Raw genomic sequence first — 144,179 nt, 5'->3', positions numbered from 1 at the left:
TTGTATAAACCACTGTTTCATAAACACTATGAAAAAAAAAAAAAAAAAAAATCAATGTTACCTCATCATCATCAGCCATATTCAATCCACAGCAGGATGAAGGCCTCTCCAACAACTTTCCAGCTTCTTCTGTTTTGTGCAATGGCCATCCATTTACTACCCACGAGCGTGTGAGTAGTAAATGGATGGCCACCTCACTAGGTGGTAGATGACTCTCATCAACCGGTGCAATACCACCACTTTGCTTATTGGAGGCTTGAAATGGAACCCATCTTCAGTCTCCAGAGCTAAGTTCCGGTCAACCCTTTCCCATCTCTTCCATCATGCAGTATGACTGATGACTTTACAATTCGAAGGTACAGCTCTAAAACAGTGTTCACAGGCCAGCTGCTAGTTAGTACACTGGACCGAACCTATTGGTAACTCTTTAGGAGGCTTCCAGATCAGCTAGTGACTAGAGGGAGTCCGAGTAGTGTGTATGCAGAGGGCATTGTCGAGACCATGTTATGTCAAGAATCTGGGTATATTCTCATCATGGGTATGCCATATCCAAAAATTTCATTACTTCATACAGCATGTTCCCCCACTTTCTCTTTACTATTGAATACACCATGAATTGTCAAACTAATAGAGTAAGCTTATCTGCGAAAAAATCTAAACCTCCCAAACACTTCCTAGTTCATTTCACAAATATACGTGGTCTCAGTTCTAATCTCAACAAAGTCCATTTCCATTTGCAGTCTGCCAAACCCCATGTACTTTTTCTAACAGAATCTCAGTTATCGTTTGATTCAACTACTTCTCATCTCACTTGCCCAAATTATTTGCTGTATGATTCCTTTTTCTTCAAAGGTGGTACATGTGCATATGTCCGTTTCGATATTCCCTGTCAGAGACTTGGTAATTTGGAATCTCCTCTTTTCGATCTTCTCTGGCTCTCTCTACCTCATTCTGTAAAATTCATTTGTTCTCTCTACCATTCTCCCAACTCCATTAATCACTTGGGGCTCTTTGACTTCCTCTCTTTGCAACTTGACTTTCTCCAGTCCAACTTTCCTAACATTGAAGTTATTTTCCTTGGTGATTTTAATGTTCACAACTCCAGCAAGCTTCTGTTTTCTAGTCACACAGACTCAGCTGGTCGAGATGCTGAGGCCTTTGCAATTACTAATGGCCTTGCACAGACTGTTCATTTACCTACAAGAATACTGGACAATCCTAACCATACAGCCAACACAAAGTGAGTGGTCCTTTAGGCACCTCAGATCACAACTTGGTGATTGTCTCTTCCCCAGTGGAGCCTTTATCTCATGGCAATTCCCAACCCCATGTTGTTTGGCATTACAAGAATGCAAAATGGGATGACCTGCGAGATTTCTTTTCTTTGGTCGGATTACTGTTTCAAAACTTCTGATGGCAACGTTTGCTCAGATCATATCAGAGAAATTATTCTTGTAGGAACGGAATCCTTTATGCCATATTCCACTTTAAAATCTCATCCTTTATCTAAACCTTGGTTTTCCAATAAATATGTTAAGGCTGTTCAAGAGAAGAATGTTGCATATCGTAATTGGCTTGTTTCCAATTCTTCAGTTTCATTTTCTGCCTACACCAAAGCTCGCAACAATTGTAAAGCAGCTATTAATCAGTCCAAACTAGATTTTGAACAGGCTAAGGGTAGAAAACTTGCTTCTTGCCCTAACGGCAGCCGAGCATTCTGGTCTCTTGCCAAAGCTATTGGCTGCAACTTTTGCCCACCTCTGTCAAAACCTGATGGTTCTGTTTTCACTTCAGCCAAGGATAAAGCTGACTTGCTAGTATCCCATTTTTCTTCCAACTCATGTATTAATGATCTTGGTAAAACACCGCCCATCATGCTCCATTCAGTACCTCCTGTGGTCTTCTGTCATAAGGATGTCAGAAGGATTTTGACGAATCTTGATGCTAAGAAAGCTCCAGGTCCTGATGATATTTCTCCACTTGTTCTCAAAACCTGTGCTTCTGAACTTACTCCTGTCCTTTGCCACCTTTTTTCACTTTCTTATTCCAAAGGTGTTTTTCCTTCTACTTGGAAATTTGCTCATATCCAGCCAGTTCCTAAAAAGGGTGACAAATCCCTCCCATACAACTATTGTCTCACTGCAATTACTTCTACTCTTTCTAAAGTAATGGAGAAATCAATTAACTATCAACTCTTAAACTACCTAGAAACCTTCCATCTGATCAACGATAGCCAGTGTGGATTCCATCAGTGTCGATCCACTAGTGATATTCTGGCTCATGTTACCCATTTATGGACAAATTCAATGGAAGGTTCAGTGAAACACAAGCAGTTCTCTTGACTTCTCAAAGGCTTTGGATTGTGTTTGGCATAAAAGTCTTCTAAACAAGCTTCCATCTTATTGTTTGCCAACTGTACTTTGTAATTGGTTATCCAGTTTACGCTATGATCGCTCACTGTTTGTTTGTTTGTTATTTGGTTTTTAGGAGCATTAGCAACTAAGGCCATATTGCTCTGCCGATATGCGGTGGTCATTCCCTGATCTTTCCGCATCCTCCGTATTTGGTGGTCACAGGCTCGAACCCTGGTCTAATCAAGAAGCATTTGCTATGCACTGCTGCTCCTGCCCACCTGGCTACGGTCTGTTTTGTTTTGTTTTAGTTAGTCGTTGGCGCATCGGCTTCTGTGGCCATAATGCAACTCCCAAGGTTTTTGCAATACTCTGATCCAAGCCCGAGGCGGGATTCGAACCAGCGACCATTGGGTTGCTGGGCAGGTGCTTTACCCACCCGGCTAGCCCGGTCGGCCCTGGCTACGGAGACGCCATCACTCACTGAGGGTGATGGTAGATGGCTCTCTGTCTTCTATCTTCTCCGCTAATGCTAGTGTCCCCCAAGGTTCACTTCTTTCCTCCACTCTTTTCCTCTTGTATATTAATGACCTTCTTCCACTGACTGGAAATTCTATCCATAGTTTTGCCAATGATAGCACATTGCATTCCACTTTCCATTTTGAGAAACCTTGCTCTGCTCAATCAGCTTCTACTTTTTGAATATCCACTACCAACTCCTTAAATGTCGATCTCCAGGTAATTTCTCCAGTGGGGCAAAGACAACTTAGTTGATTTTAATTCTTCTAGAACTCAGTCTTGTCTTATATCTCACAAAAAGGATTTTTCTGCTCCTATGCTTACCTTTGATGACACTCCAATTTCTAGGCAAGATGATATATCTCTTTTGGGAATTACCTTAATTCTAATCTCTCTTGGCAAAAGCACATTACAAATATTGCTTCCTTTGCATCTAAAAAACTTTGTTTTCTCTTTCGCTCTCAGCGTTTCTTTTCTTCCAAACAGCTATTCGCTCTGTACAAATCGTAAATTCGCCCTAACATGGAATATTGTTCCCACATCTGGAAAAGTGTCCCCAAAACCTCTCTCAGGCTTCTAGATTCCATTCAGAAGAGGGCAGTTAGGTTAATTAATGATTCATCTCTCCACTCGCTGTCTCATAGATGTACTGTTTCTGCTGCATGCCTTTTCTACAGATACTTCCGTGGGCACTGTTCTTCTGAATTGGCTTCTATAATTCCTGCTCTCTCTTTCAAAACAGGCCGAACACGTGCCACAACCAGCCAATTACTATCCAACTTCAAACTCACAGAACCAAATTTTCATCTTCCTCGTTTATTCATTCAACTGCTATTTTCTGGAACAACCTTCCTTTATACATATTTCCTGAAAATTACTGTCTACAGAAGTTCAAGTCTAATGTCAACAAATATCTTTGTTCGTCTTCTCAACCTCCAACCCAAGCATAGTACTAAGTATTATAGGTTCTAATACCTCTCGTGTTTGAGGTTTCATAAAAAAAAAAAAAATTTTGAATTTCATCTGTCCATCTCCGTTGTTTTCTTCCAGGTTTTCTTTCAGCTCCTCTTGGGTACCATTCTGTTATTTTCTTAGTCAAATATCTGTCATCATGTCTTCGAACTATCTGTCCCACCCAAGTCCATTTCAGTTCTTCAGTCCTTTATTTGTGTTTGCTGCCTAATCCATGTGTTTCTCTAAGTCTGATTCCTAATATAATTAGTTCCATTCTTTGCTGTGTAGTTTTCGGCTTCTCTTCCATTCTTTTGATGAGTGCCCAAGTTTCTCTTCCATAAGTCATGGTGGAGAATATACTTTGGTTCATTATTTTACGTTTCAGACAAATTGGGATATTGCTCCTCAGCATGTGACTATATTTCCTGAATGCTATCCATCCGAAATTTATCCTTCTCTTGACTTTGAACCATTTATCATTATTACAGCTAATGACTTGTCCCAGATAAGTATATGAATCCATTCGCTTTTCAATTACTGCTCCTTCAATGATTATATTCCTTTCTGTGGCATACTTGTTCATCACTACTTTTGTTTTAACCATTATTCATCTTCAGTCCAAAATCCTTACTAACTCTGCATAACCGATTAAGATTTTCCTCTAATTCTTTGGGATCATGGCTTATGATGAAGATGATAATGATGTCATCTGCAAATCGTAAATGGTTTAGATACTCTCCATTCACATTGACTCCTTTCTGCGACCAGTCCAATCTTCTGAAGGCTTCCTCAAAGGCAGCAGTAAACAACTTTGGAGATACTGTGTCTCCTTGTCGAACTCCTTTCTCAATTTTAAATTTGCTACTACCTTTGTCTAGTCTAATAAAGGAAGTAGCATTCTCATAAATTTTCTTTAAGATCATAACGTATGGGGTATCATGCCTTGTCTTTCCAGTGCTGGAAACATTGCCTTATGCTGTATTGAGTCAGTTGCCTTTTCATAATCCAAAAATGCCAGGCATAATGGTGTTTTATATTCATTTGCTTTCTCCATTAGCTGCAATATTATGTGAAGGTGATCCATAGTTGAGAATCCTGTCCTAAAACCAGCTTTTTCTTTTGGTTGATTCTCATCAAGTATTCTTTCTAATAATGTTAGTAATGATCCCTGTGAACAAATTGTAGATATGGGACAAGCTAATTGGTCTATAATTTCCAATTTCTGATTTATCTCCTTTCTTATGCAGCAAAATTATGATTGCATTATTCCACTCCTTAGGTGTCACTGTTTTCCAAATGTATTTTGCGAAGAGTCTTGCCAGTTTCTGTGTCATGTGTCTTCATCCCAATTTTAACAACTCTACAGTAACTTCATCTTCACAAGGGGCTTTTTAATTCTTCATTTTCTTCAATGCATGTTCTACCTCATCAAGAAGGATATTGGGTATGCCGTATGTGTTGCAAATTTGTGATCCATCTTCCCCACTGCTGGCATCATTTCCTCACTCCTTATATAATTCTTTGTAGTAGTCTTCTGTTATTTGAACTATGCCTTCTCTGCTATTTATAAATATACCATCACTATTCTTCAGTTTCAGTATCATTTGTTCTTCTGTATTACTGTTCACGGCTGCTGATTTAAGTCCTTTGTTTCCCCTTACTGCTTGTTCTACTTTTCTTGTATTAAATCTTATATCCTCTCTGAGTCTCTTTCTAACGGCTTTGCATAACTCAGTACAGGAACTCCCCAACTTACGTAAGGGTTGCGTTCCATGGAATGTTACATAAGTTGGAATCTTCCCCATGCTTTAGCAGCACTTGCAACTGTGCTCGCTGAATTGATTGAATAAAAAAAAGAAATGTTCAACGAACATGTAAATAGAATTATTTATAGTATTTATTAAATTTTTTAACTCATGCACGGGAAAAATTACAAAAGAGTGCAATTAAAAAAAAATTACAAAAAAAGAGGAGACAGGCATAACGTCAGTAAGTTTTACCTCTTGAGCATCATTGCCAGAATCGACATTTTTAGCTGATAAGTACGCTGCTGCGGAGGTTGAGGGCTGTGGAGATTTAGAAGTGGTCGGCCACTCAAACTTACGAAAGAACATATTAATGAATGACTGGATGAAGGCTTTTTTCTTTTCATCGTAGATTCTTTGTAGCAAGCAAGCATATCATTCACCCCTCTTAACTTTTAAGAATAGTTTGATGTCAGAATCCATCTTCTTAAACCACGCCATTGCCATCTCTCTGGTGATGAAGCATCTCGGCTCCTCATTTGGTTCATCTTGAGCTTTGTCAGCATTTTCTTCTTTCCTGCAAGTCAATAAGTTCTTTGTTAGATAATTCCTACTCCTCTTCCTCTATTAACTCCTCCACATCTTTGGCATCGACCTCCAACTGAAGCAGCTCTGCAACCTTTATAATCTTATCCATAACTTCTTCATATGACTCGTCTTTTTCAAATCCTTCCACGTGCCATTTAAACAACTTTTAGTAATTTCTGCTCAAGTCTTATTAATGTTTAATATGGCGTGGTAAATACTGAAAGATTTCCAAGTCTCTTGACGTAATATTTTTCTCACCATCTACTGCACACAATGTCTGAGCAAATGTTGTGCGTAAATAGTATGCTTTTAAATTCGAAATAACACCCTGATCCATAGGTTGGATGAGTGAAGTCGTGCTTGGCGGTAGAAATATGACTCACATTCAAATTGAAATCATCTAGATGCATAGGATGTCCAGGAGCATTATCTAATAGAAGAAAAATCTTGAAAGAAATGTTGTTGTCTTTACAATAATTTTCAACCTCAGGAATGAAGCAGCATTTAAACCAATCCTGAAAGAGAGATATTGTTATCCATGCTCCCTGGTTTGATCGGAAATGCACAAGTAGGTGGCTTTATTGATGCCCTTAAATTCACAAGGATTTCCAGAATGGTAGACAAGCAGTGGTTTTAATCTGTAATCGCCCGCTACCTTAGACTCAAGCAAGAGCACGGCCCTATCTTTTGACGGCTTGAACCTGGCATTGTATTTTCCTCTTTGGCAATGTATGTTTGATCTGGCATTTTTTTCCAATACAGAGCAGTCTCAACAACGCTAAAAATTTGCTGCGTTGAATAGCCGCCTTCATGAATAATTTTTTCGAACACATTACAAAATTTCTCTGCAGCTGCAGAACTGGCACTTGCGACTTCACCGCATACATTAATATTGTGGAAACCAGTGCGATGCTTTAGCCTATTAAACCATCCGTTGCTTGCCAGAAACTTGGGTTGGGGTTCACCGTACTTATTCGTACTATCCTTATAAATACTTGTTTCTTTTGCTTGAATGGTCATTAGACTCAGGGGCACTCGCTTCTGAATCTGATTTTCCATCCAAATTATTAACAGCTGTTCCATCTTCAATATAGCACCAAAATGCTGTTTTGTGATCACTGTTGATCTTAAGTGCATTGATCCTTTTACATGTTCTTTTATATGCGCATTGTCGTTTTAAATAGTATTCACTGTTGAAGCAGTGAGACCTAATTCCCTTGCAATAGAAGACAATCTTTGTCTTGCTTCATACTTCTTTATCATTTTCATCTTCATTTCTTAATCAATTTTGTTTCTTTCCTAGCGCTACCACCACTTGCACTTTTCGTTGGTCACTTTCACTTCATCGTTTGTTTGTTTGTTATTTGGTTTTTAGGAGCATTAGCAACTAAGGCCATATTGCTCCAGGATATGCGGTGGTCATTCTCTGACCTTTCCGCATCTTCCGTATTTGGTGGTGACGGGCTTGAATCCCGGTCTAATCAAGAAGCGTGTGCTACGCACTGCTGCTGCTCATTCCCACCTGGCTACAGAGGCGCCTTCGCTTCATCACTGTAATATGTAAATAGGAATGAAGAGAAGTTTCTGAAAATTTGTTTTTTATATGATTGAAGATTTCAGTGAAAGGGAACACATTTCACCATAATACCATAACGTAAAAACCCACACAATTCCAGAGGCGCCTCTGTAGCCAGGTGGGAAGGAGCAGCAGCAGTGCGTAGCACACACTTCTTGATTAGACCGGGGTTCGAACCCGTCAACACCAAATACGGAGGATGCGGAAAGGTCAAGAAATGACCACTGCATCTCCTGGAACAATATGGCCTTAGTTGCTGATGCTCCTAATAACAAGCTAACTAACACAATTCCAGTTATCAGTATTATCACGAATGCAATAAGATCGAGTTTACTACCCATTTATAATTAGATACACTAACAGAAAAGCCCAATAAACTGGAAAGTGCAAATGTTTTTATTGTTTTATGGCCGTGACTTCCAGAAACATGCTTTAGAAAAATATCACAAAGGCGTTCAAAATTGATTCTTATTACAGGAACATATGATAACGATGAACATGTAGTGCAATTTCCATTATAAAAATGACCCTTTAGAGAGATAAATAGCTCAGTAATATAGCGAAAATTTCAACTTCCAAGAACTTGGAACCAAACACAAAAAAAAAAAAATAAAATATAGCGAAAATTTCAACTTCCAAGAACTTGGAACCAAACACAAAAAAAAAAAAAAAAAAAAAAAAAATCAATGTGTTATTGGGTTCACATTACGATATTTTCACGATACCTCCATTTATTGCCACGGGATGCAAAATACGTTTCCACAATTTTTTTAAGTTTTCACAGGCCGGCAAAAACTTACGTAAAGTCGAATTTCCGTAAGTCCAGTATTACGTACGTCAGGGAGTTCCTGTATACTCAATTTTGTCCTTGTCAGTGTTTATCTTGCTCTTCATTTGTTGTCTTTGGTTCATCATGACAAGTGTTTCTTGACTAATTTTTTCTTCTTTGGATTTCTTTTTACCTATAGGTTTCTCGGGCTTTATCAATTTCAGAAATTTGTTGTATTCCTCGTCAATATCTTGGTCCCGAAAGGTCTGCAGAAGCTCAAACTTGTTCTTAAGTTCCAGTACATACTGCTTTTTCTCCTCTTATCTTATCTCAAGACCTTCGTATTATATTAGAGTCAGTTTTTTCGTTTCTTTTCTTACATCTATATCAAGTGTACATCTTATCATTCTGTGATCACTTCCAACCGGACAGTAATTCATTCACAATACATCTTCTGTTAGTGAAGATGAAGTCTATTTCATTAGTTGGTAATCCATTTGGGCTCTTCCATGTCCACTTTCTGTTCACTCTTTTCTTGCAAAAAAGGATTCATTACTGACATTCCTCTAAATTTTGTAAATTCCACAAGTCTTTCATGTCTCTCACCGATTCCAAAATTTCCTATAGTTTCCCTTTCTGTGCTGTTTTGTCTCTTTCCAACCTTAGCATTGAAGTCCCCCCATAATAATGGTGTAATGAGTTTTCTGTTCATCTAGAAGTCTCTCAATTTCTGTGTACATTTGTTCAACCTCTTCATCATCATGGCTTGATGTTGGTGCATAAATCATTATAACCTTTAGTTTGTACCCCTTAGAAATCCTGAGAAGCAGTCTTGACACCCCTGGTGATGTACTGTTGAATTCCAAAATGTTGTTTTTTATATCTTTATGAACCAGAAAGCCAACTCCACCTTCACTCTTTTCACTGTTTCCTCTGGTGTACAGCAGATTTCCACTTGATAAACTTAAGCGATTCTTTTCTTCTTCTTGTTTCAGCCAAACTGATGATATTCCAATTCACATTTTCTAATTCCTTTCCAGCTCTAATATCCTATCTTCACCAATGAGCAATCTTACGTTGTAACAGGCCAAGTTCAGTTTCTGTGCATAGCAGCCTGGTTGTATCCAGAGATTCTTAGCACTCTGTTTCCACTCTGATCCTCTCGCTGCTGTAAGAGTGAAAGCTGCTGAGGACTGAGGGCCATTTGTTTTGTTGTGTCGTCATGTGCTGGAGGGTTTGGTCTTTTCCTCTTCACTTTGACCAGGCGTCTTGAAAAGAACCACGCTACACATTCACTGCCAAAGTGACGTAACAGGGCTTACCATCGAGGTGTGCACAAGTGGATTTTAGGGAGGCAGGCCAACCGGACTTCTCTCTTAAATCTTCTAAAATAGAAAGATATTGGATCCATCAGTGTTTTAGACTAAGTGTCTGATAACACACAGAATGTGTGTTCTCCTCTAAGCCCCCAATGTTGCCCCTAGTTGGGGCTGGTCATTTCAAAAGTGACTAGCCCCAACTACAGTAACAGGGGTTTATTGTAGTTGATTCCACTTTCCTTGTAATTATGTTTAGAAGAGATAAAAATAAGTTTGAGAATTTTCTTGCACAGCTGCTATTTTACTTTTAATGATACATGCTGTAAACAAAATAGAATTTTGAGGTTCTTGTAGATGGGCAGGCCCACTGGAAGAAATATTTCAGTGCACAACTGTGTACTGCTGCCAACATTGCACTAAAATATTCAAGTCATTTGAAAAATGCTTGTGCTATTTGAATCAAGGTATAAAAAGAAAAGCTTGCATTAGTTGAAGGAGAATAAATATTCATTTTCATTGTATTTATTTTTAACACAGAGCCTTGTGAATCACTGGTAAATAACTTTTACTAACTTATAACATAGCTTCCAATTGACATTTTTTCAAAGTTAACTATCATAACATAAGCAAGCATACGAACTCTTCTAACACAATTTTTAGAAGTTTATAATGTATGTAGAAGTATAATATTTCTCATTATTTTGTTTTTCTAATTAATTCAAGAACTCTAAAAATATAAAATTTCATCTTCATTGAGCTAATTTTACCTTTTATTTAAATTTCATAACAAAATTCCAACCTACCTACCTACCCTTAGATGTTTATAATTAAGCCAAAACTTGATATTTCTAAACAAATCTCCTCACCAAAATACACATGAAGGATTTTTAGCAATGTTATTTTAGAAATTTAAATATTTAGCTAATTAAACATTTTTTCTTCCTCACACTATTAAAGGGTTAATTTTTCTATATAGAGGTTTACTGTATTTCTCACTGTTCCCATCTGTTCAAAAGAAATTAATTAAAAACTTGAAAGAAATGCCAATTCACATCTAGACTGAAATTAGTCATCAGTTAACCAATTATAACTGGTTTTTTTTCAGTTTTGAGGTACCAATCAGTACTAACTAGTCATTTACTAAGAAATAGAAGTTTGGTTTCATTTTCTGCTATTATAATCCATCATTCTGGTATAAAAGGAGAGGTTTTTCAGGAATAGTCACTCTCCATGGCCTTGCAAAGTACAAATCATGTCAAATTTTCGATTTTAAATTTCATAACAAATGCCTGTGATCATATAAAAATCTGAGCGGAGCTGTAGTTATTCCAGAGCCATCTTTCAATGTAGGCCTGGCCCATGTCCCCACAAATAAATATAGATATTGTCATTTATAGTTAAGTGGGTCAGCAAGTCTAGCAATCATCTGTGTGGCCTGTTCTGACAGGCCACACAGCTGGAAAATATGCATTTCATTTTAATATTTTCAAAGATCTTCTTCTTCAAGAGGAGTGTTTCCATTTACAATGGGTTTCCTCAGCTTACAAGTTATTTCTTGTTAGGAATTTTTTCCCGCCATAAAGTGCGGTTCAAGGTGTCTTGGTCGGTTAAGCCTCAGGCTGTCATGTACTCCCGTACTCCATCCATATTTTCAAAGATCACAATACAAAATTATCTGTATAAAAAATTATGCCCATTCAAATCTCTTAGTCTTACCCTCCCAGGTGCATTGCTGACTGAAATAGTTTAAATACTTTATGGACATCCTGTACACACACAAAAGTTTTAATGCATGTGATTACCCAGGTGCAAACCAATGTAAGGAGAAGTTGAGGTGTGGCATCCACATCACATAGAGGAATGTCACCCCTCTGTTTTACCAGGCAATACTGGGCAGTAGATGACTCACATCAACAAGTGCAATACCACCACTTTGCTTATTGCAGGCTTTAAGTGGTGGAACTCATGTTTAGTAGTCAGAGCAAACCTCCAGCAACAACTCCCCATCACTTCCATCATGCAGTACGATTGATGTCTTTTGAGGCTATGATGGGCACCATGGCGAGATCCAATCTTCCTTACTAATGGATATAACTCTAAAATGGTGTTCATAGGCCGGTCGCTAGATAGTCCATGAGACTGAACTTATTGGTAACCTAGAAAACTTCCCAATCAGCTAGTGTATAATTTTTCTGCACTGAATATATCATGAATAGTAAAACTAATAGAACAAACTTATCTGTGAAAAGATCTAAACTTCTTGAACACTTCCGTTTCCACTTACAGTCTGCCAAGCCCCACATAATTTTTCTGACAGAATCCCACTGTTCATCTCAGTTGTCCTAATTATTTGCTGTACAATTCCTTTTTTTCAAAGGTGGTACTTGTGCATGTCTACTCAGGTAACCTAGTATTCCCTGTTAGAGACTTAGTACTTTGGAATTTCCTCTTTTTGATCTTCTCTGACTTAAAATCTCTCTACCTTATTCTATCAAATGCATCTGTTGCCTCTATTGTTCTCCCAAATCCACTAATTATTTGGAACTCTTTGACTTCCTTTCTTTGAAACTTGACTTTATCTAATCCAACCTTCCTAATAGTAAAGTAATTTTCCTTGGTGATTTTAATGTTCACAACTCCAAATGGCTTCTGTTTTTCGGTCAGATGGACCTAGCTGGTTGAGATGCTAGGGCTTTTGCAATTACTAACGACCTCGCACAGCCTGTTCATTTACCTACCAGAATACCAGACAATCCTAAACAAACATCCAACACTTGATTTTTTTCTCATAAACAACCCTTCCAAGTACATGGTTGAGGTGAGTGGTCCTCTGGGCACCTCAGATCACAAATTCGTAATAGTCTCTTCTGCAACAGAGCCTTTCTCTCGTGGCCATTCTCAGTCTCATGTTGTTTGGCATTACAAGAATGCAAAATGGATGATCAGCGAGATTTCTATTCTTCTTTTGCTTGGTTGGATTACTGTTTTAAATCTTCTGATGTCAATGTTTGCTCAAATTGTGTCAGTGAAATTATTTGTGTAGGTATGAAATCCTTTATTCCAAACTCCACCTTAAAATCTTGTCCTTTATCTAAATCTCGGTTTTGCAATAAATGTGCTAAGGCTGTTCAAGATAAGAATGCTGCATATCCCAACTGGCTTGCATCCACATCTCCAGCTTCATTTTCTGCCTACACCAAAGCTTTCAACAATTGTAAGCTGTTATTAATCAGTCCAAACTAGATTTTGAATAGGATAAGAATAGAAAACTTGCTTCTTGTCTGAATGTTATTCAAGCATTCTGATCTCTTGCCACAGCTATTGGTCACAACTTTTGCCCATCTATACTCCCACCTCTGTTAAAACCTGATGCTTTTATTGTCATCTTAACTACAGATAAAGCTAACCTGCTTGCATCCTATTTTACTTCTAACTCTTGTACTGATGACCTTGGTAGACCAACTCCTACTATTCCTGGTACATTCCACTGAATGCCTCCTGTGGTCTTCTGTAAAAAGTATGTCAGAAGAATTTTGAACAATCTTGATACCAAGAAAGCTGATGGTATTTCTCCACTTGTTCTGAAAACTTGTGATCCTGAGCTTACTCCTGTTCTGGGCTTCCTTTCTTATTCCACCAGTGTTTTTCCTTTTGCTTGGAAAGTTGCTCATATCCGGCCAGTTCGTAAAAAAAAAAAAAAGGTGACAAATCCCTCCCCATCCAATTATCGTCCCACTGCACTTACTTCAACTCTTTCTAAAGTAGTAGAGAAATCCATTAACTGCAAACTCCTAAACTATCTAGAAACCTTTCATCTGATCAACAATTGCCATTATGGATTCCATCAGTGTTGGTTTCAATTCTTCTAAAATTCAGTCCTATCTTATATCTCACAAAAACGGTTTCTTCTGCGCCTATGCTTATCTTCAATGACACTCAGATTTCTAGACAAAATCACATATCTCTATTAGGAATTATCTTGATTTTTAATCTCTTTTGATAGAAGCACATCATAAATACTGCTTCCTCTGCATCTAAAATCCTGGACTTTCTCCTTTGCTCTCTGCATTACATTTTTTTTCCAAACAGCTACTCACCCTGTACAAATCTCAAATATACCCTAATGTGAAAAACTGTTCCCACATCTGGGGTGGTGCTCCCAAAATATCTCTCAGGCTTCTAGTCTCCATTCAAAAGAGCGTAATTAATGACCCACCTCTAACAAAGTCTCTCTATTCTCTTTTTCAATGACAATCTGTTTCTGCTGCATGTCTTTTCTATAGATACTCCATGGGCACTGCTCTTCTGAATTGGCTTCTATAATTCCCATTCTCTTTTCCAAACTTCTCCCAACATCCTTTTACTCTCCAACTTCAAGCTCACAGAACCAACTTTTCTTCTTCCTCATTTATTCCTTCAACTTCTGTTTTCTGGAACAATTTCCCTTCACACATATTTCCTCAAAATTACAATATACAAAAATTCAAGTCTGATATCAACAAGTATCATCTTTCATCTTTTCAACCTTAAACCCACGCACTGTACTAAGTATTATAGTTTATACTATCTTTCATGTTTGGAGTCTTCATGAAAACAAAAAAAAAAAAAAAAAAAAAAATTGTTTTTACAAAAGCAGTACATACTGCCATCACTACAATTTTACTTCTGATTATGGACAATCAGCATCAAGCAGACATGAAGCTTAAAATTCATATTCCGATGAGTAACAAAGCCTGTGGTTTCATAAAACAAAATAATAATAATTTACTAGAAGTTTAAAAAACACATATATACTAGCACAGTTGAAGGCTCTTTTACAAATATTAATCGAAAAAATTTTGGCTTCTCAAAGGTTTCTAATGACAGGGACTTCTGATGAGATGAAGACATTTCTGAGTTATTCTACAATCATTACACCAGTGGAAAAATCTGACAATATGTTATGCACTGTTTTAACTTTTTTATGTTATAATTTTGCGTTCTGTTATGATTGTATTATTCTTTTTATAGTCTTATGATTTTATAAACCTACTTGATATTATTATAGTATAACATTATTGAAAATGTTTCCCTGTTTTGTATGGATTTTCATTTAAATTATACAAAACAAGTAAAATAAATCCAAGATGGAAAAATTTTTTAAAGAAAACGTACTTCCTACTTTTCATTAGACAACTAACAAAACAGACCTTAAAACTAATTATACGGGCTGAGTAAAAATTATGTATAACACTTTGATATACCATCTCTTGATTAAACATGAACTAAAAAAGGTCCCAAATAGATTAGATAGAGATGAGACACATTACAGAAGTTACATTAAAGGTTCAAAAAAACCCACCATTAGCATGCATCATACATCTTTTCTTAACAACTCAACATATGATTGTTTACATGGTGACTGTAATTTTATAACCTTTCTATTGTATATCACTACCCGCAGATCCTGCAATGCTTGTGGTTTATGAGTGTAAACTATCTTTCAGGTATTCAAATGCCAAGGTCTCCACACCTCCCTTCTCTAGAAGGGAGGTGTGGAGACCTTGGGGAGGGGGAAGCTCCCTTGAGTAGGAAATTGTCAATATGGGTATCAAATTGATTCCATGAGGTAAGTAATGAAGAGGAAGAGTGATGTTAACAATTCTGAAGTACATGACAGACAGACAAACTATGTGGGTAATCGGAAGTGCCTTTGCTTGATACTGATGATGGAGTGAAAAAGATTTTACAGCCAATTGTTCAGTTTGTTATATAAATAGTTCTGAAGGAGTGATTTTGATTGCAGTCAAATCACTGTTCAGAGAGCATTTTTGTTGTGGAACAACAGTTATTTTGCAGTTGCTGGTGCTGATTTTTCAGTCATCATTAATACAGACATGAATACAGATCAGCCACCTCATACAAGTTTCATTATGCCAAGTTGTTCCAGTATAGTTTGATATACAACTGGACCATCTCTGATAGTTTCCTAATGTTGATGCCATGTTGGTTACAACTACGAAGTTTTGCTACCTCAGCAAAAAACTCAAAATTTTGCACTACTTCTTATCATTATTCAAAGAGAAAAGTTTTCTTTAATGAAAAAGAATAATCAGTATATCACTCTGAAGATTCAGAATAGGTATGTGATTTGGCTTCTTAAGACATTTTTGCCCACTTAAAAAAAAATTGATTTCATAAATCTTTAACAATAAAAGGAATAATTCATAGTATGCTAGTCATGCTAATCAACTGCAACAGCCAATGTCAACAATTATATTTAAATTCGAAGGAGATATAACATTCAGAATGTCTTCCAATCCTTTTGAAGTAATGTGAATACAATTATTTAAATTTGCAAAGTTGAACTCATTTTCTTAACAAGAGCAATAAGTCAAAATCTAATAAGAAAGTGATTTGCTGAACTTTCACAGGTGCCTACCCAAGCAACTGCCACTCATAATCTACAGTAGAAGTTTTTATTCAAACTTAATTCTAGCTTTTTTAGCTTGCTGGAGAATAAGAAGAAGAAAAAAAAAAAACCATCAATCCAATTAATATGATCACACGACTGAGCATAACAAATGTGAAGTTGATAATTTAAAATATCATTTTCATATGACAGAGAATTGCATAATAACCACAAATTATCTTGGCAATTTTCTCATAGTGTTGAAGATGCAGAAGCCCAAAATAAATTCATCTTGCACATCAGTTCATGAAAGAAACTATGGTGTTAATTAACTAAAATTACTATTTAAAAATTTGAACTAAAACTTGATTATGTTATTATGATTAACACAAATATGATTTTCCCAAAAAAAAACAATCAAAAATAAACTACTAAATTTCTGTTGAAATGTAACCAGAAAGCCATGCTAACACTTTTGCAAATATAAATAAGGAGCCTCAAGGAAGGGTTAAATGGAACTAGATGCATGCTATATTCCAAGCATAAACATGTCAATAGTCCTTTATAATTTCTACACATAAAATGAAAAACTGACTAAGTACAATAAAAATTTGCTTTTATGAGTTTAGATGGAAATAAAAAATAATAAGTGGCCAACAACTAAAGTCAAAATTTTACCTTAATCTCAAAAGTAACTTGTGGCAGGCAGGCATGCAGTCTTTTATAATTAAAAAAGATTTCTTACAAATGGCCAGTTCTTCAAGCTTGTTAACTAGAGCTGTTCTTGCAAGCTGAAGTTCTACATTATCTGGATCTTCCACATCTTTCCTCAGCCACTTGTAAGGACTAACAGATCTCTCTTCTGATGTGAGTTCTTTTGGAGATGTGTATAACCTGCAAATTTGGTATAACTAACAGCTATATTATCTTTTTAGCTTTTAGCAACAGTTACAAAATGTAAGTACAGTACAGCCTATAATACAGGTGCAAAGGTGCACCCACAGCAAATAAAGTAAGTGACAGCTTCAGGAATGTGCCAAAAAAAATTAAAGACCTAGTTATGCAGGACAGAAATATTGAAACGTCTATGACTGCCTGAAAATGTAATATTTCTGATAGGATTGGTACTGACCATCCTCCACATAGCGTTGGCCATGTCAAAGGTCAGTTCTTGCAAGGTGCCAAGAATGCTCAAACATCATCAGTAGGCACATTATAACCAAAGCAGCTTATGCACCATCAAACCCCCACAATAACAACATCTTCAGCGCAGAGCTCAAATTTGCAAGAAAAATTTATGCATGTATGATGTAGATCCCTGAGGGTTTCTCTCAAGAATTGTAACTGGTAATGAAATGTGGGTTCTTCACTAGGATCCAGAATCAAAACAGGAATCTGTGTAATGGAGACATCATAAGTCACTACCACCCAAAAAAATTTGGGACTTCTACTCTCTCGTGAGATTATGGCCACCATTTGTTGACAGATATGCAAGGAATTTTTCTGATCGACTACATGCCAAAATAATAAAACAATCACTGGAAATGGTTATGCTGCTGTTTTTACAAATTTAAAAGGGTTCCATAAATGAACAGAGAAGAGAGAAATTGACACAAAGTCTCCTGCTGCTTCTTCATGGAAATGCTCCTTTACACAAATTCCATAATGCAATTGCAGCTTTAAGAAAGTGCAGATTTCAGAAATTAAACCATCCACCCTACAGTCCAGACCAAGCTTCCAGTGATTATTCCCTTTTCATATCTCTGAAGGAAACACTTGCCTGGGTATCAATTTTCAAGTGATTATCTCAAGGAAGATGTAAATGGCTTTTTCAGATACTAGAACACAGACTTCTTTTTTTCAGGTATTTCCTCTTTGACTTATGGAAGGCACGTATGGAATTCAAGGGGATATATAATGAAAAAAAAAAAAAAAACACATATATATATATATTTTATTTTTAAAAGTTAGACTATGACGTTTCATTACCGAGGTAGATAACATTTTTGAATGGCCTTTGTAGCTTCTCAACTAATGCTGTAGTATTTCCATATGTTCTTTTTCATCTCTATATCAATGATCTTCATTCATTAACTGGAAACTTGATCAATTCTGCTAATGATATATTCCTCTTTTTCACTTAAGAAGTCATGTATTGTATGAATATTTCATTAATACCCATTGGTAGCTTACTGTATTAAATGTCAATTTCCTAATATGTCTCACAAAAAATAAAAAAGATAATCTGTTTCTCTATGCTTCTCTTGAATATTTTTTCAAATAAAATAAGATTTTCTACATAAAGAATAACTTTTACTTGTAATCTTTCTTGTTGGAAACATATCTATAATCACCCAAGTATTCAAAAATCTGTCTTTTGTCCTTTTCTTCTAGAATTATTTTTCATTTTAACAATTATTACAATCAAATATTCTCTCCATACCTAGATCCACTGCTAAAGAAAGCAATCAAATTAATCAATGACCTTCATCTCTCAAACCTACTCTCTTCATTTATCACACACAGTTTCTACTGCAAATTTCTTCTTTTCTTATATTTTTACGGGCATTCTTCTTCCAAATTGTCATCTGTAATGCTGTCACTTTCTTCCAAAGCAGTTTTAGAAAAGAGTGTCAGCATTACAGATGGCAGACAGCCATCATTCAACCCCAACTCACCAAAATTAACTTCTCTTTCTAATTCTGTTTATAGTCTAGCATGACCACATAAGTCAGGAGTTTACAACTAATCATTTTTACAAGAATACAATGGTTACTATATTTGGCAATTATGTGGGCTTGAACCACAGTCAACTGAAATATGTGTGCTACTATACACCTGTGCTAACCACTACAGAAATTTGTCTGATATTATCAAGCCCACATAACTGCCAAATACAGTAACAATTCAATTCAAAATCCTTTTTACTTCAGTAGTATGCATTAATTGAAACTGTTTTCATCTAATAAAAATTCATATCAAGAAAATTCTTTACCACATTCAATTTCAATCACGAATTCAGGATTTCACTTATGCCTGGCTTAGAGACAAATATCACTATCCATGGTGATGAACAACTTGTTAATATCTACTGAAATTACCCAAAAAGGTGAATATGTTGTGTATTTAAAAATGTGAGATACATTCAGGACAGTTATTTCTATGTCTATTGGCTTCTCATCAGCTAGCGAGCAGTCACTATTAGTGAATGTATGAGGTTTTTTGCGTAACAAACATAATTTGTAGTAGAGATAATTGTTTTAGCAGGAAGTTTTTGAACAGGACAGGCACACAATTTTGAGTATTTTCTTTTTTTATGGTTGTTCTGTGGGTGTAATGTTCGACAAGCTAGTGTTTTAGAAATAGAGTACATTGAATTGTACGTTATCAAGGGAAAGCATCATTCAGTATATCCAAATAATAATTATTAGTAGCTGCCTGTTTCTGATTGATATAGTGATGAACTGGTTCACAGCAGTTCATGCAAGCTGGTTGTAAAAATTTTTATACAAACAAATGTTATAACGTGATCTCAAAACCAAATAAACTTAATCTTATAAAATGGTGTAGAAAATAATTCAAGATACAAAATAAATTTCAAATGCAAAGGAATGCAAATTTCTGTTAGTTAAAGAGCTGTTTCTATAACAGATAGGCAACAGTTATGTTACTATGTCATGTGCTTCTTATTTGTTACAGGCTGCAATATGCATTCAAGTTCATCCTGACGTGAGACAAACATCTACTTTATTATTTTACTAACACGAGTGGCCAATATTCTTTAAAATATTGTTTACTGTACTGTGTACTTCAACATGATTATATTACACTTTTTTTTTAATAACCTACTAGGGGGCTTTGCCCCTTGCTCACCAATCCCTATGCACTCCTTTCTACGTAAAATGTAGAGGTATGATGGAGTAAGTCCAATTTTTTCTACAAAAAAGACACCTGTCGAAATGCACTGATTTATCTAATCAGGAAATGACCTATATAATTATTTACCTGTGCATTTTTAGTGATGTAACTGCCTGCCCACTTGTACCACGTGATCCGCATCCCTCTTCTCCCATTGGCTACCCCAAGGTCAAATAAATATCACTATGTAATTATTTACCTGCATTTACATCAATCACTTAGGAAAAGGCCTTTTGTTTCGAGTTCCATAAAGTATGAGGAATATTGTTGCATCCGAAAGAGCAGGACTAAAATATTTACAAACTATACAAATATTTAAAATATTTACAAAATACTAAACTATTCACAAATATACTTCATTAGTTGACATTAACATAAAAAAAACGTTACAATGGAACATCATATGATGCAAGGCATGGTCATATATTAGACAGTGAAGCATGTGCGCATGGTTGGTGAACATTATGGAGGAAGCTGTCTTGCAATGCGTTCAATGTATGTGCTCTACACTGTCAACAGCAAGTGTCTGTTTCTGCCCAATAACCCATTTGTGTTCCTTCCATTTAACGTCCACCAACCTCGTGCATGTTCTTCACTGTCTAATACATGACCACGCCTGGCATCATTTGATGTTCCATTGTAACTTTTTTGTATATTAATGTCAGCTGATGAGGGGACCCATCGTCCCGATATAGTAGAGGTATGATTGTAAATAGTTTACTATTTTGTAAATATTTGTATAGTTTTGTTATTATTTGTATAATAATAACATTATACTAATATACTAACATTACAATGCACTGATTGAAATTTAATCAGGAAATGACCTATATGATTATTTACCTGCGCATTTGTAGGAACGTAATTGCCCTGCCCTCTTCTCCCATTGGCTCGAATAAATATCACTAGGAGGAAAACTTTTTTTAATGTATAGAGAGAAATAGCTGATATGTAATATTTCATAATAAAAGAATGACAGGCATTTCTTTCTTAAACTTTATTATGGGTTGCTTATTCATACATCTCTTCTTTAAACTTATTTTAAATTTGTTTAATTAAGCAATACTTTTTTCTATTGTAATAAAATGTAAAAATGTTTTTTTTTATATTGTTATTGTTAAGTATATGATTCCAAATGGCTCAAATTACCCCCAGGGAATCACATCTGGTGAGTATGGGCTTGGCACACCTAGGGTCCTGAGCTGGATATCATCATTCTTCTCTTTCTTGGCGATTCCTTTCTACTCTCTCTCTCTCTCTCAGGGTAATAGGGAAATTTTTTTTTTTTTTTGCCTGGTGCAGCATAAGCCTCAGGCTTCCTTGCACCATATGGCTAATAATAATAATAATAATAATAATAATGTATTGCCACTCCTTATGGAGAAAGGTACAAAAAATGCATACTGTGTTATATCCCTTAAATCAAAACTTTTTACAGGGAACCAATTATTAAATTTTGGCAGCTCATCACTGGTAATATACAAATAAGAGCCAACCAAATTCCATACATAATTCAAGGAAGGGATAAAAGTGGGGATATTAGAAGCAAATGCTAAAATTAGGCTAAAGTAAGAAATAGAATTAGGACAGAAATACATAGTACCCCAATCTCCCTCAAATACTTTTATAGATCATGTGTACTGTTTCGACTCACGGAATACTTACCTTTTCTTCTTTGTTTAATTGACAAACCTACTTCTTTTGTTCTTATAAGAACTTACTGAATGCTTAACTCAATTAAGGGCTATTTGCTGTCTTTGATTCATATAAAGCTTATTTCTCTCTCTTTAGGATTGTCATAGCACATGACACTGTAATGCATTCATTTCAATACACACTGCATCTTATGAATGTGTTTAACACGCACTCACGCAACCACACACACACACACACACACACACACACACACACACACACACACACACACACACACACACACACAGTGTTTCATAGCATGTAGGCCATACTTTCAGGAACAATTCATGACCTGAAAACAATGAAAAAAATTCATATAAACATGTGACCAATTATAAATGGTTACAAGCTATGGCTGCTTCAATTTTAAAAAATGGCTATGGAGTTTTCAGTGAAAAATAATAAAGAATAAGCAAACATGTAATAGTATGAATAAATATTTTACTAGGTATATCTGTTGGTGGGGATTCATTACAAACCTCAAAGAAAGGTATCAATATCATGTTTAATACTTAATTCACTTTAACAGCAACTCATAGTGAAACTGAGAAAGACAGAGCAATATGTTAAAACCAACAAAGTTAGGTTCAATTGGTTGGTTAATGAAAGTAATTTAAATTATTTCAAAAAAATGACTACAAAATTTACATTTTTTTTTTTTTTGAAATCTTATCCCACACAAGGAACATTAGAGCAGAAACTTCATGCTATAAGAGCTACAGAACATAACATAGATTGTATGTCATTTATTAAAAAACAGGGAATGCCTGCATTTTAAATAAATAGCAATGGTGGCTTGAAAAAAATTCTTCATGAGGCCAACTAATTATTCAACACAAAATACAGAATTCAATCATTTCATAATCGTTATCATTAGTAGAGGCATATTATGCAAGAAAGCATGCTTATACAGCATCAGCCAAAAAAAAAAAAAAAAAAAAAAAAAAAAGAGACCCTTCCCATTCCACCCATCCATTCACTCCATATGGATGTCTAGTTCCACCTTGAATTTCCTTAAGCTGTCAACATCCACAACGACAGATGGAAGTTTGTTCCAGCAATCAACCACCCGCTGACTAAAGTCAAATTTCTGTACATTTATTCTACAACTGTCATTCCTCAATTTGAATTTATGTCCCCTCAGACGATTAAACTGGGCAATAGGAAGAATCCCATCAGCATTGAGCTTGCTCAAACCATTCAAGGCCTTATACACCTCAATTAGATCACCTCACAGATGTCTAGTCTCCAGACACTGCAATTTGCAGAACTTAAACCTTTCTTCGTAAAAGCAAGCCTTTGTTCCATTTACCAATCTCGTTGCCCTTCTCTGCACTCATTCCAGCAGCTCTACATCCTTTCTGAAATGAGGTCTCCAGATCTGTATACAGTAATCAAAGTGTGGCTTGACCATTGCCTTATATAAGGGGACAATCACCTCCATATCCCTGTTAGAAAAATTCTTGTATATCAATTACAAGACACCATGAGCTACTCTTGCAGACTGTCTGCACTGCTCAGAAAAATTTCATATCTGACTGCACAATTACCCCCAGGTCTTTTTTCATTCTCTACTGCCCTGAGTTCACCACACAGTTGATACGTTACTCTGGGGTTCTGCTACCCATATGTAGTACAGTACTTTACATTTTTCAATATTAAAACTTCAGTTGCCACCTCTCACAGCCCATCTGCTCAACTTTTCTAGATACTGTTGCAATAGTGTACTGTCATTAGTGTTATTAATAACCCTGCCAACCTTCGTATCATCTGCAAACTTCAACGTTAAGCCTCATATACCTTCATCAATATCATAAATAAATACAGAAAACAACAATGGACCCAATACTGAACCCTGGGGAACTCCACTAATAACATTAGTCTATGAAGAGTAGTTTTTGAAAGAGAAGTGCTGCCTGACTACACTATCTTAACTCTACTCAAAAACTAGAGTCAAATCAACTAAATCTATTTCAGACACTGTAATCTCTGCTTATTTATACCTGAAAATTATAAGAAGAATTAATATTGCAACTCTTGCCACACTTAAAATATATATGATACAGGAAATTTGGGGTAATCCCTTGATAATGAATTTTAAATTAATTTTGAGTTTACATTCATTTTTCTCAGAGGGTAAAAATTATTTAAAATGAAAAACATAAGGGTTATTTTTTAAAATTCAAATAACAATTACATTCCTTCAACCACTCTGTTAAATAATGCTGCTAATTGTTTAGCATTCATACTGAGAGTCCACTGTACTTTGTCAAAAGTCATGCCAATCATTGAAAGATATAGACCACAATGATCATAAAACAAAGAATTGGTAGTTCATCCTCAGGTCATTAGACTGACCTGTGAAACACTAGTTACCAAGTCAGATTTCTTAGTCATCATGGCAACAATGTTTGTCAATCCCTGAAATATAGCTCTCTACTATATATAGTGGAGCCCTACCTCCTTGTGGTGGGGGCACAATGGCCTGTCCAAACCACAAGATTAAATGGTTGATTGCTGATGTAATCTCTTATTACGGTTTTGTTTTATTTGGGTGACCCAAGTGGGTCTATATTGAATTAATAACCAACTACATGTTACAGTTGTGATTATACAGATAAAAACAAGATGCACATGGGTGGGAGCCTAAGGGTGTTTAGGCAGCTGGTTCATTCAAATGAAAAAAAAAAAAAAAAAAAAAAAATGAAGCCCTGGTATAGAGAGTAACTATGTATGTAACAATGGACAGAAATTAGCATTAGTAGAAGCACACGATTCAAGAAAGCAAGCTTTGGCCAAAAAAATAAAAATATACACCATTGGCCAAAAAAAAAAAAAAAACCTTCCCATTTCTCTGATCCATTCGTTCCAAATGTTTGTCTAATTCTGCCTAGAATTTATTTAAGCTATCAACTTCCACAATAACAGATGGAAGTTTGTTCCAGCAATCAACTACCCACTGGCTAAAGGCAAACTTATGCACATCTATTCTACAATTGTCTTTCCTCAGTTTGAATCTACACCCTGTCAGGTTTGTAATTTGAGCAAGAGGAAGAATCCCATCAGCAATGAGCCTGTTCAATCCATTCAAGATTTTATACACTTCAATCAGATCGCCTTGCAGGTGCCTAGTCTCCAGAAGCAGCAATTTGCAGAACTTAAGCCTTTCTTCATAAGAGCACCCCTTTGTTCCCTTCACCAGTCTTGTTGCCCTTCCCTGTACTCGTTCTAGGGTGCATAATAGCCTTAGAATGCTAATGTACCAATAAAATCATAATCTAATAATAATTTGTTCTAGCAACTCTACATCCTTCCTAAAATGTGGCTTCCAGACATGTACGCAGTACTCAAGGCGTGGCCTGACCATTGCCTTATACAAATGGATAATCATCTCCTTATCCCTGCTAGAAAAATTCCTGTATATCATTGTAATTGTGCAGTGCATGTCTGCACTGCTCAGAAAACTTCATATCTGACTGCACAATTACCCCCCAGGTCTCTTTCATTCTGCACTACACTAAGTAGTGGAGAATGGTGGTGTTACTCCAAGTGTAACACCACCCAGTTGGTACATTTCTCTGGGGTTACTGTTACCCATATATAGTACTTTGCATTTGTCAATGTTAAATTTTAGTTGCCACTTCTCAGCCCATCTGCCCAACTTTTCCAGATGCTGTTGCAGCAGCAACTGTCATTACTGTTATTAACAACCCTGCCAACCTTTGTATCAGCTGCAAACTTTGACATTAAGCTTGATATACCTTCATCAATATCATTGATAAATATACAAAACAACAATGGGCCCAACACCAAAACCTGAGTGACAATTATCACTGTCTTTACCCACCCAACCATCCTTTTATCCATTGTAGCAACTTTCCCTTAATTCCATACAGCTCCAATTTGTACAGTAGTCTTCCATGTGAACATGGTCAAAAGCTTTCTGAAATCTAAGTATATGATATCAAAATTATTTTTTGCATCCGGTTCCTTTGTGACTGCGTCATAGCATCCAAACAAATTGGTCAGACAAGACTTCCCCTTGACAAACCCATTCTGTGTCTGAATTATTACTGCTGTCTTGTCTAGATGATCCTGGAATGCTTCTTTAACCAGTGACTCCATTATTTTCCCTGGAACAGAAGTCAAACAGGTCTGTAATTACTCGTGTCACCCTTTGATCCCCCTTTGTGAACTGGAGATACATTTGCACATCTCCAGTCCGTGGGGACTTCCTCAGAGTCCAAGGATGCTCTCATAATTATGGCTAAGGGTTTGCTTACTTCCTTTGCCACCTCTTTTAATATAACTGGATAGATCCCATCTACCCCAGGTGCCTTTCTTATGTTTAACTTCAACAATTTCTTCTCCACTTTGCTCTCAGTTATTACAAAATCATTTAATTCCCTGTCAGAGTTTGATAAACATCTGGCCCTCTTCTCCTTTAATAACTCCTCATGTGTGAATGTAGATGCAAAATACTCATTTAGTTCAGCAGCTATCCGAGAATGATCATCTACAGTCAAACCATTAATATCAAGTGGATCAATCTGATTCATCCCCTTCCTTTTAGAGTTTATACAAGTAAAGAAGTCACTGCTATTTTTCTTTGCATCCTTTGCCAAAGATTTTTCATAATCTGCCTTCGCTTGCCTAACCTCCTTTGTGATTTGATTACAGACTAGCTTGCATCTACCATAGGTTTCTGTGTCGTCTGACAATTTATGTGCATCCCATGCATTTTTCTTCTCTGCCTTGAGTCTCATTAGTTCATCTGACATCCATTTGGGCCTAAACCTAGAGCAGTATTTTTTATTTGGAACAAAAGGCCTAGTAGCTTCCAAAATTACTTCCTTGAATTCTTCCCATTTATCATTTGCTGTTGGTTAAATCATCAGTTGGTCCCACTGCATAGAACTTAAAAAATCTCTGAGACTACTGTAGTCACCTTTACGAAAGCAAAAACCCTTCCCTTTACTCCTGATGGTAGTTACATCTTTAAGTAATCCCACATCAGTATACTCTGATCACTGCCACCTAGTGGTTCCTTTATCTGTAAATTCTTAATGCATAAATAATCACTGCTGATAATTAGATTAAGAGTGTTACTCCCTGTTGTTCCTCTCTAACATGCTGCATTGAAAATAATCATCCAATAAATCCACAAAAGCCTTGCTAGTGTGCGAGTGACCAACCCACAAGTTCCAGTCTATATCTGGGAAGTTAAAATCCCCCATCATAAGACACTCTGATTTACTGGCCCACTATTTCTCTGTATAATTGTTAATTATACCCATCAGAGTCATTAGGCCTATAACAAATTCCTACCCTCATTTTTGCTTTCCCAGTGATTATGTCACACCAAACTGACTGAACATCGCACTGTTCATCTTTGTCAACTGGGTGCACTTCCTCAGATTTTGTGTTTCTTAACTAACAGAAGAACTCTTCCTACCCTGCCTATCCTTTTTGTACACATTTTACTCCCCAAATTCCAATTCTGCATTCCCTATATCTAGAAGTGTGACACCACATTTCTGATATCCCAACAATATCTGCCTTTCTTGACCAGCACTTCAAATTCATCAAATTTATTTTCTATCCTCCTAGCATTGGTGTACATGCAAGTATACATGCACCTGTTCTTACTCTTAGTTACTCTAACACAGCCCATGTATTTACTTGTTTCACGACACCCAGCAGTTCCTGAAATTCCTACCAACTTGCTTTCTGGGCTACTGCTCATTCCGATAGAAGCAGTGCAAGAATCATTTCCACCTCTGCCTGCGGCTACTGTTAATCTATTAGTCTGTGAATTCCCCCAAGCTAGCAGTTTTCTGACCCACCTAACATTGCTTCGACAGCATCAGCAAATATTCTTGCACCCTTTCTATTTAAGCGTATCCCATCCCTGTAGAAGTAATCTCTCCTGTTAAAAAGTGCAGACCACACTGAGAAAAATTCTACCCCATGAGCCCCAGCACAATTTCTCCCTGGCCAAATTGATTAACTAGACTCTCATCATATACTCCCTCCTATCGTGTCTGGGCAGGATTACAGACACTTTCATCAACCCTAACTCAACCTTTTTTTCAACACTGACCTGTACTTGCTAAGTAAATCTGCAGATCTCCTACACTTAATGTCATTAGTGCCAATGTATACAACAATATCACCTTTTGTGCTCTTAAAAGATGATATCTGTTCTACAACGTCATCAACTTTTGCCCCTGGCAGACATACCGTGTTCCGTATTCCACCTATACTTTTTGCAGAATATATTTCCTGTTTCCCTGACAAATTGAGTCACCAACAATAACTAGTTCCTTTGGAATCAGCGCATCCTGCCCTGAAGGTTGCTGCTGTGTTGCCTGGTGCATAAGAGTGAGCTCTGGCATTCAGTTGGGCAGCTGAGAGCTTGATGGGCCCCCCATTTTAATTCCTTTGAGGACATCTACCCGACTCTTCAAGCTCTCATAGACGTCCATCAGAATGCTGGGTTGGCACATAATTTCTTCAATTTCACCTAGCACAAACAAAGACATCCTCCATGGCTAGATCATGTATTGTTTGAGAGATAGATCTGCAAACTTGTCACATTTTGCACTTTTTTTTTTTAGACTGTGACGCATTGGAGAATCACCCCTTTGGTTCTCCCCTGAACCACAGCACTTTCACTACTTTGCTGCTCTAGTCTGGAGCATGATTTCTGTTTAAATGCCATTCAATTAACAATAAAAAGTAAATGGATTTATAAATGTAATTGATTAATTGCCAATACTATACTAAGCTAACCGATTCCTACTACAGTGTTACGTATTACGCTATCTAGTTTTATGTTATACCTTACGCTATCAAGTTCGAGATATACGCAATGCTATTCTGTATCAATACTACGTAACCCACAAAATCTCTATCTAAGTTCAAAATAAACTAAGTATTGCAACTAGTAATATAAAGCTACTTCTAGAAAATAAATTAATATGCCAATTGTAAATAAAAATGTAAAAATTTAAGAAAAATTTCTCTATTAGCTGAAGCCATAAAAACTTCGCCTACACTGAGCTAATTTCATTCCCACTCCCTAAATGCACATACTGAAAAAGAGTGAAGAGAATAAGAACTGCTGAAGCAATAGATGAATCAGAAAGTGCTTTTCAAAAATCAGTATTGTAGCAATACTGAACAATATTGTTAAATAACATGACAAGCAAATTATGGGTTGGGCACTCACACACTAGTCAGACTTTTGTGGATTTATTGGATGATTGTTTTCTGCAACAGCATGTTCGAGAGGCAACCAGAGAGAGTAATACTCTTGATCTGGTTATCAGCAGTGATCATTCGTGTATTAAGAATTTGCAGATAAAGGAACCAGTAGGTGGCAGTTATCACAGTGTACTGATGTGGGATTTACTTAGAGATATAATTACCATCAGGGGTAAAAGAAAGGGTTTTTGCTTCCGTAAAGGTGAGTACAGTGGTCTCAGAAAGTTTTTAAATTCTGTACAGTGGGATAAACTGACCATGTTACCACAGTAAATTCTAAGTGGGAAGCAATCAAGGAATTAATCGTGGATGCTACTAAAAGTTTCATACCTATTAAGAAATATTGTTCAAGATTTAGGCCTAAATGGTTATCAAATGAACTAATGAGACTCGTAACAGAGAAGAAAAATGCATGGGATGCATATAAATTATCAAGCGACTCAGAAGCCTATGGCAGATATAAGCTAGTCTGTAATCAGGTCACAAAGGAGGTTAAGCAGGCGAAGGCAGATTACGAGAAATCCTTGGCAAAAGATGCTAAGAAAAACAGCAAGGATTTCTTTACTTATATAAACTCTAAAAGGAAGGGGATGAATCTGATTGGTCCACTTGACATCGACGGTTCGACTGTTGATGATCCTGCTCAGATAGCAAAACTGAATGAGTATTTTGCATCTACATTCACACATGAGGAATTATTAAGGTTTGAAAATAGCAGAAGGTTATAAAATTGTAGCAGGGTGCTTAATGATTTTGTAATAACTGAGAGCAAAGTGGAGGAGAAATTGTTGAAGTTAAACATAAGAAAAGCACCTGGGGTGGATGGGATCTATCCAGTTATATTAAAGGAGGTGGCAAAGCAACTAAGCAAACCCTTAGCCATAATTATAAGAGCATCCTTGGACTCAGGGGAGGTTCCCAAGGACTGGAGATGTGCAAATGTATCCCCAATTCACAAAGGGGAATCGAACGGTGACAAGAGTAATTACAGACCAGTTAGTTTAACTTCTGTTCTGAGTAAAATAATGGAGTCACTGGTTAAAGATGCATTGTAGGATCATCTAGACAAGACTACAGCAATAATTCAGACACAGCATGGGTTTGTTAAGGGAAAGTCTTGTCTGACAAATTTGATAGGATATTATGATGTGGTTACAAAGGAACTGGATGCAAAAAATAATTTTGATATCATATATTTGGATTTCAGGAAAGATTTTGACACTGTTGCGCATGAAAGACTATTGCACAAATTGGAGCAGAATGGTATTAAGGGTAAGTTGCTACAATGGATAAAAGGATGGTTAAGTGGGAGAAGACAGAGGGTGGTAATCAATGGGTGCTGCTCTTCGTGGACTAATGTTATTAGTGGAGTCCCACAGGGTTCGGTGTTGGGTCCACTGTTGTTTTGTATATTTATCAATCATATTGATGAAGATATATCAGGCTTAATGTCGAAGTTTGCAGATGATACAAAGGTTGGTAGGGTTGTTAATGGCAGTATGGGTAGAAGTAACCCCAGAGAAACGTACCAACTATGTGGTACTACACTTAAGGTGGTAGAAAATGAAAAAGACCTGGGAGTAATTGTGCAGGCAGATATGAAGTTTTCTGAGCAATGCAGACAGGCTGCCAGGGCAGGTCATGGGGTTTTGTCAATGATATATAGGAATTTTTCTAGCAGGGAAAAGGAGGTGATTATCCCTCTGTATAAGGCAATGGTCAGGCCATGCCTTCAGTACTGCGTACAGGTCTGGAGGCCTCATTTTAGGAAGGATGTAGATTTACTTGAGCGTGTATAGAGAAGGGCAACAAGATTGGTGAGGGGAATGAAGGGATCCTCTTACCAAGAGAGGCTTAAGTTCTGCAAATTGCAGTGGCTGGAGACTAGGCACCTGCACGGTGATCTGATTGAGGTGTATAAGGCCTTGAATGGGTTGAGCACGCTGAATTCTGATGGGATCCTTCCACTTGTTCAGATTATGAACCTAAGGGGGCATAACTTCAAATTAAGAAAAGACAGATGTAGAATAGATGTGCGGAAATTTGCCTTTAGCCAGCGGGTGGTTAATTGCTGAAACAAACTTCCATCTGTCGTTGTGGAAGTTGATAAGTTGAATAAATTTAAGGAGGAACTGGACAGGCATTTGGAGGGAATGGTGTGATTTTTTTTTTTTTTTTTTTTGGCTGATGCTGCATAAGCTCATACACATGCTTTCTTGCATCACATGATGCTGCTGCTGCTACTACTACTACTACTACCTATTCACATAACACTGAACCATGTTGAGACAGAAATAAATAACTTATTTTGGCATTTTAGTCCACAAATTCAGCAACTCAAAAGCACATGTGGCAAAGGAGACAAGGCTGTCTCAGCAAGTTATGTGAACTTTCATAAATGATTCCAAAAATCATACCTTTCTATCTCAATGCAGTAGGTGTTGTGTTAGTAGATTATTTCCTGTGAACCGTTTAACCTCCCCTGCAAATTGATTTATCAGGAACCACCCATTTTCTAGCTATGTTTAGAAAAAAAGTCAAATTTGGAAAACTACCCAATAATTGACAAATTTAGATTAGTTCTCAGTTTCTGCTGATGCTGTTGTTTGTTTTAAGCTGCACCAGCATTTTTGGCCACATTGTGCCTTGTGTATTATGTCTATAAGTGTGTGGTCATAAGCTAATCTGCATTTTGTATGGGCTGAAAACCCCAGAATAACTTGTAGGTGCCTACTCCCTCGTCCTAGGTCAGCTAACTATAATCATAATTGAATTACTGCAGTTGCTGATGGGATTGAGACCTATACTTTTCCAAATGAGTGGTAAGTGGCAAAACCACATCAAGAAGATTTGTCCATTTGCCAAAGTTGTGTTATAGCCGATTATGCAAAGTAGAGATTTTGCCTCAAAACCAATCATTCTTTTCCATTCCAAAATATATCATACACAGTATGGTGTACTAATATCACCTTTCTGTCTCCTTAAAAAAAAAAAAACTACACTTGTAAAAAACTATGTATAAAGTTGCAATAAAAAAACAATATTGTTTATTTTATTTCTTATTTTTTTTTAATAAACATAATATTGCCACTAAAAATCTAGAAGATTTGAGGATCTGACCCTAAGGTTTTTTTGATTTGGGAAGTTGGCTCTATTTGTTCCCCTTTCCTGAACACTTCTGAAAGAATGAGAAGGAAATTTCAGTACAATAACATGTTTTCAAGACCTCACATCAACTAAAAATTTAATTATCTTATTGTTTGACTACAGGATTAGGATTATAACAAACAGATATTAGAAGTGAGTAATAACACTTCTAATATCTGTTTGATTTTCTCAATTTCTTTCCTTCAGAATTTATGCATTTTTTAAATCTGTAATTTGATCATAACATGAATCTGTTGTAAAAAATATATTTTTGATTTTCTGGAGACTTTCACTGTAAATATCATCAAAAATGTGCCTGTAGTCTGTCAGTTTTGGCAAGCATATTTTACAGTGCTATATATGTATGACCTCCAAACACGTGGAGACAATCACAGTATGATTGGATTTAAAAAAAAAAATTCTTTACATGATATAAAGAAAATTTAGCATTAAATGACATCCTTTCAATGCTATCTTTTTATGTCTTATGATAAAAACAATTGATGCATCCAACAATTCAAGTAATTGTTGGATGCACATTGTTTTATGTTTAACTTCAGTAACTGCTACTGTTTACTTCAGAAATATGGTTGTTGAAGGCAATTACAGTATATTTGAATTTGAGAACTTGTTCTGGACAATTTAGTGCCATTATTGTTTGTTTTGAACTTAATGCATAATATTTGTTAGGTCTTCATCTTTTGCAATATATAATAATATGTAAACTTTAATGATCTTTTTGTTGTTATACAGTATTAGTCTGAATCATGATATTCCAATATGGAATGTTGGTGTTGACAGTTACTACTGTTCAAGATGAAGATGCAAAAAAGTAATACTGTGCAAATAATGCTAAAAAAAAAAAATAATAATAAATAAAATAATAATGCTAAAAAGAAATACATCAGGAAGCAAACATTTCTTTTGTTGGAAATATAAACTTAGACCCTGGAAAAGCAACAAAATATGCATAACTTTATTTGCATCTTTCAAACTCAATTTCTAAAAACTGGGTATGTTCACAGTGCAGAAAAAAAAAAAAAGAACAGAGAGGAATCCACAGTTCCATATGGTAACTACAGTTTCATAACGTTTATTCAGAGAAAATTAAAATGATACAGAAACAATGTGGATATGTTGGGCATAAGAGTATATTTTCAGTTCAACTGCAGCAAAATTAATCATCATTTACAGGCTAATACAAAGGGAAGATTTTGGGGGTTAATTTTTCTGTGTTATTCTATATTTCGTTACACTTACGTTTTTTTATTTAATTTTTCATATTTTTGGCAGTCTGTACTTGTTTTTTTTCTTTCCATATTTGTGCTATTCCATTATAATCATTATATTTTATCAATACTAAAAAAAACATTACAGATTAAAGCATATTCAAATTCTGTATGCAATTTTCCACCATTCTCATTACAAACACAAATTTATTTGCTCATTTAGAATTAACTAGTTCACTAAATGTGAGATAAAAGTATGAGGTTAATGATCTACATTAATCAGCTTAAATAAATCAGTTTATTTCATCTGTTAATTATGGTAAAAAAATGCTACAAGTCACAAATGTTTTTTCCACCCTGCATATATGAGAATTCTGTGTGTGCATATGGATTAGCATTAACAAAGGCACATGATGCAAGAAAGCAAGCTTATATAGCATCAGCCAAAAAGAAAAAAACCCTTATTTCGCCCATCCACTCACTCCAAATGTTTTTCAAGTTCTGCCTTGAATCTATTTAAGCTATCAACTTCTACAACGACAGATGGAAGTTTGTTCGAGCGATAAACCACCAGCTGGCTAAAGGCAAACTTCTGCACATCTATCCTACAACCATCTTTCCTCAATTTGATTTTATGCCCTCTCAGGCAATTATTCTGAGCAAGAGGAAGAATCCCATCAGCACTGAGCATGCTCAAACCATTCAAGGCTTTATACACCTCAATCAGATCACCTTCCAGGTGCCTAGTCTCCAGACACTGTAATCTGCAAAACTTTAGCCTTTCTTCATAAGAGCAACCCTTTGTTCCATTCACTAATCTTGTTGCCCTTCTCGTTCCAACAGCTCTACATCCTTCTTAAAATGAGGCCACCAGATGTGTATACAGTACTCATGGTATGGTCTGACCATTGCCTTATACAAGGGGATAATCACCTCCTTATCCTTGCTAGAAAAATTCCTGTATATCATTGACAAGACACCATGAGCTACTCTTACAGACCATCTGCACTGCTCAGAAAACTTCATATCTGCCTGCACAATTACCCCCAGGTCCTTTTTATTCTCTACCACTGTCAGTGTAGTATCACAGAGTTGATACATTGCTCTGGGGTTACTGCTTCCCATATGCAGTACTTTACATTTGTCAATGATAAACTTCATTTGCCACCTCTCAGCCCATCTGCTCAACTTTTCTAGATCCTGTTGCAGCAGTGTACTGTCAGTAGTGTCATTAACAACCCTGCCAACCCTGATTTAACAGGGTCATTAACAACCCTGATCATATCGTCTGCAAACTTGGACATTAAGCTTGATATACCATCATCAATATCATTTATAAATACTGAAAACAACAATGGACCCAACACTGAACCCTGAGGGACTCCACTAATAACATTAGTCCATGAAGAGCAGTGTCCATTGATTACCACTCTCTGTCTTCTCCCACTCAACCATCCCTTTATCCATAGCAGCAAATTGCCTCCAATGCCACACTGCTCCAATTTGTGCAGCAGTCTTCCATGCGCAACAGTATCAAAGGCCTTTCTAAGATCCAAATATATGATATCAAAATTATTCTTTGCATCCAGTTCCTTTGTGACTACATCATAGTATCCAATCAAATTGGTCAGACAAGACTTCCCCTTAACAAAACCATGCTGTGTCCAAGCTATAACTGAAGTCTTGTCTAGATGATCCTGCAATGCTTCTTTAACCAGTGCCTCCATTAACTTCCCTGGAACAGAAATTAAACTAACAGGTCAGTAATTAATTACCTGCGTCTACCTTTGATCCAGCTTTGTGGATTGGGGTCACATTTGCACATCTCCAGTCCATGGGTACCTACCCTGAGTCCAAGGAAGCTCTCATAATTATGGCTAAGGGTTTGCTTACTTCCTTTGCCGCCTCCTTTAATGTAACTGGACAGATTCCATCCATCGCAGGTGGCTTTCTTATATTTATCTTCAACACTTTTTTCCTCCACTTTACTCTCAATTATTACAAGATTATCTAACTTACTGCCATCGTTTAATACACCTCTGGCATTCCCCTCCCTGAATAACTCCTCATGTGTGAATGTAGATGCAAAATATTCATTTAGTTTGTTAGCTACGTGAGCAGGATCATCGGCAGTTGAACCATTGATATCAAGTGGACCAATCTGATTCATTCCCTTCCTTCTAGAGTTTACATAGGTAAAGAACTCTTTGCTGTTTTTCTTTGCATCCTTTGCCAAAGATTTCTCATAATCTGCCTAACTAACCTCCTTTGTGACTTGGTTACAGACCAGCTTATATCAATCATAGGCTTCTGTGTCACCTGTTATTTTATATGTATCCCATGCATTTTCCTTCGCTGTCACATGTCTAATTAGTTCATCTGACATCCATTTGGAATAACAATCCAAATGGCATTTTGTTCTTAGCATGCAGCAACCCCACAGATGCTCTTATAACCCAAAATATAAATAAATAAAATGAAATATATTAATAATAATAAATAAAATTACTGGGGCTCTCACTTCAGATAAAGTAAGCATTACAATTTAGTATGAAAGATAAATAAATTATTCTGAAATAAACTGATTCTATATAGTTGGTTTGGCAAAAATTAATTAGAAATTCTAAACTTCCATATTGTACTTCTTCAAAAACCCGGTTTCTTTCTCGTCAAGGACCTAATTCATTTTCTTACTGAATGCGAATGACACCGATGTGTCAAAAGATAGCTATTACACAAAAGGCATTCACCTGCATAATCTACTGATGATTGTTCCTGTATAATAAAAAAATATTATTTAATGCAACCGTAAACTTACCACGAGTCTTCGTCGGATAATTCGTAATCGTCAACGTCGATTAAATCGTCGTCATCGTGACCGTTATTTGTAATATCAGATGTCTGTTCTTCAGGCGAACTTGAATTAGTTGTAGCAGAATTGTTTGCACTATCTTCATTTTTATAGGAATGATCTTGCAGAGTTTCTTCTGTTACATTTGGAAGGCTTTCAGGAATAATCGTTAAATCTATTTTTTCTGGATGAAATCCTACAGGTAAATTCTGTACCATATAATGCAATTTTTTAATTTCATCGCGATATGGATTCACTTCAACAGAAGCAACATCCTCCATTGCGACGCTCATTGCTACCTACACCTATATCCCACTGCATTTAAATAACATATTTTATTTTAAAGAGGGATGCACAAAACTTGATATAATTGGCTTCAACTATTGTATATTTTAATGCATTACTTTTAGTATAAATGTTTAATAAACAGATGAAAATTTTTAAAATGTCATAACTAAGAACCAACATCCACCATTACTGTCGACGACAGCGGCCTCTATGGGATAAGTACTAGCATTATTTGATATTTAATTGTATCACTGAATTTAGTTGCATATCGGTTTGTTTTACATCCCATTGAAGAAAAAAAAAAAAATAGTAATAAATAAAAAAATATGTTTTTTAAGAACAATTTGCCGTCTAAGATGTATAATCAGGGGCGTAGATAGCCAGCACAGACTTCGAGGAAAATAGCCTCACTGAGCCCGCTTCCATTAATCTTTTCTATAACTTCTGACACTGGCCGAGACCCTCATCTTCCTTCGCGATGCTTGTGCCCCTCTGCCGATGTCCTTATGTATAGTAAAATAATTGATGCTCCATGATTCATAATACAATTTTTCAGAATATTACCTAAGCCTACAAGAAGAATATTGAAACTCGTGGAAAGAAAAATAGATAAATTATTAGATAAATTCCTTGCACCATGTGGTCAATAATAATAATAATAATAAAGTTTGTCAGTTCATCATGAAGTAACAGTTACCAATGGAAAACAGATTAATATTGAATTATTCTACTCAAAAAAGCATTTGAGTATTTATTCCGAATTAATTCTAAATCTTCCAAATTGTCTTAGATTAATCAGATCAGTATATGAATTTGATGTCAATGTGTTTTTAAAAGAAAATTTGGATGCATAACTATTCATTTTGCAAGTTATGGAGGCTATACTGGAAGAATAGTGGTCACAATTCCGCTCTTCAATGCTGTATGGAAATAGCTTGAATTCGAATCCTATTTAAATAGTTGAATCAATAAAATAATTTTTATAGGATTTTTTTTTTTTTTCACATTTTACATTTGTCGTTTTGATGCATAAACAAAAATAACAATAACACTGCTTTTTATAAATCATAAAAATTTATAAAGAGCAATAAAATAAAAATTTATATAAAAAAAATTCTAATTCCTATTTGAATAACCACAATATTATTATTACCGAAATTGATTCAAATTATTCAGATGTCGCTGCTAAAGATGCGTCTGAAAATGCTACCAAAATGGCTTCATTAATTTTGATTGTGTGTTGGTTTAGTGATTTAAAAGTGAACATTAATAAAATAAAGAAATTAAGGAAGAAATACATAAAGACTAGATAAAAGGTGGGATTATAAAATAACTCATGCAAAGAATAAACGAAGTCAGAATAAGTAATGTCATCTTCAATGGTGTAAAGGTAAGCCTAATCTTGTGTGAATGTATATGATTTTCTGTATTATTTTACAGTATATAATTTTCTGAATTGTACAAGTTAGGTAATGGAGTCATTAGATGTCTCTGAAATATTTTTCTGAGATTACTTTTAATATTGAATTGCGAAATTTAGTGGAAATCCTCTGAATATAACCTGAGATACGTTTTAAAAATATCAATAACCCAAGTATGTGCATTAAAAAATTTGGATTTCTATTTGTGTGATTTCAGTTAAATTAGGAACGGCTAGGCATATGTTTTAAAATGAAAAATATAAGATTCACCAAAATGCGTGCATTGGGAGACCGATTATTGCATAGGATGGTCGAATGTCAGACGGCATGCTGAAGCCAATATACATATTCTATTTGTCACTACGCCGCATAACTACAGTACCAGATTGGTACTTGTCCGTAGTTCGGGTGTTTGCTAGTGTTATATGTATGAATAAATCAGAAAAATTGAAAATACAGTATATGGAGGTAATGGAATCAAAATTATTTTATCAGGACAATGAATTTATGAATAAAAAAATATATATAAAAATCCATATACTGTATATAATGTTAATAAAAAATGTGGTAAACTCCAGAAACGGTACCCCTTACAAAACTGCGTCGAGAAGAAGAGGGGGGAAAGCAGTGACGTACGGTTCGTAAGTCCGCCCACTCACTGCTTTTCCCCTCATCTTCTCTACGACTGCACGTGGAGGATGTCACGTGACATAACAGTGTGTTGGAGCTGAAAAATAACAAAATTAACAGCAAAACTGCAATTTTTTGGGAGCAGCAAGTAACAGAAATGCAACAGAAAATGTTACGCAATATAACAACATCTCAGAGTTAAAATGAAGAAAAATTAACACGAAAACAGCAATTTTTTTTTCAAAACAAGAAAAAAAAGTAATACCGCGTGCGGCCAACGACCGGTTTTTGCTTGAATCCCTCCTGAAGTCGCGTAAAAACATAACCTTTTTTCACTAAACACAAATCAAAGTCAATTAAACACATGGGTCTGCGCGGGTAGCACAGTGATATCGTCACCGCCCTCCCCACACCGGGTTCGAATCCCGTCGATGACGTGAAAAACTTTAATGGCCTTTTTTTCACTCCGTGGCTGAGTTAGTCGGTCTCGGGAGTAGATAGCTAGGTTTTTTTCGCCCAGCAAACAGTCAAATCGACCAGAGAACACACGCAATTTACAGACAAAATAAATATATAGATAGATGTAATCATTTACAGGGACCCTAATATCATAATTTGTTTAAACACATTGCCCCTCATAATTGGTTTTTTTTTCGAAAGATCGGTTTTTGCTGAATCTCTACCGAAGTCAAGTAAAAACATAACCTTTTTTCCTAAACACAAATGAAAGTCGACTAACACGTGCAATTAACAATAAAATGCCTCTTTGTATATGCACAATACGCCAATAGATTTTTTTTTTTGTTTTGTTTTGTTTTTTTAAAAACGTAACAACTGACACAATACTGTACTAGGTTAATGAGATTGAAAAAGAAAGCTCACTTCATCAGTCCTGGCATGCGGGCTCGCGGCAGCAAAACAACGAAACAGTTTACTGTACTTGCAGGATGGAACGGGATACACGACAAACTCAGGACGACAGGAGGAACCACGTTGCAAGCTCACCCAATATTAATTTTTGGACACTTACGGTAATTAAAAAGATGTTAAAGGAAAAATATGAACAATTTATGAATATTTCCAAGTTTTACTTTTCTTTAACACAGGACGACACGAGGTACCACGTAGCAAGCTTTGTTTTGTTGTTGTTTGTTTGTTATTTGGTTTTTAGGAGCATTAGCAACTAAGGCCATATTGCTCCTGGAATATGCGGTGGTCATTCCCTGACCTTTCCGCATCCTCCGTATTTGGTGGTGACGGGCTCGAACCCTGGTCTAAAAAAAGTGCAAATGCGACTACGAAACGATACGAATTTGTATTTACCCCTGCAATGACTTCGTATCACGTGACGATCTCCTGAAACGAAGAGGGGCATGCATGAGTGGGCGGAGTCACAACTTGTCAATCACTGCTTTCCCCCGCTTCTAGTCGCCATTTTGAAGGGTGTACCGCTCTTTGGAGTATAGCTATTAAATTTATTATCATCAATTATTAACTTAAATAATATTGAATAAATTAATTTTAATTTAATTCATTTATATTTAAATAAACTCAATTTAACTCGGTTGAAGCAGTATTTATTATAACATTTTATAATTATTAATAATTTTATCTTAATAGTGGATTGAATATCACCATATTTACAAGGTATGTTAATCACAAGATAGGGAGGGATACAAGATTATCACCACTAAATATGGTGATATTCTTCTACTCCTCCCCCCCTATCTTGTGAACTCAGGAAGTATATGGCCATCCCGAAGTATAAATAAAATATTTATTTATTTATATATACAGAGTTTCAAAAGTATGTGCAAAAAGTTTTGGAACATATTCAAGGAGCCAAAATAAAAAATAATAAATAAAAAGTTATAGACATTTCCGTTTCTAAAAGTATTATGCACCTCTAGCTGCTTGAATTAAAAAAATAAATAAAATAATAATAAGGATAAGTATAAATAGACATGCATGGCGCCTCCGTAGCCAGGTGGCAGGCGCAGTAGTGCATAGCACACGCTTCTTGATTAGACCGGGGTTCGAGCCCGTACCCACCAAATACGGAGGATGCGGCAGGTCAGGGAATGACCACCGCATATTCCCAGCCCGAATAAAGGGGTGAGGGTTGGCGTCAGGAAGGGCATCCGGCCGTAAAAATTGCATGCCAAAACAATAAAAACGCTGACCCCACATAATAATGGAAAAAAGGCGAGGTAAAAAAAATAATAAAATAAATAGACATGCATCTAATGAAATGGTCAATCTAGTTGCTGATGTGCCTTATGAAACTAATCAATCAAACAAACAAAATATACCAATAAACGAAAATCCTTTCGCTGTGAGTCGGATTATTACATATTGGTGAATGGATATGATGATAATAGGCGTCTACACATTTGCCAACGTGCTTAATAACTACAGTTCTATACTGTTATCCAAAGCTGGCTTTATGCACTGGCTCCTGAATCGGGCTGATAAAGTAGGCCCATTAAAATTGTATTAATTTCCAAAGGGGCATAATAAGGTCCACCTTTGGAAAGGTGGACCTTATTATGTACTGGAGAAAGGAGAGGTCTCTGCTAGTCTAGACAGTCCTGTTGGTACCTTGTTAGGCGCGTTAGTATATACACTGCCGCCTAAAAGTTTAGAATCACGTTTCGTTTTTCTTAATTTTCACAGTTTATATTAAAATAGGATCAACTTGTTTGCCTATTTTTGTTAAAACAGTTTCTATTATGTATAGAAAAAAACAAAAAAAAACTTAAATAATAAGGATAAGCATAAGCTTAATTCTCGAATGTTCTAGAAAGGCGTAGAAGACTCGTGAAATGGTAGAATTTTGTAGAAAATTCCTGAATGTTGTAGATGATTCTAGAATGTTCTAGAAAGTGGGAGAATTGGTTCAGTATTGTAGATGATTGGAGAGTGTTTTTTAATAACTCTTCATTTGTGTTATTGAGCTGTAACTTATAAAATGGAATACTCTTTATTCAGAAAGATCGTTTGTGTAAGTTTTGTGACAAACATGAAAAGAAATAAGGTACTGAATGTTGAAAAAAGAAGTGCTATTATAACTCTGTATCAAGGGGGGGGGAACTATTTATTAGGGTCACTGAGAAAGTTATTTCATCTACCCATGTGTATTGTGTCTGTAAATTTCATGTGTTCTCTGTTCGATTTGCCTGCTTTGCTGGACGAAAAACGGAGTGAAAAAAGTCCATAAAAGTTGCTCGCGTCATCGACTTGATTCGAACAGGCCCTTTTCCACCTAGGGAGGACGGTGACGATACCACTGTGCTACCGCGCAAATATGTATCAAGAAGTTATACCGTGAGGAGTATTGGCAAAAATTAGGTGTTTCATTTAAAGGAGTACAAACTACCATTCGACAATTCAAGGCGGCCAGTCCCTTAAAGGGGACGGACGACCGCGCATAACAACGGAAGCACAAGATAAGATCATAACACTGATTTCTAAACGCTGTCGGCGACTTACACCTGAAATCTTAACTGAGTTCATTAATAACAGAGAAACACTCCTACCTACATACACTGTAAACCTTCGTCTTAAACAAGCCGTTGTTGTTGTTATAGTAGTAGGGTTTTAGGAGCATCAACGACTAAGGCCATGTTGCTTCGTGTATATTGTCTGTAAATTGTGTTCTTGGTCGATTTTCTGTTTTATGGACGAAAAACCCTAGTTTCCTTAAGAAAAAACCATGCTACCCTCTCTTGAGACCGACTAACTCAGTCACTCTGTGAAAAAGGCCCGTAAAAATTTCTCCCGTCATTGACAGGACTCGAATTCGTGTTTTTTCCACCCGGTGTAGGGAGGACAGATCCTACTAACTATGCTACCGACTAGGGCCTTAAGCAGGATTTCGTTGTCGTGTAACCGGAAAATCAAAAGAAACGGTTGGTTTGGGTTAAGAGTCATCAACATTGGACATTTGAAGTGTGGCTAAAAGTACTTGGACGGATAAATCCGAATTTGAAATTTTTGGATCCATGCGTAGAGACAATGAACTGAAAAAAAAAAAAAAAAAAAATGGTGCCGCATTGTTTAGTGTCTATAGTCAAGCACGTTAGTGGTTCCATCATGATCTGAGGTTGCTTCAGTTTTTCTGGAGTGGATGACATCTTCAGAATTAAAGGATGGAAAAAAGAAGGCTAAAAAACATCCTTGAACATAATGCAATATCGTCTGGACTTCGACTCTGTGGAAGAAATATAAATTTTATATTACAACAAGGCAGTAAGTAACCTGAAACACAGCTCTAAGATGTGCATGAACTTTGTAGCAACTACCATTAAACAACAGGAGGAGGTATTGAAAATTGTGGTGTGGTGTGGCCTCTCCAATCGCCTTACTTAAACCCAATAGAGCTTGTGGGGATGAAGATTTTTGATTATTATTTATTTAATTATATTTGTATATCCTTTTATTTATTTATTTTTATCTATCCCCTAAATGCTTAGATCCCCTTTAGAATAACTCCCCACTTGCGCATCTGACTATGACTTCACAGAAAAATTCTAAGTTCAAGGGGAAAAGCTCTTAGGTGTATTTAATTCCCTTCGGATAGGCTTGTGCTCAGAACAACAAAAAAACACACAATGTGTATATAAAATTCAGTTTATTATACATATTTACGTTAGTGTATTAAAACCAAAATAATTAACTCATACATAAGACAACATGATTTAGTCTCACCTACATGTATATATATATCATAATCACACATCAGTTAAAATCATTACTAGCTGATATCAATCCCTTCCTTTCTAGGTATATTTAATCCTGCATCATTTAAATACCATTAGTAAGAAATATCAATTCCATTCTATCCCTTTCTACATATGTTTAATACTGCATCATCTAAATACATTAATAAGAAACATCAATTCCCCCCTATTCCTTCCTACATATATTTAATACCGCGTCAATTAAATACCATTAACAAGAAATATCAATTCCATTCTATTCCTTTCTACATATGTTTAATCCTAGTATATTAAAACCAAAATAACAAATATCGATCCTTTACTGTTCCCTTCCAAAATATCATATATATATAATAAATTTCCCCTTTTGTTAATGTCTTTCCTTCCTGATTCTTCTCTAAACTATCTTTACAATTAGGTATTTCTAGTACATATCTCACAGTATTTTTTTAAAAGTCCTGCTAATCAAATTTCGGGGTTCCTACAGTTCTTTGTGTGTGTGAAGGTACTACTACAATCTAGCCACTTACTTGTAGAACTCTGCGGGGCGTCACCTTTCGTCTTTCCGGTTAGGTACTGCTTATCTTCACTGTCTGGGGCGGCGTCTTACTATCTTCGAAGAATTTGGCACGGGTAGTAGGGCTGCCAGGTAGATTTCGGCTTCATTTATTCAGCCCGCTTGATGCACTTCTTCTGTTTCAGAATGGCTACTTTCATGTCGGTCGGTGTTCCGATTCCATCCGGTTCAGCACTTTGCCTTCCAAGATTTCAGGAATCTTGATCTTTAACGGCAGATTTGATTTACCTTTTTCTTGTGAGAGACTTGTTTTGTCTTTCACTCTTTCACTATTTCTTCCCAACTCCTAGACTTTCCAAAGAACTAACATTGACTATGTTCCACTTTCTCCTCGTCCACTTACTTGTCACAGGCACTTGCTATCGACATTTCCTTTCCCCTTCATTTTTTCTTACTACTCGATTCCCAGTACACCACTCTACGCTACAGTACTACACTGTCCTATACTTTTGTACACTTCTTTACACATCTGGACTGCCCGACTTACTTTCTTAAAATCATCTCCCTCTCAAGGAAAAACTCTCCTTCTCAACCCCTTCTAACCCTTTTTCTCCACTTTTTGTTTATCTCCTCCCACATCTGCTCCGGAGTCCGCCACGCCTATTCTCAGTGATTTCTTCCAGTCTTATATCTACTTTGGGATTTTTTTTCATTCCATTTGTTGGAAAACTCTTATTCCGCCGGCCCAGTAGCACGTGATCAATACTCCCCTTTTTACAATCTGCTGGATCTGCTGCCATCCGGTGTGCCCTTTGATGTTTGCCGAACATCCAGAAAACAACTCTTCTCCTCTCATATAACGGCTTTGTCCCCGTAGCGTTCCAAAACTACAAAAAATGACATTAGTGACCACAGCATCTATCTTTGGAAACTTGTGTGCTCGTTAAGAACCCACTTCCTGTTGGCGACTGTTTGAAGTAAACTGACCCTACTATTTCGACCATGCATAAACCTTAATTTGCCTGTTGTTGTTTGGACCCATGCTGCTTTGCCGTAGTTTTCTCTTTGTTGTTCCCGAGTATAACGGAAGTTGAAACCCCGACTCTGCCCTCATTTCCACTTCCCGTTAATTTTATAATTCTTACTGAATAATTCTTATTACTGAAATTGACGATATTACGATCTTATCCTACTAGCGGCAGGATCCAAAAGGAAAACTAACTTCCAAAGTCTTTATAAAAAAATTTTTATTTTTGTAAGATTTCAAATCTTACAAGCTTTAATGGGATCATATAGACCGTTAAGCTCGTGAATTCTGCCCATCTTCACAAAATTTATGCAGATCGCTTGGAATAATAATAGTCAAGACATTATTATAAAATTAACAGCTAGCGTGCCACGTGCGTAAAGCAGTGATAAAATTTCGTGGAGGATATTTTGATTAAAAATCAGTATAGTTGTTAATACGGTATTTATGATTTCGATATTTTTTGCTGTAAAATTTTCAGTGCCTATTAAAAAATCTTAAAATACCTCGTAGTGCGTTGTTTTTTTGTATATATTAAACCTTATATTGTCATAGCTAATTAAAAAAAAATAAATAACGAAAACTGTTGTCATCCCGTGTGATTTCAAACTTTTAGAGGTGGGAGTGTATGCGTGAAGTACTGTACCTATTTGTATTCATCCTGTACGGCCGTCTTTCCGTCCGACGCATGTAATAAATCGACTCACAGTGAACAGATTTTCATAAAATTTTATATTTGGCTCTTTTAGAAAGGTTTGTCGAGCTGTTCTGAATTTAATTAAAATCACACCAGTTGAACTTGACCATTATTATTTCTTTGCCCTTTGACCTCATGTGATAACTCAATTTCCAGCGGTTGAATTTTTGTGAAATTTTATATTTCACTGTTTCAGAAAGATTTAACAAGCCAACCCAAATTTCATTAAAATTGAACCAATAGAAATATGGCAATTATTTCTTTTTCCGTCCGGCCGTCCGTCCACATGTAATAACTCGACTCCCAATGGACGGATTTTCATGAAATTTTGCACTTTGCTCATCTAGAACAACTTATTGAGCTTATCCAAATTTCGTTAAAAACAGACAAATAAAAATGCAGCAATTATTATTTCTTTTTTCAGACATATCACGTACTGTAGACTTTCTACACTATATACCGTACACTGTAGCTGAAAAATCATTGGATATTGTTTATTTATTTATTTTTTTTTTTTGCCGTGGTTTGCATTTCATGTTGTATTGATTACAAAGTATTAAAAAGCATTGGAAGGTGTGTGAAGTGAAGTAAAAACAATTACTTTTATGTTTGTTTGTTGTTATTTGGTTTTTAGGAGCATTAGCAACTAAGGCCATATTGCTCCGGGATATGCGGTGGTCATTCCCTGAATGACCTTTCCGCATCCTCCGTATTTGGTGGTGACGGGCTCGAACCCCGGTCTAATCAAGAAGCTTGTGCTACGCACTGCTGCTCCTTCCCACCTGGCTACGGAGGCGCCACTTTTATATTTTATCAGTCAGCTAATTAGTAATTAATTGGTAACAGAATAATTAGTTATTTACTTTTCTCTTCCATTAAATCACAGGAAAAGATAAAAAAATAATTGATTTTAGAAATAAAATCTAACGCGCCTAAAATAAAACACACTGTACTAATTTCAGTGTTTGATACGTACTTATGTTTTCTGCATATTTCTTTTTTTTTTTTTTTTTTTTTTTTTTACGAAAATCCCAAACACGAAAGGTATCAAAACCTATAGTACTTAGTACCGTGCATGGGTTGAAGGAGAAGTATGGGAGGAGGGAGATGCCGGAAACTTTGCTCTAGAGACTAAACATGGGTTTCACCACTTCAAGCCTCCAATAAGCAAAGTGGTGGTATTTCACCGGTTGATGAAAGTCATCTACCACCTACAATTCTGCTAAAATAATCAGAATATGACAAAAAATTGCAAATATATTTAGATAAATATAAGAAAAAAAGAGTGTACCTCAATGTATCAGGACAATGCAGTTGTGTGGAAAAATGTATAAAAACCCAAAGCAAGGGCTATAGAAAAAGTTCATTTTTAATGTTTTAAAAATTAGTCTTGCACTGTCATGTGCATTTTATAATTATTAATTATCTGATATTCTGACTTTAAAATGGAGTTTATATACATATATTACAAATTTAATAAAAAAAAAAGGAAATAACAATAAACAGTGCAGAACATTCATCATATGCAGCTTACTTTTATATGTTTATTTTTTATTTTTGTTTTTGGAAATAAGAAAGGTTTTGAGTGTTTCGTCGGCTCTGGAAGGATCCCGTGATGTTCAGCCGATATTCAGTAGTAGTCACCACAATTCTGGTTCTACTACATCGCTTATAAACTCTTAGACCAGCGTTCGGATCTCATTGACAGAAGAGGATTTATTTATTTATTTTTTCCTAGCCTGGCTGAATTAGTTAGTCTTGAGCGAAGCCCGCATTGTTTTTCCTTCTGGAAACTTTTAATTTTCATCCATCAAGGCCTACAAAACAGTTCCGCGTAGCTCCATTTAAATCCCTACCTGCACCTTCTGATTACTGGATTTCTGGAACAAAACCAAGTCTTCGAATTTCTTTGAACTGAAACATGCAATAGTAGAATAGAGGTATTGATCTAGAACCCTTTACTGACCCTGAGTCATTTTGTAGCTTTAAAATTGGAAATGGCCATATCGAATACTTGAACTGAATCTGTAGATACTTTACACAATGCTGGATTTACTAATGTGCAGTGACGCAGTGCTCCAGGTGTTCATCTCCCCCACCCCGACTTCGCGAGTAGCCCGAACAATGCATTTAGATACATCCCCCCCCCCCCTTCGGTGACCTTATTAAGTTATTTTATGCTTAAGTTATTTATGAATTTCTTCAGTGTATCAGTCTATCGACTGGTTTGCCCCTTTGATGTGCTGTTTCCATTTCTCCCGGACTTGTGCTAGGTGTTTCACTTCTGCATAGCTTCGAAGCCCAGTTTCCTTCAGAATTGTATTTATGATGGTGTTTCTTGGTCTTCCTTGTTTTCTTTTTCCCTGTATTTTGCCTTCCAGAACATCCAGTAACATCCCTCTATGCCTCATGGTGTGTCCAACCCATTGTAGCCTCTGTCTTCTGATTCTTCTAAGCAATTCTCTTTCTCCTCCTACACGTTGTAAAACCCTGTTATTACTCATTTTTTCTGTCCAGCTAATCTTTTCCATTCTCCGCCAGCACCACATCTCAAAAGCCTCTAGTTTTTTCAAGTTGGTTTTGTTTAATGTCCATGTCTCTGCTGAATACAAAGCAATTGACCAAATGTATGTTTTCATAATTCTTTTTCTTAGGTCTAGTGACATATTTCTTTGGCTTAGTAAAGAGATTTTACTTCCAAATGCTTGTTTTGCCATTGCAATTCTTGAACCGATTTCATTGTGGCAAGATGAATCTTGTGTTATAATCTGTCCTAGATATTTGAATTTAGTTACCTGTACTATTTTTTTCTCCATAAGTTTCAATGTGGTATTGTTTTGGCTTTTTACTTATCATCATAATCTTTGTTTTATTAGTGTTAATCTTCATTCCATATTTCTTCACTTTCTTAGTTAACTGTTTTAGCATATTGGATAACATTCTTGGGCTACCTGCAAGGATTACCTGATCATCTGCAAACTTGATTGTGCTAAGTGTTCTTCCGCCTATCTTTATACCTAACATTTTACCATCAAATGCTTCTTTTACTATTAATTCTGAAAATCCTGGGGAAAGAAGGCATCCTTGCCTCACTCCTCTCCCTATTTTTGCTGTTTCTGTCAATTCTCCGTTTAACCTGGCGATGGCCTTTTGTCTTTTATACAAGTCAAATATTAGCCTAATTAATCTTTGTGGACATCCCATGTTTTCTAGTAGAGGAAAAAGCTCATTCCAAATTAACATGTCAAATGCTTTTGCATAGTCAATAAAGCACACATACAGATTCCTGCCATTGTTTATCATTCTTTCACCTAAGAATCTTAAAGTTCCTATCGCTTCTTTTGTAGACAAGTTCTTTCTGAACCCACATTGTGTATCCTCTAAAAAGCGTTCGATGTAGGATTCTATTCGTATTATTATGATTTTTAAGAAAATTTTTGATGCATGTGATATGAGGCCGATGGTTCTGTAGTCTTTGCATTTGGTTGGTGCAGATTTTTTTTTGTATTGATACTGTGACGGTTGTACAATGTTCTTCTGGCCATTTCCCTTCACTATATGCTTTCAAAATCAATCCAAATAGTGATTGCTATTTTTAATCAATCCAAATAGTGATTGCTATTTTAAAGTTACTTCCTATTACCAAATAGGAAGTAACTTTAAAACTAGATCAAATTCTTCTTTTAATATTTGGTCTTGTTTTAAGTTTTGTTGTTCTCCTTTCTCATCATATTTCCAAGTGTAACTACATGGTTCCATGTATAGAGCCTCTGTATACTTTCTCCATGTCTCTTGTTGTTCTTTTGCATCGAGAGTGGCATTATCTTTTTCATTTCTGATTGCTCTGGAGCGAGTTCCATTACATTTTCTTGTTATTTCTTTAATTTTCTTGTAGGCCCTATCTGTTCGTCCATACTGCATTAAGGTTTCTATTTCTTAGCATTGTTCTGTCCACCGTTTATCTTTTACTTTTCTGCATTTTCTATTAATTTCATTCTTGAGAGCATGGTAATTATTTTTTCCCTCTTTTGTTTTCATATTTTTGAAGATTCTTCTTTGATCCATCATTTGAAGGATGTCTTCTGTTATCCATGGTTTTCTTTTCGCCTCGTTTCCATTTCCAAGAAATTTATTAGCTGATTTGTTTATAGTTTCTTTAATGTTATTCCACATCTGGTCAATATTGTTTATCATACTTTTCTTATTTACCTCATTATAGCTGTTTGTAGTATTCTTATTTCTTCATTCTTTAGTTTTTCTAGGTTCCTTTTATTATTTATTTTCTTTCCATTAATTTTCTTTAGCTTTAGTTCTGTTATCATTTTTACCATTGAATGGTTACTGTCCACATCTGCTCCTGGAAAAGACATGGCTTTTTTTACCTGATTGCGGTATCCTTGTTTCACCAGAATGTAGTCTAAGTGATATCTACGAGAATCTCCAGGATTTTTCCACGTATACCTACGTCGTAGTGGCGCCTGAAACCAAGTGTTGGCCACTACAAATCTTTCTTGACTACAGAAATCAACTAGTCGTTGTCCCCTCAAATTTCTTGCTCCTAGCTCGAAATCTCCAACAATATTTCCTTCTCTTTTGTCGCCCACAATTGTATTCCAGTCTCCCATTATAATTATATTATCAATTGATTTTGTTTTTCTCAGAAGTTCTTCCCATTTTTAGTAGATCTCTTCTACTGTGTCTTCATCGCTGTTTGATGTAGGCATATAAACTTGTATTATTACAATATCAACTGGAGCTGCTGCAAGTCGGGTCATTATAATCCTGTTACTGATTGTTTCCACATCTGTCAGGCATGATGAAAAACGTTTTGACATAATAATTGCAACGCTCCCTGACCTTTATCACTTTCTGAATGTATTATTTTATATTCTCCGCTGAGGAATTCTCCTGGATTTTTACAATGGGTTTCAGCCAGTCCAAGGACATCTAGTTTATTCCTTTTCATCTCTCTTTTAGCATTCTCTAATTTTCCAATCTGTAGCATAAGTGCGTACATTCCATGTTCCAATTCCAAAACAGGGATTTCGCTTGCTGACGGCCCGGAAAGCCCTGCTACTTTCCCTGCCGGGCCCGACATCACATTGCCTATATATGCATTGTTGATCCCAGAATTGCCAGTTACTCTAATTCCTCTTTGACTGCTCATCATTGGTTTTCTTGGGAATAGAAAAAGTAACAGGTTGGTTTCCACTTGCTTTCCCTGCAGGTAGTAATATTCACTGTCTGAGGCTGTGGTTGCTGTCGTTTGCTTTTAAGAAACTTTCCGCCACCAGACCTAGGTCTCCCAACCTACCTTGTTGGTGACCACTGCTCAAGCCCAGTTTCATATCGTGTTGAATATGGCCTTGCACAGTCTTCCGTCTCTCGTTAGCACCTGACCTAGTTTCTCGTTGGGGTTATAACCCAACCTTCCGCTAGGTTGCTCAGGTCCCAGGGTTCACCGCTGTGGAGGTGAGAGTGGGATGGAGAGGCTAGGTGATTTTCTAGAGAAATCATGCGTTGCGCATGCACACCCATTTGAACCCTATTTATGAATTTAAAACCTTTTTTAAAATTTTGTTGTATTGCAAACTGAGTTGCATTTTAATTGGATAACCCTGTATAAAATACAAGATTTATGAATTTAAAATGTATTTTATACACGGTTATCCAATTAAAATGCAACTCAGTTTGCAATACAACAAAATTTATTAATAACAAATATTGGATTTAATTAAATTATTTTAATTTAATCTGTTACATGCATGCACTAGAAGCGTCGATCTCATCGTGTAGACATGCATTCACTTTGTAGAACTGTACCAGAAATTGTGCAAAGAATTTCCTCATCACTCACGCGCGAATGAAGTTCGCAGTGTTTTGCTCGAGTTTTATTTGGTACGGTCCTGGTTGGATGTGTGTTATTGAATGTCTCTTGACATCACAAAAATGATTGGATTCAAGGCTTTTAACCAGAATAAACATGCATTCTGAAAAACTGCGCTGGTATATAAAAAAAAAAAAAAAAAGGTAAACTGCAGCCATTATCAACCCACTGCAGGATGGAGGCCTGCTCAACAATTCATGCTGAGGGAAATGGACCATGATCTACCACGCTGGTGCAGTGCGGCTTGGCAGATCGACCGTATTTAGCAGTCAGGGGCTTGAACCCCTGTCCTACTCAAAGAGCGTGTGTTACTGTTCTCCCGCTCCTGACTACTTGGCTACGGAGGCCTGGTTACTGTCCCTTAAATACCACTGTTGTCATGCTGAAATTGCCACCTGTCTAAAATTATCTCACTCCATAACCAGCGATATCATGAGCTCTGTTACAATAGCCACCTCGGTTCATGCTATTAACCAAGGGATTGGGCGATTTATTTTTGATATTGTACGTTTTTTTTTTTTATAAAATTAATAATATTTCTTTTTTCCATTTTATGTTCTGTGCATAACGAAATTTCATAATTTACATTTTACATTTCAATCATTGCCATTAATTGTCCTATCCAACTTAATGATGCTAAACGCCTGATTAATGTATTAAAACGAACTTAGCAGACCATTGTGTATTCACATCTCTCCTGAGATGTGAATAATTCTCATCCTAAGTACTGCATACTAATCTGGAAATCTCATTTTAGATAGAATGTATAACTTCGAACGGAGTCAGAGAAGAGCAACAAAATTATTCAGGGCCACAAAAAAGTGGCACCCTTGCTAAGAAATGCTTCAGTTCTGTGAACTGCGGCGTCTGGAAGCTAGGCATTTATGGGTTGCGTAAACTAAATGGTTTTAAATGGGTTGCGTAAACTAAATGCTGATGTTATCCTTACTCTTTCTCTTCGACACAAAAGGGGACTTAAATTGGAAAAGGGTGGTCGCAAGATATTCGTGTGATAATTCGCTTTCAGAGAGTAACTGATTGGTGGAATAAACTTTTATCTGGCGTTGTGGAGGTGGATGGTGAATAAATTTTAAGGGTTAGACAAATTATTAGAATGGATGAACGGATGAAGTGGATAGTAGTATTATAAAACGTTCAGTTTCATGTGTTTTTATGGTTTATGCTCGCCACTCCTTTCCAGAATGTCTGGTGTGCCGCATAGAGGCAAAATTTTCAGAATCACTGACTTATAAAGTATGTGCTAAGTTTTTGCGTTAAACTCGAGAAAACTGTTGTGGAAACAAGAAATGTTGCAACCGCATTCGGAGATGGAGTGCTAAGACATACAGCGACATTTCGATGGTTTCAAAGTTTAGAAGTAATCAAAAAAAGTATGGCAGATGCGATCAAATTTCAATGTTCGTATATTTCGATCGAGAAGGCCTTGTTCACCATGAGTACCTTCCTGAATATGAACCTGTGAATCAGATACACTGTTGAGAGGTTCTAAAGCGTATGCATAATTCCTTTAGAAGGAAACGCCGGCAGCAATGGAAAAATGGTACTTGGTTCCTTCATCATGATATTGAGTATCTCCATAGTGCTGTGACTATGGATATGCTTATTATCCTGTCTGTCTGAGTCTGCGCGGTAGCACAGTGGTATCGTCACCGTCCTCCCCACACCGGGTGGAAAAGGCCTGGGTTCGAATCCCGTCGATGACGGGAGGAACTTTAATGGGCTTTTTTCACTCCGTGGCTGAGTTAGTCAGTCTCAGGCGTAGATAGCAAGATTCCCCCCCCCCCAGAAACTGGGGTTTTTCGTCCAGCAAACAGACAAATCGACCACAGAACATACGCAATTAACAGACATAAGACACTGCACGGCAGATGAATTTAATTATTCGGGTGGCCTAAATATAATAGTTTGGTTTTTTTTGTCTGTAACTGAATATTTAGCAAAAGATAACGTTCCTGTGGTACAAAATCCTCACAACTTCCCCGATTTGGTACCTTGGGGTTTCTTCATCTTTCCTAAACCGAAAGTTGAACTTAAAGAAGATTTAACAAGAGGAGGAGCATAACTGAAAACAAGAACCTTTTCGATAAAATAATTCCAGCAGGTTTCAATAAGTGGCAGTATTGCTGGATATTCTAACAGTGCTACTCAGTTGCAAGGAGACTCCTTTGAAGTGGTTTGAATCAGCTCCCGTATGCTAGTGTTTTACCTCAGCTAAAACGAAGCATAGGCAAACTTCGGATAAAACTTAAGTTCGTGTGTTTATGCTTTATGTTGGGTTTTTGGTTATTATTTGGTCGACATATAAAATTTTAGATGTGTAAGATTATTCATTCGGCATAAAAATAATTCGGCTTAGGATTGTTTATACATGCATTTAGGAAACTTTAATTTTGTATTCTTTTACAAATCAGTAGATCATATGCGAGGCCGTAGTTCAGAATAAGCTTAAAAATGTTAGTCTTCGAGGAGGTCCACATAGTTCATCAAGTATTTTGGTAGAGGGAGTTTTTGGATGCCATCCGGGAGCTGCCAGTTTATGTGCAGACGTTTACGTAAAGCACAACGGCATAAGTGCTTCAGTTGGGGAGGGTGTAGACTGCGGCTGCCGAAGTAAGGAACAAGTCCGCTGTCTTCTAGTTTCCTGATGATTTCCTGGTAACTGGGATATTTAGCACCAAGACTAGACGATGATGGGTGAAACTTCACTTGTGGTACTGTACGAAGCAGTGCTCTTATACACATAATTTCATTCTGCGTACACACTGACAGCTCCGGGTCACTCTCATTCTCTAACTGCTCTAGAATTCCTGTCTTTACAACTGAAGTCAGAAGTTTCGTTAAGAGCGAAGAAATCCATGTACCACCACCGTTCTGGCGACGAATTTGAGAACATATGTTAGCTCCGTAGCGAAGGAGTATCAGAAGGACTTCATATTCTCCCACCATGGCTGCCAAGTAAACAGGTGTTGGTTTGTATCCATTCGGGTGTCCCAATCTTAAGTCAACAAAGCGAATTCCTCTGAAAGTGAGTTGAGCCCTGTTAGCATGGTGGAGAAAGTAGACCAAAGGAGATACTTCTCGAACTATGCCATTGCTCACCATGGGTAACGGCCACTGCAACAAAGAGTGTGGATGAACCATGTTTTTCTGAAATACCCTCATGAAATGACCTTTGCATTCGTACATGTTATTCAAAACCTGAGCAACCACTGAACTGTTTGTGATCTGGGATGCATAGCACGCATAAGCCATACAATAAACTGCGATGTCCATATAAATAGCATCCTTAAAGTCCGCTGTTCTGTTGCTTCTGACTGCTTTCCAGCGGTTGTAAACATTCAAAAGTTCTCTTACCTGGCAAGTTCCCGCGCGCCTTGACAATGACATAGGAATACGCTCGACAAGAAATGGTTGGAGGTAAATCTGAAGAGTCACAAAAGCTGCATGTTCCTCTATATATTGTTTTAGAATTCTTTCAATGTAATAAGCGCTGATGTACTCAGTGTTCCGATTGCCTGAATTCCTCCTTCGTCCGCGTTTCCTAGCCATCGTGCTTTAGATCTTAAAAAAGGATGGACTTTCAAGGACGAGTAGCCTAGGTTGCCTCGCGTTGTTCCGATGTTTCATTAGAGGCTTTCTGAACAGAGATCAGACAGTTTCAATTTACGTAACAATGCACACAACACAATAAACAATTTGGTATGTTTCATTGTTAAGTGAATTCATTACACAATGCTGAAGCTGAAAGAAAAAATACTGCCGATATATCTACAGTATTATTATTTTATTTTCAGTTATTTAGTAATGTAACTGTGACCCTAATAGTACATGAAGGATAACAAACTTCCAAATGGAGTGTAGGTTAGTATACACATCTGTTATCACTGGAAAGATGGTACTCAAAAATGACATTAAAATTAACTTGTTTCAATAGAGTCGACTTTTGCATATTTAAGTTTAGATAGGAATCCTTACATATTGTATTCTACTGTTTACTTCCTTCGGCTAGAAATCGTTTTGAGTGGTCCTCATAGCGAAGAACATTATTGTGTTAATTTATGAAAATTTATGCATTCAAAATCTAAAAACACGATACACGTATGTTTCAATAAACTTGAGTATTGTTGACAAATCATTTGCAACAATAAGCCAATTGTCAGAGTAGTACAGATTAATATCATGGAAGGGAACAGGTAGGCACTGTTTGCACAAGCCGTAAAAATGGGTCAGGGGCCGAGTCAGCACTTTTCTTCTGTAAGGCAGATGTTTCGAAATTTATCTTCATCTTCGGATAAATACCCTCCCAGAGAACAAGAGATTCGCTCGGCTATTAGGAAACTTCTGAAAACTGCAGAGAAGGGTGACCGATATCAACGACGAGCTGACGAGCATAACATTAGGCGAGTTTTGGGTTTATATTACAGATGGAAGTATAAAAGATGTACAACATTCACTTCCAGGGACCAAGAATTACAGCAGAACTTAGTCTACACACTAGCTAAGGTATGCTTTTGGAAGAAAATTAGCGATATGAGCCTCGTGGGCGAAGTTCTAACGTGCATTTATCACTGTGATGGTCACTTTCAAGGAATTTACGAACAAGAGCTTATTTATCCGAAAATGATTCACCCATTATGGGCATGGTCTGCAGAAGATGTATCTAATGATAACATAGTGCAGGATTCCCCAATTTCCTATTTTCTTCGCGCAGCCAATATAAATAAATTAGAATTTGGAATCGCTACACGGTTTGTAGATGTTAGTGTAATCTGTCGTGGCGTTCATAATCCCTGTGTGTTTAGCCTACTGTGCTTTAAGCCCAGTTTATTGCTATTATTGCTGAGATATGGAGGCGGCTTAAGACCAACGAGCGTTAGGTTTCGATTGGTATCTAAAGAAGTTGGGATATGCTCTCTAATTTTGTTTTGCATGGAAGAGCTGATTTTGCATAAAACTAGCGGCAACGAAGAAGAAGTAGTCAGGCACCTTGAGGAACGAACAATGTGCGTTCATATCATGCTTCGTGTTGTTCGCCAACTCACACTCGAATCTTTGCAGATTGCCATCGATCGCAAACTCATGTGGGAAGCGGCAAGGAAACCCAGTTGGGATTTCTCTGCAAAACAGTTTCTTAATATGGCTTTGCCGTGGTCGCCTCTGTTGAAACTAAGATGCCTTTGTCCATCCGAGCTAACCCATCTTTGTAGGTGTGCTATCAGAGATGTCCTGTATGAAAAATGGGAACTTCCGGATGGTATCCAGAGACTTCCTCTCCCATTGTATCTTCGAAGATATGTTGATCTTCTTGAGGACTAATGAACTACAAGTCTAATGCTAAACAGCAAATGTTCACGGTTGGACACTGTAATGTAAAACTGAACAAATTGTTTTATTGCTGATATGGCATTATTTGCGTATTTTTGTACTCTTTTAAATTCTTTGTGTGAATTAGTGATTTAAATTAAACCAAGTCCGAACATCCTTCAAATTTTAATTAAAGAACTGGCAGTATCGACATTTTTATACTCACCGATAGCGTAGGGACATGCGTACGGACCTTGGCCATTTTTAGCGTGTTTTTTTTTTTTTTTTTTTATAAAATATACTAATAAAATATAAACGTATATACTGGCAAAATAAAAATAAAAAATCTTGGAAGGGGGAAGAGGGACTTTTTGGACGAACGTTTCCCAAGAATTTAGTTCCTAATTAGTTTATAATTATAAGAGTTTTATTTAGTTGTTTATTTAGTCTTTTTTTTTTTTTTTCTAGAAATTAAATTTAGTAGTTTATATACAAAAGGTTGATCTTATTTAGTATTGACATTAGGGAGTTGGATATCGTGGTACATATTGGGATAATCCATACAGCCTGGATGCATCGAGGGTTACAGACAAGTGATGGTTAAAATGATAAAACTGACAATAAAATAATGTATTATTTTAATATAATAAAATAATATATTTAAATATAAAATTTAAAAAGTTTCTCAAATGAACAAACAAGTGAATTTGTCAGTGAAAAATCCAAGTCCACGACTTCTCCGAAAAATAAATATATTTTCCATGATTTTCATTGGAATGACTACAAAACATTAAAAGTTTGTGGGGATTTCGAATCTAGAAAGATACAAGTGCATCCTCATATGGGTACCTTAAGTCTTATATGAATGAACATCAATAAACTGTAGTTTAATAGGATTAACTTTAATGTTTCTTCAACTTGGTTTTTAAACAACTTTATTTTTTTCTTGTCCACAAAAACGAAGCACTTTCATCTGAACAAGTGATGTGAACGTGAATTCAGAACGAATATATGATAGGCATAAAATATAAAAAGAAACTATTTATTTTGTGATGAATTTGCCCTTTTTGTTTCCAAACATTTGTCACAATAAATACAAAAAAAATTGTGGGTTCAGTCCATTTTACAAAAAGGTTCGGACAACAAACCCCTACGTCAGCATGTTATTTCTCTGCTTATTACTGACAGAGCTCTTAGATCACAGCTAGAAGTTTCGTTTATTATCAAAAAAGGTCACAGACCTTTTTTATTTAAATAAACAGCCCACCAAAGAAGGGATCCCTCTTTAGACTGCAGTTGGCTGTGCTATCTGAGATTCCTGGAGGAAGTTTGATGGCGTGTCTCTCCTGCACGATGAAACCATATTCTCTGCACTGTTTGGATCGTCTGAGGGGCACGGTTTGCAAGATGTCCTTCCAAATTCATCTTGATAGGTTCCAGGAGGGCAGACAAAGCATCGACCAGCTTCGGGCGTCCAGAACATTCCGGGAGGGCATTCCACTATTGAGAAAGTACAATTAGTCTACTCACAAATATAATTTTTTGTTTACTTTCTTACATAAAGCACTGTATCTAGCAACTGACCGATATAAACTCTTCTGGCCTTATTGGCTGTCCCAGAGAATAAAATGAAATGATATCTAAATGATCGTTTTCTGAAATAACTACATACTGTATATGCAAGGCTCGTTTTAAATGAAACTCATGAATATGCGAATAACATCGAGAGTCAAAGAATGCTAGAGACATAAAAGATATGTTTAGGAAGACTAAACATTCCATTCCTAGTCTCTCTAAACACATTCACAAGCTTCCATATCGCAAATTTTGATGGTACTTTACGAAATCGAAATTGCCTACAAAAATCCTGGTGAATAATTTTAAATGATAAAACTTCAAAATTAAAATTTTAATTTTGAAGTTTTACAGGTTGTCGCATGTGCCGACAACCTGTAAAAAAATCATTATCGCACACACGTAGTATATGTGGTGATCTCTCTCGATTGCGTAGGGTGATGTCGCTTGAATAGGGAGGGAGCCGAAAATATGGGCGTAAGTTAATTTGGATATATTTAAATTTAGTCATGTGGGGCATTCGCTTGTGTATAGATAGAGAAGGGAGAGACTGAAGACTGGAGAGTTAAAGGCAGAAGGATGGGGTCAATAGAGAAGGAGACCTCAATTGATATCAGCGAGGCATGCCCATGCCCCTCCAGAGAGAAGAATTGGATGGCAAGGAGGGGGGGGGGAGACAGCAGGACCGTCTCCTCCCCTCGCCAGGGTGAGGTAGAAAGGGCCGAACAAGGGAATCGGCGCAGATCGCCAACGTGGCGTGTGTGCAGCGTGGCAGCTAGATGGCAAGGTCAATAAATTCGGCACTGCATTCGGACAGTGGCCCCCACCAGGAGGTCCATCCAGGGACAATGTCTGAAACGACTTGCTCTCAGATCGATTTAGTCTTGCGTTACTCGTGGGATCAGGGTCCCATCCAGTTTGGTGATGGTCATGGTCTGTCTATTCCCATTTTTGGGGGGTCATTCTTGGTATAAAGTCACTTCCACTTTTTATTCAGTTGTCTGGAAGCCGATGTAGTGTTGTCGTTTTTGGGATCTGAGTCCCGTCCAGTTGTTTCATCGTCGTCAGTCTCTATTGTGATTGTCACATCCTAGGGTAGTTTATTGGGTGAAATTACATGCACTTACGGTCCAGTTGACAGGGTGTCAATATTTGATCATGGCATTCGTGGGAGCAAAATCCCGTCCGGTATCATGATGCTCTGTTCTTTCTGTCCAGTTGACAGGGTAATGGCACTCGTGGGAGCAGAGTCCCGTCCGGTGAGTTGTAGTTGTTATCAGGTCCTGCATCACACCTGGGCAGGTTGCGGCACTGCTCGTAGCCGGGGAAACAGCTCACGTGCAAAGCACGAGAGAGCCCTGTAGTGCTCCTCCTCATTTTTATGAGGTGCTTCCGTTCCTTCGGGTTAAAGCGTATTTTTGTGATAAAATAATATCTTGTGGCTTCAAAGAGGAGACAATCTTGCATTAAGTGTGGCCGCATTTGGTTTTCTCCGCAGTGGCATAATGGAGAATCCCTGATGCTGAGAGTCGACATCTTGGCGTTAAAAGAGCCATGCCCCGTTAGAAGAAAGGCAGTGTAGAGCCCCGGTGAGAACCAAGTTGGCTGTTTGGTGTACATTTGGGTTATATCCGGGATGAACTTCCGGGTTATCTCGCTCTTAGTTGATTCCGCCCATCGGGATTGCCAGGTCTGTTGGGGATGTTTGGTTAGTCCTTTATTTTCCTCGTTGCTATTGTTGTTCCGGTCTGTCCCGTACAGGTTACACTTTTCACTCTTGATAATTGATATAGCATGACACAGCGAACAATCTCCAGGTCTAGGGGTAGGAGTCCCACAAGAGCCTGTAGAGCGTGTGAGCTGACCGTATAGTATGCTCTAGAGACGTCGAGTAAAATACTGCACTGTATCGTTTCTAGTTTTCTTTTATTGACTGCGGTGGTTGCTTTTTTATACCAGATCCTTGCTGCATAAGTGATGGCTGGGATAAAGAATGCCTTATAGAAGAGGGTCAAGGTTCTTTTCCTTAAGCCCTAATCCTTTCGCGAGACTCTCGCTATGAGGGGTGAGTAGTTTTTGATCTTTTTTTTGTAGATACACAAGATGCTGGGTGAATGACAGATTTTTGTCAAGGATGATTCCTAGGTATTTTAGCTCCGTTGTCAGTTTTATGGTGGTTCCTTCTGTTTTTATCAGAGGTGGCCTCCTGATGTCAAGGGAGCCTTTTAAAAGTATTGAGGATGTCTTGTCTGGTGATAGCCTTAAGTGATTATTTTTTGTCCATACTTGAAGGGTGTCAATGGCTCGTTTGCAATAGCCTCAAGTTGTGCACGATTGTCCACCTCCAGCATCAAAACCAGGTCATCTGCGAAGGCTTGTGCGTCTGCTCCGTTTAGATCCTAGTTGAGGAAGCCATCCATCACCGGGTTCCAGAAGAGAGGCACCAGGACTGATCCCTGTGAGCACCCCCGGAACACTGGCCGAGTGAGTTGACTTTAGGGTGTAGATACTGAGATCCTTCTGTCCGATAGATAGGTTTGAATGCAATGGTACAAGTTGCTGGGAATGTTTGCCTCCCAGAGTCTGCCGACGACACTTGGCCACCAAAGTGAGTCAAATGCCCCGGCAAAGTCGATGGAAATAATCAGAAAGTATTTACTATTGCTATTAGTGGCTGCATTAATTATACGTTCCAGGGCATCCACGGTGGAGCATCCTCGTCGGAAGCCAAATTGCTTAGGGGAGGGGAGACCCGCTTCTTGGTAGTGTTATTGTATCCTGCTGTGTAGAAGGTGTTCATACAGTTTGCTTAGCACCGGCAGTAGGGTTATGGGTCTGCATGACTCCGGGAGTTCCTGTGAATTCTTCGGATTCTTCAATATAAGTCTAATCCGTGCGGCTTTCCAGTCATAGGGAAAATATCCTGCAGATAGACAGTGGTTATATAGGTTTAGGATGATTTTTTGGGATATATTCCACGGCTTTTTTTTTTTTCAATTTCTGGATTTAGGTAGTCTTCGCCTGGTGTTCTCTTATTTCTTATTTTTGAAAATAAGAAATAAGAGAACACCAGGAGGATAGAGGTCTCCAAGTGTGAACGGGTCTTCCCGATGTGCTGGACTGTAACTAGCATTTTCCTCACAGACGTGAAGTTGCTCAGGAGTGTGGTCTATGGGGAGTTTCTGGAAGGTGGTATTCAGGATATTGTTTATTAATTGGTGCCAGGATGTGGTATAGTTGCCATCAGGTGTTTTCGTCGAAGATACCAATTCTCCTTTGGGTAATTTGTTGGGGTCCCCAGGGGTTCTCATTTCCTGTTGTTGAGACTAGTCTCTCCCATGAATGTTTCTTCCGGGTTCTTATCAGGGCTGTGTATTCATTTCTGACACGGTATTGTTGCTTAAGGACCTTACCTCTGCCGCCGGCCAAGATCTTCTCGCTCGCTGGAAACTTTTTGCGACATGTATTTACTTCGTTCCGCAGTCTCTGAAGCTCCGGGCACCACCATGGGACTGCGGATGGTTACTTTCTTTTTATAGCTACGTTTGTAGCCTCTGTGATTAGGCTTACTATAGCGCACTGGTGTTGGTCCGGGATGATGTTTGTGCTGTTGAATGTTTCAGCAGCGCATGTCAGTACCTCTTGGAATTGTTCCCAGTTTGCCTTGGCTAAAGCAAATCTGTTGAGTATTATTAGCATTAGCATTAGTAGAGGAATACGATGCAAGAAAGCAAGCTTATGCAGCATCAGCCAAAAAAAAAAAAAACCCTTCCCATTTCACTGATCCATTCGTTCCAAATGTTTGTCTAACTCTGCCTTAATTTAATTAGGCTATCAACTTTCACAACAACAGATGGAAGTTTGCTCCAGCAATCAACTACCCACTGGCTAAAGGCTCCGCATCTATTCTACAACTGTCTTTCCTCAGTTTGAATCTATGCCCCCTCAGGTTTGTAATTTGAGCAAGAGGAAGAATCCCATCAGTATTGAGCCTGCTCAATCCATTCAAGACCTTATACACCTCAATCAGATCGCCTCGCAGGTACCTAGTTTCCAGAAGCTGCAATTTGCAGAATTTAAGCCTTCCTTCATAAGGGCACCCTTTGTTCCCTTCACCAGTCTTGTTGCCCTTCTCTGTACTCTTTCTAGCAACTCTACATCCTTCCTAAAATGAGGCTTCCAGACATGTACGCAGTACTCAAGGTGTGGCCTGACCATTGCCTTATACAAGGGGATAATCACCTCCTTATCCCTGCTAGAAAAATTCCTGTATCACCATAGTCTAAGTTTCACAATACCTACTCGTCTTTCAACAAGAGCGCATCGATGGGTCTCCACAGAGAAGGTATGAATGCCATTCGTGCATTATATTATATATATTATAAATATAACCTTAGGTGACGTAGCATATAAATACAGTTTATACTGCATTATGTGAGGAAGCATGATAACTTGTTTGTTTTTTTTACTTTCTATATCGTTGTGTATATAATTAATTATTTAATTTTGATGTGAGCCCCTGGACTTTGGCCGTGACAGGACAGTTGCAACTTTACTTATTTTAGCTACATTGTATTCATCTAGTTGCAATAAATATTTTCTCTCTAAATGCAACAATCACACGCATTTCAAGTTGGACTGTTTATGAACGCAATTGCTTTTTTATACCTAACCCTTTCACATGGTGGCAGGTTTGGGTCATTTTTCCTAAATTACAGGGATGCCGGGATACTTCTGGAAATATAGTGTTCAAGTACTGTATATATACTGTGCTTGGCCACTTTATTAGAATCATGAGATAATAGCCTAGGCCCGAATTGACCTTGGATTGACCTTGGCCCGAATCTTTCGCACGACGTAGCATGGCTTCAATAAGGTGTTGAAAATGCCGCGAAAAATATTGGAACATTCATGAAAAAAAAATTATCTTCCTTTCCTGGAGTGATATGGTCAGAGGATCATGCTGGCCAAAGCAGATGCTTGAAATGTTCCTCAGGCCACTCTTTCAATACATTTGTCGAGATTGATGTTGTTAGCTTGAAAGCATCCTGTTCATTGGAATAGACATGTAGCATTGATGGGTGTACCTAATTCGCAACAGTGATCAGATATGCCGTAGCGTTCACCGTTCTCTCCAGCGGAATGTGAAAACCATCTGTGTGTTGTACAGCATTACACCTCTTCCGACTATTTTGGTCCTAGGGTGGTTCTAGTGTGGTCAGAGGATCGTGCTGACGATCGTGTTGGCCAAAGCAGATGCCTGAAGCGTTCCCCAGGCCACTCTTTCAATATATTTGGCGAGATTGATGTTTGACTTGTTATCTTGAAAGCATCCTGTCCATTGGAATAAACATGTAGCATTGATGGGTGTACCTAATCCGCAACAGTGATCAGATATACTGTGACGTTCACCCTTCTCTCCAGCGGGATGTGAAAAACATCTGTATGTTGTACAGCAATTACACCTCTTCCAACTATTTTGGTTCTAGTGTGGCATGTATGGTTTCTTCTGTATTTAAACTCTTCCATCGGTTCTGAAAGCGTAAATGGGCACTCGTCGGATGATTATATTTGCTCCCAGTGCCCCTGTGTTCATCCTTCGCGTTTATGTCACCAACTCAGCCGTATTTTCTTGTTGGTATCCAAGATTACTGGCTTCCGTGAAAGTCTCCTACTCCTAATACATTCTTCATAGGGTTCTCCACATGGTGTGGGTACTGATGTCCTGTGATATTTCCGTATTAAATGCAGAGGTTAATTGTTCCCTCCTTTAGCGACGATTACATAATAAATAAATAAATACATTTTCTGTTTATACTCCGGGACGACCAAACGGTCAGAGGAGTTCACAAGATAGACAGAATAATACACTGCAGACGTTAAATATTTCGCATCTGTACCTTAGATTTTTGACCACTGTTGCGTCTGCTCACGGATGCCTTCCTAGTGTTTTTTATATTCGTTAACCGGAATGGCACTAATTTTTGACCACTCGATAAACGCATCTGTCATCTCTGCTGACGACCTCGGTGTAGTACAGTGGTTATGTGTGTGATTTGGTTTTTAGGAGCATTAGCAACTAAGGCCATATTGCTCCGGGAAATGCGGTGGTCATTCCCTGACCTTTCTGCATCCTCCGTATTTGGTGGTGACGGGCTCGAACCCCGGTCTAATCAAGAAGCGTGTGCTACGCACTGCTGCTCCTTCCCACCTGGCTACGGAGGCGCCTACAGTGGTTATAATCACCATCCTTCCGTGGCTGTTACTCAGTCATACGTGAGGGTAGCAAGGGTATCCCCCCCCCCATGGAAATAATTTGTATTCTCTTGTCCACTTTTTTTTTTTTTTTTTTTTTGTTGACCTGTGCAGCAAAAGCCTGTGGCTTCCTTGGACTATACGGCTAATACTAATAATAACTCTAATGTGGCTTTTTTTTTTTTTTTTTTCTTTTTGCCTTCTTGCTGTAGCACTTGCTAAACGTGCATATCTCTTTTGGAAGTCAAAGTCCGTAAGATCTTGTCCGTTACCCAATTGCCGGAATTGATTTGTGCATTCATTGGATTTCTCGGTTTAATAGTGCTTTCCTGCATATTCAGCACACCATGGGATCTCTTCAATTACATATTTTTGCATAGATTCTTGCATATAGCCCAACGTTCCATGGTCCTGTTGAAGTGGTCAAGCTGATAACTCGAGTGTTGTAATGAGAGAGAGAAAGAAAAAACAATTGTGGGATTTCTCTTTGTCCAAAATTAATGAAATTTGGGAAGGCTCAAAAATTTTTTTTCCCCCACAAAACCTAAATGTGTTTCGTGAAATTTTTATATTAAGTTTTTCTACAAAACTTACTATAATTACATAAAAATCCGTACACCGAGAGTCAAGTTGTTACATGCGAATGGACCATGTCCATTCGCATGTAACAACTTAACTAAATGGTAAAGACAATAAGCACTTTAATTTGTGAACGCATCGCACCTAAAAAAATGAAAAAGTAATGAACCTGTCATGCTTATTGGAGACGTTGCAGATTACTGCAACGTCGTTTCAGCGTCGGGGTATGAAGAATGTTGTTTGGAAAGTGGGCCTCTGTTTTCTTTTCCTGTGATGTTTACTACCAGCAGAATAATATTGTATGTCATTGAGCGCACATCATGTAGAAGTTTCAGAAGTGTGAAGTCTCACTGCTGCTTTGTTCACATGGTTCAGTATCAACCAAACAGAATTTGTGAGTAATATTTCAGGTGCCTTCAGCTGTCTAGATGTGCTACCGTTATTTAGTGATAACGAACCGATCTGTATGACTGAATATTCCGAAAAGAACGTTACTCTACTCGCATTGATATCATTCTGAAGAGAATTGCGTTCTGACGAAAAATAAAGGCCCTACTCAATATTAGAGTGGTGTTCCTAATGATATATTTTCTCCTGTAAACCAGCCATTCTACCTTACTTCATAGCTACTTACCGCATATCCGATCAGTGGTATCTTCACTTTCTCTGAGCTCGCTCCCTGGCAGGCAGTCCCCTTCAGGTTTGGAAACAAACGCTGTAAGAAAATAAAGTGAGACATTAATTTGTGTGCGTGCGTGTGTGGGCGGAGGTGGGGGGGTGTTAGGAAGGGATTCACACAAAGACATTATTTTTTCTGTCGTGCTGTTGCCTTCGTTTAATTAGTATATAACTTTCTTCTAAAATTAAACTGTAGTACTCTTCAGATATTGGCCGAACAATATTCCTACCCTCCCCCCCAATAGCCTAGCAAAGGATTTTTTCTCTGTCATTCACCAGAACATTTTGTATTCAAAACGATCGAGGCTGTTCTCATGCTTACAAAGGATTTAAATTTAGGTTGAATTAAGTTTGAACTGAGTTCAAATCCTTCAGAATTATAAGCTGATTCAGAGTCTTACCACATAGCCGATATCGTGTGGAATTTTCTATAGTCTAAATTTTACTTTACACAATTAGGAAATGGCGTTACGTGGTAATTTTCCATGGGAATTTTTCTCTATAAATAACCACTCTTATACCAGGTGGGTTTATAAAAAGTTAGATTATTTAACCTTACTGACTAAATGTAGTATACAATCAGGTAACATTTCGGGAGCTTTACCTGAAAGCTTTACCCTCTATCATCAGACCATCCTTGGCTGTGCTGTTAACAATCTCAGGATGCTATTAACAGTTCAGCCAAGAATGATCTGATGGTGGATTTCGGCAAGGTTCCTGAAATGTTACCTAATTGTATAGTATATTTAGTCAATAAGGCTAAATAAATTAACTGTTTAAAAACCAACGTGGTATAAGAGTGGTTATTTAGACAGAAAAATTACCTTGTACAGTTACAATATTCAAAAAATTAATACTAAAACACAAATAATATCTATTAAAATAAGTATGGCTAGATAAAATAGAATGAAACAGTACATTTTAATGCTAACTAAAGCAGATTCCTCTAGAATTCAAGTGTTCGTTAGTTGTGCTTACAATCATAAACAGTATAATTAGAAAAAAACATCATAATAAGGTAAAATTAAATGTTGAGGATTATGGCGAAAACTTTATGAACTGATAGAATACGCTCATCACTGCTCTAAACTTTGTGCTTCCGTTCTTAGGGCGATCTGGGGCATGAAAACTTGGTCCCATCCTGTGCTTATTCTTCCTCTATTAGAGTTTTCCTTACCAATTTGGTGTCCCACACATCACCCATATCGATAAAATTGAGAACATTCCAAATAATGTATAAGAACGTTTCTTAAGCTAGATCATTTTACCTGACACAGCGATAAGTACTGGTCATAGTGTCAACTATGACCAGTACTTATCGCTGAAGAGCATACAGGGTCTATCCTCGGGGAAGGAGGCGGACAACGGTCGCAATTCACGGACCATGGATTGAAACGGCCCAGTAGCCCAACAAGGGGGAAGGCTGCTCCTTAATTCAGGTGAGGAAAACTCCTCCTTGCTATTTATTCTCGTATCTGGGTCCCATATCTCTATTACCGACCTTGGCAGTATGTATTTCCTAACTAAAAGTACAATTCTAATCGGTTGTAGAATACTATTCAAATATTTCATTCATAGAAAGGTATTAAATAATTCTCTGATTCACTTAGAAATGAGCGATTGCGAACACTTTAATAACTTAAACATACACCACTATATTTACTTTAATAATGAGCATAATTTTACAAACCCTATGACAGTTTCCTTGTTCCTCTACCAGGTTTTTTGTCCTATACAAATTCTATACTAGGCCCTAGTTCACGGGCACAATTGCATTTGAGCAAGGACCTGATCATTGTGCATGTGAACAAGAACCTCGTATAGGGTTTGTAAGGTGTTGCTTAATTTTTAAAGTAAATATTGTGGTGTATAATAGTCTCATTTAAAGACATGATTAAATTATTCAATTTATCATTTTCGATATACGCGTTTCGACACATTCGAACAGCCCAACAGGAGCAAACGCCTGTTTTATTGTTTCTTCACTCCTGATTACGGATGCAACACCCACCTATACTTACTTCTCAGTTTTATAAATTGCGATGACATTGACTTTATAGATTTTTGCACTTTAAATACGTTAAAATGGCAGTCCGAATTAGTGAGGGTTTTACATGTCATTTTTCATGTACTCTTTAAGGAGTATAGATTGTGAATTTTCGAGGCAGAGTTTATGCAGTTCTCAACCTCTTTAGAATTGCCAGTCTTTCCTTTCCCAATTCTGTAATAACATGCTTTCTCCCCCTGCGGAATCCTCTGCCCGTCGCTATTAGTTCAGAAATTCTGCTTTAATAAAATGTAAAATTTTCCAAAGTATTTTAAGATCTTGCAGTTGTTCATCACGCAACTACCAGAGTCTACATGAAACATTAGTACAGTAGTACCTGTTGTGATCATATATTATACCTACAAAGAACGAACGAAATTTGATCATTTAGGAAATAATAATAATGCACTACTAGGGGTTCTGCCCCCTGGTCGCTTCGCTCGCCAATCCCCGCACCTCGGAAGAGCCTTCCGAGTTTGCAGTGAAAAGATAATCCGCCGCAATGTTGACATTCATCTACCATATCACCTAAATCGCAATATGATACTTCATTGGTTTCTTCGTTATCAGGATCTTGTGAATATCCTATGTTACGTCTGAGCCGTTTAACGGTTCGCTGAGTTTTGGCCTGTTCTTCGTCCATATTAGCTACCCGCTTCCTGTTGCGTTGATTTTCCATGCGCTCCGTTGTCATTAAACTTATTCTCTGATTAGTTTGTAACCTTTTGGCATGTGTCTCTCTATATTTCAATGCAGACTCCTGACGGCGTCATTTTCTCTCGGAATCGGTGATTGCCAATCTAGGTCGCGGCATTGTGTTAATTACTACGTTAGTACCTATAATTAGCAAATCAAACGTCACGGATTGCAGACACACCTGTCGAAACGCACTGATCAATATCTAATCAGGAATGACCTATGTAATTATTTACCTGTGCGTTTGTAGTGACGTAATTGCCCCACCCACTTGTACCACGTGACCCACATCACTCTTCTCCCATTGGCCACCCTGCCACGCGGCATTTTCAAGGTCGAATAAATATCACCAGGAGGAAACCTTTTTTTAATATATAGACTCTGTACACTATTACAACAAAAATCTCTGTACTATAGAGAGATAATAATTTTTTTTTTTCAGTTTTGTTGAAAAATGGTAGTTGAGAGAGAAGGAAAATAGATACTTACGTGAGCAATCTGGGATCCTCTTGCTAGGCGTCCAAATACCAGAGTGGTCACATATGAAAGATTCAGGTAAAAGTGAATAAGATATGTAGCCAGGATTACATGTGGGATGACATATTGTACCAAACAACCAATCCATGCAGCTTTTGTTCCCATTCTCCAAACCTTCAGGCTGTCCACATTCCAAACCTGTGCATCAAGGAAGTAGTCATGCAAGGAAGTCAACATATGAAATTGGGTTAGAAGAAATAGTTATATATTACTCATTTAAACTTATACTATACTTTTTCGAATGGGCATTTCAAGCAGAGGCAGCGATGGAAACAGATTTTACGGGAAAAGCTTACTAAAAAAAGTAGTCATGCAAGTTTAAAAATAACTGGGAAAGATCTACGGTACTTAATAATATATTTTAGTTGCACACCATGGTCAATTTAAGCACTTCAGAATGCGTAGTTAGTAAATAGGCTTGGACGTGCTTTTATATAAGCGCGGTTAGTATATTGGCTTAGACGATTTTGCTGTTTTAGACGTGCAAGGTTAAAACAAGATTTCAGTTGTAAAATGCATTTTAATTATATTGTCTCAAAATAAAACGGAACTTTGGTAAAATTTTTAACAATTACAAAAATTTAAATCTGTGAATGATAATAGCTCCTCTGTATTTTGCTGTTTTAGTGAGGCATTTGCAGCCACTTCAAGTTGCTAAGAGAATGATCCAAGGTGTTCGGCATCCTCAATATCAGTACGTCTATTGTAAGCAGAGTACAATTCCACAAACTTTTTATCACGAAAATTAGTGCACCGCGATGGATGTAATAGTGACATGTTCGGAGGAGCTGTGTTCTGTAGTAGTGGAAAAGTAGTTTCTGAAGCCCGTGTATCACGGAAACATAATTTAAGGGAGGATTTGTTCCCAGCTGATGAATGTTCTCAATATGTTTGTAGTCTTGATGGTTTGGGCCAGCTTTCCATGGTAAGCTGTTAGACTGAGGGATTTTTTGTGGATGGCATCTTGCAAAAGAAACAATATTGTGATATGATATCCTCGGTAACTATATTCTTAAATCAGTATTGTAAGAATAGCATTATCCTCGATAAACTTTGTTCTTCCACAACATGCAATTTTACAGCACAGGACCTTACGTTTTCGATAGCGGTGTCATGTGATACACCGAACTTTGGACTTGGGGCATGGCTGCGTGGTTCGGAGAGAATAATGTGACGATCTGATGGGGTGGTCACTCAGAGCTTTATAACTTGTGTAGAATGAATTGGAAAGGCGTTGAGGAATTTTTTGTGAAAACAAACATCTTTTGCCTAATTAAAAAGTTGTTTCTACTGAAGGAATGGAGAAATATTTTAACCAAAAAGCGTGTTCTGAATTCGTGAAAACTGCTTCACAAAGAATAAGTTGTATCCAGTGACAGTTTCCAGACTGTCTCAATGTGTTGCAGCTTGTATATAATAACTATAAAATCTATATAATGCAATATAAGCTCTGTATAATCTATTATAATAACTATAAAATCGATGTAATGCAATATACGCTCTGTATAATCTATTATAATAACTAATGTAATCTATATAATGTAATGTAAGCTGTGTATAATCTATTAGCACTTTCTCTGTATTTTATGTATTTGCTGCGTACCCATAGCTTTTTATGTACTGAATGTAATGTGTACAGTTAATTATGAGATTCCTCTGGTTGCCTGTAGCGGGAATCGTGCCCTACATTTCTATGAATGAAGAATTTTATTATTGTTATTATTATTATTATTATTATTATTATTATGTTAGAGAAAGCTCTGTGATCAAGCTGTATTTCGCAGAACAGTGGGGTTTCGTAAAAGTTCCTTAAATTTTTTTCATTAACTTTTTATTTAATTTATACACTTATAAATAGCACTGTTTTAAAGATATTGGGTTTCTGTAGAAAATTTTTCGAAAGGACTCAATGGATTAAAAAAAAAAAAAACTGTTAAAAAGGACTGTCATATGTGATTTGTAAATCGCTGTTGCCTTTACTCATAGTGTACCAGAACTTTTGGTAACGTAGTGTATTTTAATTGCATTATCAGCATCACCAACTCGTTTTCTAACCAAACGAAAAAGGCATCCACATCATAATCACCAACAAATGTCGCATTTAAACAAATTTTAATTTTAAATGATTTTTCTTTTAATACTTACGTGTGATGTTAATGAGGAAGCCACAATGAGCTGTATTTCCCGCTTCATCTCTTGCCGTGTACTGTATAATGTGAGTGCCAACTGTGAATGTGCTTCCCGATTCCTGGGCAAAATTAAAAAAATAATAATAAAATAAAATATTACAATATTGCACTCTTCCTGCATTTATATAATTGCACATAAAATAATGACCACTAAAAGAGGTACTCATACTCACATACTGAAAATGTTAATTATTTCATTTATTCCTCTCGACCTTACAAGCAGCCAGAAAAAGCGAAGAGGAAATTGCAGCCATGAAATTTATATCACTAAAGAAAATCATGTATTTGTATCATGTGAAGAATTTACATATAAAATTTAGTTTTTTTGTTTTTGTGTTTTTTTACTCTATTAATCGTATTTAACTTCATATGAGCTTAGTTTTGTACGAACTGTTACTTAAAAGTTATGAGAATGTTTTTAAAAACAAAGATTGGGTTTATTTTGCATCTTATTTCCTTAGTAATATTTCCATTAGGACTTAACACACCATGTCTGTTCTGTAATGACTATTGTGTTATATAGGTAGTCACTGCACAGTATTTTAACAATATTGTTACAAAACCCGTGTAACAGTATTTTTGACCGTACGCTGTATATACTAACTGTAAGCAGTGGCGGATTTCCGCACAGGCGCACGAGGCGCACGCTTGGGCCTCTTAAATCGAGGGGGCCTCAAATCTCAGGTCTCAAAAAAAAAAAAAATAAAATTGTTTCATTTTAAATTTTTACACTCATCTTTATTACCGTTACTGAATAAAACTATAATTTAATATGAGAAGTTAGTAAACTCTTATGCGAATATCTCCACATATTATATGAAATATCTATGCGAACTAAGTGAATCTGAAGTAGAATACATATTATCATTAATGCTAGATTTCATGTATTAATTTTATGTATTAATGTTAGATTTGGGAGGGATGGTAGTTGTGTCATTTTTTTCATTTAAACATTAGTTAAAATATGTATGAAAGAATTGCGCAACAAAAATTATTAAAACCGCAACACCAAATCTAGAGCGCGTACTATAGTAAAAACGTACGCGTAGAATGCACGTTGTAGTGGTACTGTAGTGGAAAATATTTAGAGGGGGGCCTCAAAATTGAATTGCGCCTGGGGCCTCTCAAGTGCTAAATCCGCCACTGATTGTAAGTACACACAAAGTTACTGAAATGTGATGATCCACCTAATAACTTATTAAGCCTCGCCGTCCATCAATTTTTGTCAACAAAAACGCATCATCTCATTCCGCACTTGCCATATTCTTGATTTGGCACCATGCAACTTTTGGCTATTCCCAAAATTAAAACAGGGCGTGAAAGGAAGGCGATGTGAGCGTTCACGAAATCCAATTAAACACGGCGGGCTGCCTAAAAGCATTCACAAAAAAAAATAAATAAATAAAATAAAATAAATAAATAAATAATAATAATAATAATATATAAAAACTGTTTTGATCAGTGGTAGGCACAGTGCACCCATGCGTATAGCACAGTTACTGTAATTATCTTCGTTTTGCACCGGGATGAAAAAGGATTGAGTTCAATCCCGTTAATAACGCAAGGGAATTTTTATGGCCTTTTTTCCACTACATTCTGAGTTAGTCGGTCTCAGGTGAGGGTTTCCTGTTTTTTTCTCCCGGAATCTAGTGTTTTTTATCCAGCAGATCTACTAAAGAATACACATTACAGACACAATATACTGACGTCTCATAGCCTTAGTTGCTTTGGCTCTTATCACACACCTAATACTTAAGGCACGATGAAACAAGTGTTTAGTTGCAGAAGATTGTATTGATATTAAAGAATATTAATGTAAACATAAGTTATTATAATTTTTTTTGCACCATTCACCGAATTCTTTGATCAAACCTTTTATATAGGAACCATTTCTACTTCAAATCATTCCCCCCCCCCCCCCGTTATTGCCAGGGCACGAAATGGAAAATTTTACAAAACGGAGCGCTCCTCAAAGTTGTAAACTTCTCTGACCTACTTTGGCGGAGTATAAACAGAAAAGAATGATAACGTTTAAACATGACATTTATTTATTCCTTTAGTCAGTTTGAAGTAAACTGCAGCCATTATCAACCCACTGCAGGATGGAAGCCTCCTCAACAATTCATGTTGAGGGAAATGGACCATAATCTGCCACGCTGGTCTAGTGCGGGTTGGCAGATCGACCGTATTTAGCAGTTTGAAGTATGCAACTTCAACTCGGTACGGCAGTGTATGCTTTTATGTATATTACCGATGAATTTGACGAATAGCAACAGCGTTCTGGTGCGCTCCGGTTCTCTTGCCGTAGTTATTGTCAGCTGTCCCTTTTATCAGAGACATCTTATCTGTGTTAATAATCAAAATATTTCAAAGGTTTTTTACATGTTATGAATTATTTACAGGTTTTATTTACCCTTGTTTTTGACACAGATGTCAGGCCTACATTATCCGTGAATGTAGGTTCGTCCCATTCAACTTCTAATCCGTGGACATTCTCGGTTTGTATTTCGAAAGGTTCAGGACAGTTGTGAACAACAGGAGGTTCTCTGTCTGTAAAGAAAAATAAGAAAAATTACTAATGTTATATGCAGTGCATACAGTAACCCTTGAAATATAGATCTATATGTCAAGATATCTATATTATAGATATAGATCTGATTCCTATATGCCTTCACACCCTCTGCTTGCCACAAAAAAAAAAAAAAAACCCTCCATGTTCATGCTCTATGTGTATTGCATTCTGTGATGAATTACTGTAGATTCGATCTGAGGTGGCACTCTAGATCTCCAACTCATTCTTCAGTTTGGTTTTTCGAACCAAGAAGGCGAGTATTGCATTGTTCCATTTGAACTATACTTTAGCGTTGATTAGAGTTGGTTCACCTCGGGTATGTTATGATTTATTATTTGTTAACCATTTTTATAGATAGCATTTATTCAGTGTTTATACCGACCAGTTCAAGTTTTTTTTATCTTTCCCCAATGCAAGTTGGAATCGCATTAAAATTACTGAACATGTAATTTACAGCTTGTTAACAGGGATATGGGCAATTTCATCAGCTCTGTGGTCTTTGTAATAATAAAATAAAGATACAATGTGATAATTTAATATGCAGTATTTGCGATTACCCCATTTGCGCCTAAAATGCATAGGAATTAAACCATTTCGTAAAATGTCTTACTCGAGGCTGCCCTCATATAAATGCAGCCAACATAAATTTGATTCAGCAGTTCAGAGCCTCCGAAATCTGTCTAATACAGTCTTACAACGCAGCACCCAACTATTTGTGGGCGTTCGAAGCCGCTTAGCTCCTCTCCAAGTGGTATTTAGTTTAAAGCTGAATGACATGCATTCAGCAGTTAATCAATATTTATATATTGCATAGCATATTTGATTATCCGGTGTTGTCCCAATACCTTTGATACTATAGTGTACATGTATGCAGCGTGTGTGTGTGTGTGTGTGTGTGTGTGTGTGTGTGATTTAACTTGCAGCCCGCAAATAATAAATAAATTTATTATTTCATTATTTTCCTATAATATTAACGAACAAAATTTTATTGAAAGAAAATATTTCATTCATTTTAATATTATTTTTAGACGTTATTTTTTTAGGCGTTCATTTTATAAGTTAATTTTTAGGTCCTGAAAAAGGCCTCTGAGGTTGGGAAAATTCATATTTTAGTATTAAATCAGCTTACACCAACCATAAGAATAAGTATTTACTGTAACTAAAATATTTATTTACATATTAAAATAAAATAAATATTTACAAAAACTGCTATTATATTAAATATACATGTAAAAACATTAAAACTGTGATAAAATCCTTGAGATAAAATACACTAAAATAAACCGGATTAAAAGCGATAAAAATCTCTGGAGCTTTCGGAAGCTTGCGCTCCCTTCCTCAGCAGTAACAACACTTCCTGCAGCACGTCCATATATATAACAGGCTCACGGTACCTATACACGTGGTGCAGTCGGCGCATGGTCTGAACTGGAAGCGGAAATAGCTCGGGAACGTGTTAAGCAAAACCGTTCATCCGTACTTAGGATAATAGTTTCAAACAGAGGATGCATACGCATACCTTTGTCCCTATTCATAATATTGTAGTCGGATGAACAGATTCGTAGGCTCTCGAGCCATTTACGGTTCCAGAACCCATGCGCTCGATCCATGATAACCGCATCCTCTGGGGAAATTTGATGCTGCTTCTCCCAAAAATGTTCGGCCACAGCAGACTTATTGTAATCAGCGGTTTTTATAGCATTTGCATGCTCCCCCAGACGATCCTTGAGCCGTCGTTTTGTCTCGCCCACATAACACTCCCCACAATCCGGGCATTTTATCCTGTATACTACTCCACTACTCAGGTCCTTTGCTATTGGGTCTTTTACCTGAGACAACACTGTGTGCAACCTCCGCCCGGGAAGCTGCACACAGCGTGTTTTATAGCCCCGCAAAATTCTAGCGAGATGCTCAGTAACGCCCGGATAGTAAGGAATGTATGCGGTAGCGACAGGAACAAACGGTTCCTGACGGTTAGACTCTATTCCTCTACTAAATCTGTCTATGATCCTCTGGGGGTATCCGCATTTTCTAAGGTCTGCTGTGACCCGTCTAATTTCACATTCTTTGTCCTCAGAGGTGGTGCAGTGTGACCCTGCTCTATCTAGTAGAGCTTTCACTACACTATTCTTATGCTGCCCAGCTTGTGCTGAACTATAATGGGTGTACTGGCCTCTGCACATAGGTTTTTTAAACACAGAAGTTTTTAGCCTAGGGCCTACCCTAGAGACCAGTACATCCAAGAAAGGAAGGGTACCTCCTGTTTCCACCTCTGAGGTAAATTGTATAAATTGGGAGAAGCTATTAAGCCAATGGAGTGCATCATCCTCTCTCCCCTTCTGGACCACGGTAAAGGTATCATCAACATACCTTTTCCATTTCTTTATGGGAAACTGACATCCACTAAAAACCCTGTCCTCTAACTCCTCCATGGCCAGATTGGCCACGATGGCGCTAATAGGAGATCCCATTGCGGAGATAGCAATGGGTATTGAACGGGCCATCAGCAAGCTACCGGAGGCCCTAGCTAATGAGATCCGGGTTAAATCTGCCGTTATTTTGAGCCAGGTAAAGAAAGTATCTCCGAATCTTAACTTTAGTCAAAGAAAAGCCTTGAATGAACTGAGAAGAGACGATGGAATTGTGGTTTTACCTGCGGACAAGGGCAGATCGACGGTTGTCCTAAACAAAGAAGACTACCACAAAAAAGCAATGGACCTTTTACAGAACAATAATACGTATAAAGTTACTCAGAGAAACCCGTTGGTTGGCCTAGAGCGGCGCGTTAATAAACTGGTACAGGATTGGTTAAAGGCAGAGAAGATTTCCAGGGAGACCTTTTGGTTCTTACATGCTACTGGATGTCAACTCCCGAGGTTTTATGGACTTCCAAAAACTCATAAGACAGAAGTCCCACTCAGACCTATTGTATCATTTATAGGAAGCCCCACATATGCTTTGTCAGGGTATTTGGCTAAATTGATTTCGCCTATAGTGGGCCAGTCCAACTATGTCATAAAAGACAGTAAAGAATTTGTGAATTTTGTGAAAGATTTGACTGTAAATGAAAACGACAGCATGATTTCTTTTGATGTGGTGTCACTATTCACATGCATTCCAATTAAACATGGAATATATTGTGTTAGAAGATCTTTGAGTAATGATGTCTCTTTGGGTAGTAGATCGCCTTTAAACGTAGAGGATATTTGTTCGGGTGTGGAACTTTGTCTGGCCAGCACCACTATGGTGTACCAAGGTGTTATGTACAAACAGGTTCACGGTACAGCCATGGGATCTCCTATTAGCGCCATCGTGGCCAATCTGGCCATGGAGGAGTTAGAGGACAGGGTTTTTAGTGGATGTCAGTTTCCCATAAAGAAATGGAAAAGGTATGTTGATGATACCTTTACCGTGGTCCAGAAGGGGAGAGAGGATGATGCACTCCATTGGCTTAATAGCTTCTCCCAATTTATACAATTTACCTCAGAGGTGGAAACAGGAGGTACCCTTCCTTTCTTGGATGTACTGGTCTCTAGGGTAGGCCCTAGGCTAAAAACTTCTGTGTTTAAAAAACCTATGTGCAGAGGCCAGTACACCCATTATAGTTCAGCACAAGCTGGGCAGCATAAGAATAGTGTAGTGAAAGCTCTACTAGATAGAGCAGGGTCACACTGCACCACCTCTGAAGACAAAGAATGTGAAATTAGACGGGTCACAGCAGACCTTAGAAAATGCGGATACCCCCAGAGGATCATAGACAGATTTAGTAGAGGAATAGAGTCTAACCGTCAGGAACCGTTTGTTCCTGTCGCTACCGCATACATTCCTTACTATCCGGGCGTTACTGAGCATCTCGCTAGAATTTTGCGGGGCTATAAAACACGCTGTGTGCAGCTTCCCGGGCGGAGGTTGCACACAGTGTTGTCTCAGGTAAAAGACCCAATAGCAAAGGACCTGAGTAGTGGAGTAGTATACAGGATAAAATGCCCGGATTGTGGGGAGTGTTATGTGGGCGAGACAAAACGACGGCTCAAGGATCGTCTGGGGGAGCATGCAAATGCTATAAAAACCGCTGATTACAATAAGTCTGCTGTGGCCGAACATTTTTGGGAGAAGCAGCATCAAATTTCCCCAGAGGATGCGGTTATCATGGATCGAGCGCATGGGTTCTGGAACCGTAAATGGCTCGAGAGCCTACGAATCTGTTCATCCGACTACAATATTATGAATAGGGACAGAGGTATGCGTATGCATCCTCTGTTTGAAACTATTATCCTAAGTACGGATGAACGGTTTTGCTTAACACGTTCCCGAGCTATTTCCGCTTCCAGTTCAGACCATGCGCCGACTGCACCACGTGTATAGGTACCGTGAGCCTGTTATATATATGGACGTGCTGCAGGAAGTGTTGTTACTGCTGAGGAAGGGAGCGCAAGCTTCCGAAAGCTCCAGAGATTTTTATCGCTTTTAATCCGGTTTATTTTAGTGTATTTTATCTCAAGGATTTTATCACAGTTTTAATGTTTTTACATGTATATTTAATATAATAGCAGTTTTTGTAAATATTTATTTTATTTTAATATGTAAATAAATATTTTAGTTACAGTAAATACTTATTCTTATGGTTGGTGTAAGCTGATTTAATACTAAAATATAATTTTTAGGTGTTCTTAATAAGCAAACAGAAGCTGGTTACTCCATGTCAGTACAGCAGTCACTTCGCATCCGTTTCAAAAAGTTTGGGTTCGCATTCCGTCATACACTGGAGGAATTTCTGACGATATTTTTATTCGAGTTTGAGCTAGCCAGTTTCAAGATGAGATGACGGATTATTCCGGGATTTTCTTCCATCCACAACAAACAAGCAAACCAACTTTGAACACACTCACACGCGGCAACAAGCCTTTACACAGAGGCGTGGAAGACACTGGGAAACCATCGCATTAGTCTTATATTTTCATGGGCTCTCAAGGAATTATATAGACTAACGCCGATCCATAGCCTTACTAGTAACGTTACGCTGTAATTACACTTAATATTTAAAAATTTATGATAATGTATATAATTTAATTTTTAATAAAATACTGTAATGTATGTAGCACTTTAAAAGAATTTCACTCATTTTGTAGCGTACTTACACACGGAATTGACATTTTCCCCCCTTTTTATTTCTTAATACTGAAGTTATACTAGATTTTGAAATTTTTTATTAAAGTGTGTTCCTCGTCACCTAATTATTTTGTGTATTTCTCTATTTACGTGAAAAAATAAATGGGAGCTACGCTGCCCTACGGAATGCGAACCCCAGAGTCTCCTCCTCTGCTTTTGTTATGCTAAGCATTTGGTTGTCGTGCAATTATATGCTTATATACAGTATATCTAATCTTTACTGCTTACATTTTACTCTTAAGACCATACTAGATTTTCGGGCTGGAGCATAAGGATGTGTAAATTAACTCAGCTGAATGTGGTTTCCTTTCACATATCTGAAAACCTCTTGTCAATACTGCCTTACAAACAAAATTATCAAAATTTCCACATGAAAATGCCTTTTGAATTAAAAAAAAAAATAATAATAATAATGAATTTGTAATAATGAATTTCTTCAAAAACATGCATCCTCTTATATAGCCATGTAATTTGACATCCTTTTTAAAAGATTAGATTTGGATTGGAATCCCTTCAATGGTGCGATGATCTAATAAAATCCACCTTCTGGTTTTCAGGTAGAGCCGAACTAGCCAATCCCAAGAGTAGGAGTCGAACTCCCCCCACCCAAGCCAGCGTTTTGCATCCCCTAACGATTAACTATGCCTTAGAATATATGCAGTTTACTTACAGCTCGCATACCTCATGACCTAGGTTTATTTATTATTTAATTTTTAATCTTGGAGCCAAATGCAAAATATATAATGCACGATCAAATCCCATTGACTTTTAGAAAATAATGGATATCTTTTCAAATAGCATTGAATAAAAATTACCTTTGACGTGGACAAAGACTGAACAAGAAGCTGTCTTGTTTTTAGCAGACATAACCGCAGTGAAAATCACTTCATTGATTCCCGCAGGGAGATATCCTTCACCAGACTTCATACTTTCTGGGGATATCAGTATATGCTTTCGATCGAGATTAGACGATGGTTCTCCCAATTGGATATAGGCTTGGCTTTTACCCTTTGGTAGCTCAGTTATGATGTCAGGCGGACATTCTATCGCAGGACGAATTATTTTATCTGTAGAAAACCATAGAAACATTATGTTATAGATATTTTGTAATAGAAATAATTTATTATAAAAGCAACAGAAATTATTATTATATTATAATGTGTATTCTTATATTCAATATCTTAATACCATATTTTACGCTCCTGTACTACAATTCTACTACGGCTACTATAATTGTTTGAATTTATCAGCCAAGATCATCATCCTTCCAGAAAGACACCGAACGCCTTTCGTTTTCTACTGTCCTCAATTTTAGGGGAAAGAACTTGTCAGTCTTTATACAAGAAACCGACGAACATGTGGGAGGGGGAGGTAAAACTTGTATAAAATGGGGATCGTATAAAACTTGATTTTAAGTTTAATTTTACCTTCTAGACTAACATGTGGGATAGTTCATTTGTGCATTAGGCCGGTATATACTCATCAAAAAAGATATCAGCAAGATTACCTTCAATTGTGCCAGTATGAAATTCTTCCTTATATATATAGTTTTCTCCGAAAAGCTAGTCCATATTAACAGGAAATACAAGGTCTGAACACTTTATCCGCTCTAGCTTCTTTTACAAGAAGCACAAGAAGCTAGAGGGGATTAAAAAATTCCATAGTAATGAAAAAATCGTAAATAGTAAAATAGTAAAAATTCCATATTAATACAGCTTCTTGTAAAATAAGCTATATTACTATGGAATTGGAATTCTATATTATATGAAAGCACATATTACTATGGAATTGCAGGGGAAGGAGATGTTTCAGCTCAGTAGTTTAAATCAAACAGAATTCGTACATCTTATGCTTTTGATTTTCGATCACGGTAATTATTCTGCTTTCACAGAAGACTGAGGCCGTATACCTGGCATTAAGGTTTGGGGCTTATGTTCAGCTTAGAGACAAATACCATTATCTACAGTTCTTCCTAAGTTGCTAACGTCTTGTAAAATATGAGCAGCTTAGGCTGAACTGTGCATAAGACCTCAAAGTTGAATATAAGCCGAAACTTTAAACACAGAGCTAGCTAATATGTTGTGGACGGTGACCAGATAAATGCGCACATGAAAAAAGCTCACACGAAAATTTTCCACAGAAAAAACTCCACTGTCATAAATTTGGTCCCTTATATGTGATATTGATTTGGTTTTTTGGGGGTGCTGATGGCTGCCGAATTCTCCAGGCTTTTTCTGATGCATCATGTTGGGGATGAGAATTGAATGCATGACAATCTTTTAATAAGTATTTATGTATATAATTTTAATGTAATTTTCGTAATTGATTTTATTTAATATTAAATATGGGACATTTATTCGTATAATTATATACTGTAATCACATAATCCTTCTAACGTGAGTGTTGAGAGAATTCTGTTCCTACATAATGTGAGGTTTCCTTATGTAAGGAAAGTTTCCTTATGTATGAGGTTTCCTTATATAATGTGAGGTTTCCATAATGTGAGTTCCTACATAAATATGAGGTTTCCTTTTATAGTTTATAATAATAACATTAATAGGATTTATTGAGCTTTATCGCTCTTTCGATCTTAATTAATGTCGAATATGCTTGAGTTGAAGCTATGGATACTTTGTATTTTGTTTTCCATTGAGGTAATAAATATACGTTTATAAATTTAATGTCTTTATGGGAAATTATTTAAGCTCACTCTGTACGTAATTGCCACCACTGTTTAGTTTTCTTTCACCGATAGACTAGTATATAGATAAAATCTTAGAAATAAAGAAAGAAAGGGACAGTGCCATCGCTACCTGTTCAATATTTTCATTAGCTGCAAATTTCTTTCGCAATAATGTCATTTTTGTCGTCCAAAACGGTAGTAGTCCAAAACAATAGAGAAGCATAGTTGGATCTGCATAGTTGTGTGGGGCATGGCGTTGTCATGGGATCTCGATAATAGCGTTGACATTTTCTCTACAGTTCTGATGTTTTACCAAGAACGCATCTTCAGTTTATACACAATCGGGCAGCAACGAGCGGCATTCGTTGCCTCTCTTATCGATGAACAATGAACGCCCTGTCAGCCGCACGTACGTGTTGCCCCTTTCTTATAAGGAAAATAATTTTGGTGATGTGGTGTTCAACTCTCTTCTGCTATACGTATTTTACCTTAATTTCCAGATACGCTTTTCAATGTGTTATATATTTTTTTATCGTTGTTATTGATATTCACATAAAATAACTACTGAGATATTTATTCTCTGTACTGTGTGCTAAATTTTAATTTTAAAATATAATAAAATTGACTTTCATGAATGGCAACAAATTGGGATATCAGTTTAATAATTAGTCTTCATACATATAGGATAGATTGCGAGAAGAATTTATTGTCACATAAGTTCGTGCAATAGCGCCATTTCTATACAGTAAATCAACCCAAGTTGTGCTGTGTCTTCATTACCATTACGTAACATCTCATATTGCGAATTCGTTCACAGCGATTTACCTATTTAATTATACCTCGAATAAGTAACGCTTTCCCAGTAGAGAACACTATTATTACTTATTCTCAATGGGTAGCACAACCCGCACGGCCGTTTCAGGGCTATTTGGTCTCTCATCAGTGAGTGGGTAGGTACTCCAATGTCATAACAACTTATTCACGGTATAATGAGATAGGCAACTAGTTGTGAAGGAATTCACAATATGAGATGTTATGTAATACCACTGCACAACTGTAGTTGGTTTACTGTATGGAAATGATGCTATTGCACTAACTTATATGACAGTCATTAGTTTTTAGTAGTAGCACATCAAATGGCAACTGTCAGTAATAAATTTTAAAAAATTGCGGCCGTGAGTTTTATATTAATGTATAAATAATATTTAAGAAAGTGAGAATATTTTAAATAATACGATACTTACTCTGTTCACATTTAGCAAAGTTCGTAGAAGACTCATTGACATTCCATGTGAGATTATGCCTGCAACTTACCACAGGTTTTCCATTAAGCTTGTAACCGACGTTACAAGTGTAGTAACACTCTTGTTGAACTTCAATGAGTCCTTGTTCACAAGCTTTAGGATGGATCATCCCGTGTTCAGGTTTCTTTAAAGGCGGGCATGTCTGTGCTGGATAGATCAACAAATTAGTGAAAATAATTATAAACATTCACTTACAGTCAGATATATATTTTTACACTCATGAACCAAAACATTTTGACCATTCCTATCTCCACAAATGTACGCATCCCACAGTACCTAGGAGTGATATCACCGACTGACGCAGCATATGTAGTGACAGTACTATAGTGCCTGTTAATCCGTCAGTACGAAGCCCATGAAATGGAGAAAGGGAAGGATCTGATGGACTTTGAACGGGGAATGATTTGCGGCCCTAGGAAGGCGGTTGTCAGCATCCGCAGGCATTGTCGGCTGTTCTAAGGCCGCAGTGTAGGTGTGGCAAGATGGCTTGGTCCGAAGAGGAACTCATAACTACCCAACGTGCTGATACTGAGAGACCACCAGTGATTGACATTTGAGGTGAATGGCGGTTCGCACGCGTAGTCCTGAACAACAAACGGCTCACGATCCCTCATTTACAGGCAGACTACAACCAGGAAGCACAGAGAAACATTTCCGAGCACACCATCCACCGGACGCTCTTTAGGATAAGCCTAAAAAGTAGGCGATCTATTCGTGTGTCCATGTTGACCGATCGTCATCGATTGGCCAACGTGGACTTCCCCCGCCTTCAGTAGCTTGGGAGCACTGTTCCTGGGTATTGGACAACTGAAAAAAAGAGTCGCCTAGTCTGATGAATTAAGGTTCCAGCTGCATCATGCCAATGGACGGGTGCGTATTCGACGGCGGACAGGTAAACGGTTGCCATCAGACTGCACGATTGTAAGAAAACAAGCCAGCGGCTGTTCTATCATGGTTTGGAAGATGTTTTACAGACATCACTGAGTTTCCTCATGCCAATTGAACATACCCTCATCGCCACATTCTACCTCGGCATTGTTTCAGACCAAGTTTTGCCCTATTATATAGTGGTCATGTATCCAGCTAGCACTGGACTCTTTCAGCAAGACTACGTCCTGTGTCTCACAAGGTCCGCATTGTACAGGAATGGTTCAAGGATCATCTCGAAGGATTTCTTATGCTCTCCTGGCTGTCAAATTCTTTTGACATCAATCCCATCGAACATTTGTGGAATGCGGTGGAACGTAGCATTCGCCAGTCCACGCCAGTGACCCTCTCCGTCGCCGAACTCTGGGACATCCTTCTGTTCAGCTGGTCTAAGATACCTGAGGACACCATCCGCGGTCTCGTGGATTTGATGCTATGTCGGGTGAAAGCGGTTATCATGGCGCAAGGCGATTCAAAAGGTTATTAGGTAGATGGTAATGATATTTTGGCTCATGACTGTATACAGGGTGATTCACTACCACTGCGACAAACTTGCAGGAGGTGTAGGGGGGCACAAAGACAAATCGGAATCACATAGCATTGCAGGGTCCGAAATGCCTTTATCATGCGGTAGAGGACGTTGAACGGGAGGTCGCGTGACCAGCGATCCCGCTGGAAGTCAGCATTTGCGAACCGGTTCCCGAGGCAGTAGGATGGACGAGTATTCAAACGTTGAACTGGCCGACATGCACCTCGCGTATGGAGTTGCGGACTGTAACGGGCGCGCCGCTCTGCGCTTGTACCAGGAACGTTTCCCGCACAGGCGTGCTCCTCCCTCATCATACGATTTTCGCACGTGTGCACAGAAGGTTACGTGCGACTGGTTGTTTCACGAGAGGTACCATGAATCGAGAGCGAACGACGAGGACGCCAGACAATGAGGAGAATGTCCTACGTCTTGAAGAAGGCAATCCGAATACGAGTACTCGAGCGATAGGCCAACGATTGGGTATTTCCCAATCCACTGCATGGAGGATACTGACAACAAACCAAATGAGTTCATACCATCTGCAACGCGTCCAATCATTGGAGCCTGCGGATTATCCACTCCGGAGGACTTTTGCTACTTAGTTTCTTCAACAGAGTGCGGCAGACAGCGCATTTTCTGCGTCTGTATTGTTCACGGATGAGGCAAGTTTCACAAGAGAGGGAAACTTCAATCAACATAACGCCCATTTGTGGGCTTTGGAGAACCCCCATGGTACGTGAACACGTGCAACTCAACGCCGTTTCTCTGTCAATGTTTGGGTCGGCATTATTGGAGACCACCTCATTGGACCGAACCTTCTGCCCCCTGGTCTGGACGGTAGGGCCTACTTGATCTTTCTACTGTAAGTCTTGCCCGAACTTATTGAAGAAGCACATGTTCCTCAGTCGTTGCGCCGCTCAATGTGGTTCCAGCATGATGGGGCTTCCCCACATTACACCAGTGACGTCCGCCAGCACCTAAACGTTACATTTGGACAGCATTGGATAGGTCGTGGTGGTCCGGTTCATTGGATTGCTAGATCGCCGGACCTATCATGCCTGGACTTCTTCTGCTGGGGTCAAATGAAGACATTGGTGTACGAGACCCCCCGTTGATTCAGTTGAAGACCTCATCGCTCGCATCTCTGTAGCTGCCGGGGAGAGATTCGAGACACGCCAGGAATCTTCCAGAACGTTAGGGATTCCATGCGGCGGCGCTGTGAAGCCTGTGTGACTGCTTCTGGTCGAACTTTCGAACACCTTTTGTAGCATGGCTTTTTACCAATGTAAAACTTGTCATTAAAATGATTTCTGTTACACTAACGAGTTGCTGTTTCTGTTCTTTTTCTTTGCTTCTTTGTTCACGCGACCTCCCCCATGACGAAGGCATTTCGGACCCTGCAATGCTGTGTGATTCAAATTCGTCTTTGTGCCCCTTACACCTCCTGCAAGTTTGTCGCACTGGTAGTGAATCACCCTGTATATAACCACGCTTTTGTAACGCTCCTGTCCCTGTTGACAGAAATAAATTTTTAGTAGAACCCGTTTGATGCCGAATAAAAACATTGTAAGTATATATACCATATCGCTAACACTGACCACCACCATTCATATTTGCATTACTTTTTGTTACTTCTGCCTGTATTCGTTTGTACTTTGGATTTTCCTGTATGCTTTGTGTGATTATGCAAAACTTGTATCCCGTTGGGGCTAGACAAATAGAAATTAATTGATGTACATGTGGCTCTTTCACTTAATGAACAGAAGGCGAACCAAATATTTCTCAATAAGCGATCCATAACGAGTTCTGATCATTGCCTTAAACTCTCTTTTACATTCTGCAGTTGAAGAGGAATAGAAGGATGCCTGTCAACATGTGGTATTCTTTCTATGTACAAATAAGATTTTAACTGCACAAAAGGATTCCTCAGTTTCTCAAGGTCTCATCCTCCTGCTCCTCGAACACATCAGTAATGACTGTTTTCGAGGAGTTGTTGCTTGTTTCAAAATAAACATAATTCATATGTGTACGGGTATTGTGCCGTTATATTTATAAATTATGGTCTTTTTTGAATTTGACTTTTTTTAAGTGCAGTGTGAGAAACATGAAAGCCATTAGTGTAATAATTTCCACTCTATTTCTCTTTATATTTGTAAATTTATCAATATTTTACTTTTATTCTGTAAATTATAGTTTCTGTTCAAATTTAACTCCATATTTTCTCATTAAAAAGTATTAGACTACTCATCTCCATAATTTAAACAATGCAAGTTGTGCCCCCAATAGTAAGATTTATGTCTTTATTTTGAAAGTTCAAAGAGGGTAGCATTGCAAATTCTGAACCTCAGGGTAGGATTCGTTGGTCCCTAGTAGACTGCAAAAGTACTTAAACTACCTAGAAACCTTCCGTCTGATCAACGATCGCCAGTATGGATACCGTCAGTGTCGACCCACTGGTTCTGGCTTATGTTACCCATTTATGGACTAATTCAATGGAAAGGTTCGGTGAAACACAAGTAGTTGCTCTTGACATCTCAAAGGCTTTTGATCGTGTTTGGCATAAAGGTCTTCTAAACGAGCTTTCATTTTATGGTTTGCCAACTGTTTTTAGTAATTGGTTATCCAGTTTTCTCTCTGATCGCTCACTGAGAGTGATGGTAGACGGCTCTCTGTCTTCTCACCTCTCCACTAATTCCGGTGTCCCCCAGGGTTCACTTCTTTTCCTCTTGTATATTAATGACCTTCTTCCATTGACTGGAAATTCTATCCATAGTTTTGCCGATGATAGCACATTGCATTCCACTTTCCATTTTGAGAAACCTTGTCCTGCTCAATCAGCTTCAACTTCTCGAATATCCGCTACCAGCTCCTTAAATGCCGATGTCCCAGGTAATTCTCCAGTGGGGCAAAGACAACTTAGTTGAATTTAATCCTTCTAGACTCAGTCTTGTCTTATATCTCGCAAAAAGGATTTTCCTGCTCCTATGCTTACCTTTAGTGACACTCCGATTTCTAGGCAAGATGATGATATATGTTTTCTCTTTCGCTCTCGGCGTTACTTTTCTTCCAAACAGCTATTCACTCTGTATAAATCGCAAATCCGCCTTGCCATGGAATATTGTTCCCACATTGGGGTGGTGCCCCCAAAACCTCTCTCAGGCTTCTTGATTCCATTCAGAAGAGGGCAGTTAGGTTAATTGATGATTTATCTCTAACAAAGTCTCTCCACTCGCTGTTTCATAGACGTACTGTTTCTGCTGCATGCCTCTTGTCATTAAAATGATTTCTGTTACACTAACGACTTCCATGGGCACTTTTCTTCTCAATTGGTTTCTATAATTCCAGCTCTCTCTTTCAAAACAGTCCGAACACGTGCCGCCACCAGCCAACATCCATTTACTGTCCAATTTCAAACTCCCAGAACCAACATTTCATCTTCCTCGTTTATTCATTCAACTGCCATTTTCTGGAACAACCTTCCTTCACACGTATTTCCTGAAAATTACAGTCTACAGAAGTTCAAGTCCAATGTCAACAAATATATTCTTTCGTCTTCTCAACCTCCAACCCAAGCACGGTACTAAGTACTATAGGTTCTAATACCTCTCTCGTGTTTGAGGTTTACATAAAAAAAAAAAAAAAAGGTGCACCTGTATATTATATTGTGGTGAGGTGCTGCTGACACCAGTTCCTCAGGTGTGGGATACCATTCTGGTGCTCCACTTTGTAGACCACCCATCCTCTGCAAACCTTCTACTTTTCCTGGGTCTGAGTGGGCCTCTCAGCCCAGTGGGATCCAACCCTTTACTCCCTCCCTACCTTCCTCATAAGGAGGACGCCTTATTTCACCGGCCTCCCTACTTCTTTTTCACTTTTGCTTCCCCTCTTAAACTATCTCCCTTACTCTCACGTTTTTTTACTTTTTTTTTACTTTTTTTTCGTGAGGAAGCTCTGGCGGAGACTAGCCAGAGATCTATGGGCTGCCTGGTTCATCCCCCTGTGGTGGTGGTGGAGGGCAACATGGAGTCCCACTAGGTCCTTGTGCCAAGTAGCCAACAGAATAACACAACAACAACACACTATGCTAGCACAAACCACCACTACAGACGCACGCTTCTGTCATTTACAGAGTTCAGTTAATCTCACAAGATGGCGCAGTTGTGGGGAATCACCAGTGGCGCCTTACCCACCAACATGCCACTGTGGACCCAACAGGAAGAAATGCCCTATGTATATTTTTGGAAATCTGTTTTAAATATAAAAGCAGTCCATTACCCTATTGATACGATGCCGAGGGTCGTGTGATTAGTGCGTAATTAGTAGCAGTATAAGTTACTTTTTGGTTTTACTCTAAACCTTTTTCATTTCTTAAAAACCTGAACAATAAATTCTCTTTAAATATTTTTTCCCTGTTATCCTCTGTAATTCACATTCATGTATTTGATTTTAGCTGTCTACTTTTACTATTGTTATCCAGTTTTATAGGGTATAGGGTATGTTGCTTTTATGATAAAATTGTTCTTGACTTACCAACGCACGAAGGCATCTCTCCCTGCCATTTTCCGTCCTTTCCACATTGAATAGTGTCCCTGTTGCTTGTCTTGTAACCCTTATTGCACTTCAGTCGACATTCTGATTCCGCTTCCACGTTAGTATCCTTTACTTCGATTGTCTGCCCACTGGATGTAGTACACTGAAACTTGCTGTTGGGAGGAATGAATGGTCGCGGACAGGTGAATTCTGAATGAATGAAAAGAAAAAAAGTAAATTTGCGATGAATAAGAACTCATAACACTATATATTATTCACTTTTTAAAAATATCAAAGAAGGTGATAGTTGTAGTGACAGAACAAATTACTTCTTACTCAGGAGTGAAAAAGTTTACGAAATGGAATGTTCGTTAATAAAATATCTTAATTTTAATAATCAAGTATGTACATGACATTGCCAATTTGTGTGATGAACTGAACCGTCGTCCTGGTAAATCTCGAGTCCTGTTCTTATTTTATCGCCTATTCTAAATTATTATAGAATAGTTGCTTTCATATATGGATGTACATACTTGGTTATATTAACTGACTTCTTCAATGTAGTTACATTCTAAAGCCTCTGCAGCTGTTGTTATCCTCCTTCTCGTGTTTTTCATTTGGGATTAATTTTTATACACAGTATATTATTTATTATATTGTATATTGCATTCGTATGACTTTTTATATTGTACTCGTATGGTTTATTATATATTATGCACAGTACAGTGTAACAAATTAAATACATAAATGTTACTTTCTGCTATAATTTGTACTGTCCAATTCTTATACAGTGCCTATAAGCATTAAATAAGGTCCAATATGGAACTATGTTATTATCTTCAGGAGATCTTTAACAGTTTAAAAAGAATATTTAAATGCATCGAATTGGGCGAGGAAAGATCAGGTGTTAACGACATTTCCTTTTGTTCGTCCTTTTTATCCAGGCTTGAACTCAAATATCGAAAAAACCTAAACATTTTAAAGAACAAATCACTAACGTTGACCACAACTGAAGTGGTACGTACTGAACCCTCTACAAAAAAACTTTTAAAATTGTAGTGTTTAAAGACAAGGTATTATAACCATAGAATATTGTTAAAAGCAACTTTTATGGAATGTACTAATGCTCAGGTTTTAATTTTAGACTACATGACGTAGCCCAGTGGTCAGGAGCGAGAGTGCATAGCACGCGTTCCTTGAGTGGACCGGGGTTCACACCCGTGACTACTAAATACGATAAATATTAGTATTGACGATTTATTGTAAACTCTACTGACTTGGTTGTCGTGCCGGAGTATAAACAGACTATTTATTTTATTTACATTTTTCAATTGCAATTACTGAAAATTGCAATATTTCGATTTACCACCACCTTTCCACAAATTGATCACCTATTCTAAAGATTGGCGATGTTGCTGTTATATCCATATAAACTGCAGGAAGAAGACGTTTTCGTTATTTATTATTGTTTTTTTTTTTGAATAATTTCATTGCATAACTGGGCGCTCTGCCATAAAAAATTTTGTTACTAAAAATATAGATTCAGGAACGTAATATGAACAACTTTTCCTCTAAAACTGAATAATATTTTTCTAGGCTTTCTTATCAAGTTTTCAAAATATTTCCTATGATAGTGTAAATGGCATTGTGAGCTATAGGTTGGAGACCCTGCTTTAAATTTGTTCCCCCATTTATCAGATATAAATTACAAACTTTAATGTAATATAAAGTGGGGGAACATAAAAGTGGTAATGAAAAGACGAAATTTTACTTACCCAAACAGGTTCTATAGTCGTGGGACAGTTGATATCCATCTCTGCACGAGCAGTAGTAACCCCCGTTGAAATTGACACACTGTTGGTTGCATCCACCATTGGCTTTTTTGCATTCGTCGATATCTGAAATGCGAGATGATTTCAGTCATGAAATGCTGTTGAGTGAAGCATAGCCGAGATATGTCAACATAATAATGAATTGGTTTATTTTTTTCATCTAGCCCCAGATACCATTTCATGACACCTTTTATTTTTTGCGTTGTTTAACCAAGTAACTCTACATTATCTAATCACATGTATTATATATATTAGATGCATCACATTCAGAAAACAGCGTTCATTTTAAAGGTACATGGGAGAGTGCAACATTGGTTTTGAGGAGAATAGCAAGCTTAGGAATAAGCAGTTTACGCGGAATGATATGAGGAAAAGACACCCCTTCCCCCTTTTAAAAAGAGTAGTAGTGTGATGCCGCACGTATGTGCATTTTCATTTAGATGAGTAAACTAGTCACGCCAAGTCGGAAAAGTAGTACAAATGTGGAAGGCAGAGGGCTTGAACTTGAACTTGGTTGGTCACCATTAATGACTCAGAACTTCTTAGCAGAATAAATGTGTTATAACTGGAGAAATACCTCAAAAAAAAAAAAAAAAAAAAAAAAAGACTGAAATATAGCTTATAATCAAATGCCATCAGTGTATAAGATGGTACCCTGGTTGTGGAACTGCTCACTAGCCCAAGCTTCCATCTCAACCAACTGTGGGCAGCTTGTCATGATGCATATAGAGAGGAAGTGAACTACAGTGGTGGTGTTTTTTTTTTATGTAAACCCCAAACATGAGAGGTATTAGAACCTATAGTACTTGGTACCGTGCTTGAGTTGAAGGTTGAAAAGACGAAAGAAGATATTTGTTGACATTGGACTTGAACTTCTGTAGACTGTAATTTTCAGGAAATACGTATGAAGAAAGGTTGTTCCAGAAAACGGCAGTTGAATTAATAAACGAGGAAGATGAAAAGTTGGTTCTATGAGTTTGAAGTTGGACAGTAAATGGAAGTTGGCTGGTGGCGGCACGTGTTCGGACTGTTTTGAGAGAGAGAGAGAGAGCGGGAATTATAGAAGCCAATTCAGAAGAACAGTGCCCATGGAAATATCTGTAGAAGAGGCATGCAGCAGAAACAGTACGTCTATGAGACAGCGAGTGGAGAGACTCTGTTAGAAATGAAACATTAATTAACCAAACTGCCCTGTTTTGAACGGAATCAAGAAGCCCGAGAGAGGCACCACCCCAGATGTGAGAACACTATTCCATGGTAGGGCGGATTTGTGATTTGTACAGAGTGAACAGCTCTGTACAAATCGCAAATCTGTACAAAGCTTTCGAAGAAAAGTAACGCCAAGAGTGAAAGAGAAAACCAAGTTTTTTAGATGCAGAGGAAGCAATATTTGTAATGTGCTTGTGCCAAGAGATATTAGAAGTCAGGGTAATCCCCAAAAGAGATATATCATTATGGTGGTGGTGTTTAATGTCAAACGATGAATCACGCTGCATAACTCACCCATCTAATGAACACTAGGTTGATGGTCGGTTTGCGTACTAGATGAAAAACTTGAGTTTTCAGGAGAAAAAACGATACAACACTCGTTCGAGACCGATTAACTTGGCTACAGATGGAGAAAAAAAATAAAAAAAATAAAAGTTCCTCACATCCGACAGGAATCACACCTAGGCCTTTTCCACCTGGCGAGTAGAAGACTGTAGATATTATGCTACGCGGAGAAAAGAAATCGTTTCATGTGATTTGATCTGTTAAGTCGTACATGGAACTATGAATTTGGAGCACACTGTTATGTTTCTGCTTTTTGTTAGACCTTGAACAGTTCTTCAGGGTACTTTCTCCTTCGCAATACTGTTGCAGTCATTAAAGACCATGGTATTCATACCAGATATTATTAAATTTGCGTTTCTTTCATTTTTGCTGTTCTCATTCGAACCATCCTCGTATTCTTACTTTCCAGTGTCTCCATGACATGATCACACAGATTAAGATCGGAAATAGAGCGTTGAGGGAATGCTAGCCATACCACACTGCATTTCTGAATGTTAGAAAATCTGTTAGTATTGAAGCGGTTCCTGAAAATAAATCTAGGTGTCTGTAATCTGATATCGCCTTTTTGACACTGTAAAATATATGTGACCATCACCGGTAACAGTGGTTACGATTGTTGTCTTTCCTTGCGATTTTTTTTTTTTTTTTTTTTTTTTTTTGTCCCTGTACTGTGACCAATTATTCTGTCTCGGGAGAAGGTTTTTTTTTTTTTTTTTAAACATTCTTCAACCCGAGAATATCACAAAGCAGGCAAACTGACCTTACAATGCACGCAGTTTACATTCACAATATACTGATGCCTCTTAGCACAAATAGTGATCAGCGAACCCCCGACCGAACTAATGTACGGACAGCATACTACTGCATTATTAATTGGAGTATTAATATGCTATTTAATGTATTAAATATTTTTGGGGATTTTCCCTTGTGCAAGAATAGTCGATCTCATAATTGTCAACACGTATAGTGGTTCTCATATGTTATGAATATTATTTAAATTTTATACAGTAAACTCCCGATATAACGCTTCCACATATAGCGCTATCCCACAATGAACCTTGAACACTTTTCTTCTGGTTTCATTTTAGTAAACTCTCATTATAACACTCTCGCCTATAATGCTTTCCTTAGGGCCAGTCCCTTAGAAAGCGGTATAACTTGGAGTTTACTGTATTAGTGTATCTCCTTTAAGTATCAGTAGTCATCATTATTTCTTATAGGTATAACCCTGTTAACCTGTGAAAGTTGATAATACTTTGTAGGGGGGAACAAACGGCAAAGGTTCGCCAGCTTGACATGCGTCATTAATTTTGAGAAGGTTTAAATAGTCTCCGCAAGAAATACTAAGTGCCTTATGATTATTTTCGTCAGCAGTTGATTTATGAAATCGATTCTGTATGGATACGATTATAATTTTTTTTCCGTTTGTTTCTGCTGAAACTGGTGTAAGAGGCTCATGGCTTGCATTACTTTTCATTTGCAACTAAAATGTCTCTGCAAATCCGTAAGGAATAAACACTGAACTTTAGAAGTTAAAAAAAAAAAACAAAAAGCACGTACACCCTCATCCAAGACCCCCTTGCTTGACCTGTGCTTGAAAAGCCCTTTAGAAGTTGCTACCGTCACAGGAATCGAACTCATACCTTTGGAAACAATTGATATGACAAGAATCATATCAATTATACATTAGAAACAAGCGATAGATATGCAGGCTTGCCTCAGCATTTTAGGGCAGATATGCGTGCACAAACATTTATAATTTAATCTGTTATCGATATTTTTATGACACTTACCTTCGCATGCATAGCTATCCACAGAAGAAGGATAAAATCCATCATTACAGAAGCAGCGAAAACTTCCGTTATTATTTTCACATCCTTGTTGACAGCCACCATTGTTTATGGAACATTCATCGATATCTGAAAGAGGAAATGAGATATACAGTACAATACTTATTAATTAAGCTAAAATAATTAAAGGCTCTTGTCCCACTAAATTATGTTTTGTTTCTTGGATTTGCGCAATGTACAGGGTGTCTACAAATTTCTTTTACAAAACAAAACATTATTGTGTAAATACCGTACATGACACAAACCTGAAGACACAGGTGACACAATATCTTCGAGTTTTTATTCACCAACCGAAAAATGTGTGCGCTGAAATATATGGCAACATAACTGTAATGATGATGGAATTTGGCGCTTTTTGCGCAATGAGTTGTCGAAGGTGTACGGGCCTTTCTTTTTTGGAGAAGTTACCGTCACAGGCATTGTATATCTCGACATGTCGCAGCATCTCCTTATTCTCCAGCTGCTGGATCACAGTCACAGCTGGAGCTCAGTTACATTATAAAGAAGTTAGTGCATACCTGAACATAGTGTTTCCCGTGAAATGGATTCGAAGAGGTGGACCGATTTCGGTTTTGTGGCCTCCACGATTTCTTAATATGGCTCCTTTAGGTTTTGCTCTGTGGGAATTAATGAAAGATCAGGTGTATGTTCTACCCATACCAGGAACTATTATGGAATTTAAACAACGCATTTTTAAAGCAAACGATGCTATGGCACAGATATGTTGTTCCGAATATGGGAGGAGTTGGATTATACGTGCGATACCTGCCAAATAATTAATGGTGTTCGCATCTAACACCTGTAATTAAAATTTCAGGGTATCCTTTATCACACGGATGTGATTTCAGGTTTGTATCATGTACCCTATTAACGTTTTAGTTTTGTAAATGAGATTTGTGAACACCCTATTTATCCATTATAGTACCACTTTTTGTTCGTGTTGAGAACACATTTGTGTTCTCAAGTGCCTATTACTGTACTATAGTATAGTGATAGGCAACTAAAACTTTCCTTGCGGATATCCATGATCTATATGTTACAAACCTTGGCATGTTTTTCCGTCCTCTTCTAAACCGTGTCCATCGAGACAAATACAATGAGCACTACCTGGAGTGTTGATACACGTATCAGAACATCCAAAATTGTCATCGTCACATTCGTCGATATCTGTAAATGGAAGTGAATAGACTCAACCGGTTATGGTTCACATTACTCACTAATGTATAAAAATATTTTTGTCATCAGCTGTCATACTTCTCATCACTTCAAATTATGTGTAGCTGTATAAGTAAACAGCTACACATAATTTTGCAAAAAGGATATTTTTGAATTGCTACTTTTATTTGTGTACCATACGTAAATTATTTTTGAATTGCTATATTTATTTGTATACTGTGACAACGTGCACAGAAATTTATTCCCAAAGAAAGGTTTAATCAGTATCGTGGTTATGAAATAAATGATTGCACTAAAAATGATAATCTGCTGACTATTACTCTGACAGAAACTTCTAATCATGTTCCCTTCAGTCCCAACAGACATCCATTTCAGTTGTGGTCAAATTCTTTTTGTTTAGTAATACGATTTACTTTGAAATAGAAAAGATATTGGCGTGCCACAATATTTTCATATCCGTCGGTAAACTGAGGATTCTGCAACACATTTTTCACTATAACATCGATTCTTAAAATAGGATATAGTTTAAAGCGTATTTATATTTTTATTGGTCAGATTACCCACTTTCTCATTTTTGCTGTTGTTGGTGTTGTTATTAATGCTAGATACTCACATATTTTTAATTTATCTGGGATTTTAATAAATAAATTTTCTGCTTATACTCCGGAACTGCCACATGAGGTCAGAGGAATTTGTAGAATGGAGAATACAAGAACTTCATCGTATTTTGCAGTCATGTGGGCTTGAACCAGGGACATTCAACTCAAAAGCATGTACTACTGCATCCCCCCCCCCGCGTTGACCGCTTGGCTACGTCAGGCGCCTACATTTAAGACTCTGTTCGTAGGTTTGCATGCGTTCATTAAAACTTACAATATTGCCATTGTAAAAAAATAATAATAAATTTTTGTTTATACTCCGAAACGAGTGCAGTAGCACGCGCCACATTGAGTGGACCGGGGTTCAAGCCGTAACTGCTAAATACGATTAATGTTCCTATTAACGTTTTTTGTATCCCGATTCAAGAAACTACTAATTGAACGCATCACCAGGGATGTCTGATTCAAATTACCTTCCACTCAACTTCTGGATTTTAAAAACACAGAGGAAATCATTACCAATATGGAATTACCAACATGGAAATAATGTACAAATGTTAAAGGAAGCAGTTTGCAAATAGTTTGTAAATTTCTGTGCATATATTTCATCATTTTTCTTTTCTCTCATCATTTAATTTTAAAAATGTTCACAATGATATTATAAGTAGTGATGGTTCACGAAATCTTCTGTAAAGAAATGTATAAATAATTCCAATTTATTTATGTCTTTTCTGTTGAACATTACCTGTACAATTTCAGAACTGTATATTTAATGTTATTCGCATCGTTTTTTAAGGGAAGACCTCCTAAAAAGCCATTGGCTTATATGTTCTCCCCCCCCTTTTTGCTGTTATCTCCCAAAAAAAAGTGTAACGTAAAATAGGGATAAATAAATTATTATTATAATTATTATTGTTAGCTCCACTGACCTGGTGGTCGTGCCGGAGTGTAAAGAACGGCATTTTTCTTTTAAATATATAGCAGAAGCTATTCACAAGGTTTACTTGGAACAACTCGGCGCGCCAAAAGTTACGTGCAAATCTCATTTTTGCTACCACTGCTTTGTAGTGTGCCCAAATGTTAAGTGGTCACGCTGTTTCTTTCCGAAAAAAAAAAGTTATCTGCAAATTTACTCCCTTATGTAGTCGTACAAGTACGGCATAACGTCAATTTGTGCGTAGTTTTGAGCAAATTAAGTTTGCTACTAAGTGCATCGATCTCATAAGTGGAGACACTTCCCACGAGTTGCATTTGTGTTGCACTTTAAATAAAAAGCACAGCTTTAATGGAGAAGTATATTGCTATTCTCTGTACTCCAGTTTGGACCCTTTTTTGGGAAGTCCAAACGGTGAGAAAGTAGTGCCATGAGTGAACGACTGAATACCAGTGATGAGAAGCATCTATAATACTCGTGTAAATAACGATGTGTGTATATACCGGATGGCCAGTGCTCAAAACAGAAGGAACTGGAAAGATGCTGGAGAGGCCTTCATCCTGCAGTGGATTGAAATGGCTGATGATGATGATGTATATACCGGGTGGTAATAAAATAAGTTTCCCTATTCTGGAGTCAAAACGATTTTAGAGTTAGCGCTGTGAAAATCGGTGGATACGTCATTTAGGGTATGGGGAAGCGATTTGTAGAAGAAAAAAAATTAGTTCAAATTTTCGCCACCAGGGGAAAACGGCACTGCACATAAGTAAAACTTGTCATTTACTTCAAGACACGCTGCTTACGCAAATGACATCCTGTTAGATAAAAGCAGAAAGGCCAACGCCACCGTCAATAACTATTATGGCTCTTACAAAAAAGGAACTTGCTCGTTTAGTAAAACTGTTCTACCAGAATAATAGTAACGCTAATGCAGCACTACGTGAATATCGGAAACTTAAAGGTTTGCGTAAAGGACCTTTGACGTCAGTGTGGCTTCGAAAACTAATAAAGAAATATGAATCGACCGACGGGAGAGTTAGGTGTAATTCCAGGCAGGGGACGGCCACATATCGGAACGGAGGTAGTGGATGAAGTGGCGGTTGCAATGGTCAGAATGAGAAACACTACCAGTCAGTAGTGCCAGAGGTGTGCCAAGAGACTTGAACCTTCCTTGGTTTACTGTACGTAAAGTACTTCGAATAATTTTACGCTGGTTCTCAAGATTCGCGTAGTAAGGACTAAAGTCTTGTGATCAGCAACAACGAATAGACTTTACCCTACGATTTCTGGCTCATATGGAACTTGACGATACATGGGCTCGAATGAACTTGTGGTCTGATGAGGCACATTTCACTCTTCATGGGGCTGTAAATGCACAAAACTGCCGAATATCTCGTCCATCTGCTGTGCATGAAAGACCACTACAAAGTCCATACGTTACAGTATGGTGTGGATTCATAGAAGAATTTATAATCCAACCGTTTTTTTTTTTTTTTTGAAGAGTCTACACCTCATGGGCTCCGTAAGGTGTACGGTAACTAGTGCACTGTAGTGCGCTCTTCTAAGAGATTCCCGCTCTGCAAGAAAGGCAATGCTTGGAGACCGTAGTGTTCATGCAAGATGGTGCCCCTCTCCATGTTTGTCGACAAGTGAAGGAACTGCTCCGTTCAACATTCGGAAATGATCGCATTATTTCTAGAGACTTTTCGCAGTTCTGGCCAGCCCCCAATCCCACCAGATCTCAATCCCTGTAATTTCTGGCTATTTGGATACCTGAAAGACAGAGTTTACCGTGGCGACATACAGACGCTTGTCGATTTGAAAACAAGCATTAAACAGCATGCAGTCTACATCCCCAATGAGATGCTACGCGAAATTGTGTCGCACGCAGTCCTCCGTTTTCAGAATATCATCTCAAGTGAAGGAAAGCACAAAAAAAAAAAAAATAACTATAGATTTCGGTATAGTTGGGGGCTAAAGCCTCAGGTTATGTAAAGAGTTTAACTAATGTACAAGTTAGTGCAGATGCATCATTTCAGTACATAGCCAACTACTTAAGTAGTTGGCTATGTACTGAAAATATATTGTTACCTATTCTCGGAAACTTCGTGGCCTGACGGCCACGGAATTTCCGAGAATAGGTAATAACAATTTTCTCTACTGGAGAACCGTTGTCTATTCGAGGAAAAGTAACTGTCCCTTTCTTCCTCTCCTACTATCACCTTCCTACATCTTTTTTGCTTTCCTAAGTCTAATATGGATAGTATGAGGATAACAAAGGTCTTTGTCCCATACCATATTTCAAACGGTGCCGTATGAGTGATGGTATCCGCTGAGAATAAGTAACAGTAGTCTTCTCCTATTGTGAAGCATTACTTATTTGAGGTGGTGCAATATCATGGCAACTCGTTGTGAAGGTATATGAGATATAATTAATGATGCTAATTTAAATGATGCAATTGCACTAACTTGTATATTAGTATCTGTAGATTTCTAATTTCTGATATTAAAATCTAATCCTAAGTTGAGTATTCCATCTCATGTTTACAATGCCAATTTCTCCCCAGGTGGCGGAAATTTGAACTAAATTATTTTCTTCTATAAATCGCTTCCCCATACCTTAAATAACATACCCACCAATTTTCACAGCGCTATCTCTAACCGTTTTGACACTAGGGGCTTCCGAATAGGGAAACTTATTTTATAACCACCCGGTATATTCGAGGGGTAGGTTGCAACTTACATACGAGTTGTTACTCGCATGTAAGTTTCATGGTGGTGTAGAAGTTTTTTTCCTTCAACGAATTTAGGAATTCAAGCAGTATTTTTTATTTAACTTTTCGAGGACAACTCGTGGTAAAGTTTCTCCACAATATGAGATCTATTAACTTAGTAGAAAACTTAGTTCAATGCTGTGTAAGGACCTCCACATATTTTTTTTACTCTATGCTGTGTAAGAACCGATGCTGTACCCCGCCTGTACAATAATGTTTTATGGCTCAGTAGCACGACGCTTTTAGCGTCGGTATCTCGAGACAACGTCGCTGAATTCGTTGTCTCGATGTGATGCTACTACGCGAAATAATACGATGTGCTTTTAATATTATGTCAAATATGAGTTGAAGCTCCAAAATATGGTACTCATTGCTCTAAATGTACGTACTACAAGAGCACCACTCATTTTTAATCTAACATGTTACAAAACACAGTTAATAATTTATCCATTATTTACAGAATGCAACGTAGACTTTTAGAAAATTTGGAGCGATGATAGACAGGACGACAGTCGCAAACTTTGGTGGTTAAACCCTTAAAAGTGTCAAGAATAGTAATTTACAGGTTATTGCAATAACCATGTCCTCCATAATAATTTAGTGGTTTCACCAATTGTTACTCGTTTGGAGAGGTCTGGGGTCGATTCCCGTAATCGACTGGACGAATTTCTAAAGGCTTCTTCAGTCGGGCCTGTAGTTAGTTGATCTCAGATGGAAGGAGAGTAGGGCCCCCTCATGAGTTATTTTGGGTTTTTCAGCTCGTACAACATGCAGATCGGCCTTGAACACATGTGCTTCTACAGACATAGTACACTTATTCGGATATAAGAAATGCTGGGGAGCCGTTAACATAATAATAATTATTATTATTATCACAACAACATCAGGAGACAAAATTCAAATGATCAATTTAACGGCAGCGGAGCTGTCGCTCATATACATATCGCTTGTTTGTTTGTAAAACTGTCTTCATGGCCAATTTGCATGTTGTGTGGGCCGAAAACCCCAGAATAATTCAAGGAGAAAACTCATTTTGTTAACTCTTGTAGAAAAGTGTAATTTATTACGCCATCAGTCCCTCAAATAGAATGAGAGCTGGTTTGGTACGGAGTTGGGGATGATCGTACTTTCCATTAGACATCTGAATTGTATGTTGATTTGGCCTCTCAGTTTTTGTGTATGATGATTATCATTCACGAAAATAGAGGTGTATTTCTTTTCAGAATCAATATAATTGATTCTGAAAAAGAAATATCATATTTGTTACTCTTTCGCAAAAGATTTTCTCATAGTAGTCCATCGAATATGTTTACTTTATATTTGAACTTTTATTGTTGTGAATTAACTTTTGGCCAATTAATTAAAAGTCACGCTGTTAATGCATTCTCACAGTTTTTGTACTTTTTAAAAAAAAATATGAAAACCCCAAACAAGAAAGATATTAGATATATGTGAAAGATACCGTGCATGGGTTGAAGATTGAGAAGATGAAAGAAGATAGTTATTGACATCAGACTTAAATTTCTGTAGATTGTAGTTTTCAGGAAATATGTGTGAAGGGAGGTTGTTACAGAAAACGGAAGTTGAAGGGATAAATGAGGAAGGAGAAAAGTTTGTTCTGTAAGTTTGAAGTTGGACAGTAAAAGGATGCTGACTGGTTTTGGCACGTGTTTGGACTGGTTTGAAAGAGAGAGAGGGAGAATTATAGAAGCTAATTCAGAAGAACAGTGCCCATGGAAATATCTATAGAAAAGGCATGCAGCAGAAACAGAATGTCTATGAGACAGAGACTTGTAAGATATTGGTCATTAATTAACCTAACTGCCCTCTTTTGAATGAAATCTTGAAGTGTGAGAGAACTTGATGGGAGACACCGCCCCAGATGTAGGAACTATATTCCATGGTAATAACAATTGGATTTGAGTAAGTTCTATCCCAGGGATGGGCAACCCGCGGTCTTCTAAGATCTTATGTGCGGCCTTTGTCACACAAAGATGAAATAAAATCATTAAATAATCCTACTACTTTTAAACTAATATTTTTTTTAAATTAAATATTCAAAACGTTTTAATAATAAAAAGCTTTATATATTTTTTTCACAATATAGAAACATTATTCAGATAATTAAAAAAGGAAAATATAAATTTTTTGTTCTAAAAAGTAAAATATATCATGTTTAATTTTTCTATTTATTTAAAAATCGTTTTTATGTACCACAAATGATAAAAAACGAAAGATATTTAATAAAAGAAAAATTCTAATCCTCTGTTAAGTTTGTTAAAATAAAAAAAATATTTTAACAGAGTTAATAATTTGACGAAAATAGTTTTTTATTTTAAAATTTAAATTGTGACATCGTGATTTTTTATCTGTTGCTTTTATGTGCATATTTGTAACTGTGAATATTTTGACAACTGTATGTATTCATGTCTTGAATTTTGTAATCCTGTAATTTCTTATGTTTCATTTCACAATTGCTTAATTTTTATATTGCCCATTATGTCCAAAAAAGTTAAAAGGAAGTTGAATGAAGAAAACAGAACATTTAAAGAAGATTGGGAGATGCAGTATTTTCTTATTTCTGTGAAAGACAAAATGGTTTGTTTGATATGTAATACAGCACTAACAACATTAAAAAAATACAATGCAAATCAACATTATCTATCTCACAAGGACCATAAATATGTAAAATTAGAAGGAGAAGCTCGTAAATCTGCACTTCAAAAAATTAAGAAAGAAAAACAGCACCAGGAAAAGGCTTTTTGTGCTTTTGTTAAGCAAAGAACTTCTGCAACCGATGTTACATACAGAATAGCGCATGTACTTCGAAAAAAAGCAAACAATTTAGACATCGAAATGATAAAAGAATGTATTGTTGAAGCAGTAGGATGTTTAGATCCGGAAAAAGTTGACAAATACAAACAGTTACCTCTCTCAAGAAAAACTATAACTAATAGACAACATGAATTAGCTCAGAATGTAGGAGAACAACTTCAGGTAATAATTCACTCTGAAGATGTATATTTTTCAATAGCGTTAGATGAAACTACTGATAGAAATGACTGCTCAAATATTATATTTTATTCGTGCTATAATTGAAGATTTTCGTTGTTACGAATAACTACTGGCTTTGGGTACGCTCACTGGAAGGACTCGTGGAATTGATATTGTTAACAACTTTAAAGAAATGTGTCTTGAAAGAGGACTAAACCTTGGTAACCTGGTGAGTGTATGCAAGGACGGTGCACCTTCTATGAGAGGAAAGTGAGAAGGATTCGTTTCATTGTTAAAAAAAGAAAAGCCCAATTTAGAAATTTTAATTTCGTTCCACTGTATATTACACCAACAAAACCTTTGTGCTAAATCCTCCACATTGAGCAATACTTTGGACAAAATTATTGCAATTGTTAACTTTATTCGAGTAAATGCTTTAAGACATCGCCACTTTCGAAGCATGCTTATATTGGATGATGAGACATATAATTTCGACGTGCCAGATTATTGTAAAGTGCGCTGGTTATCAAAAGGACAAATTTTAGTAAAAGTTTTGGCTTTGCAAGAACAAATTAAAAAATTTTACGAGGAACAACAACAAGAATGTGATTTATTAGATGAAGAATTTTGTAGAAATGCTGCATTTTTGTGTGATATGGAAAAGCAAAATGAATTAAATATTTATTTGCGGGAGAAAAACAAGACATATATATGACGTTACAAAAAATTCAGGTATTTCGAAAAAAATTAATTTTTTACAAAACTCTTTTCTCTAAATCAGAAATATCTGGGGAACATTTCCCTCATTTAAAAAAATATGTTAAATGAGCAGAAATATGTTGTATGTGACACTTTCAAAGACTACATAACTGTATTGGACACACAATTGAAGAATACAATGATAGATTTTCTGATTTCGAAGAACTACTTTAGAAATGAAATTGGCGTGTGAGCCATATTTAATTGATATCCTGACGGCACCCACGGAACTACAGATGGAATTAATTGAATTAGGAGAAGATAATATGATAAAGAATTTTTTTGATACAAAAAAAGATCCTATTGAAATATGGAAAATGCAGTTGAATACCCACGTTTACGTCAACATGCTCGTCGACTGCTCTCTTGCTTTGAATCAACTTTTTCATACCTTACACAAATTAAAAGTCATTTAAGGACTCAGATATCTGATATTCATTTAGAAGACCAACTCAAGTTGCGTACAACTAAGGTGGAGCCTAATATCCAGTTGTTATCTAATAAAAAACAAACCCAAAAATCTCATTAGTTAATTATCAAAAAAGATGTTTCGGCTGAAATCAATGCATCCTGATGAGTTTAGCTCATTAAAAATGTGCAATCGAAGTGATTTCAGCTGAGACATCTTTTTTGGTAAACAACTCAACCACCAAAGCATCAAATCTTCAACTCATATTAAATTATTTTTTACAATAGTACAGTTTTTTCTAATTATTATTGTATAATTCAGAGAGAGAATGTTAAATAATTTCTATAAATTTTCATTTGAATAACAATTTAGAAAATAATTTATTATCTTTATAATTATATATTTTTAAATTTTGCGTTCATATAAAATGTTTTGTTATTTGGTTTTTAGGAGCATTAGCAACTAAGGCTATATTGCTCCGATATAAAATGTAGGTGGATGTATTATGACGAGAATATTGTAAATATGTGTTTTATTGAAATTTATTTGCCTTTTCTATAGTTATATGTAATAAAATTTAACACTGATAATTAAGTATGTCTTACTTCGTAAGTAGTGGTTCAAGGATCGGTGCGGCCTTTCCACTATTTCCGAAAATGAATATGGCCTTTTATTCAAAAAAGGTTGCCCACCCCTGTTCTATCCTCTTTGCTTATTGCTTATAATTATTATAAATAAAATTCACTTGAAAATATGTAGAAAATAAATGGATTAATGTAAAATTTCCTCTGTCACATACCTTCACAGTTTTTCCCAAGAGCTGGATTTCCAGTGTAGCCTTCTTCGCAGAAACAATCAGAAAGTGAGTTCTTTCCGTCCCCTGTTGTATATGAGTTCGGTGGACATTCTATGCACGTCTTCTCTGATACAGACCAGTAAGAGTTTTTCCGACACCCTGTACAGCAAAGAGATAATTGTTAGTTATAGCATGTTCGAACTGTGAAACACACACACACACGCACGCACATACGTTATGTTTAACTTTTAAAATAAAGGCAGGCACACTCCTTCCAATAACAGGATGAAACATCTAGGCTTAATGGCTAAGTAAGAATTTTTAAATTAAGATATTGTAGTTTTAAGTGTTTTTCACCAACCTTATGTAGAAATAAAACACAAAGAAAACGAAAACTGGAATCTTGATAACTATGTATTTATAATAAATAATATTTGCCTGTATTTACAATAAATTATATTTAACTTTACAACTAAAATATATGAAATATACATTAAAATATACTGGGTTAAGAACAATAAAATACATTAAAATATACTAAATTAAAAGCGATAAAACCATAGCTTTCGAAGGCTCCTGCCTTCTTCTTCAGCGGTGCACCGCAGAACAAAGAAAATACCGCTGAAGAAGAAGGCAGGAGCCTTCGAAAGCTATGGTTTTATCGCTTTTAATTTAGTATATTTTAATGTATTTTATTGTTCTTAACCCAGTATATTTTAATGTATATTTTATATGTATATTTCATATATTTTAGTTGTAAAGTTAAATATAATTTATTGTAAATACAGGCAAATATTATTTATTATAAATACATAGTTATCAAGATTCCAGTTTTCGTTTTCTTTGTGTTTTATTTCTACATAAGGTTGGTGAAAAACACTTAAAACTGCAATATGAATATACCCAACCTCAGAGGCCTGTTTGAAGAATTTTTAAATTAAGTTTGTTTATTTGGTTTTTAGGAGCATTAGCAACTAAGGGCATATTGCTTCAGGGATATGCGGTGGTCATTCCCTGACCTTTCCGCATCCTCCGTATTTGGTGGTCACGGGCTCGAACCCCGGTCTAATCAAGGAGCGTGTGCTACGCACTGCTGCTCCTGCCCACCTGGCTTTTAAATTATATTCCCATGTAAGTGTTTTGTATTAGCGGTAATTCTGTGTTACGTTAAGGTTACGTTAATGCCGCTATGTTATTATCAATGCAGTATACTATATAAATGTAATAAATCTAGCCACCTATAATTAAAATGCATACCAAATCTGTAACCCTCTGTATATAAGTAAAAATTAATAAATAATAATAATACTTATTATTATTGCACCGATACGATATGGTACGGAATCAGCAATGTGTTGTAAAGTGACATGAGGAATATTGGACCATTCATGTAACATCTCCTCCAGAGCCTGTACTCTGGGTAGGACCAAACTACTGCCCACATCACTCCAATTCTTGGAGTGGCACGGGCAGAGAATTGTTCTGATGATGAACACGCCTTTCCAGTTCATTCTGGCATCAAACATGCACAAGAGTTATCAAGCCAAGTGAACATTTGAATCGTTTTCAAGCAGATCGAGCAAATTTCTTTGCAAGGTTTGTGCCCATAGATGAGACGTGGGTCCATAACTTTCAGGCATAGACAAAGGAGCAGATCAAACAGTGGAAACACGGTTCTTCTCATCCCTCCAAAGAAAGCCAAATCGATTCCTTCTGCTGGTAAGGTGATGGGATAGAGTTTTGCTAGTTGAGTGCCTTCAGAAAGGCCAGAGTTACAGGGGCATATTACGCAGAACGTATGAGGCGTGTGCGTGAAAACAGCAAAGACAGTCGCCGAGGAAAACTCGGCAAAGGCGTCTTGTTTCACCATGACGATGCACTTTCTCACAAGTCTGTCGTTGCCGTGGCTACACTACACACTACAGGAGTGCGGTTTTGGAATCTTGTTTCATCCGCCATATTTATCAGATTTAACACCATCGGATTTTAACTTATTTTCTAATTTGAAAAAATACCTGGCTGGCATCCGTTTTCTCGCTGACAGCGACGTCTTTGCTGCAGTGTATGCATTCTTGGAGGCTTAAGAGAAAACTTTCTTTGTAGCTGGAATCAATACATTGTAGCATCGGTGGCAAAAGTGTGTTGACTCCAAAGGGAACTATGTTGAAAAGTAACATGTTACTAGACTCAAATAAACCTCTCATACTGAGGCCACGAAATTTTCAAAAACTCCTTGCAATTATATTTATGAAGTTTTTCTCGCATGTTCTAAAAATTGCATAGATTTCAGTTGGGAGATATGACTTCAGTGCGGGAACGTCGTGATATTTTAATTTTGAGGTGTACAATGTTGTGTAATTTTTAAAGAAACAAAAACAGAACAGTAGGCTAAAATTGAAATTCGATGAAATCCTCGTATTGTAAACAGTGAAACGAGTGGTCACTCGTACGTTCCACTTTTCTTGGTGAACGTACCTTCGCACTTGCCATTACTCAGTAAAATATATCCGGGACTACATTCACATCGATAACTTCCAGGAGTGTTGATGCATGTATGCTGACAGGTGTGCCTTCCTTCCATGGAACATTCATCAATGTCTAAAAAAAAAAAAAAAAAGAAGTTAATACTGGTCATTCTTTATAAAACATATGCAGATAGGATTTTACAAAAAAAAAAAAAAAAAAAAAGGAGACAAAAGAAACAAAAAAAAAGTTGATTTGCAAAATTTGGTTAATTTCTGACTTTTGTTCTTATTAATATTAATATTTATTGTACTTTCGTTATCTGTAGAAGTTAATATTAACGGCGTTTGGTACACCTAGAATATTGCAAAAATTTAAAAGGGAAAAAAATAAATAAAACACCGGTTACTATGTAATTTCCTAGACTACAAGGGAATGCTTGTTTTTTTGCTGATGACTGAAACTCTCAATAGGGGAGCTTCTGTTACTCTGTTCTTAACCTCAACTGCTAAAAATAGTATACAACGCGTAGTTGTGAAAACACTGACACTGAGCCAAAGAATGCCACAATCGAGCATCACTGCATGCTGTAAAATAGTGGAAAAAAATATCACTGGATTCAGTGTAACTGTTGTTACACGCACTTACACCAAATAATTAGTTTTGTTTCATTCAGACCGTTTCCGGTGTAGTTCTAATTTGTCGAAAGTGAATGGGAAAGATCTCGTATAAATGTAATGCTGCTTATATAATAATCAAGCTGTGAATATAACAATCACAAGGAGAAAATTTCCTTATTTATTCACTTAAAGTTATCAAAATTTCAGAGTTTATGCAAAAGAAACCTTTAAAAATGATATAACTGTAGTTGCGTACAGTGCATTTTTCATTGCAGGTATAATAGAACTGCATTCCATTTATGCAAGACATGAAAATGCTGCTTGGATAAGTGGAACAATAAATAGCTTATTCGATTACTACATGAATTGCTGAACTTTTTCTTGTTGTTGAACCTGAATCACGGACGAGTTGCTTTGGTATTACATTTGCTAATAAGTAACTTTTCTCCTAATAGAAGTACAGTATATCGTTACTTATATAGAGTATGTTGTTGTTGTTTGTTATTTGGTTTTTAGGAGTATTAGCAACTAAGGCCATATTGCTCCGGGGATATGCGGTAGTCATTCCCTGACCTTTCCGCATCCTCCGTATTTGGTGGGCACGGGCTCGAACCCCGGTCTAATCAAGAAGCGTGTGCTACGCACTGCTGCTCCTGCCCACCTGGCTACGGAGGCGCCGGCTCGTCATAGAGTATGAACCAGAGCTATAATGCTCAATACGTTCTACGTTGATATCAATATTTGTAAAAGAATAAGAGAAGGGTACCTCAATATGATACTTAGAACACTTCCGTACGGAAGTGTTCTACGTATCATATTGAGGTAAACTTCTCTTATTCTTTTACAAATATTGTTACTTATAATAATGTAGTAATTTACAGTATACTTTTATAATAAATATTTAAGAAGATACGAGGGTAATTCAGATATGAATGGGAATTTTTTTTTTCACCGCCTAATTAAGAAACATGGGGCTGCAAAACAACTGTGGTGTCATCAGGTGGTGAGATATGTGGACATGTGTTATGTCCTATGTAAGGCAATCTCTAAACGTTAGTTCAATTCCGCTATAGTTCTCTGTGATGAAATCCAAGACTGTACAATGGCCAGAAATGAGTGTAGTGCTAAGTTTGAGCAGTGTGTGTGTTGTTGTGTTTAGTAGGTGGTTAGAAAACCATTAACTATAGTAAGCGCAGTTAGACTAGTTTAACTCAAGTTTCAGGCGTGAAAAAGAAGTGCTGGGTTCTGTTGCACAACTCGCTGAGTTCCCACTTTATTAGCTACGTTACTTAATACGGTGAGTAGGTTCTGTCGACTTTTACCCCGCGGAAAATTTTAGATTCGTAGTGGCGTGGACAGAAAGCATGCCACAGGGATGCTTTTCCATGTTGACTCGGTTTTCTCTCATAGTTGTTGCAAACTGGCTGGTTGCTGATTTCTACTCCGAAGAGCTCATCTCACAGTTGCTCAGTTGGACTGAGATCTGGTCACTTGGGAAAACACCACAGTAGGTTGAATTCGCGTTCATGTTCCTCGAACCATTACTCTACAATTCTGGCCTTGTGACATGGCGCATTATCCTTTTGGAAGAACCCATTCACAAATGAATACACTGAAGCTATAAAGGACTACGCCTAGTTGGAAACAATTTTCAGATAATTCTTGGCATCCAAATGCTATTCCACTGGTATCAAGGAGCCCCATGTGCACCACGAAAATACACCCACAGCTTTACTTACTTATACTGCCACCACCAGCCTGCGTTGTTGACGCCTGGCAGAATGGATCCACGGACTCCTGCTGTTTTTGCCATATTCTGATCCAATTAGCATGAAACAACAGGAACAGGGATTCTTCAAACCAAGCAACGTTTTTCCATCATCCACTCTCCAGTTTTGGTGTTTATAAAAAAGGTAAAGTGCAGCCATTATCAACCCACTGCAGGATGGAAGCCTCCTGAACAATTCATGCTGAGGGAAATGGACCATAATCTGCCACGCTGGTCCAGTGCGGGTTGGCAGATCGACCGTATTCAGCAGTCAGGGGCTTGAACCCCGGTCTACTCAAAGAACGCGTGCTACTGCACCCCCGCTCCTGACCACTCGGCTACGGAGGCCTACTGGTGTTTATAAGCGTACTCTAACTACCTTCTTGTTTTTTTAATGACGGGAATGGAACTCAGTTCGGTTGTTTATGCAGTATTCAATCCTTGACGAGGTACGACGAGTTATCTTTCTGGATTTCCTCTTCCGTTACCACTATTGTACTAGGTTGTTCTTTGACTGATTGTATCCTTTCCGTTACCCTTGCACAAGTCACACTTGTCAGCCTCTATTGGTTTCTCGCGTCAACGAGCTGTTTCCGACCATAGATCGTCGTTGGGTGAGAACCAGTCTTGAGACACAGTCGTACTTGAAAACTCCAGTAGGATTGCAGTTTCTAAGATATCATACCGGTGCGTCTGGCGCCGAATACCACCATGCCACGTTCAGATTCACTTAACTCTTTCGTATTGCACTTAATTGAACACATACAGCACCACCACGTATCTTCCCACTTGCTTTATATCTCATGGTACGAACTCATGCCTTTTTTGCTAAAGCAGGGCTCCATTTTATGAAAAGGGTAGGTGTACCTAATAAAGAGACCAGAGTGTAAAGGTTTTTGTGGAATGAAACCGAACGCAATTTTTACCCAACTTAAAGCTCAAGTATGATGATGAATATTTATTACAACAATGCCTAAATTACACCGAGCTTTCTGTAAAAGTCTTGAAAGTGTGGCAAACGAATTCTTTGCTTGACGACCGAGAAGGTATGTGAATTCTGGGCTGAAAAAGTTGTCACATTGATTTTCTTTACGCAGCGTGAGATATGCTATTACATAATGTAATAATGCTGTTACGTAGCATATGATGATCTATTACAGAATTTAATATTATTACGTAGCATAAGATATGCTATTACAGAATAAGGGTTACTATTGCAGGTTATTGAAAGATAAGGTAAAGCTGATGTAATATTGCCAAATTGTAGAGGTCAGCAGTTCATTGGCATATCGTCCTCCGTGCCATCTTAGTTGACATGGTACATCGCCGTCTGCCTCTCGATTTCCGTCGACGACTGAAGGAATTTCTAAAGCCCTCTTCAATCGAAGCTATAGTTCGCCGACCTCAGGCGGTAGGAGTAGGGTTCCCTTATGAGTTACTCAGTAGTTTTCAGCCACCACAATGGCTAATGCAAATTAGACATTGTGATGGTGGCATGTGTTAAACGCCAAAGTAATTAAGGCTGTGAGACGTCAGTATGTTGTCTGTAATTGCGATTTTTCTTCCGTAGGTGTGCTGTTTGCTGAAAAAATATGCAGGCTTCGCCTGAAACCCGTTAACTTAGCCACATTTTGAAAAAAAGTCCATAAATATTTCTTGCATTGTTGACTGGATTCGAACTCAAGCCTTTTCTGTCTGGTATGAAAGGATGGTGATTACAACCAGTGTGCTACCCGCTAGGGCCAGTTCATCACGTGAACATATGCACAGACTTGTGCAAAAAAAAAAAAAAAAAAATCCTGGTTCTGACAACAGCCACAAAGTTCTTTAAAAAATCATTTGGAAGTTATCAGAAAACTGAAGTAGTGCTTAGAAGAAAAAGGAGGCTATCCCGAAAGTAACTATGTTTATGTAGTGTTTTTTTTTATATTATTGATATTCAGTTCCAATAAAAAAGTGATAAAAAATGCTCACTTTATTTGGGCCCCCTAATACTTCTCTTAGTGGAAGTGCTATTAATTATATATATAATCTTTATTGATTATATTAATTATATATATAATCTTTATTGATTATATTAATTATATATATAATCTTTATTAGTAGTGCAATACCGAAGCAACTCATTGTGATAACCTCACGTTATAATCCATTGCTGTTATACTTGTATTAAGACAAGTTTTAATCAAACAAGCTGTTTCTTGTTCGTTTGTACAACTTCTTATACAGTTGGTTCATCTGAGATAGATATGAAGCTTGTGCCTCACGTCTATTTCAGAATTACTGATGTTTCAAACAGTAATAATATAAATGAAAGATACTGAAGTGACATTTACACTACATACCTGTGCATGTCCTCTTGTCCAGTTGAAGAACGTAACCAGTCGGACAAATACAATAAGCAGAACCCCTCGTATTAATACACTGATAAGAACACTGTTTGGTACCTTCTGCACATTCGTCTATGTCTGCAAAAAAAAAAAAAAAAAAAAAATGAAGCTTCCGTTTTGTATAAGTATTTTAAACACTTTTAAATGTGATTACTAATTAAATTCAAAATTGTGTAAAATATATTGATTTATTTTGTCTAGAAGAAAATGAAGTGTCTTGTGCAGAATGCGCGTTTAGTATAAATTGTTTATTATACAGTACAATTATTTTATTATAACACAATAGTATTATGCGTGTGATTTTTTAATTACTGTGTTGAAAATTTAAATGGTAGTGTCGAAGTACTGCAGAATCGTATCTTAACAGCCAATAGTCGAATTTGCGTCTATACGAGCTCGTATGTTATTAGCTTAATTAGTGTTTTTTTTTTTTTTTTTTTGTCGGTTTTTGCAGAATTTAATGAAAAGTAGGCCGACCGGGCTAGCCGGGTGGGTAAAGTGCATGCCTGGCAACCCACAGGTCGCCGGTTCGAATCCCGCCTCGGGCTTGGATCAGAGTATAAAATGCAAAAACCTGGGGAGGTGCAATATGGCCACAGAAGTCGATGCACCAATAACTAACAAAAAAAAATGAAAAGTAGAATTATTGATACTGCTTTTATTATTTTACAAATTTTTTTTTGAATGAAAGGTAAATCTTTGTTTGCGTAGATTAGTTATTCTAGACTAGGGGTTGTTATTTATAAAAGTTTCATATAGTGTTTATAAATTGCATTTGTTATGGTAGGGTTTAGGCGCATCAGCAACTTAGGCCATATTGTAAATTGCGTTCATTCTTTGTTATGATTGCCCGTTTGTGGGAATGAAAAACTGAATGGCCGGAAAGAAAAAATATGCAATGTCATCCGGCCCATTCGGCCACAGGAAAAGCTCATAAAATTTCCTCCTGTCCGATGGCAGTCGAATTGAAGCATTTTTCATACGGTATGGATGAACAGCGATCTCGGTCGTATGCTAGCTGCGAGGGCTAGAGAATCTTTGAGAAATGTTGTTGAAATTTAATTCTTATTATGTAAGGCTACACCTAATTGTGTGCCGAACCTACGAATCAGAATATCAGCATTATTCGCGAATTCATTGATTCCTTCATTTGGCTAGTATTAGTCGGAAGGCACGAGTTTCGACTCTTCAGCAAGTACGTCAGTGTTCGGAATGGACGAGACCGCAAAGTAACACTATTCCGATTCGTTACATGCATTGGTAATGCCATAAAATACTTTATTATTAAAAAATAAGTAATTTTAGTAACGAGGGTTCCGTTTCACAAAATTTTACGTATCAATCCCTATAGTATATACATGTGCTTCCGAGGTCCTGCTCTAGGTCAATTTTGTTCATAGATTTTTTTCAAAGCATATGAAATCGAATCCTTTGATTTGTTTGGGTATATTTGCATTTCGAAGTGTGTTAGATGAAGTGAATTTGGTATTATTATATACATTTTGTCAGTTTCTTTTTTGTTTTCTCTTCAAAAATGTTTTCAGAATCTTCTTGTGGCCTTACCTTCACAACGACCAGCATTATTCAGACGAAACCCTTCCCGACATTTCTGGCTTTCCTTCGTTCGCTTCTTTTCTCCGTAAGGATCTTCTGTTGTCACCAACTGCCACCATTCTGTTTGTCGAGGAATACTGGCACTACTGTGGCAAATGTAACTCCCAACTGTGTTCATACATTCTCCTGGACAAAGTGAGGCAATTTCTGGGTTACTGCACTCGTCAATGTCTAGAAAGAGAGAAAAGGAGAGAGACGTGGGGTAGAATTAGTATATATTAACTCACTTACCATTTAAAAATTTAAGAGGATCGTAGGAGAGCTTACTTTAGAGCAGTCTAATACTCTTTTTGCATTAGTACGAATATTTTCTCATACTTCTCTGTAACTCACATAGACATACACTGTATATCAAAATTTCCGTTTATTTGACGGATTTCTAACTAAATTTTGACTTAATGAACCGCTTTTTTTGTCACCTGTTGAGTCTAAGAACATCATCCTATACTTCAGAAACATAAATCAATTTTATTTGTAAAAATCGCTTCGCCAGTATACGTGAGCTGTGCGCAAACTGATTCGTACACAGTACAGTTCTTTGCAAATAAATCAGCTTTCGTTCGTTTTAAAGTACATAAAGATGTTCACAGATTAGTTTCTGAATCTGAAAAAGGTAAAAAAATACCGTTCTATATATTCCTTAGAACATCTGGCGTCATGATGGAAAGAATGAATACGGCATCTAACACATCGACGGACGGATATTGGTAAATATTTAGAAAATTAATTTGAAGAAATTACCTGAATTCAGGACCAGACTGGCAGGTTTTGGCTTAGCGACTCTCAGTAATTTTGGCTCTGTCAGAATCACTTGTCATCTTATAACTATTATTCGATTACTTAAATTTTCTGTTTGCGCTGGTGGCGATTGCCGCCCGCTTGCCTGGGCCAGCCTGCCCCTTCTTAGATACTATGTATTGCTTGCATTCAGAATCGTCCCAAAGGGCGCGATGATGACACACAGGCGCCTAAAGGCGAAAATACGCCGATTTTTTTGATATTTTTAATTTTGGTAAATCTCCCAAACTCCGTCTCTGGCCTTTACAGAGTTTTGCATCCATCACATTGCCTGACGTGGAGTTGGAGGAAACTCCCGCAGCCGCATTACAATTAACATTATACTCCAACTGACACACGGACCACAATGGAACTTCAAGTTAGCAATACTGATGAAACTGTCAAAAATAAAGAATCATTATTAACAAGGAGTATAATGTATTCATCTGTTAAAGTTCTCTAGTTTCTTTGAGTACTATAGGCAGTCTATAGCCAAACTGGAAGTAATCAGTGGAATGGTATCCTGACTGGAAGGTATATATATATATATATATATATATATATATATATATATATTTATTTATTTATTTATTTATTGTACCAGATGTTCCCTGCCAAATTATAGCACCCCACCATATGTTACAATTCCGTACATACAATATTACAGATACTATTTACACTATCATGCAGAAAATGAGGTACAGCTATTTAAAAGTATGTAACAGTATCTGAAGTTTATCTGGCTCACTCTCACAAAGATAAGGACTGCAGTCCATCCTCACATTTTGGCAGTCCAGAACTGAACACCACAAGTAGTTGCCCAATCCGGCAAGAACCGCACCCAGCACTGCAAGGAGATATTGGGACGAATAGCACAAGGAGATGCTTAAATGATAATAACTTTCCTCCGTCTTCCAGATGTCAAGAATGGTGTTATTTAAGGATAAGCAACCCACCGAGAAGAATTAGTGGGCAATGTGCCTGATCTGCGGTTGTTGATGCCAGAATGTGAGGCATGCCTTCTTTCCTCTCTTGTTCCACAAACGCACACTGTGCGTTCACTGACCCCCAAGGCATTTAGTTTGCAAAAAAACGAGTCATGTCCAGTAATAAAGAATGTGGATTGCAGATTTGGACTGAACCAAGCAGGCATACCTCTGCCAGCCTTGTCAGAATATGGAAGAAACTTTTTTGTTATCAGTCCTTTGACGCTGCTATCTCACCTTTCCTGCCATAACTGCGTCCGGCAAGCCCATATCCGCTTCTTTTCCTCCTTGTAGCTACGGTCACATTGCACTATAATCGACATTCTCATATACGTCTGTCCTTTCCAATAGTGAAAACACATTGACCTAAAATGTATACTCAAATCAAGAGGCGTTCTTCCTGTTAATACCTGCATCATTAGACACCGTCCGGCATAACATACTGATCCGAAACAGCATTGCTCCCTGAATTGCAAATATCTTGCGTACATTTTCCCTTTGCAATGCACAGTCTATCTAAACATGAGCACCATAACTGACAATTGGTAAAAAGATAGTCGCAGAATTGCCTTAGTGCTCTGCCTTTAACTCCCCACTCCGATGGCGCCTCCGTATCCAGGTGGAACGGAGCAGCAGTGTGTAGCACACGCTTCTTGATTAGACCGGGGTTCGAGCCCGTCACCACCAAGTACGGAGGATGCGGAAAGGTCAGGGAATGACCACCGCATATCCCGGAGCAATATGGCCTTAGTTGCTAATGCTCCTAAAAACCAAAATAATAACAAATAAATAACCCACTCCGATCTGGTTATTCTTGCTATCATTGCGACAAAATTACGGATCGTCTGCGCAATGTGATTGGTGTGCCACACAAATCTTAGGCCACCGTCTGTTTTTATCCTTAAATACGTTATCGTTTGTAGACTATAGTTGATTTTCCGGTTTTAGTGGGAAGGATACCCCTAATTGCTGTTTGCTAATTGCTTTGCATAAATAAATCCAGTATATCAGTATGAATGTCTGCAAATTGTTATTTTTAGTTCAAGCATCACAGGGGATGGCTTTTGTTCCTCAAAACAAAAAACTTGTAATGCAACACATAATCTGCATATGTTCTCTCAATGTGCAGCATCTTTGTTGTTGGTTTCCTTTAAGCCTGCAATTCAGACACAGCATGGGTTTGTTAAGGGAAAATCTTTTCTGACAAGTTTGATTGGATACTACGATGTGGTCACAAAGGAACTGGATGAAAAAAATATTTTGATTGATATCATACTTGAATTTCAGGAAAACGTTTGATACTGTTGCACAGAAAACACTGCTGTACAGATTGGAGCAGTGCGACATTAAGAGCAAGTTGCTGCTATGGATAAAGGGATGGTGAGTAGGAGAATACGAGAGTGGTAATCAGTGTTATTGCATCACCACAGCCAGTTTTTTTGTTTTGAGGAACAAAAGCCATCCTCTGTGATGCTTTCACTAAAAGTGACAATTTGCAGACATTCATATCGATATACTGAATACCCCTAATTTCTGGGAGAAAAACCATACAGCTCTTTTCTGAAACCGACCGACTTGGCTGTGGCGTGGGGGTAAAACTTCATAAAAATGCTTTCTTATCCAGTTTATTTCATCTTGGTTTTTAGGTACAATCAAGATAAAACAAACTCAAAATATTTTTTACAGTGACCAGCACCTTATCCAGATGTGATTTGTATATGTTTGGATTTTAAAAAAAATATATAACTAGTTTTGTTAATCTCATAGTTATTTTAAAAAAATAAAAACACTATTCACTAGAAAATTAAATTAAAGCATAATATAGTCCGGGAATGACGATAGGTGGGGTTAACATTCATTAAAATGAAAAATATATACAATGTTATTTATTATTAAGACGCTCTTAAACCACACAGATTGGAAAAAACAAATTAGTTTCTCTTGATATTTGTAACGCTTTTTTCAACATTTGCAAGCACAATACCATCACTGAATTGTTAGCCGGAGGCTTTTAAATTTTCTATACAAATCCGTTATCGCACCATAAGTGGGGACTAAGAGAGAACGGATCTTCACCCTCTGGAAACCATTGCTAAACTACTAAAAGGAAAAATTTAGTAGTTTATCAGTATTGTTCATAGAGTTAAGGCTTTCTTTCCTTGAGTATAAAAAGAAGCTAATTTGTTTCTTTTTTTTTTTTTCCAATCCACGTGGTATACAAGTGTATTTATATATTTTCACCTTAAATTAAGACGGGCGTTTATTGATTGATACTCTTCTCCTGATATAATACTGAACTGTTAACACTGTTTTGTCTGTTATGTTACAAGCTCCTTGAAATGCTATCAGGTGAATTTTTAAATTTTAAATTATACAATTATAATGGTTTGCATTAATGAGAATATTCATTTTTTGGGACATCATCCCGGCTGCATGCAAATTTCTTTAAAATAGCGAAGGTTCTTGATTATTATACTTACCAACACATTTTCCATTACGTAGCGTAAATCCAACTTGACATCTCTTAACAACAGGTATTCTCGAATTTTCTGAGTCATCACTCAAACACTTGTAACTACCAACTGTGTTAACGCAGTTTCCTTTACAAGTCTGAGATATTTCTGGAATTTCGCATTCATTATAATCTAGAAATAGAATGATGATAGTAAAAGAGATCAGCTTATGAAGATTGAGCACTTATTACTGAATATAGTATATTTAAAAGCAAATTAATTAGTGAAGCCAGTCTGCTTTTATGCATGTTAAGAAATTATATAATTCGTCATATAATGACGAGAAAAATGAGTATGTAAATCCGCCCTACGACGGATTTACATACTCAAATGCAAATTCTTGCAGTCTTGCAAATTCCTCTAACCCGCTGACTTGGAATATAATTAGAATTTATTTATTTATTTTATTTTATTTTTTGTCTGAATACAAATTCCTTCATAATTTTCCATACACTCCCTATGGATATTTTCGCCATGCAACCCTTTATATCTACTTCAAGGAAAAATTATATAGTATTATTTTTAAGTTGAAATATTTTCTCTGAAAGTTCTACGTCTGTCATTTATACCACATAGACTGAAAAAAAGTCACAAATCCTTAAAATATAAAACTTAATAAAAATTTAGAGCTAAAAGCTCTATTGAGTTCTTCAAGAATATTGAAACTAACTTTAAATATCTCAACATTTTTTTAAAGACATTCGGTAATGATTTTGTATCCAGTTCTGTATAATGCCCATTTGAATTATCTGGGTTTCAGTGTGATTCCATGGCGCTAATGCCGTTATATACACTATTAATAAATTTGGTGACTGAACTGGTTGACAATTATTCATGCGAGCTGATATATAAATCCGTATTTTTTTTTTTTTTTTTTTTTGTTTGTTTTATATGACCTGTGTTCTCTTTCAGCACTGTGCTCCTCTTTGCAGAAAGGCAGCCTCCCAAGCAGATTCCACGATGCTGTTTCACTTGATAACCTCATAGCCACAATATTTTTTTTTTTTTTTTGGCTGGTGCAGCATAAGCCATAGGCTTTCTTGCACCATACGGCCGTTACTAATACTAATACTAATATGATATGCCTGCTCTCATTACAAAAGATCTGTTGGCTGGGATGGGGAAAGCATTCTGTTGCTATCCAGTGGTATATCATTGAAATAGTGTAAATAATCATACATAGCATCGTGTATAATTCGTAATTACTAAATGGATTTGTGTAAAGAAACTGCAGTAGTTTGAATTATATATTCATACACAGACATTGGGCAAAATATTAGTAACTCGTGGTATTTAGGGCATATAACAGATTGAGCACGTGTACCTTACACACTTGTTTCCTTAGATCACTAAAATGAGCGTATAAGGTTAATCCGTTTCCTCTATTTAGTTATATAATATCGGTGTAAATACACCATAGTTAACCCATAGATTTGAGCTACGATTGTAGCGTAGAAGGCATCGTTTTAATTGTATCTCATAATATGGTTGCCTTCACAACAAGATAGCTACTATTGAATTACTTCAAATAAATAACGCTTCTCTAGTAGAGAAGACTACTGTTATTTATTTTCAGCGTACCACCACCCAGACGATCGTTTGTGAATTTAATGTGAAAAAAACCCATTGGACCAGATCTATTCAAACCATTGTCCCTATTAGACTTAGAAAAGCAAAAAGGTAGAGGGAAAGTAATAGTAAGAGTGGAAGAGGAAAAAAAAACGTCGTCGAAGAATGAAAGGGACAGTAACTCTTCAACTCACACCACTCAAAAACTCATAAATTCCTCCAATAGGTAACGCTTCCCCAGTAGAGAAGACTGTTGTTACCCATTCTCGGAAACTCCGTGACTACCAGGCTCCCCCCGACGATCGTTTGTGAATTTAATGTGAAAAAAACCCATTGGACCAGATCTATTAAACCAAACAAATGAATTATATCATTCAAACCTAAATCATAAAATCTAAATCTAGACGATCGTCTCAAAGCTATTGTAAATTAAAGGTGAAAGACCCAGAGCTATTTAACCAAACAAATTGAGTTATAAAATTCAAACCTATATCATGGAACTGTTTTGATGAGAACCTAAGACGTCTGGATTTAATCGAGAAAACTGAATTTTGTAATAAACGAAAAAGAAACCCAGGTGCTGCTTTTTTTTTTTTTTTTTTTTTCCCCGCAAATAACTAGAACCAGTACTTTAGATGAACATCATCTCCAACCAAACTGCACAAAAGAGGTGGCTCTCCCCACCTTTTCAGAAACTTATCAGTCCCTAAACGCCATTTTTCCAATTGTAAAAACCTTTGCATGGAAGCAGACATTGTTTGTTTCAAGTCCCAAAGAGATCCCCTGAAAGTCCCGAACCTTTTCCGTTTTCGGAGCTTCCACACATGATATTTTGCCTCTGTAATTAAAAATATGGTGAACATTTTTTTCTTGCCCAAGAGATGATCGAATTGCAAGTAAATTACCTCCTCCAACGTGAACTGTCTTATCCTTAAAAATCGACAAATTCTCTTCCAAACTTCCTGCGCGAATCGACAGTAATAAAATAAATGGTACACTGTTTCATTTTCGGTACAAAATTCGCATAATCTGTTGCCTGTCTGACTAAATCTATACGTGATATCGTTCACCGGTATATTTCCATAACCAACCCTCCACGAAAAATCAATACGTGATGGGTAATTTCCGCCAATTTTTAAAAAACAACTGTGCATTAAGGTTTCCTAAATTTGGTTTTTCTGGATTTTCCGAGTTAAACAGTGCCCAGTAGAGATGTTTTAAACCACTCTTAAAAGGATCTATGTCTTTCTCTCTGAACTGTGTGCACATATCCCGAATTTTTTTGTAATATTTAGGAATTGTCTCTGCTTTAGGCCCTAAATAAGCGCCTCCTTTAATTAAGGCTGTATTGAATCCCATAAAATATTTTATCAGTACCGCTACTAAATGGTTAGATTGCACCATGTTAGCCACATCCAGCAGTCTCTTACAGCTACACCTCAAATTAATTTTTGGAATACTTATTCCCCCCTCTTCCCACGGTAAAAATAAAAATTTCTGCGCTATCTCTTGCCGTTTTCCTCCCCATAGAAACTGAAATGTTGGAACGTAAAATCGTCTCATTGTCCTAGCTGTGATTCCTGTTATAAACACCGTGTATAAGATTATAGGAAAAATTACTGTCTTAACGATAATAGATTTGTTCTCAAAGGAAAATTGTCCCACTTCCCACTCTTTTAAACTTTCCCGTATTTTTGTGGTAAGTCTTCCTACAGGTAGCATGGGACTCTCTCTAAATGGAACTCCCAATATTTGGATCGATTTATCTGACTCCACTTCTCGTTGTGGTAAAGGGCGATGTACCCATTCCCCTAACAATGTGATCCTAGTTTTATCTTCGTTTATTTTTAACCCCGACTTCTTACCAAAGGAAGTAACGAGTGACATAAATTCTTCCACCGCATAACTCGTAGTGAGGGTGGCAGTAACATCATCCGCATATGCTATACATTTACACTGTTCTGCCGGCTGTGGCAACGGTATCCCCTGAATAGCCTCAGTTCTGTCTATTCTTCCCAATAGTGGTTCTAGAGCTAACGTAAATAATAAAGGACTAAGCGGACATCCTTGTTTAACTCCCCTTTCAATTTTAATGTTTTTCGAGATTTCTCCATTTATCAAAAGTCGTGTATTACTACGTGTATATAAATTTCTGAGAACTGTAAACAACTGAGATCCTATATTCGTATCTTTAATTGTAGAGAAAAGGTAGTCATGGTCAATTCTATCGAAAGCCTTTTCTAGGTCGATTGCCACTAACGCTAAATTGTAACTTTTCCGTTTCCGATATTCTAATATATCTTTCAATAGCCAAAAGTTATATTCTATCCGCCTCCCCGGTATGCCGTAGCACTGTGTGCTTCTAACTACCTGGGTTACGTCGCGTTTTAACTTAGTTGTCAAAATCTTTGCAAATATTTTGTAGTCACAATTAGCCAAAGTTATAGGTCGCCAGTTAACAATTTTCGTTAAATCCCGTCCATGCTTCGGAATGAAAGTAGTATAGGCACTTAAAAAGCCTTCGGGTACAACCCCTTCCTGAAAGAAATTGTTAAAAACGGCCAAAAGAATAGGCGCTAACAAGTTCCAAAATTTCTTATAAAATTCTACCCCCAAACCATCCGGTCCCGGCGCGCGTCTTAATTTACATGATTTTAGAGCCACAGTTAGATCCCCCATAATTATTTCCCTGTCCTGTAATGCTTTTTGCTCGGGAGTGAATTGTCCAATCGCCCAAATGGAGTTGTCTCTCTCTTTTTTCTGCAAAGCAAACTCTTTTTCATAATAATTTACAAAACTATTCATAATAGTTGACGTTGTTGAATGTGTGTTGTCCTCGTCTTTAATTTCCTGAACCGTTTTGGCTAAATTATTTAGCCTTAGTCTTCTTTGGTAAAACGCAGCTGAAGGAGTATCAGCTTCCCTAAATTTCAGCTGTATTTTCCGCGCTTTTTCTTTCTCTGCTGCCAATATTATACCGTCAATAATCGCTTGTACTTCTACTGTTGCCCTTTCTTCCCCGCACCGTTGGTAAATTCTTTTTTCTTGGAAGAGATCTTTCAGTCTATTTCTGCGTCGTTCGTTTTTGTCCTTAATTTTGGAATAATAAAAAGATTTAGCACTTTCTTTTATTTTCGCCCACATTTCCCATTCATTACCACCTTGCTCTATTATCTGTTTAACAACTGTTGTAAAGTCCCAGTCCTCTCTCTCCAGAACTGCTGGGTTGAGCTTCCAATAGCCTTTTCCCAGACTAACGTTCGTGAATAAATCTCCCTTCCACATTACTGCCATGTGATCTGAAACTTGTCGACCTCCCGCAAAATTCACATGCCGTATCATTGTTATTTTATCCTTCAACTGACTTGTTGCATAAATACGATCTATCCTAGTTCCTATATTATTGGCTATTCTCGTGGTCGCTCGTTTCCCCGGATTTTTTTCCCTCCAAACGTCTACCAAGTCTAATTTAGTACAAACCTCGATTAATTCACGAACCCCCCCCCCCGTACCATGATGCGGGTTGCCCGCCAGAATTTTGTCCATAATGGGGTCAGGAACGCAGTTCCAGTCTCCTGCCATTATAATCCACTGCACCCCCCTCATATAGTTGCCCAGCCCCTGAAACAGAGTTTTCCTTTCTAAAATGGAATTTGGACTATAGACACAGATTAGTCTAATTGTACGCCCCCCATAACTCCAATCCACTGCCACAACCCGACCTTCTGTATCCCTACCTGCCAGTCGTACAGTCCCTAAAATTGGAGGAACCACTACTATTCCCACCCCTGTGGATCGATTTGTCCCAAAACTCCAAAATCCTAACAACCGGTATCTGTTTTGAAACTGCTGGATGTCTGCTAAGCTGGCGAAGTGGGTTTCTTGTAGAAACCAAATCTTCACCCCCAAGTTCATCATAATTTGCCATATCATCAATTGTTTGTTAACCACTCTCAGACCCTGTCGATGTCTCAATAAACTCTTCAATGTATGGCAGACCAGATGGGATTCTTCTACTGTAGGGGTTGTAACTCGGAGTTTTCTTCCGGAGGTAACCTTTGCAACCACTAAAAATAACGCCCGATGGTTCTCCCTCAGCCTCGAATCATCCTTTCTCATTACCGGACATGGTTCTCTAAATGAGAAACTGCATACACTGGGACTCATCGACACTCCCTACTGCTTTTGCGGACAAAGTGAAAGTTGGAAACACTTGCTTCTAGAGTGTGTACATTACAACGATATCAGAAACCGTCTCCGGAATAAGATCCAGGACTTCCCACCATCAGATCTGCATCAACTGATATGTACCCAAAACAACCTCGAAGCCTTCCAGACCTTTGCAGCTGAGGTATTTGCCTGGAGGAGGACACTGATCGTCAGTCACCGACATGGAAATGCCGATCATTAACAATTCCACTGCCAACTGAAAGTCATCCCTTCTACTGACTATTTTTTTTTTTTTTTTTTTTTTTCCTAACCTCCGTTCTGCATTGTTTCCGGGTCCTTCCCTGGAACTAGGAGCAGCTTTGGCTCACCTTTTCTTCTTTCCCACTATGTGCAAGATAGATAACCACTCTCCCATTTTTTTTTCTTTTTTTTTTTTTTCTTTTTTTCTTTTTCATTCTCTCTCTGCTGGCACCCGATTTACATCTTTCTCTTCACTGTAGCCAGGGTGTGGGATTAAAATTATTTATTTATTCCTTAATTATTTTTATTTTTTATTTATTTTTATTTTATTATTATTATTATTTTTTTTTTTATTTATTCTTTTTTATTTTTCCTCAAACCTGCGTTCTGCACTGTTTCCGGGTCCTGCCCTGGAACTAGGAGCAGCCTTGGCTCACCTTTTCTTCTTTCTCCCTCTGTGCAGGATAGTTAACCACTCTCACATTTTTTTATTTATTTTTATTTTTTTTTTCTTTTTCTCTTACTCTCTCTCTGCTGGCACCCCGACTTACATCTTCCTCTTCACTGTGGGATTAAAATTATTTAATTATTCTGTAATTATTATTATTTATTTATTTTATTATTATTTATTTTTTATTTATTATTATTATTTTTTTTTTTTTTCATTTACTTAGCTTCATTTTTTTTTTTTTTTTTTTTTTTTTACTCGTGCTCTGTTCTGACAACTGGGATGTGGACTATCATTGGTGCCAGACAGCTCTCCCTTTTTTAAATTTTATTTATTTATTTTTTTATTATTATTATTTTTATTTTTATTTATTTTTTTTTATCATTATTTATTATTTATTTATTTATTTAATATATTTTCTTTTTCACCACGGGGAACTATTATAATTATTTATTTGTTTATGATTATTTATTTTTTATTTATTTATTTATTTTTTTTTTTTTTGCACCACGGGAAATACATTTTGTCTCTGTTTTTAGTTTATTTAATTTTTATTTTATTTCTTTTTTTTTTCCCTCTCTGGAGTGGGCCCCCAGAGAAATCTGGCCCACCTTTTGGCAACATCAGGTGGTTCAGAGTCTCGTATCGAGACAGTACGTGCTCCATTGGGACTGGCCCACCTTCCCGTGGTGTGGACGAGTACCCAGAATCATCTATCCAGGTGATTGATGCTTCTGGGTAGCCAAGAGGTCAGAACAGAACAACAGAACACACACACAATACACACAAACCGACGTCACACACATCTGGCCCATTTGTAGTGATACTGTTCTTCACAGAGATACGAGGCGGAGTTGAACTCGCGTTCTAGGAGCCGCCCTTTACAAAAACACATGTCCACATGTCCACAGACCCTGTACGTTTAACGACATAAATGTTATTCCTGACATTATGAGCAGAACTTTACTAAAACTTCTGCTAAAGTATTCCTATGTTCGGCATTTAATTTTAATTTGTTACTGGTAAGTAACACAGTGAGATCTCCAACATTTTTGTTTTTAATATTAGAAATAACGAAATCACCCCAGGTGAACTGAATATTAACTACCTGACCCTCCTCGTTTTCATTCCAAAGAAAATTCGGTTCTCCTCGAGTTTTAACAATTTCCGCCAAGCTTCGCCTATATTCCCTGTATTCTTTTGTGTTTCCTACTACATTTAACCATTCTATCCCTTCGTATTTCCTCGTTTGTATGCCATCTGAATCCGAATCAGACCCGGAAAGTGTTTTGCAATCTTTCTTACCGCCTGACAAAATTGATAAATCTTCCCCCTCTATTTGTTTTTTTTTTTAGTCTCTTCTTGAATTTCCTCTGTTCCCCCTTTTGCTCTTTTAGTTTTACCGCATATTTCTTCCTTCTCCCCCCGTTTATGTACATTTCGTACTGAATTTTCCGCTTCCATATCCTCTATTAGTTCTACATTTTCCGATTGTGTTGGCGATATATCGTACTCTATTGTAAACGTTGGTGTGATTTCTTTAATCTGCGTCTCACCCCTCTGTGCTCCTATAGTTTCCTCACTCTTAGCGTTAGGCATGTCCCTTGGTGGCTCGCTCGCTTTCTGCTGTCCTCCCCCACCAGCAACTCTTTCGGCAAAGGTGCGTTCCGGGCATTGAATGAATTTATGCGTGGAAGCTCCGCATTTTTTACAATTATTAAGGCAATTGGCCGTAATATGACCGGTGCCATTACAATTAAAACAACGTGATTTTTGGCATTCTGCTCCCAAATGGTCTTTACCTCCACACCTCAAACAAACTTTTTGAACTCCTGGGTAATTTATTAGTAACCTATGACCCATCAAATCGATGATGTTTGGCACGGGCGTTTTCATGTCTATATGTATTTGCACCGTACCTGTTTCCACGCCTGGCCATTCCTCATATTCTTTTCTATGAATCTTAACCACCTTACCAAACTTGTTAAAAAAACTCTCGACAGGACTGTTAGACATTTCTACCGGAAACCTGTCAATAGTAACCACTTTGCGTATGTTACCAATTTGAACAGGTTTGATCATTACGTTTCTAATAGAAAACCCTTTCAAGACCTTTTCTCTTGCCTCTATTGTTTTCAAGACCAACTGATATTTCTGCCTCGGTAAAGGAGTTAATCCTTTTATCTCGTGAACCGAAACAACCTGAGTCACTCCTTGCATTACCTCTCTAATTGGACAAACCTCTGTAGTCTGAAACTCCACTGTTCTTTCTCTAAAGAAGAACTGTGCCATAATTAATCTCGGTTCCTTAAGGAAAAATGAAAAAATCCCGTGTCCTGCCCGACACCAGCAAAACGAGAAAAAAAATATCTAACTTGGCAGAAATAAATTTCACAGAAATGTAAAACAAAAGAAAATCAATCACTTACTACCCTCCGAAAGGAGGTTCCCCACAAAAGGGGGTAACCTAAACTGAAAGGACCGCCGCTAACCTCTTGATACGATCGGACGCTTTCCTCAACCTTCAGAACGAGTAGAACCAAAGAACGAAACAATTCACAAACTAGACGATCGTTTCGAAGCTTTTTGGCTTCGTCATCAGTGGGCGGGTAGGTAATACAACATGCCATCTCAGTTGCGAAGTTATATCCACATTATGAGAGATGCCAGAAGGGTGTGGTGGTAATGTATTTGGAAAATTAAATGCACTAGGCATAATCCTTATGGGTTTTGATAATTAACTATATAATATCGGTGTAAATACACCATAGTTAACCCATAGATTTGAGCTACGATTGTAGCGTAGAAGGCATCGTTTTAATTGTATCTCATAATGTGGTTGCCTTCACAACAAGATAGCTACTATTGAATTACTTCAAATAAATAACGCTTCTCTAGTAGAGAAGACTCAATCAGTCTGGGTGGTGCCTGATAATCACGGAGTTTCCGAGAATGGGTAACAACAGTCTTCTCTACTGGGGAAGCGTTACCTATTGGAGGAATTTATGAGTTTTTGAGTGGTGTGAGTTGAAGAGTTACTGTCCCTTTCATTCTTCGACGACGTTTTTTTCCCTCTTCTACTATTACTTTTCCTCCACCTTTTTGCTTTTCTAAGTCTAATAGGGACAATGGTTTGAATAGATCTGGTCCAATGGTTTTTTTTTCACATTAAATTCACAAACGATCGTCTGGGTGGTGGTACGCTGAAAATAAATAACAGTAGTCTTCTCTACTAGAGAAGCGTTATTTATTTGAAGTAATTCAATAGTAGCTATCTTGTTGTGAAGGCAACCACATTATGAGATACAATTAAAATGATGCCTTCTACGCTACAATCGTAGCTCAAATCTATGGGTTAACTATGGTGTATTTACACCGATATTATATAGTTAATTATCAAAACCCATAAGGATTATGCCTAGTGCATTTAATTTTCCAAATACATTACCTCTATTTAGTATACCAGCTTTGAGTGATGAAGCAAAGGTTTTCACCGTGAAACACGGGACTCATAAAAGATATTAGAAAGTGACATTTTCTGTTTGCTGGTGTAAAAACCCGAGTTTCCGGGAGAAAAAAAACATGCTACCCTCGTTTGAGACCGACTAACTCAGCCACGTTGTGAAAAAGGCGCATAAAAATTCCGTACGTCATCGAAGAGACTCGAACACTGGTCTTTTCCACCCGGTGGGGAGAGGACGTCGATTCTACCAGCTGTGCTACCAACGAATACCCCCGCATCTTGTACTTTGACAGGGCAGTGCACGATTGAATATTTAATTGCCTTGGTGAAATCTGTGTTTTACAGTATAAGACACTTTTCTTAAATTTAATGATAAAAGCATGGTCCTGCAGATGAAAACTTTTTTATATATAAGAATCTCAAAATTTTCTACTTACCTATGCATGTTTTGTCATCGTCCGCTAGTTTATATCCATGTTTACACAGACAGAATGCTGTTCCATGCACGTTGCGACATACATCCGAACACCCGAAGTTATCCTCCTCACATTCATTAATATCTACAAGCGAATGAAAAAAAAATCCTTTAATCGGAATACTCATCTCAGAATGCAGCTGTACGTTGAAATAGTAATATAAAATATAAAGTTATAGTAAAATATAACTTTTAATTTATAGAGGGTTCCCACATTTTTTAGCTGCCGATCAGCTTCTCAGATCAATATATTTTTTCTTATTATTTTTTATATACCTTACAGTATCCCCAGTCAGAAGAAGAAAGTACAGTAAACATGGAAATATATATAATTAAGAATAATAAGTACAAATACATAAATCAAATAAATAAAAGTACATAATACTAGTAAAGAAAAATGCATAACTGAATCATCAATGTAAAAATAGTTTAAGATTCATTTCAGTATTATTTTGTCTTGTGTATATGTAACAGATCCACTTTTATATATTCAAATTAAAAGAAATAGTTTTTTTTAAAACACTTAATAACTTCTTTTTGAAATTATTAAAATTAACAAAACTGTAAGCCTGAGGATTTTATAATCGCATAACTCTGTTAAAGAATTGTTAATGCAGAAAATTCGTTTTAGATTTGCGCAGCTTAAATGGGCCAGTTTTCCGATATACAATAGTACATTTGGGAACAGTCGAAGTTAACCGATTTCAATATTAGATTATTTTCAAGTTGAGCATTAACTATTTTAAAAAGAATTTAGATATCCAAAAAAAAAAAAAAAAAAAAAAAAAAAAAAATTTTTTCTGCGATTTTGAAAATTCATCCGTGCAAATCTGTGCCATCTTTGTGTTGATAATTAACGTAAAATATAATTTTAATTAATATCAGAGTTATCTGGAGAAATTATGATGGGTTTGTTCAATTAGAAATATGCTACTCTGTTCATTCATAAGGATTTCAAATTAGCGAATTAAATTCCACGATTGGTAATACATTCATTTTATAGATTTTTACTAAGAAGTTATATTCAATTCGGATTATTAAAGTTCCAACGCATTATTTTAAGATTATTCTTCAAGCTATCTTCCAGTTTACTAACAAATGGCATAAATATGATTTTTGAGAGTACTAATGTAATAGGGTGTACCTCCTAGATATCATATGATTTTTTTTTTTATATCAAAGTGGTTTCAAGTTTATAATCAAATATTAGAATGTTAAGTTCGTAAATGTTATAATAAGAAATTATGGTGATTTAGCTGGATTGATTATTAAGTTCATTACTTTTTATCCATGTTTACAATATCTTTAAACATTTGTTGAGTAGCAAGCAGTTTCTGTATGTGTGAATGATGTCGATTTTTATATCATCAGCATACGTTAGTATTTTAATTTCAGGCTCTTTCATCTTTTATGGGAGTTGAGCTGATTATTCGGTTTAATAATAATAAAAACAATTTTCTAAAAATTTTTAGCCAGTTTAGTATTAAACAATGTATTCTATAATAATAAAATTTAGCTACTAAGAGGCCATGATTGATTGAGAAAAAAGTTTTGGTTATATCTAAATAAACAACTTATTGCCATAATCTTTATCAGATTATCTTAAGATCTGTATCAAAAATGATAGATTTGATAGAATTGACCTCGCCCTTAGGAAACCGCGTGAGCCTCATGAAATAAGTTTGAAGGAAAAATAGATCAAATTTGACCAAAAAATTGGTCAAATAATATATTCTCTGTTATTTTGGCAAAAATGCTGATGAGACATGTCGGACGATAGTTTTTGGTACTAATTTTTCTCCTTCTTTAAATATTGGCACCGAAAACCCTGAACAGGAACTCTTTCTGAAGAGTTCCTGTTCTAATGAAAAGTTAATTAAATATAGTAATTGAGCAAAAAGAAGTAGGAAACAGTGCTTCCAAAAAAGCGGTTGTGACATTGTCAGGCCGACTATAACATTGCATTAGTAAGTGAGATATAGTCAATTTTAATCTTTCTTAAGAGAATCTCCAATTCTTACAAGAAGTTAAGTTTATAGTAGTAGTAGTTTGTAAATTCCATTAAAGATGAACATTATTCCTGTTTGTGTTTCCTATCTTGTTTTAAGAGCTGTCGATAAAAAGAGCAGAAACGATTTAATTTAATTTTTTTTATTTATTTATTTATTTAATTTCTTGAATTTGGAGGTTCTTAATGTATTTCGGTAAAATGTTTTTGGTTAAGTTTCTGAGTCCTTTTAAATGAGTGTAATCTATTATGTTAATAAGTCTTTTAGGTTTCGTATCTCTTTCTTTCAGGTGATCAATCCTACTAGTATTTTGTAAAACCAGCAAGGAAATTTGTATGGTTTGTGATTCTTCGGTACCGGTACTTTTTACTCAATTATATATTGTGAATTATCACAATAGAATTGTGTTCACTTCCTATTTCGTGCACCACCAGTAAGGCGATCACCCATGTTTAAGAACGACTGCTGTAGCATATTAATAAGATTGAAAGTGAGGTTCTCTATTACATTTTGAGATGTTTGTATCATTATCTTGACTGGGTGAATAGAACTTTAACTCTTTAGTTGGCAGATTTGTAGACATCAAATCATTTAAGATAGAATTTAATTTTTGCCAAATTTAATGATATTTTATTACCATTGTGCTAATATAAGTTATTGAAAATGGATGTGATGAAGTTTACCTTCACAGGAGTGCTTGTCAGCAGACAGTTTAGTTCCTTTTCTGGTACAGGAACACGTGTAACTTCCATTAGTGTTCTGGCACTTATCTTCACACGGACCATGATTGTTGTTTGGCAGACACTCGTTGATATCTAGAGAGAGGGAAAAAAAAAAAAAAAACTCTATTCGCGTCATCTAGTTCAGTTTCTGTTTACATTTCTTAAATAAGCTTCCAAAGGATTTAGAAGTGACTTAGACGAGTGGTCAGGGGCGAGAGTGCAATAGCACACGCTCTTTGAGTGGACCGTGGTTTAAGCCCATGACTACTAAACACGATTGTATTCGTAATTTATTGTAAACTCCTCTGATCGAGTGGTCGTTAGTTAGTTAGTTATTTGGGTTTTTAGGAGCATTAGCAACTAAGGCCATATTACTCCAGGATATGCGGTGGTCATTCCCTGACCTTTCCGCATCCTCCGCATTTGGTGGTCACGGGCTCGAACCCCGGTCTAATCAACAAGCGTGTGCTACGCACTGCTGCTCCTTCCCACCTGGCTACGGAGGCGCCTAGTGGTCGTGTTGGAGTATAAACAAAAATATTTTTTAGGCACGTTCGTAGTGAAGGAATGTAATTATTATTCAAATAAACAGATATAAAGACGAAAACCTACGTGAATGTTCATTTTTACTAGGAAGTCGATACCATTCATTTAGAACAGTAATAAATGCTGTCGAAAGATTCGATTGACCATTTGCTTCATGTCGTCACCTGAATGGAACTATTGTTCTTTTAAAAAAGCTAAAGATGTGTGAGTCACAAGGTGCTACTTTAGGACTGTAAGGAGTGGTGTTTCAGTACCTTTTATCGAAAACTGGTTTGGGGTTTACCAAATAGGGATGGCGGCGTGTCTAGGAAGTCGATACCATTCATTTAGAACAGTAATAAATGCTGTCGAAAAATTCCATTGACCATTTGCTTCATGTCGTCGCCTGAATGGAACTATTGTTCTTTCAAGAAAGCTAAAGATGTGTGAGTCACAAGGCGATACTTTAGGACTGCAAGGAGTGGTGTTTCAATACCTTTTATCGAAAACTGATTTGGGGTTTACCAAATAGGGATGGCGGCGTGTAAGCTGGACAGATTTTGTAGTATCTTTGAATGCAATTTGTTGCACCATTCTGATGAACTGCAGTGAACAGCTGTCTATGACTCTCAAGAAACACGTCAAACTCACTTTACTTGCACTTGGCATACACTGTGAATGCAGTAGCAGTGGTAGCAGTAGCAGTGGCAGTGGCATTTGATGCAAGAATGCGTTGCAGGAAAGGGGGGGGGGGGTGATTTTTCTAGCATGCTCATGCACTCATACGCCATAACAGAACAGTTTGGTTAGAAAAGGTCTCCTTCTGCTACCCATTTGGCCATTCCACTCCGAAAGTCTTTTCAAAATTGTGTGAAAGTGCTTTTCTAGACAGCACTCCTAATAAAACTTCTTCATACGCTAAATGTCGGTATGTTTGTTTCCTTCTGTCAAGGGAGAAAAATATTGAAATATTTTTCGATAATATTGAAAAATTGGTACTGGAAATTTGAAAATTTCCAGTACCAATTACATTTTAAAAATGTATTTTAAAAATTGTTCTGTTCATACTCCAGCACCACCACGTGGGTAAAGGTAGTTTACAGTTAATTACTTTTAAAGAATTTTATCGTTATACTGTACCTTGTTTAGCGGTCATTTGTGCTCGAACGACAGTCTGCCCAAACGCATGCATTGTAGTACTTTAAAGAGACCACTCGTTTACGTTAGGGCTTATACATAATTTAGAAAGTGCATAGCGAAAAAAAAACGAAACATCGTTTATACTAAAAACTACAAAAAATTGTTCCTTAAATTTTGAACGTATATTTGCTAATGCAATTGATAAGCTAAGCTTGTCTGTTATTTATTTATTTTTTAATTTAGTTCCAGTGGCGAATTAATAAGTTCCCTCATTTTCAAATTTTTTTTCAAGTTGAAGGGCAAAAACAGACTTTGGATTTTCATAGTGTTTTTAGTTGTTTTAATTCTTCAGAATTGGCCTTTCCCGGCTGTGGTATGAAATCGATACCTTGTAGTTAAAATAATATTTTCTAAAATTTCTTATGAAATACACACACACACACACACACACACACACACAGAGAAACCGTCCATTGTCCTCTTTGATGTTTCGCGTAAATTATTATTTTTTTTTTATTTCAAATTTCACTACGGCTAAACTGTAATTTATTATTCTGTTAATTGGTTAAAATTTTCATACACTGTTTTTGACGTATGAGGTCGGACTATCGTTTATAGACTTCTGATACACGGCTAATGGACCGTTATTAGCATAATTGAATACTGTACTTGCTCGTTAAAAATGGAGTTTAAATGTTTCCATAGATTTTCAAATCGCTAAAATTGTTGTTGATTTACTAGAGTGACTACAGTCTCACATGGTATATCTCGAAGACCTGCGAACTCGGGCCAAAATATAGTCCCAGAAGTTAATTATCGTGGCACGAAAGTCCTTATTTTTAATTCTCAAAAAAAATCAAGAGATGTCTTGAAAGAGTGAAAGCAGACCACTCTTTTAAGACTTTCGATTATTATTAGTCATATGGTGCAAGGAAGCCTGAGGCTTATGCTGCACCAGACAAAAAAAAAATTCTCAATTACCCTGAGAGAGAGAGAGAGAGAGCGCGCATACGTACCGGTAAATTTTAAATAATGAGTACTAATATAACTCCTTTCCCCATAAAGGAAAAGTTTTCTTCCAGTTTCGCTGCTTTCAAAATGTCACATCTTTTTGATTTTAGTTAATGTTAAAAAAATAATGGCATCTCATCCTACATAATTAATTTAACTCTGTTAATGGTAATCTAGACTTTTTATATATTTTGATATACCAAACTTACCATAGCAGCTTTTTCTGTCTGATCCTATCCTGTAGCCAGCTGGACACGTACAGAAATGGAAACCTTTTCTGTTATTACAGATTCCTTTACATCCACCGTTATCTTGGTCGCATTCATTAATATCTGAAAGAAAAATAGTGTTTTCAATAATTAATGACAGTGTTCGGACATGTCAAGAAATGAAGGGAGGAGGAGAATAGAAATGGATTACCGTGCTTTAGATATATCTCACAGACAGTAAAGTAGGAAAGAGCATGTTATGTAAGAATTAGTGTACCCTAATCATCTTACCATCGCAAGTTTTTTCATCTTCTGAAAGCTGGTAGCCACGCCTACAGAAACATTTAACTTCACCTTTGATTAATATGCACTGGTGACTACATCCACCGTTGTCCACTAAACATGACTGCCTTTGTTGCTTATCATCCCCAAGATAAGAATGTTTCTTTACGGACGTTGCAGCTCCAGAATGAGAATACTCTCCACCTGTCCCTGTAATAATATTTTGAAATTTCTTCATCCAGGATTGTACAAAGCTAGCAGACATTTAATATTAGCTCATTACTATGATTAAATTAAGAAAAATAGACAAAAGACTTCAATATTTTCTTATATCAGAAAGAGGTAGTGTTCCAGTTACCTATACAAGTTTTCTTATCTTCTGCAAGACGATATCCTCCTCTACAGTAACAATGGATATTACCATTGTACTTGGCACACATCTGCTGACATCCACCATTATTAACCGAACAAGAAGGTGTTCTTTTCTCCGAACCTTGGGAGCGAGAAGGAGAGTAGGTTGGCGAGAGGTGTCCCAAATGCGAATTCCTTTGAGACTGATGTCCTATAACAAAGGTGGTCCAAAGTGTTTAAGCGTGAAATCATCATGAAAATTTCATATACATTACGCTCCGTAATGGGTTGTTAATATCTGGCTTTTGAGCACATTAAGGTTCACTCTGAAGTTGTCGTTCAAAAAGTTTGATTACAGATATATACATTCGTCACCAAAAAGTGTATGATAAAGCTAAAACAATCATTTTGTTTTTATAGTACTGATGGGCGCCGGCAGCATGATGAAAGTGCACCACTTTTGGATGCCGAAGTAATTCACAATTTTTAATATTTTCATTAATTTATTGAAACATTAAAACAATACAAATTCTACAAAAAAAAATAATAAAAAAATATTAATTCAAATAATTTATCAAAACAAGAACAAAATTAAAATAAAAATTGCAACCTTCTCTGCGAATATAGTTTGATATAAGTTGTGTTCATAAAATCTTCATTGCTAATGACGAAATTTCGCGCCTTTTTCTCTCTGCCCGAATGCGCTCACAGTCTGCGCAGTACTTTCTCCCGCCGATCACGAAACGTTGGCTCGGCTGTACACGTAAATCAGTCAACTTAACATATTGCATGTTTCGAAAATCTGGTGAACAAAATATTTATTCCCACATGCACCACCTTCAGTCTGCGCGGTAGCACAGCGGTATCGTCACCGTCGTCCCCACACCGGGTGGAAAAGGCCCGGGTTCGAATACCGTCGATGACACGAGGAACTTTTATGGGCTTTTTTAATTCCGTTGTTGAGTTAGTCAGTCTCAGGCGTAGATAGCAAGGTTTTTCATCCAAAAAAACAGCTAAATCGATCAGAGAACACACGCAATTTGCAGACACAATACACATGGGTATGTAATAACTTACCGGGTGACCCTAATGTAATACAGTAGAACGTCGATTATCCGAACTAACTGGGACCAAGGTTGGTTCGGTTAATCAAATAGTTCGGATAATCAAACATATATCAGAATACTCAGTTTATACTAAATAGAGTGTAACTAGGCCTACAATTAAATTATTGTATACAAGGTTATTACTACTGTATTTTGAAATATGAAGTATTATAAAAAATAATTGATTTAGGAAACGGTTTGTAAATAATAACCAAAACGTTTTGAAGAAACGATGTATATTATATTTATTTTGAACTTACCTAATTGTTTTACATGGTTTCAACTATAAATCACACTTTTTTTTTTTTACATAAAGAGAAATAAACAAACACAAGTAATTGCACACAAATAAGAGTATAATGAATCTTTGGAAGGCTTATTTTTTAAAATATATGAAATCTTCAATTTTTCTTTGAATCATGCGAGATTGTCTTTTCTTCGCGGCGAGGTCTCTCATCCTCTTTAGTAGCAGTATCTACGTAGAACTGCATTCAGACTGTTACTCACACCATTCCATTGAAGTTTCTAGCCTGTGAAGGCCTCCACGTGAGTGGGCCCGCTTCCTCTTCTTCTTCGTCATCAGAATCACCTAGGTTAAATTCAACACGTTCTCATTCTGGACTAATGCAACAATTTCTTCTTCAGTTGAAATATGATAACCAGGATCATCAGCATCGTTGTTTAACCATACCTCTGCATCATTTTGCCCACACTCGGAAAACCCCAGAATCCCTTGAAATAAAGTTACAATCTCACCTACGTCTTCATTCAAATCTTGCACATGTGTGATTCGTCTCCTCGGCAGCACCCCAAAGTTTATGCCATGCCTTTTTCAGATTTCTCACCGACAACATGTTCCAGGAATCTGCTAACATGTAGCCACAATCCTTAACGTTGAGCTTCTTTGAAAATTCAACCACGCTCTCTTCATCTCCCTCTAGTAGCAGCAAGCGACGGAAGACTTGCTTTTTTGTACATCTTTTTTAGTTTTTCTATAACATCCTGATCCATTGGCTGCAGCAGGGTTGTAACGTTTTCTGTAAAAACATAGCAATGAAGTTCTCGTCAATTGAATTCATGTTTTCAAGAGGAGGGTGGGATGGTGCATTATCGATAATGAACAGAACTTTACCAGCTTTACTCTCATTTTCTCGATGCCTCTTCATGCTTGGAATAAAATTTTGGCTAAACCAATCCAAAAAAACGGTGGAATTCGTCCAAGCATTTTGCTGTCCTTTATAAGTGCCTGGTAGGCACTTTACACCTTTAAAGCATCTTGGATTCTTGGATTTCCCAATCACCAACAATGGTAAAACATGCTGTTTTCTTGCATTTGCACACATCATAACTGTAACACGCTGTTTGTTAGCTTTGAAACCAGGAGCAGCCATTTCGCGTCGTGACGCAAGTGATTTACGAGGGAGTGACTTCCAATTAAGACCAGTTTCATCTGCATTGTAGACGTCATCCTTGGAAAACCTTCGTCCTCCGCCATTTTCAGAAAAGACTCTTTAAAAGCTTCTGTTTCCGGGACATCACCTGATAAAGCTTCTCCTTGAATTTCAAGCTCCCTTATACTGTGGCGAGATTTGAAAATTTTCAGCCATCCTGTATTGACTTTAAAGTCAGATGGGCTTTTAAACTTTTGATTCAATTGTAACGCTTTTTCGCATAGCAGAGGTCCAGAAATAGGTTTGCCTTGACTTCTCTTTTGTAGAAACCATAAATAAACCATCTTCTAATTTCTCATCACTAGCTTTTTTCATAGACTTCCTTTTTTTAGAGCCATCTTCATTTTGTAACTTTGAAGTAAACTTCAAATTTTCATTTTTTTTTTCTGCTCTTTGTCAGATATGGTTGCTTTACCAACGTTAAAAATCTTAGCAAGAGATACGGTTTCGCCCTTTTCCAGTCTATTAATAATTGTTATCTTGTCTTCTGTTGGCAACACATTACGGTTTCTTTTGCCTGTAGACGCCAGTATTAACACAAAGGGGCAGCAGTATTAAAATTAAAAAGCAAACCGACACAGCATTTCACTTTGAAATAGCCATGAACAAAAACTCGAACATTGAGTGATTAGAAACTTGAATTAGAAAATGATTACAATACTTGTAAACTCCTCTGACCTAGCAGCCGTGCCAGAGTATACGTCTATCGATAAATACAAATCAAAAATTTAATATTAAATTAATGTAAAAGGTGTAGGTCGTCATGAAATATTAAAGATGCATAAGGCGAAAAGCTGAAATGAAACCTAGTGTACGCAATTAAAATAGAAATTGAAATTAAACTAATTTATAACTAGAATGCAACAAAAACGTTATTACGATTACTGAACGTTTCACATCATGAGGAGGTGACAGCAATTCTGAGCAGTGTTTCTTTATGAGAATCTACTCAGAAAATTGCCTTTGATAACAGCAGTTATCACCATTTCCCAGTTGGTATTCATTTCTCATTGCACTTCCACCAACCTCTATAAAACTCTCTAAAAAATATTCGACTACAAATCCAACAAACAAACAAAAAAAAACAGGTGAAATTTTGCCAATGTATAAATTATACACTGCCACTTGAAATTCATACTTCCTACAACTGCGAGCGGATACTGAACTCCTCTTGGTATAACTGGAAATTCACCCATTGAACTGAAATAAACAGCTCATTTGTATTTATAAAATGCTTACATACTGATACATACATACCTTAAGATTTAACCAACTTTAAACTGTCCCTGTTTCCCACCGTGGCCGAGTTAGTTTACCTCGGACGAGGGTGACAAGGTTTTACTCCTAGAAATTCGAGTTATTCGTTCAAGAAAACAGGTTAATTGATTAACGAATTCACGCAATTTGCACACATATTACACTTGGAGTGTATGCTACCGCTCCGGATACTCGATTGATAGCGCATACATTCCTGCTTTGTTTGTCCAATGGGACACACTAAAAATGTTTGTTTGTTAGTTAGTTGTCATGGCAGCTTAATCGGCACGATACATTACCACCCTCGCGCTAGCGCAGTTAGTATAATCACTATCCTCCCCACACCAGGTGGAAAAGACGAGTTAAAATCCTGTCAGTGACGGGAAGAATTTTTATGGGAGGTTTTTTATTTTTTTCTCACAACATGGCGTAGTTAGTCGGTTTCAGGCAAGGGGAACATGTTTTTTCCTTCCTGAAACTCCGGTTGTTTGTTCAGCAAGAAGACAAATTGACCACAGAATACATGCTGTTTACAGACCCAATATGCTGACGCTTCATAGCCTCAGTTATTTTGGCGCTTAACACCACACATACAAGCTACATCTCCACATACAGCTACATCTCCTTCTGCCCTCCTAAGAACCAACTGGCTATGGTTGTGGGATGCACAGCTTATACATTTCAGTTATCTAGCAATATTGTATATAGCAATGATGTATAAAGAAAATGTACTCGTGTTGTTCTTTAATAAAAGTAAATATTAAGGTCATCTATAGCGGTTGGATTATTACGCTGCTCTCATACATACAGAAAGGTTTAGAATCAATTTCCATCGCCAGACCGAAGTAGAACATCTCTCGAGACGACATGAATCTATCTTCAGTAAGGTCGATCAATCTCAGGCAGGGTCCTAAACTAAGGCTTAAATAGGCAAGTTCACCTAAAATACACGCAGCTTACAATGTGATAGGCTCACTACTCATGATTTTAATTGTCTTGGTTCTTACACGATAACAATCCGTCCCAGATTATTAAAGTTAGTACGGTTTTACTTACTAATGCAATGGATAAGCTCGTTTATTTATTTATTCATGTAATTTAGTTCCAGTTGCGAATTAATAAGTTCCCTTAGTTTTAAATTTTGTTTTCAAGTTCGAAGGGCAAAAATAGACTTGGTCTTTTCATAATGTTTATTTGCTTTAATTTTTCAGACTTGTTCTTTTTTTTCACTTTGGTATGAAGTCGATAACTTGTCATAGCTAGTACTATAAGTAAAGATCCTGGCTGTGACAACCTTTATTTATGCTTACAACATTATTTAAACACATCATGGTGTCGTTTTTATAGATTAAAGTTTAAGCTCTCGTGGGTAGCAAAGTAAGTTGGTATAATCACCGTCCTCCCCACACTACACAGTGGAAAAGACCCGAGTTAGAATCTCGTCAATGATGCGAGGAATTTTTATGGGCCTTTTTCTCAATTTTTTTTTTTCACTTAGTTGTTGGCGCATCGGCTTCTGTGGCCATATTGCACCTCCCAAGGTTTTGCATTTTCTACAATGACCCAAGCCCAAGGCGGGATTCGAACCTGCAACCTTTGGGTTGAGGGAGGCACGGGTGCCAACAAACCTATTCAAGGTCATGGAAAACTATTTATCACATAGAAGAGTGGAGATCAATGTAGAATACCATAAGGTTACAAGAGAAGTACACAGAGGCTGTCCGCAAGGGTCGGTGCTGGGACCACTCCTGTGGAATATGGTGTTAGATGAGTTCTTAGTGATGGATCTGGGACCCGTCAGGACACAAGCATTCGCTGATGATCTGATATTGACCGTGGGAGCGGATTCCCGGGCCCAGTTGGAAACCCACGCAAACCAAGCACTGCAGCAACTCCAGCAATGGGCCGCAAAACACCAGCTAACAATTTCACCCACAAAGACCTCTTCAATCCTGCTTAAAGGAACCCTGCAATTGCGACGACCACCGCAAATAAAAATTAACAATGTCACCATTAAGTTTGTAAACCAACTTAAGTACCTAGGCGTGGTACTGGACAACAACCTCTCGTTCCAGCTGCACCTAAAGTACATAAGAAAAAAAATCAGGAGCTATTCTGCACTGGTAGCCAGAGTTACTAGGAAAGATTGGGGACTCAAAAAAAGAGCCCTGACGCTATATTACAGGACAACGTTTCTCCCAGCAATTACTTACGCCTCAGCAATTTGGTTCCCAAAAACTGCACTGGCAGTGAATAGAAGAATTCTGGACATGATCCAAAGGACCATACTCTTAACTACGACGCGTGCGTGTAGTACAGTGAGTACTCTAGCACTACAGGTACTCGCTGGAGCGCTTCCTTTGGACCTGGAGGTCGTTCGCACAGGTCTGCTATACTTGCTATCCGGGGGAGTGGCGGCCACACATCTGGACTACACAACTGACCCAGCGAACAACCTAAAAACGGAAAAAACTAGATTACAGAACCACCTGCTAAAATTATGGCAGAGAAGATGGACGGAGACCACCAAGGGTGAGATAACCAGAAGATATCTACCTGACCTCCAGAAAATCTACCCAAAACAGCCGACCTGGTACTTCCCAGGGTACCATTTGACATCTCTAATAACAGGACACGGACCCTACAATGAGAAGCTGCACGGAGATTCGGACTCACTGAGGACCCAAACTGTACGTGCGGGGAGACAGAAAGCTGGAATCACATAGTGTACGAGTGCCCACAATATGAAGACCTCAGAGGGGTACTTATAACAAAAATAAGATACCTACCAAAAGGATTGGAATCCCATTTCATAGATACTGAGGATGAATATAGAGCATTATCCCAGTTCGCACAAGACCTCTTCATCAGGAGAAGGACATTAATCACCATCTACAATCACTGACATCAAGTACCACTATTGAGACACCAGCCAGCACAATGTAAAGGCTGCAACTAAAGATGAGGGACACAAGCACAAGGACGGAGCTTGCCCCATGAGTAAAGAAACTTGAAACAATAGCTGCCAATAGCCATATGGCGATCTGAAGAGGGCACTCTAGCCCCCTTCACCTTTAAACCTACTTCCCTGGGGGGGAGGGGGGACATTTTCGTCCTCCTCTCCTCTCCACCCTATATCTTCTACTCTGGTGGGACATGGGCATGTCCCACTGAAAACTGGGGCTACCTACTCTATTGGCCCCATATTTCTGTCTTTCTCCCCCCAGCCTTCTGCCTCCCCCCTCTCTATCTATAAGCTAGCGAAAGCCCTACCCAAAAACTTAACATATCTAAATTACCTTACGCCCATAACTTGGCCTAGCAAAACTAAGCGATTCTACCCCTACGTCGACGCGTTTCTGTCTTTTTTTTTTTTTTTTTTTTTTTTTTTTTTTTAAAGGTCCTAGCCGCCGAAATCTCAGGAAATTAAGTGGCAGGACCTGCCAGAGTGAAACAGACTACTGGGTTCCTGGTCTGCCTCCACGGGGCGTAAGTGGGGCAACGTTGGGCCTCAGTAGGGGCCCAGCGGCTAAATGACCAGATGAACAACGGTACAAGGCATCACACATATACAAAGTCCATACACTTTTAAATCTCTGGCTTTTCCAGTCAACTGGTTCACCCACAATGTAAACTACGCGGAGATGGGGGGAACCCCTTGTGCCGTTTGACCCTAAACACACTTACACTAACCTTTGGGTTGCCAGGCAGGCACTTTCCCACTCGGCTAACCCGGTCGGCCCTTTTTCTCAACGTGGCTGAGTTAGTCGGTATGTATCTGGCAAAGATAGCATGGTTTTTCTTTTGAAAACTCTTCTAATTTTTCGTCCAGCAAAGAGACCATAGAACACGCGTAATTTACTGACATGTTATATAAGCCTCAACATGGTATAAGTCGTTACAACTTAATAATTTCGTAATAAATTTAGATAATGTCATATAATCCACTTTGCTTCAATATCGAATAACTGTTATCAAAAATTGGCTGTCAGAATTTATTTATTTTATCTGTTTATTACAGATCACCCCCAGCACAGCCTTTGAGGGCTAGGAAGGTGCGTTATCTATAATTACAATTTCCTGTTTATATACATTTTTCATGTAAAAAATGTAATTTACACCTCCATAAACTCTGTATGTTAATATTTTTCCCTGTTGTGAATGGCTTTACTTTAGTGTACAACAATAATCAGAGATCTGAGCCAAGATCAGATTAAGGGTTTCGATAGCCCTGACCTACAATTTTCCCTCAGAGCTTCCCCCATGACCCGTACACATACGCAATTCCCGCCTTTTTTATATTAATTTAGGATTGACGTTTTCGAGTAATTAAAACTCTGATAATTAAAAAAAAAAACCTTATGGGTATAATCACGAATATATAAACTACTCTACGAGGAGAAGTATTCGGACACCACTACTTTTAGAAAAACAAGTTTCGATGAACAAATGAATAAGGTGTAGGCCAAAATTTGACCCCCTGTCAGTGGCGTAGCTAGGGTAGGATCAGCAGGTACATTGTACCTCCTGACGCTGAAATGTGGTATTGTGGCGCTTTTTTAGAAAGGAAATTGTGCATTTTTTGTGAATTTCAATTGACGCCCTTTTTTGTGAATGTACCTGCTGACAAAAAATCCTGGCTACGCCACTAACCCCTGCGTTAGTGGCATTAATTCATCGTGTAATGCTTCCTATCAGTTCCGTGTAGCAGATAGCAAAAAATTATATTTTGCTTGTTATTTTCATGATTAGCGTAACAATTTTATTTTATATATGTTACTAGAAAATTAAAATTAGTTAATTTGTGTAATAGGACAGCCGACTGTAGAGCAAGCAATTAGAACAGACGAATTAAAAAAAACCCTGAACTTCTTCAAAGAAATGTGGTGATAGGAGCAACGTTGCGGCCATATACAGTATATTCTCCGGACAGAAGAGAAAGTGGGTTGCCTCATGTCACTGTCAGAAACATCGCATATTATTCCACAAAAAGTAGTTGGACACCATCACGTTTGGAAAAACACGAGTTTTAATGAACAAACTAATAAGGTTTAATCCAACTTTTCCAGTGACAGTATCAATTCGTAGCGGGCATTTTCGACCAGTTTTATAGCAGGCAGTAAGGCTTTGTGTCCATTCTTTTCTGACTGCAGTGGCCAGCTCAGCTGTAGAAGGCGTATTGACTACTTCTGATCTGGCACTCCAGTTTATCCCGGTAGTATTCGATCAGATTCAAGTCTGGACCCTGGGTCGATCTGGTTAGTTGTTGGACTTCGTTTTCTTCCAAACCATGTCTTCACACTACTCTCTGTATGTGATAGAGTATTAGCATTCTGGAATACGCAGAGGTTTCCTTAGAACTGACAGAGTGTAAGCACCATGGAATTGTCAACTCGACAATGATGGTTTTTGCACTAAAACTCAGAACTACAAAAAGCAGTCCCACACTATGGCCCCGCCTCCTTGTAACTTCATTATGGGAACATTACTCTGTGTTAGATAATGTTCCTTAGGTATTCATTACATCTACATTCGATCTGAAGTGTTATGCGTAATACGACTTATCGCTCCTCAGGACCTGTTTCCACTGTTCTGTGATCCAAGGATAATGGGTTTGGTACCACTGCAAACGAGTCTGACTTCTGTTGGCGTTATGTACATGATGTGAGAGTGACCATTATAACCATTGTACTACCGCGACAGCTAAGTGGCTAACACATTTTTAAAGTTAATCAGTACATGCGAGAAGTACGTACGAGAGCGAGTCAACTGAAAACGATTATTTTTTTACCATTAATTTGCCGAAAAACCTCCACCGCAGTTAGGAACTTATCCTATC

General features: G+C 37.2%; 2 protein-coding genes across 5 annotated transcripts in view; both read right to left on the bottom strand.

The window, feature by feature from the left end:
• LOC150090793 (SLAIN motif-containing protein 2-like) overlaps positions 1-36,744 on the bottom strand; it is a 176,633-nt gene extending 139,889 nt beyond the window's left edge. For 2 of the 4 annotated variants that reach the window (XM_090372767.1, XM_090372776.1), the window contains exons 1-2: positions 36,289-36,744; positions 16,958-17,106 (exon numbers count right to left, since the gene is read on the bottom strand). In XM_090372767.1, coding sequence (XP_090228893.1) covers positions 16,958-17,106; positions 36,289-36,614 — 475 coding nt within the window. In that variant the 5' untranslated portion in view covers positions 36,615-36,744. Of the gene's footprint in view, positions 1-16,957; positions 17,107-20,973; positions 21,048-36,288 lie in introns of all 4 variants that reach the window. The other 2 variants (XM_090372785.1, XM_090372792.1) reach the window with 2 other exon arrangements.
• Positions 36,745-57,846: 21,102 nt separating this feature from the next.
• On the bottom strand, positions 57,847-137,023 carry LOC150090792 (uncharacterized). Its single transcript, XM_090372451.1, has 22 exons — positions 136,765-137,023; positions 134,534-134,737; positions 134,185-134,385; positions 133,894-134,016; positions 130,970-131,101; positions 128,240-128,362; positions 117,880-118,044; positions 113,586-113,807; positions 111,978-112,100; positions 107,257-107,379; positions 104,785-104,940; positions 95,385-95,507; positions 94,284-94,409; positions 90,880-91,002; positions 89,105-89,314; positions 83,059-83,265; positions 79,947-80,198; positions 73,804-73,940; positions 71,347-71,449; positions 69,154-69,339; positions 65,878-65,958; positions 57,847-58,334 (listed from the first exon to the last, which is right to left on the bottom strand). Exons 1-22 carry the CDS (start codon positions 137,021-137,023, stop codon positions 58,120-58,122), a joined length of 3,594 nt encoding a protein of 1,197 aa, XP_090228577.1. The 3' UTR covers positions 57,847-58,119.
• Between the last annotated feature and the right edge of the window lie 7,156 nt (positions 137,024-144,179).

The sequence above is a fragment of the Mastigoproctus giganteus genome, chromosome 1 (genome assembly GCF_048544385.1).
Source record: "Mastigoproctus giganteus isolate SK-2022 chromosome 1, ASM4854438v1, whole genome shotgun sequence".
Taxonomy (NCBI): Eukaryota; Metazoa; Arthropoda; class Arachnida; order Uropygi; family Thelyphonidae; genus Mastigoproctus; species Mastigoproctus giganteus.
This window is presented reverse-complemented; position numbering and strand designations above follow the sequence as displayed.

What these genes read in the sequence shown, in the direction of transcription:
- LOC150090792 (XM_090372451.1), bottom strand. Translation starts at nt 137,023, where the DNA reads ATGGCTGCTCCTGGTTTCAAAGCTAACAAACAGCGTGTTACAGTTATG. An exon ending in GGATAGCTATGCATGCGAAG is followed by an intron (nt 91,003 to 94,283) that starts GTAAGTGTCATA and finishes CTCGCATTTCAG; the next exon opens with ATATCGACGAATGCAAAAAA. An exon ending in CTTTGCTAAATGTGAACAGA is followed by an intron (nt 80,199 to 83,058) that starts GTAAGTATCGTA and finishes GGTTTTCTACAG; the next exon opens with ATAAAATAATTCGTCCTGCG.